This window comes from Toxotes jaculatrix, chromosome 8 (assembly GCF_017976425.1).
Source record: "Toxotes jaculatrix isolate fToxJac2 chromosome 8, fToxJac2.pri, whole genome shotgun sequence".
Lineage (NCBI taxonomy): Eukaryota > Metazoa > Chordata > Actinopteri > Toxotidae > Toxotes > Toxotes jaculatrix.
In genome coordinates this window covers 8,522,966-8,644,861 of record NC_054401.1, presented here as the reverse complement: position 1 = coordinate 8,644,861, position 121,896 = coordinate 8,522,966, and the positions used below count along the sequence as shown (strand labels likewise).

Here is a 121,896-nt window from a genome sequence, read left to right as displayed (position 1 = left end):
AAGAGGGAGAGAGGGGAGAGGAGGAGGAGGAGAGGGAGGGTGGAAATTTGACTGAAGAGGGGACTGAAGTTGGATAATCCAGCTGTGGCTTTAGTTCAAGGTTGATTGCTGTCACCGTTTCAGGCGCGGGTGTCACGCGTCTGCAGACCAAGCAAGCAGCAATTATTAATGGGTCAAATCTGTGTATACTTAGCCTGCATATGCAACTGTTTTTATTTATTTATTTGTTTATTGGTAAGTTTGGATCATATTTCATGATCACATTACTCCTTGTCACCCACTTCTGTGTTAAATTCGTCTTTGTGTTAATTGCTGTGCAGCATGGCTGGTTTCTCGCCGGATGGACGTTGTTGCATCGAGGTCTCACTGTTAAAATGACTTCACGTCTAAAAAGCTCTAGCCCATACACAAAATTTTAAAATCAACTCACCACAAATATGCATCTCTCGTTAATTGCAAAAACTATTTTTGACAAGAAAATTGGCCCAATTTTCGAAATCACAAACTCTTTCATGCCTGCCTCTGTGTTCCAGCCACTGCTCCTCTTCTCTGTAAACATAAGCCTTATTTCTCGTTCAGTCCACGCAAGGTTTATCCGCCAAGATCACCTTTGTTTCTTTTTAATGCTCATATTCATTCAATTAATCTGAGCTCTAATTCGTTTATATATTTATTTACTCGGTCCTGCTATCACTCTCTCCTTTTTTTCATCTCTCTCCAACGATTATCCTGGCGTCTAATTAGAAATCGATGCTGCTGGGCCGGCGGGTATTTGCAATGTGTTTGTGGACGTTGAGAACAATTCCCCGGACAGAAAAGACTGAGAGAAGAAAGAGAGAGGAAGAGGAAACGCTACACTACACTGCACTGCACTATATGCACGCACAACACACACACACACACACACACACATATTCTGACAACCGACTTTATTGCTTGCAGCTATTCTTCTTTCTAAAAAGCAGTAGGCTAAGTAAAAGAAAAAAAGAGGAAAGAATGCAAGGAAAGGAAAATGAAAAGAAAATCATTTTTTAACGACTGACGCCAGGGATTTCTGCAGAATTGTTGAGGAGTGTTTCCCTGTCTTTTAGGAAAACAAACAAATCTCGAAGTGGAAAAGCACTTTAAATGTGATGGCCTGCATCTCACCCCAGCCCGTGCTTTGCCAAAAAGTCGAAGGAGCCAATTCATCAAAAAGTTCTAACATGCAGTCGGCTATGGCTCGATAAGAATTATTATTATTATTATTATTATTATTATTATTATTATTATTATTATTATTATTATTATTATTATTAATCAGGCATTAATGCAAATATATTTGTATTTTGTTTTGAAGAGATGCGCAGTAAGATTAAGCAAAATGGTCAGAAATTAATTTTCAAAAGAAGTATGTTCAAATTTCCTTTTGGATTTTTACTTTAGATTTCACTAAACTAGCCTGTAACAGTTTTAATTTTCCGGTCATAAACTTGCATTTGTGCCTTAAAATAACTGCGAATGTGTTGGAAAGTTTGAAGGTCTGTGGCGCAGATTATGTTAAACAGTGGACTTTGCTACACATTTTTTATCATCGTCTTCATCATCATCATCATCCTCTTCTTCTCCCTGGACCGGTCATTACCGTCGCCGGCGCCTGTCTGATGCTCATACCGAGCTGGAGTCGCCTCCTTTCCGCCGCGTCCCGTGGAGAGGAGTCGGTGTAGAAGCGACGGGTTAGCGCCATTACCGGAGCCAATCGAACCTAAACGTATTAGCAGCTGCCAGATGAAAAAAGAAAGTGTTTCAACCAAGTAAAAAAAAAAAGAAATGTAGGGAATGAGAGCCTCGCACTTTTATTAGAGTAGCTTTACACCACGGTGTGTTCACCGTCTGTGCCCTGCGTTTTATTGGCTCGCCCCATAATCTGTTTTTCAGACGCTGTTTCTCTCTGTTTTCTGTGTTCATCATCCCAAACGAGATGCATCGCCCTCCCTCCCTCTCTCTCTCTCTCTCTCTCTCTCTCTCTCTCTCTCTCTCTCTCTCCCCCCTCACTCTCTCTGTGAGTGTGTGTCTCTGACTGTACATGGGTTCACCAGTCAGGAAGTGTCATATCGGGAAATACAGTGCTGGGGTGTCACCCCCCTCTGCATGATGAGGAAAACTGAATAACTTGCTTTTTCTCGTTGTTGCTTCACATTTCGTCAACCCCTGTGATGCTTTACTTGTGCCAAAACCATCAGTCTGGGCTCCCTGGTGTGTGTGTGAGGTTTTACGTGCGTGTGTGTAAGCGTGAGTGTCTGTGTGTCTTTGTTGTACAGCAGTAAGCCACATTTGAGCCTCCATCCTTGCATTTTCTGTCAGTCTGTCTGTCCATCTTGCACGCTCATTAAACGTCCCTCACACACATATACACACACACACACGCACACACACACACTCCCTCTCCTTCTTCTTCTTCTTCTTCCTCCGCGCCTCACGCTCCCCTTGCCCGTGGCTATATGATCGTGAAAAATGTGTTTACAAAACTCGCTCTCTCGCAGATCAAACCGTACGGACGAATCAAAGACTTTGGAGAGAGGAGAGAGAGGCAGAGAAGAAGCGAGGAAAGAGAGAGAGAGAGAGAGAGAGAGAGAGAGAGAGAGAGTGAAGGGGTACGAGCAGAGGGTGTGTGGAGGCCTTATAATTTTAAAATTCTCTGTGTGTTATTCTCTTTTTTTTTCTCCTCGTGTGTGTGTGTGTGGACATCTCCCTGTATCTCCTTTGGTAATACAATATCTTTAAGGCCCCCAAAACAACTATCTGTGTCTCACAGTTAAACATGAGATAATGCAATATTGATGTCTCCTTGTCTTTGCTATAACGCAATACTGGGCCCATTCTGGCTGGACACACTAACATGGGCCGATAGTGCCCTTGCACTTAAAAGAATTACTGTGATCCTGTAATAAATTTTAGAGGGATGGTACACAAATATCGAGTCCCTAAAGGAATATAGCAGAGTTAGTGGAACCATAGGAGTTAAAATTACTCCCAAAGTAGCATCAGGTCACCTTTCAGATCAAGTATTCAGCACAAGACAAATATCAAGTCCAGAGTGAACTGTTGTCATTTTGTTAGGGTGAGTTTCTTCTTTATGCATTTGGTTTTCAAAGGAGAGATTCAAAGCATGTTTTCTGGTCTTAGTTTAGAGTGCCTCAGCGTCTTTGCAAGTCCTTGTGTCCTCACAGTTCATGGGGACTGCGTGCCCTTCATTAGCCAGAGACTGTAGGCTTCAGGTTTAGCAAATATTTGCTCAAATTTTTACATTTTCTAGCCTTTTAGTTCCTTTAAAAAAAAAAGTCTGACATTAGGTGCCTGTCACCATCTCAATAAAGTTTTTTTGTGGACTATGTTAACACCAGGGACAACAATGGAAATAAGTCCAAAACTTTATCACGCTATCCCTGACAAAGTCTCATATGTTGTTTTATACTAAAACTCTGTCAAAAACACAGTCAAAAAAAGAAGTGGGTGAGAATTCCAGAAAATCTTATACAGTATTGTACAAAAGTGACATTTTTTTTGAACATTTGTCAGAAAAAGCGTAATTGTTTTGGTTAAGGTTGGGGTTGGTGGTGTGTACATGGTTTATAAGAAAACATCATTTTACATTATTAGATCAAAACTGGATGAGATCAGGCTCTTTGAAAGGGCACAGGCTACACGAGCAGCAGTGCAAGGACTTTTATTTTTTAAAGACAAGGATCTTGATTATCCCTCCTTTGTGTTTATGACTGAGGCTCAATAGTTGTATGTGAGAGGAGATAGTGTCTCAGATAATTAGAAAAAGGACAGGATGAAGACATAAAAAGACAAACAGTGGGACACAGGAGGAGAGGAGGAGTGTCAGTTAGAGGCTGGTGAAAAGGGTGAGGAGAAGAGAGAGAGAAGGAGAGGGAGGGGGGCAGACAGACAGGCGGGGGAGCGATTATAGCAGGGTTTATGTATGAGCTATTGATTGAGTCGGTGGTGACTTCTTGAGTGGTTAATTCGGGAAGTGAGAGCGATAGAGAGAGTAACTCACTGACCAGAGAGGGGAGAGGGGGGTGAATGGAGGGGATGAAGAGAGAGATAGAGAGAGAATGATGAGGATGAGTAGAGAGAGAGAGAGAGAGAGAGAGAGAGAGAGAGAGAGAGAGAGAGAGAGAGAGAGAGAGAAGTACATTTCCTCAGGTAAAAGTGTGGAAAACAAGGTACTATTTTGCAAGGAATTATGTTGTGTTTTTTCTCATTAACTTATAAAGGCACTATTAATCCTTGTATATTGTTGAAATTTTCCCCCCTGCTATATGAGTAACAATACTAATATTTTTAGGTAGTATTGAACTTCCTCCCATTGCCACGAACTTCACACATAAAGATGATTAAATACATAAGTGACCATCTATTATTACACAAGGCAAGGAAATAAATCAGGAGGGCACAGGGTCTCCAGGATTCCAACAAAACAGGACACAACAAAATTGTTTTAATATTCATTTAAGTAAATTAAAGTTACCTTTCAGCCTCTGTATCAGCCTCTGTAAATAAAATAAGCGCTATTTTGAAACAAATTCGTTGCCTTTTTCAAACCGCTCTCCAGACACTGCAATCACCACCACCACCCGATAAACAGAACACACACACACACACACACACACACCTCTTCCTTTTCTATAGGCGTGAAGCTGAGCCCATAGGACACTCATCTGCTCACTGGAAACAACAGATGGTTCTCTTGTTCTCACTGTATCACCTTGTCTGAGGAAGTCAAAATCAAGAGCAACAACTTGAACTAGGAAACTAGGTGTGTGCGCGTGCAAGCACGCGTGTGTGTTTGTGGCATGAGGCAAAGCGCGGAGGATCTCTGTTACAGGCTATAGATAGATTGGTTATTATTCTAAATGTATCCAATACATATTCGCCTCCAGTTTCGTTAGCGATGCATCTCTCATAGTTTGTTTGCTGGTAGGATATCCTGCAGTCAAATTCGTAAAAGCTGCGCGCGTGCGTAGGTTACGTGTGTTTTGCGTAAATGCAAGTGTTTGTGTGTGTGTGTACGCGCGTGCGTGCACGTGTATGTGTGTGAAGGTCAGCTCGCCGGCGCAGTTTCTTTTCCTATTTCTCTTCCCTCTCGCGCAGGTTTTGATCTCTCAGCCGCGAGATCAAAGGCGCTCTCTGGCTATTAGTCAGCGCGAGCCATTGATCCCTCATCGATCCACGCGAGACACAGCCGCCCCGTGAACACCGCGCGAGGCTCCCCAAAGCTCCTCCCGCGCGTCGGGAGAGGCAGAGAGAGAGAGAGAGAAAGAGGGAGAGAGAGAGAGAGAGAGAGAGAGAGAGAGCAGGAGAGAAGGAGCACGCAAAGGAGGGAGGTGGAGCAATGTGTGTGTGCGTGCGTGTGTGTGTGTGTGTGTTTTTCTACTGGCGCGGGCAGAGCCAAACTCGAGCTTTTTCTTTGCCGCGGGACATGAAACAATGAGGCTCGAGCCGGTTTTAATAAAGCGCGCTTTCCCTCCTTTCAACTCTGGCGCGAGGCGGACGAGCCGGCAGCGGAGAGCGATCGATAATTAATGACGATGAATAATTTAACCCTATCGATTGATACTTTTTTCTTCATCCTTTTCCCCCTTCTTTTCCTTATTTTCTTAAGGCTGGCGTTCCATACCATACTAATACCGTTATCATGCGCTCACATCCTCATCTCCACTCACCTCTACTTAAACTTGTTGGAGTTCTTCAGCTTTCATTAAAGACAAAAAAAAACAAAAAAAAAAACAGACAAGTTTCCTTATTTATCAGAAGCTACTGTAGCCTATTCATGACCTGAGCAGGAATCTAAACTTCACCTGGCTGCTGGAGCTAAAGCTCCAAAACTTCTCTCCATGAATGAAGCTGGCTTTTAAAGGAAAAGGCTGGTGACATTCTACGTTTCCTATTATAAATTAATCCAGTGAAAAAAACAAAATCAACAATGAATTTATCCAGCTAACAAGTCTTTAAATCAATGTCAGTATTCTTCAATTATTGTCCAAAAACTAATACAACTACTAAAAAACACATTTCCTTATAATAAACATAGTCACTGTGTACCATACACACTCCAAATGTGTGTTAATCCACTGAAAATAGTCACCAACAGATGCACAATTTGCCTCTGTTTGGTAAAGATTTTCTAAAAACTACAATGCCCAGCCATTAATCTGCCCCCTTGTAAAAGTGAAACTATATATTTCTGAATCAGTCGTAAAGATTGACGTCTTCAGAAGGGAAAACTGGGCCACAGACATGGTAGGGAAGTTGGAAAGGATTCAGAGAAGAACTACGAAAAATCTAACATAAAGCCAGTCATTTTCCTTTAAGCCCTGAACCTGACCTCATCTTATGGGAATTTACTCTATTGTGAAAAAAATGTTTCTTGACATTTCAGCTTCTTCAATTCTGGACTTAATAATCCTCATTTGTCATATGTCTGTGTTATTTAAACATATTTTCTGACCCATTATCCCCTGTCCTTGATCTTGCCACTTTAAACAGTACGTTGGCCTCACAATCACTATACTCTCTCATAGATGTACTGTATCTTTGAAGCTGAATTTCACTGAATGATATTGTGGTTTGATAGCCTGTCTTGGTGTGAAGTACTCAGTTTTAGTTTTGCCCCTGCAGTGTGGAGCAATGGGTGCTTTGTGGGAGAACAAGCACCGTCACAGAGCCCCACTACTCCTGTAACTATACATCTTGGTTAAATACGCTGACAGTACTGCGCTGCTCCCTGTTCCTGTTACAGACTGTAGTGAGTTCTCCCTCATTCATATGACAGTATGATGGGTATGAAAAGTTCAAGGTACAAATGAGTGGAAATCTAGCCACTATAGAAGTTGTAACACAGCCAAGATAGTGTAAACATGTGCAGCTCTTCGACACTTAAAACACTGTACAAATAGTTTTAGAATGTTTTCAGCAATAATTTGTTTTAATGTACTAATTATGTAATTTGATGTGATGTATTAATCCAGGGGGTAAACCGTTAAAAGTGAAAACACTTACTTCCAACATGGTCCCAGTGTGTGAACAGACATGAAACATGTCACAAAAATTAAAAATAGAATATTTAAACTAAATCTACATGAATGCCTATTTAAAGACTTTATAATTAATAATGTATATTCTCATAGCAGTTAGTATAATATCCTACAAAAAGCTTTGATTTGCGTACTATATTTCATAAAATGTGATGAGCGAGTGCATTTTCACAAACAAGTCAACTATAAGAACAACTAAACTAATTGGTTAAGTTTTGGGAGTTAAAAAAAAGAAAATTTTGCTTTGCTTAAGGTTACAGGAGTTTAATTTGGTTGAGACTGTGATGCTGACATTTTTGTCATTGTTTCCAAGCTTTATTAAAAGTCCACAGAGTCTAGAAGTTTTCATATGTACTGTTCTATAAGAGAACCATACTTTTTAATATATATGTATTTTTTTAATCTATTTTTTGTACAAAATTTAGGAATTTTCTGTGAGGAGATTCAGGCTACATAAATATATATGATTTAAAATGTTTAAAAAAGCCTGGATATTAAAAAACGTAGTGATAAAACATAGTGATCCTTTGCTATTTATCATTCATGACCTGTTGGGGTTGTTATTTCCTAATTAAGACAAGAAATTTAGCTAAACGAGAATAATTATAGGCCACTGTAGTCATAAAATTTGATTCAGCGTTGACTTTTCATTTGGATGGACAGGTTCTTTTTCATTCTTCCTGACCAACCACCCTCCCTCCCTCCCCTTCTCCTCCTCCTCTCCTCCTCCTCCCTCTCTGCTCTCTCTTGCTCCCTCTCTCTCTCTCCCCTCCTCGTTTCTCCTCTCTCCTTCTTTCCATCTCCTCTAACAAACCCATAGCAGAGTCCCTCTGTTCTTCCACCCTGAGGCTGACCAGTGTGTCAGAGCTAACCAGGGAGAGGAACAGAGAGAGAGGGAAAGACAGAGATAGCGGGAGAGAGGCAAGTAGAGAGAAAAGGGAGAGAGAGAGGGTTCAGTTTGGCCTTTTTCAGGGGCAACCAAAAAAAGGAAGATGAGACAGATGTACAGAGTCCGTTTCATCTAGTGGAAAAAGAAAGCGGGAGAGGCCAGAGTCTTCATGCCTCTCATATTTTTCTATCTTTTTATATCGTGACCCATCACTCTTTCCTTCTTTAGACAGCACTGGAGACATAATGTTGCCTGAATGTCAGGCTGCCCCCCTTCCTCCCTCTACCCCAGTCACTGCAGAATTTCAAATCATAGTTGGTACTACAGTGTATCCCTCGCACTGTTTCCTTTTCACTCCTGTCAGTGGCCTACTAACCTTGGTTCCACTAGTACACCAGTTCTGCTGACGGCCCAGAACCTATAGATTACAAGCCTTGATGCAAACTTGCATCAGAGTGGATCAGTCAGTTCTATCTGGGAGGAAGATGTTATATACTAACCTCTTCCAAACACAGAAAAACCCGTCAAATTCTGACTCTTAGACTCTTTCAAAATTTGTCTTGTTGTAATCTATCTTTTCTTGAACAATGTCCAGTTGTTTTAGAAACCAAAATGTCACACAAAGTTTGCAGCTAAAACAAATTATGTTCATTTGATATGATTTTACACATTTTCTGAAGACCCCTAACTTTGACATCTGATTATGTGTGAGACCTTACCTCTCCTTACAGGAGATTTATTCCAATCAGCAAGAGTCAAATGAGATTATGTGACTCAAACTAACAAACAGGACTCTAATAAAACAAGCATGCAAAGAACTGTATTTATTTCTAGAACTTTTCACAACAGAAGTGATTTAGTGTTTTGCAAGATAAGGAAAAGAGAATTAATAGATGAAAGCGACAGAGACATGAGACCACAAAAGCTATACAAATACTATAAACTGTTACTATAACACCAAACATATGCATGCAAGTTATTATCAATATTTTTATATTAACAGTGGAACAGATAACTAAGTATAATGTGAAAGGGAGATGTACAACACAGCAAGAAGCTTTTTTCAGGAAAAAAAAAAAAAACCATTACCTAGCATCAAACTGCAGATAGACAAAGTTAGGGAATAGCTCCCGAATAAAGTGGAACATTTAGCATCTAAAAAAACCATATATTTTGCCCAGGAGTTGGTGGAGAAAAAAAACAGAGCTAAAAGGAGAGTGAATATTGGTCTTACTTTCACCAAGAGGCCTGAAACACGACTCCAAATGAATGATAATATTGCTCTGTATCTGCTGGATGTGCAAATAAGCAACTGTGAGAAAACAAGTTTACCATATCAACTTCATGGTGATAATATGTCAATATTGTATTTGCAGCTTGTTTACGCTGCTCCCCAGTGGCCTAAAAATCAGTTATTGCAGGTTTAAAGATGTTTTTTTAAAAGATGTGTGCTGATTTGACTTCTGTGAGGCTTTGCGGGAGGCTGTTTGAAAGTTGCAGCAAAAACAACAAAAGCGCAATCACCTTTCAGCCTTGACCATCCTTGTCCCAGCGTGTGTGAATCCTTGCATCTTTGTAGTGTGTTCAAGACACAGATAAAAACCTGTCCCTAAAACCCAACACACTCTTTAACAGTTGACTGAATTATCAAAAGCCTCTGACTCATCAACACACCAGAGGGTTTGCAACAGTAACAGTAATGGTCTTTTTGCTAAAACTAGTGTAGGCCTACACTTCACAACTTGCGGAGGAGCACAGCTGAGGTTTCCTTTGAACGTGAATGTGCTCTTGTCAAGGTGTGATTGTGTACAGTAACTCTGTGCCTCTATTGTGTGTTTTTACTATTGTCCCTGATAACTGTGTGATCCATCATCCTCACTGGGTTCTATGGGTGGCCTTTTGTGGGAGAGAGGTCCTTTGTTTGGACTGTTGTGTCCACGGTCGCTTTGTGCAAAATAAAATGCATGTGTTGTGTTTTTGTCTTCACACGTCTCTGTGCTCTATCAGTACACTTGCATCTTTAGTAAACAAAGTGCATTCTCTCTTTCAGCTTGGTGAGATGTGTGTTAGTGTGTCTATATTGATTCAGTCAATATCTATGGGCTCCATGTCTTATTTTGTGTGCTGCTTCTCACTGTGTGTGTGTGTGTTTGTGTGTGTTGGCTACCTGAATACCTGCGTATTTGTGCCATATCTGCTTGAGTCTGTGTGTTTACTGTGCATGTACAATCCATTACAATCTGTGAGCGTCTGTATCTGACAGTCTGTGCATGCATGTGTGTGTAAGAGTGTGTGCGTATGAGGAAGAGTATTCCCTGGGCTGCTAGTTATAATGTTTCTGGGGGTGATGGGGGGAACTTGAAAGCCCTGCGCTGCCCAAATCAAAACTAACAAGGAAATGATGGGGGCTCCTTTATCTCCTCTCTGGCCTGGGGGGCCGAGGGGGGCGAGAACGGGAGACTGGGGAGGGAGGGAATGAAGAGGAGGAGGAGGAGGAGGGATGGAGGGAGGGAGGTAGGGGAGGAGGAGGAGGAGGAGAGGGGGGGCAGCCTGGCTTCCTCTTTGATTTGTAAAAAATGCATTACCTCCGAAATCAAACGGAAAATTACTGCGCCGAAGCAAAACACACAGAGCAGGAGAGAGGGAGAGAAAAGGAGATGGGTGGGGCAGGAGGGAGGGAGGGAGAGGAAGGAGACAGTGGATAGGTGTGTGTGAATAGGAAGGAGGTGGGGAAGAGGAAAGGAGGATTCACCTGTATAGATATGCTGTTGGATCGGGAGAATGGGTATAGATTTGAGGCGGTGCGTAGGTGGTATGAGAGGTAGCTGGAGAGACCCTGACACATAGGAGCACATATATATCATCCTCAGAGGAAACAAGCTTATACATGCTGTGGACCATGAGAATATGGCAAATGAAAGACATGATGCAGTACTGATGACCTGTAGCCCCCAGGGAAGAGGAAACTTATAGATTACTACCTCGAACACAAAGAATATCTTATTTTTTAAAGACCCATTGGAATCTCTGCAGAGGCCCTCAGTCAGACGAACAGGCGAGATATCAGAATTTTAATAGAAGGACATGCGTTTTTAAATGGAGCTGTTTCTAATTGTGTGAAGGCCAGTGTGTGATTTGGTATCCTACTGGTACGCTGAATACAAAATTATCTCTGTTACAGGCTACATGTAGGATAGTTTTGTGAAAAATCCCACGTGAAAGTGAGTAGCTCTGTGCAAAGATGTGAGTTATGGCTGCTATTTGAACCCTTGTGATAACTTTGTCTCATTATAGGGAAGTGAGTCCAGGAAGGGATACAAGACAAGAGAGAAAAAGATGAAAAAGAAGGAATGATAACATGAATGATAGGGGAAAAAAATACGTGAGTGAGATAGGATGAATGCCAACTCTATATTTGAAGACAGAAGGAGAGGCTTGAAAACAAGAAAGATGAAGAGAGGGAGGAGAGAGCGAGAGGGGCCACAATCCAAAGGCTAGAAGCAGGGTGAGAGCGAACGAGAGATGGATAGAAAGAGAGGGTCGGTCAGAGAGTGAGAGTGAGTGAGAGAGAAATGCCTGGAGTTAGCAATAATAATTTATACAAACACACCTTAATAATTCACGTTCCATTTCAATGCTGGAGGGAAAATCCAAAATTCACAGAGCATAATTAAATAGAGGCAGAGAGTGAAGGGAGAGATAGAGAGGCCAGCATTAAAGATACCAGTGTAGCAGCAGGGCATCTCTTCCATCTGAGCTTTGTAAAACAACCCTGATGAAACTGTGATATCCAAACTAGATCTCGTCTCATAGTCCCCTCACTCGTCATGGAAACACTCAAATCTCCTTACCTTCTCCTGTCAGCGGACGTCTATATGCATTTATTTAGGAGACGTTATCATTACTAGCTGTCATCTAATAGTGCAACCAACGCCTCCCTCAATCACACACGCACACACTGTTGTTTATGGTGGGTTCGGATCAGTTGTTAGCATATAAAAGAAGCATGAAGCAGTGCGATGGATTTGAAAATCAACACACTGTTTTAAGTTTTCATGCACACCCGTGGTGCCCAGTTGGTGTTGTCGAAACAAATAGTGTGAAATGACAGTTGCAATTTTAAAAATAAAAACATCTCAGTTATTACCTTATTTGAGTCAGTTTTTATTGTCAGAGAGAAAAGTTAATCACTGTTGGCCCATGCATGTTCACTTTTACTTTCAAATCATTACATTATATAACCTGAGGCTGATTTATGTTTTGTTTTTGTTTTTTTCAAAAATACTATTTAAAAACTACAAGAAAAATAATTTTTAAAAAAAGTACTGAACTTTAGTACAGTTTGAGGTATTTGTTCTTTGAGAATTTCTATTTCATGCTATTTCATACATCTGTACATTTCAATTGGAAACATTACATTTTTACTCTCCTACATTTATTTGACAGCTCTAGTCACTGGTTACTTTGCAGATTAATATTTTATATTCATAGTAAATACAGCCTGTAAAATATCATGCATTGTCATAAATGAACAATGAACAGCAGAGATTAAAGACATTTTATTAAAAATGTAGCTCTTAAATCATCATCATAATGAGAAAAAAAACTTTGGAATATACAAGCCATATTAAATGTTTTTTAAAAACATGTTTTTAGTGGATAATATGGCTCAACTTTGACTTGGTTTTCAAAAGTCTATTTAATTCCTCCTGTTCATAAATGCACTATAGGGATGTCCACCCTGTTGCATCAGACACAGCCTCAGGTGGCCACACAAGATTACATCCATCAAACACCTGATCTCTACCAAAAACATATGAAACATAACCTTGCCATATTCCACATCATTTTAAGGTATGTTTCTGAACTCATATTGCGCCTTTAGACCCTTATGCAATACCTCCATTTTCAACAAAGTTTGCACTCTTCACTTCAACTCACTAAACTAAACCTGCTGGGTAGCTGATTCTGGCTTTAGGAAATAATTTGCTCCATGTTCCTTTGGTTCCATGCGCAAAAGGCAACTAATTGTGGTTTACTGACCCTTCTTCCCTTCTGTGCCATCTCTTTGTTTTGCTGCAGGTGTTGTGGAGGGATGGACTGCAACTGCGTCAGTGATCTGCTGCTCCCCCCGGTGCCCGCTCTCTGGACACCAGGTTGGTCCCACCATCATGCTCAGATGACCAAAAACAGGAGAAGTAATTTAAACCTTTCTCTGTTGTGTCATGTCTGCTTTAAGTTTTAATTTTTTTTTTAAAAAGTGTCAGTTCATGAGGAGAAATCCTTAAACATTTCTTTTAATCCAGACCCAGGTCACGCCTGTAAATTGGGTGAAACCAGACAACCAAAACAAGCAAATATAGTTCTGATAGAACTTCAGAAACATCACCATCATCATCAGATTCACATGTTAAAATTCATCTAAAAAGATTAACCATACACGCGCACATTGCTAAACAAATTGAGTCTCTGGTGGTAATTGGTTGTGTGTCTAATGTTTTTAGAAGGCTAGTTAGTGCCAGATTCACTTTGGGGTGAGTCAAAAAGCTACTTAACTCCATCAGTGATGTGCGTACAGTCAGTTTTTAGAATTCAGACCCGAGCAGCATCAATCAGATCTCTCCCACCGAGCTGTCATCATCCCACTGACCAATCTGTTGAGGCTAGAGGGCATTAGCGCAGACTAACATTGCTCAAGGCACGTGCTGTGATATTAAACACATCATCCCTCACCTCCATCACTCATCAGTCATTCAGACAGCAGCAGCACCACCCCCCCCCAAGCGAGCAGCAGGACAAACGACAGGCCCTAACCTTTGTCCTCCTCATCTTCCTGCTCCCTCTGCCCAGGGTTTGCCTTCCCAGACTGGGCCTACAAGCCCGAGTCGAGCCCCGGCTCCCGACAGATCCAGCTGTGGCACTTCATCCTGGAGCTGCTGCAGAAGGAGGAGTATCAGGGGGTGATCGCCTGGCAGGGTGACTACGGAGAGTTTGTCATCAAGGATCCAGATGAGGTGGCCCGACTGTGGGGGATAAGGAAATGCAAACCTCATATGAACTATGACAAGCTGAGCAGGGCACTGAGGTATGACAGGAAAACATTATTATTGTGGTGTGTTTGACATCTGTGCATGTGTTGAATGTCAAGCAATAACACTTAGAATCAGATAAACCAAGACGTTTATCACACCACGATTTACATAAATTGTTTACTCTTCTTTGACTCAATCCTCACTTACACGCCTCTTTTCCACGTTGGTAAAAATGGAAAGATAAAGGTGGGACTTTATCTAGAGAACGTCAATACCCTCAATTTCTCCTTATCTGTGGACATCCCGATGGAAAGTTCACCATTGAGCTGCCAAATAAAAAATTCAATAGGGATTTCAAAATTACACCCAGGCCTGAAATTGCTTGGACTTCTTCTTGAGAACAGGGGAACTGCTCGACACAGAACTTGCCAAAGGTGATTAAAATGATACCGTTCACACTCCGTACCTTAAGCATTTTACAACCCCAACCACACACACGATTTTCTTATGCAAATACGCACTACCCCAAGTTGTTCTCTTACCCCATCCCCCTCCCTTTGCTTTCCTTTGGCCTCTTTTTAATGGGGGCTGTCGTCAGAGTCTAATTGTTATGAATTGGCTGGGGCCACAATTAGCCTTCTTAATTAGCCTCACTTAATTGCTCAATTAAGGGCCACGGCACAATTGCCACGCAAAGCAAAACACGTACACATCATTGCACTGAGTGCAACCACTGTGGATACATGCTGATATGTACATACTGCTGGGTTTTTTTGATATAGTGCGTCTGCATAATGAGGCGCTGCTCTCCAGTACGTAATGCTGAGGTTGTCTAATGTGCTCTGTGTTTGTTGCCCTTACTGTGGTCACTTTAAAACAAAGTAATCTAAGCGCACAAAGAAATGGTGTTTGAGATTTATACCATCTTGGGATAAAACATTCACTGATTTTTCAGTTGGCAGCACCAACCCCTGCTTACCCTGCGTGCTCCCCTTCATCCCCACCTGAGCACTCAGCTCCTTTACCTGAGCCAGATGGCTCCATGTTTTGCCTTTGCTGCTGATCAACCTGGCATCCTGGCAGACTGTACATTGTGACACCTCAGTGGGTGGCACAGGAAGCTGGCATGACGATGGCTCGACATGCCCAGCGGGAGACACCTGAGGTCGTTACCATGGAGACTCCCATCTCTCTGTAAATGTGCTTTGCCGTTGGAAACAGTGACAGTTTGTCGTTGTCACGTATGTTAGCACGACAGTTTCAGAGCCCAAGCTGCTTCTGATGATTCACATTAAACACCAGGATGTAAACAATTCTTTTTCATTCTAAAAATTAAGTAAATTATTTTCACTTGTGTTTTTCTGAAAATTCAATGTATTTATGAACTATGCCTGTTTTCCCATTTTAAGATACCAATATTTTTCAGGATCATAATTGTTTTTTTTGAGGTCATAATCCATATGATATTATAAAATTATCTAATACCCAAATTACTTTTTAAAATTGATAAATAGTCTTTTGTATGATGAAAAGATGATGATGTTTTTTTCTGTAGTTTAATGTTCACTGTATGTTAAGGGCCTTAGACACTCAAAGGGATTTGGCTTTTTGACTTTTTGTCTGTTAACAGCTGAATAAAATTTCCCTTTGAAGGACCATATTGTATTGAATCGGGGCAGTCAGACATGAATTGATTTGAGGAGGGAGGAGATGAATAAAAACAGTGGGAAATCAGCATAGCTCTTGCCCCAGAGCACTGAAGTTGTTTACTTATTCTTTTCTGTTAGTGATGAAATGCAAAACCTTGATGTGAGCATTATATTAATCCTTCTCTCCTCTTTTCCTTTTCCTCTTCCTTTTCCCATTTTCCTTTATCCCCTCACTCCATCCCTGCTTCGATATCCTCTCCTCCTCCTTTGCAGGTATTACTACAACAAGCGCATTTTGCACAAAACCAAAGGGAAACGTTTCACCTACAAGTTTAACTTCAGCAAGGTCGTGTTGGTGAACTACCCCATCCTGGACATGGCCAACTCTCCCTTCTTTCTGGCCCAGAATCACTTTAATGGAGGCTCCACCGCGCCAGACTGCACCCCGGAGGTACGAAGGGTACCACGCTGGGGACTGGGAGAGGGTCGAGGGATATAGTTTAATATATTTTGGAAGATAAAAATGCAGATAATGCAGTATCAGTCTCATAGAAAAAGAACATAAATTTATGCTCTGACATGGCAGGTAACGATAAATTTTTTTTTTTAAATACACAGGGAATAAAAAGAAGAGAAACCTGGAATAAAGAAAGAATAAGGAGAAATAGCAAGACACACAACTCTACTCTTTTTTTATTAATAGTGATTTAATTCAGATAACTGAAATCCATTTCTCTCTTGCGATTTTGCCGTGTTGTGTTTCTCAGGCCCCTGCTGTGCATTTGATTTTTTTTACAAGAGAAGGGGTGGTATTCATCACATCATATATTTTATTCACTGTCTCTAATGGTGATCGTAATAGAATACAACTCACTTAGTATTTGCCCTGTGAGATTGTAAAATTTTTACAGAGCTAAATTGTATCAGAACATAGAAAGAGGGAAGCATGAACACAAATGTTCTAATTTAGTTCAAAAATAATGTTGATTGACTTTACTTGCAGGTCTATAAAAGTGATAAGATATTTAGAGAAAATAAAGCAATGATCAAATCCACTTAAATGTTTTTATGCTAAATTATGAACATAGCCACACAAACTGTTTCACAAGACTTTTTTTTAAAATTGGGTGTAAGTGCTAGTGTGCAGATAATTTTATTTTAAACAACAAATGTCCTAGAAAGTGCACGTAACTTGAAAGTACAGTAAGAGAGAATCATCCATCATTTGTCTGTGCCATCCTTAAGATGGGATAAGGAGACACAGACTCTGAAGGCGACAGTGGAGGGGGACGGTTTTAACTTGTCCTTAAAACAAAAGAAGACGTTATCCCCTCCTTCTCTTATCCCCGTCTCCGATGGCGTATCCATCTGTCATCGATTGAAAATGAAAGAAATAGAAAGCAAAGGGGTCGCGTCAGATCAGATCAATGGCGGGTCATTAATGCGGTTTGTTAAGCAACGCAGATCTCGCAGCTTGGGAGTACAGTCTCGCCTTTCAAACTTGGGGCTGTGGGGTGACAGATACTATTGATCCACAGTCCTGTTAGGGGGAAAAAAAATCCCCCTTTGTCCCCTTTATTCCTGAGATTCAACTGTTCCATTTTTTTTTTTTTTTTACCTTGTTTCCTTCTCCTTCACATATTTTACACATCGACACACACACACACACAGCTGCCCTACATCCTGAATGGATGTCTTTCACTCTGATCTCAGTCATATATGTCCTCCGTCCCTTCACAAAAGCTGGCCCACAATTCTTCTCTCTTCTTGTCATTTATCCTTTGTGCCCTCAGTCTTAATCGCTGGTGTCCATTTGACTCAGTACTCTTCCTGCTTTTGAGTCTCTGAGCCTCTGCGTCCTCCTGCCTCCCTTTTTACCCCAACTCCCATGGCACCCCTTTTTATGCCGTCCTTGCTGCGACTGTGTCACTGTTTGCATCACGCTCTGCAGGGTGCTGCTGTCAACATGTGACTTTTCTGGATAAGACAGCAGCACCAAAAGGTTGAATATGTAGGAATACATTTCCTTTATTTAGGATTATAGGTTATTTTCATGGCACAAACTCATTTTTGAATTGTTTTTCACTCTCTTTTTTATCTCCATCTTTGTTGCTCAGGCCATACAGTCCCTGTTTCCCCGTCTGCCAGACTCTGCCAGAGGAACGTCCCTGTTTGATCGAGGGACCACGGCACCAGGGCCTGAAGGAGACAAGCTGAGACTGGACACATTCCCTTTCCTCAGTTCAGGTGAGCAGGCAGAAGAAGAAAACTTAGTCAAAAACTTTAAGTGCCAGGGCAAAAATAGGAATCTTTTAGTATCCCAGAGACAAAACCATCTTCATGAGGAAAAAGACAGCTTGTGCAGAGGGTGTATATAAGGTGTGTATACACAAAAAGTAGACCTTCTTAACAAAGGGAGGAGGAGAAGGTAGAGGGAGAGGAGGAGGGCAGAGAGAGGAATGAGGATATAGGGAGGCTTGAGCATTTATTGTTAAAGGAAATAAGAGAGATGGCTGTCCCAAAGCACCCCGCAGTGAGGCTGTGCTTCAGGTGAGACAGGCCAGGTCAGCTGGTGAATTATGCATATCATCGGTGGTAAGAACCAAGTTGAAGGCTGGAGAAGTCATGCACCCTTTCTGCATGATTGCTCACATTCGTCCTCTTCTTTCTCTGCACGCGAGTGTCAACAAACACAGCGTGGATTTGTGTACGTTTGCGTGATTGACAGTATGTACGTATGTTCTGCCTTTGTTTGTTTTTTTGTTTTTTTAACACTCTATACGTGCATCAGAATGTGTATGGATGTGCAGAGCTGGCGAGGTAGCGTGTAAACAGATGTACTCACACACACATGCACTCCTCATCACACAACCTGCCACCCCACCCTCCCTCCCCACTCTGTTTGTCCTCAGGTCCTATTCCCCCCTTCTTCCCTTCTCACCCTCCTCTCCCTCCCATGTGTCCCCGCTGTCCTAATCCCTTCCCAGGCAGGAAGGCCCTAATTGAGGGTGCAGGCTTCAGTTTGTGGCCTGTGGGCGCCCATTACTGTGTTTTCATAAGCAAGTGAGGCCTGCCTGACTGATTCAATATTCATGTGTCTGCCAGCTACTCCTGGCCCAGCACGCAGAGACTTCACCACTGTCAAATTAGCCCTGCATAGTAAATAACAGAGTGAAAGAGAGAGAGAGAGAGAATGAGGAAGACTGGGAGAGATGGAGGGTGCAGCAGAGAGAGAGAGAGAGAATCTTTGAGTTGGTTGTCAGTTGGAAGGAAGTACGGTAGGTCGAGAGGCAATGCTTTTGTTTGTTCATTAAAATTGAATTCCAGCATCACCTCAAATTTACCCCCTTTTTCTGTTATCAAGTGATGCTTACAAGGAACTGAATTCAAATATGGTGTAATATTTAATTTGCTACACCTTAAGGATTTTGCTTAATCTAAAATGATACGATGACATGTCAAAACATTTGGGGGGGGTGGTGGCAAGAGATCGACAGTGTTCTTTCTGTCAGTCATTTAACCCCTGGAAGTATACAGACTAGTCTGCTGATGCATTCTTTATTATTTTCTACTATATTTTTCAACAAGGTGACTGTCCCCACTGTGATGATGTGTAGTTAAAAGAGTGGCAGCACATGTCCAAACATTTCCTTTTTAACATACAGAAATAATACACCCTTTGGAAGATGTAAACCCAGCTTGATTAATTGTTTGATTTTTATTTTATTTTTTTTTCCACTGCAGCGCAGAATCATTGTGTTCACATCTGGTTTGCAGCAGTGTGAAGTGGGTGTACTACACAGTACTGGCATGCATAAATGAACCATCAGGTTTTTGTTGAAAGCAACCGTGCCAGAATTGGCCCCTGTGGCTGCTGATTAGAATTGCTAATACAGCTGAGCATAATTAGTGAACATTCTTGGATGTTGTATGTCAAGAAACCTTTGGCCCTTCTGAGTTCTCACCTCCATCTCTGGATTTTCTCTGTCCTAGGTGCCCCGTGCTACTCCAAACCCCCGTCCCTGCTGGGCCCGTACCCTCGCAACCCACCCTTTGACTACCCCTGGGGCTTCAACCCCTACCTCCCAGGGGCCTTCTCTCTCAATAACTGCCCCAAACTGCCCCCTGGCTCCCTCTACCCCTCCCAGTTTTATCCCAACCCTTTGCAGAGCAGCCTTTCACAGCTGCCTCACCCCTTCTCCTCCCTGCTACCCCCAGGGGAGGCAGGTGGGGGTGAGAGGGGAGCAGCGGGTCAAACCGGAGGGACAAACGGCACAGCGGGTGGTCAGCCAGCCAGACTCTGCCTGCCACCCTACCCAGGGAGCCTGTCGATGGGTCGGACGGACATTGGCAATGGGGCGACATTGGGGGAAAGGGTGGAGGCCAATCCTCCAGGCACGGGGCTGAGTCTGGGGCTAGGAGCGGTTGGGCTGGGACCCGGGACTGGGACAGACCGGCAGAGCCCCACAGAGAGGAGAGGGGGTGTGAAGCAGGACCCGGAGTCAGACTCAGACCTGGAGATCACAGATCTGAGCGACTGCAGCTCGGAGAACGAAAACGAGCATGAATTTGGCATCAGGAAGGAATCCAGCCTTGCAAACCGACCACAGATTGTGTTGGATGGAAAGAAAGGGAGCGTGCTCCCACCCATCTCTTCTCTCCCCCCGCCAGTGTCCCCGCATCCTCTGAAGAGCCTGATCCCCATCACTCCTCCTCCGCCGTCCCTGGCTCCATCACTTTCCCCTTCCATGGCTCTGCATGAAAGACACAGGGACACAGAGACTCTCAAAATGATACACAGCTAATACATTTTCTCCTGCGTCCACCATCTTGCCAGTCTATGCTCTGATAACTCTCTTCTTCTCTCCTTTCATTTCTCTGAGACACTTTCCCGCTTTAAATGATCAACTCTCTGATCAGTCTTGATAGATACTTTTTTCCAGGAAAGGCAGTTGTGTTCTTTACTTCTAAAATTACTGTTTCCCTATTTGCTGTGTAAGTTTATGCTTTCCTATAGTCAATTACACAACCAACTTATTCATCTTTGAACATGTGGGGCATACAGTTTTTAGGGGATCAGCTGTCTGTATCACCATCTTGTCCTTTCTGTTTTGATCTCTCACACCAAATGATTGCCCCACGGTTTGTAGACTTGTTTACGCGTTGCCAGCCGTGCTCTACAATTTGCTGTCCGCAGCCGAGCTATGACAGAAGGCAGTGAGGTAGTAAATTACAACACAGCAATACCTGCCTTGACAAACATTAACAAACAACATCCCTATACTAACAGAACAGAACAACAAATAATGCTCAGATCGATCCAATTTTACAGATTTGTCTTGTAATTCTTGAGATTTGGACTATATATATACTGTATAATCACAATGTCTTTTGAGACATAGTCAAATACTGCCACCTAGTGGTTCTTGCAGGCAACATCTCCTTCAGAGAGCTCATCTGATCTCCGTAATCCTTTGCTTGAAATTGTTGCCCCTTATTTTGCACTTACTTTTATATGATATTGTTTCTTGCGGGTTAATTTGAATGTTAAAAATCCATATTTCTAATAGTGCTAACTGTGATAGTCTGTGAATATTTATTTTGTCCCGTGGTTCAAGTATTTCCTGCACATTTTCTAAAAGGAAAGAAAAAGAGAGCAGAGGGAGCTGAGCCAATCTATAAATTTGTATGAATATTTCTGTGTATATATTTTAATATGGTGTACATTACATTTAATTATTACTCGCTATGATAAGATTTAGCTGTATTGTTGTGATTTTATTCAGTATTTAAACATGTTGGAAAAATTATAAGCTTAGGTGTATCAAAGTTTAAATTATTAATGGCAGAAGATCTGCACTCTGAAGATGTTTTTCTATGATGAGGACAGAGGTCACTCTGGGAATTGTCTCTGATTTTCTCAACCCCAGTTAATTGTGCCCTTTGGTCATTTTTGCCAGATGCCCAACGTACAAGCCCTTTGGGTTCAAATATATGCCGGTAGACTTATTTTTATAGTTAGCATTCACCCAGTGTAACTGTACTGTAATTAGTCAAATGTGAATAATATTGGTCTTTGCATTTTCTTTCTTAAATCCTCCTCCAAAAATCTGTTTTGATTATTTTTCGATCAATGCTTTTTGTCCATGCCAGCAGCCGGGCAATTCAGTTTGCTTGAGGACATTAAACAGTGGAAAAAAATATTCAAAAACTATCTGTTTTTGACCAACACCCTTTCTCCGGCCCAGTTTCTCACCATAGAGTGAACAATAAAACATATTGTACAGCTTCATAGCCTTTATAGCCTATGGTTTGTCAAACAGTGGCGGTATATGATTAGTTGTGAAAGCTCTATTGTAAAGTTAATGTAAAGCTCTATGTTTGTTGAGTTGCTACAGGAAAGGCCTCCAGTCACCTCCATGTGGACTACACTGACTAACAGCTGTAAATACTGTTTCCTTTGTGTGTGTATGTGTGTGTACACATCCAAAAATGACAATGCAGTGGTTTTACCTGTCACCTCTCTTTGTTTTACTGTAAAGAGGAAAAATTGAAATTGCAAAAAAAGAAGAAAAAGATTAATATCTTCAAAAGCAATAAACATTATTCTGGATAGTGGACTGTTGTTGACTGTGAGCTTGTTGATCTGATCCATTGTGTCGCAGCGAGCAATGAAAGGTGAGGCGGCACATTTTTAGATACTGAATCTTGCTAATATTCTGATGGACTCCACAGCATTATGTATCTGATGACTTTACATTTCCCATAGTTAGTGATATATGATATCAATAATCCAGATGTGCCTGCTAATATCTGCCAAATTTGAATGTTTCTGAATCCTTCTTAGTTTTGAAGACAAAAGCTAAATTTCTTTTGCATACCTGCAAATATGTGATACCAGAAAGCCATAAAATAATTAGCATTAGCTTATGGTAGAGCAACACTGTGAAGAAATGACAAATTCAAAATGAGACATTTGATTTGATCATAGAAAACTGATTTTGGATTTCTGTTAAAACATCCCAAATTTTGTTTTCACTTAATCAGATTAACAAACATTTATCTACCGTTATTTATTAATAATTGAATTGGGGATGATAAAATTAAAATAAACATTCTTATGCTGATGGTGTTGTGTACGTTTACAACTTAAAAAGCGCAGCACAAAATAGTCTCAAACACAATGCCAGATGAATCTGAATCGGATGCAATCAGGGAATCTAATTCAATTTAATCCAATTTAATATTTATGTTATTAATAATGAAAATATGTCGTCCCTCCTTGTTTTTATGTGGTGTGTTTAACTCATTGTTTTCCAGTTTTGAAGTTCATTCCTGTCTCACCAGCTGGGAAGATACAGAAGGGTCATGACAGTAGTAAGAATAATTTATTAATTATGTTGATGAAATTATCCATAATCCAATGATTAGAACGTCAGAGAGAATGTAAACCTTACAAGGACACCTGTAGAAGACTGGTGTGCAGTCTCACAACCCTATAGGCACACACGTTTTATAATTTGAACAATGACTAACACAAAGCCTGTTGGACTCCTGTGTTATTATTTTTCCAATTAAGGACAGAAATTAACTGTTTTCCAAATGTACTGATAACTGCAGACACAGAACTGTATTCACAAGTCTGAAAAGCAATTTGAATTCAAAGCTGTGAGACAACATCAACAGAAAAATAGACTTCATTTTTCCCACTAATCACTACTGTGTACTAATCACAGTACAGTGCATACACCCAGAGACACCCACACAAAATATCCAAGTACAGTTTGGCTGCACTCAGTGCAGCCAGACTCTCCAGTCTCTTTTCTGTGGGGGTCATATTAGTTTGAGAGTACAGGTCAAATCAGATCACAGTCATTAAATTTTCAGTTGAGAAGGGCCCAGATCATGTCTCTGTTTCTCCACAGGGTGGCGTATAAAAGCCAGAACAGAAGCGAAGCAGCCAGTGACCAAGCGGGGAGTTAAGTTTGGTTTGAGCAGTCTTCTCTGCAAACACATGCTTTGATTTCACGACAGACAGATGTCCTTTATGTTGCTTAAACAGCTGCTATCTCCTCAGACCGGCTTCACAGTAGAGTGTGAAATCTATTTATGAGCACATATAAGCTGGACATTAGCAGATCAGCTGTGAAAGAAAAAAAAAACATTCACGTGTTTGTTTAGGAACAAATTATCGACCAGAAGAGGAAGAAAGCACCTTTTCTGTTCGCTGCAGCAGTCTGGGACACTAATACTCATGATGAGAGAAAAATCAAGTTTATGCAACAGGGTTCCTTTAAGTTATGTAGGAAACTGTCTGATAATTATTTGAGAATCGGTAAAATGTTTGAACGGTAAGAGCAGTGTTGCTCTATAAAGCGCATATATTTAGCCAATATATTGCGTCGCTTTAATCAATCACATACAGACGTAAACATGATAGGCCTAATTATGTAAATAAATAAATAAATAAATAAATAACTTAATGTTTAGTATTGCAGAGTGCGGACTCAATGGGGACGGGTTACTGTGTAACACAGTGCGGAAACAACCCGTTTAAACGGTTTACTTTTTTTTTTTGACAGTCGAGCCGTAAAGCACACATAAGCGATAAGTTACATTAGTTCCAGTGATTGTGTGATATCGGACTCATTGTTCTCGATAACTTCGAAACTACATCTCTGTGCTTTTTAATCGCCGTCTGCTGATCAGCCCGTGGGTTTTTTTTTCTCCTTTTTTTGCATGTGTACTTCCGCGTACAATGTTTTTTTCCCACTGACACACGGCAACTTTCGAACAGGAAACCTAATAGACGCATTGCCTGTCGTTTTCTCCGAACTTAAGGGTGAGTACACCATTTTAATACCTTGCAGACGAATATTACAAAGAGACAGAACTTTTATGGCTTTGTTTTTCATATTAAAAGTCGTCACGGAGGATTTGTTTTACCGAGAGAAATTGCTTATCCCCCCACTCTACACACACACACACATACACACATACACCTCTGCAGCCCGAGAAGCAGACGGTAGCGTCCACATAGAGGAATGCTGTGCTCGGCTGGCTGCACGACCTCTCACGCTCCCCACATTATAGAAAAGAAAAACCCCAGCTTATTACGGTTTTATTCAACATTTTGAATAATGAATGTCGCGCCGGGACAAGCTGTGGCTCTGTATGGAAACTTGAGTGATGAGTCAGAAGCCTTAAAGTCGCAGATATGTGGATATAACAACCTCAGGTAGAAGAGTTGGACCGAGTGTATTTTACTGGCGAAGCCATCTAGGTTTTAACGACTTGACTCGTTTAGGTCTTATCCCAAACTACAAATCACTTTAATATTCCCAAAGGGAGTTACGCTGTGTCATTGGTAGTCAGCGGAGAGTTTATAGCCGGTGACCTTGTGAAATTTTATGTATTTTTATCTTCGTTGCAAGAGAATCTTTCTGAAATGTATCATAGGAGTGCAGTGGTTGTTCCTCACAAGGAAAACACAGCTATCAAGTGTGAAGCTGCTTGTATTTTTTCCTTTTAAATGTCTGTTTTGTTGTTGTTGTTGTTTTCAGCTCTGTACATTTGAAACAAGGGCACTTGGCAGTGTGATTACAGACCTAGGTAATCGTCCCTTTGTTTTCCACTTATTTATTTGTCAACATTGTTTTCGCACATGACATGAAAGTAGGCTACAATCCCTCTGCACAGTGTGACAGGAGTGCCCTCCCCATTTTCTCTTTCCCTTTACCACTCACTCATCAGATCAGCCCATATAGAGCATATAGAGTGGGGGTGTCAGTGCAGACAGTGTTCAATAATTAGTGTCTGCATATAATTGATTGCCCATGATGATTTTGCCTTGTGAAACAGAGGACATCATTGCCTGTGCAGAATAGGCGAGAGTTTCCTGCGCTCACAGGAAACTGCAATTACTGTACATCTAGTTCAGCTTCATTATCTCAGTGCAGTCATTAACTAAAGATAGGAGGCTGGAACAGTGTGGGTTGTGCTTGCCAGTAAGCCATCATGTTTTCATTAATCACTCCTCAAAGAACAACAGTGGGTTTTTTTTTTTTGTCAGGTTGCTGGGCTAGTTTGTCTCATTTCTGCCCATATGACTTTCACTCCTCCGGGATTTTAGTCTGCAAGCATGAGCTCAGTGTAAGCAAACTCACTCATTTTGAGTGAATGCTAATAACGATTAGCTTTGCTACTTATTAGGCTGTGCTCTGTGTGTGTGTGTTAAGGGCGTTGCAGCTGGCGGTTTTTGGAGACTGTGACGTGTTCGCAGCCAGCCGCTGCACCCCAGAGGCCCCATGTGAAGCAGGCTCTGCCACTTCCTGTTACGCTCTGTTAGACCAGTGGAGCACTGCACTTGTCATCTCTCCCTCTCCACGTTTTGCAAGTGCAGGCTTGTCTAGAGCCCAAAGGCTACCTTCTCTTCCTTTTAAAGGAATGTTGGCTATTTAATCGGAGTTGCTTTGCTGCGCTCTCCCTCCCTGTCTCTCTCTCTCTCTCTCTATTGTTATAGGCCTACATAAACTCACCCACATCCACCGTCTCTCAGAGGGTAGGAAGATAATCCTGGATAGTGCCACAGCGAGGTGTAACAGTTGTGAGCCTCTGTGAGAGATACCCAGAAACTGGAGTGACAGGTAATGGCACCCACAGTGGAGCAGCCAGGGGGTATCCTCGGGGCCTGGAGCTGTGTTGAAGGCAACTAATAATTTACTGTAGCCAGGCTTGGACTTCAAAGGGAACACAGGTATTTTTATCTGGCTGCAGTTAGCTTGACGCACAGGCAGCAGATAATGAGAGACAGAGCGGACTGGGCTGCTCATCTTCTCTCTGTGGTTTAGCAGGGAAATCTACTGATTCCTCCTGAATGAGCTCAACGGGTGAGGTGGGGTGAAGTTACAAAAGGGTGTGTGTGTGTGTGTGTGGGAGTGCATAGAAAGGTGGTTATGCTTTTGTGCGTCTGTGACACAGTTACACCTGAAACCACAGGTAATCAAAGCTCTGAGCAAGGTGACACATTGTAAGGTTTTATAATGTGCTCCTGTTTTAGAGTTTAAACTTAAGATCACCTGTGGATTCATGTGTAGTGGAGATGCAACAACTTGAGAGAACTAAACTGATACTCAGTGAATTATTTAAGACATTTGTAACCATAAATACTAAACATTTGATGGTTCCAGGTTTTCAGAGGTGACATTTGCATTAAAGTAAACTGAATATTTTGGGTTTTGAACCTTTGATGAAACAAAACAAACATATGGTTATGTCACCTGGGGCCCTAGAATATTGTGATTAGCATTTTCCACTATTAATGGTTCTATTGGTGCTATTAACAATCTGCAGAATAATCAATACTGAAAATTATTGTTTGTTTTGTAGTCTGGTTTGATGACATGATGAGATAAACAGTGTATTGTCGTAAAGCAGTGAGCAGGATTTCACTTTGCATCAGTGTGATGATGTACCTTGGTTTGTTGTTAACGGGAGTAGCCTCAAACAGACTCCCCCGTCTGGTTGTTTTATCTCTAAATGTTTTTTCTGTAAGTCACACTGAGGTCAGAAACCTCTTTTGCACGAGAGACAGCAGAATAAACAGGCATAACAATACTAAAACAGATATGGGTTACCTTTTTTTTTTTTCGTCAGAGACATTTTGACATGCCACTGCAGGAAAAGCACAGGTGTAAATAATAGAAAAAATGGCTGAATTCCACATAGCTGCTTCAGTTTCAGGGGCCTGGCAGTGTTAATGCTTGCTCACTGTTAACACTGTCATGGCTTAGAAAGGCAGAGGCTGTGTCCAAAATTACCTCTTCGTTCACTCATTCACTACTCTCTGTGTAATACTGTAGAAGCTCAGTAGTTTACTCTGCAGTAAGCTCTAAATTGAGATTTTGGACACTGACACTGATCTGTCATCTGTGACAGGCGTCATGTCTCATGAGTGTAACCACTTGCATTGTGGGAGTGTTAGGAGAAAGGAGAGCTATGGACACTTTTTTTGTTCCACCGAGGGTAATTTTCGAGGGAACTATCTATTACGTAATATGCATTATATGTTAACTAGGGAGTAATGGAAGACACACCCAAAGAGGAACTAAGTACAGAGACAATTACCATAGAATTTACCCTATTGAGTATATTGCTGCATAATAATATTGTAATAATACTAAAATTTAATCCATATATTGCTTATATGAAGGCATGTAATGATTAAGGGATTTCCATGTTTCTTAAAAAGGGTTCTCCTGTGATGTAGTATTACTCTTCCATAAAGTTGAGGGGCAGTCTAAATCAAAGCAGCAGAGGCTGAGATATCTCGACTTCTATTCCATACGATGAGTCATGAACAATGAACTATGAACATAGAACTACATTTCCCATAATGCAACACAACAGTGTCTTTTATCAGACCCTTCTTTCTCGGTAAGTGCCTGCCTCTTGAAAACCTCACACTCACAGTTTCATATGCAGGTTTTCAGTTCAGTCAGCCTCAGAGCCCAACACGAGATAACCCAAATGATGTCAGTATGGCATGGTGAGGGTTATTTTCTCAGGCGATGGGAAGTTCCCTCCAGAGCCACGGAAGACATTATAAACCTGCTATCCAACAAGGAGTGAAGTGGCCTATATGTGTATGATTGGTGTAATACCCCTTTACAAATGTAACAGCCAAGCAGAATCCTGTAATACTGATTTGTGCAGACTTGTTCTGCCCTTGACTGAGATGACAAAGTGTTTTAATGTAGACAAAGCATTGTTTTCGTGAGTTCATTTCAGACCATTCATTTTAATGTAAACCATAAACTGGTCAGTAGTCAGATGGTGTCACAGGTTCACAGGACAGTCAATCTAACGCACAGGTATTTTTTCTTAACCCACAGAGCTCGGCGTATTCACCTTCCTCTCTCCGTTATCTCTCTGCTGTCAGTCAGGACTGCTCCACACTCGGCAGTCAAACCAGACAAGGGCCCCTTCTCACAGTGTGTGTGGTCAGAGTGTATGCATATGTGAGACATATGAGTCATTTGTGTGCAGCGGTGACACCCCCCCCCCTCCTCTACTGAAGGGGCCAGAATGAATGCAGCCAATCCTTGTGTGAGTGTGAGTGTGCTCTCACTCTCACTTAACGATAAGAGAATTCTGTTCAAGTATAACCCGGGCTGCAGCAGCTTGTTCCACACACACTGAAAAAAGGTGGAACAGTGGAAAGAGTTACATCCATCCATCCAAGTGTGAGTCAGAGGGACGACTGGCAAGCCGATGTGTGCGATGGAGAGCGCGCGCGTGTGTGTGTGTGTGTGTGAGAGAGAGTGCAAGAGCGAGAGAGGAAACAGAGAATGAGCTCTTTCATTTGAGGGTCAGAGTGGAAAAAGCGAGGCTAGACTCCATAGATGATGTTTACTCCTGAGGAGTGAAAGACGGGGGGTATGGTGGGGTGAAAGGTCCTCCAGTCTGAGGGAGTGTGTGCAGACAGTGCGCTGGCTGTATGTGAGCACTCAGGCCTTTACGGATAAAAAAGGAGCCTTGCATTTGTCATATTGTAATAAGTGTTGTAACAGCACAGAAACATGATAATGACACTTTTGAAATTACACAGTAACTCAGAATTTCATTTTGACTAATTCCAGTATGTATCATTTTCTTTTGAGTAAATTCAGTACCACCCTGTCTAGTTTCCACCAGTAAAGGTTACCTATTATTTTACTGTAACTGAGATGTTTGATGGAGATGCCGCTTTGTTAGTATTTCTTTTTTAGTTAGTTTTTCTAAAGTGTATGTGCCTTATTTTTTTGATATTCAGTTAACTGCTTCAGTCATTTTTCAAGCAAAACTGCTGAAGATTTTCTGTTTGTCTTTTTTTTGTAAATGACAGTGAATTTGGACAAAATAAGCAATATGAAATTAACATTTCATTAATATCAAGAAAGTAATTGATACATTAACTGATAATGAAAACAAGCAGAACTTTCTTACTGAAGAAGATAAGCAGAAATTACTCCAAGAAACATGTAAAGTCAGTTTTATTTATATAGCTCAAAACCATTCATTTGGGCTGTATACACTCTCCACATACAATACCCTCTGTCCTTAGACCTTCAATTCAAATAAGGAAAAATCATTGCATAGTGTCTTCTCCCTGCAGTGCATTGACACATAATTAATGCGTCATATCAGTGTGACATACCGAAAATATTTTGGATACCTCTCCTGCTAGATGGATCTTATTTTTAAAGCACTCATTGACCATTTACTTATAAGTGTACAAGGACTGCAACTAATAACTATTTTCATTATTGATTAATTAGATAACTTAGGGATTGGTCTATAAAATTTTAGAAAGTAGAGGAAAACGTTCATGATAATTTCCCAAAGCCAGAGTTGACATATATGAAGAGCTTGTTATGTTCAAACAGGAGTCCAAAACCCAAAAAGACAATCCCTTTACCATCGCTGAAGAGTAAGAAACCCAGCAAATACATATAACACTTAATAATATGCACTTTTTAGGCCTCAGTCTGTTTACAGGTCTTGGGGAGTGCCAGTATATTTGTGGAAAAAAGTCTTTTTTGTGGCTCCAGAGGGAGCTTCATGAAGTCTGATAAATTGCCTCAAGTGATATCATTTGAGTCAGCATTAGTTGGGGCTGAAGACTACAAGGTGGAAAACGAAAAAATATCTGGGGGTGTAGAGTTAGAAAGAAGTGAATTTACCAGATCTCTGTAGCTTGCGTCTCATATCTGCTTGAGGTTGGTGGCTCAAGGCTACATTAGCTTGAAAAAAATCAAGATTTTATTTTTTGGCCACATGGCCCATCCCTAGCGTTGAATAAAAAAAGACAACATCTGTGGTTCTGCTGCATCACCTTTCACAGTGTTATAGAAGAGTGATGTGAAATCACGGTGCTCTTTAACTGGAACACTTTGGCTGCAGACGCTTAAATACGAAAGTTATCAGCTCTGGTGTTTTGCTTATCTTGAATGTTCGTTATCAAAGCTGAAGTCATTATTTCACTGTAGACAGGCATTTAAATTTGATCGAAAACATTGATTACGGTCAGAGCAGAGAACAGTCTGGAATAAAGATTGAATTATCCCTCGATGCCTTATTAATAGATCTATCCTGAGAAAGAGAATATTGTATCTCTGGATTGTGCACCATTGGCATGCGGTTAGCATCATGCAGCAAGGTGTGCTCGTGTGCAAGTGCAAAGGCATTTTTTTAACCTCAGCTTTGACTCTGGGCAGGCTAAATTCCTTCCAGAAATATTCAGTGTGAGCCTCGGTGTTGCTGCTTTGTTTGGTATCGTCTTAAAGTCAGATGGAAATGAACACAGGAAGCACAAACACAATCAGCATACATGTGATTGAATGAAGAGCAGTTTTTGTCCCAAATGTTAATCAGAGGTTTCTGTGTTTGGTCTTAGCAATTACTGCTCTGTCTTCTCACACACACACACACACACACACACACACAGGCTCACACATGGAAGCAGTTAGGCCAAGCTGGAGGTTCACTCTGAACTGCCAATCCATGCCAGTCGATTGGCCCTGGCCTATCAAATGTTTCCATGAAGCCAGTGACCTCTATATGGGGACATGGAGAGAGCAGGAGTACGGAGGGGGGTTGGTTCGGTTGGGGGCGGCACTTTGTTGGAGCAGGAGAGTGAAGTGCACTCCGGCTCTAAGGAGAGATGAGAAAGCAAGGAGAAGGTGCGTTACGCCTCGGTGGATATGGATGGCTGTGTACATGATGAAGGGAGGAGGTTTGGCGGTAGCTTGTTTTGCGGGATACCTTGTTTAACATCATCTTTAAAATCCCAACAGACGCTGGAGAGTCTTGCACTGGGATTTGGGGGTTGGGGCAGTTTGGCATCATTATAAACCTTTGAGAACAGTTTTTACTCAACTGAAATCATACGAAGAGAAGGTCAATGATTCTTTGCAGCAGTTGTTTCCAAATAAAATCATCAAATAAATTTCATTGCAGTAAGGCTCTAAGGAGGTATGACAGTAGTCCTTTTGAAATCAGGAAATCTATAGTTTGAAATCCATAGTATGATTTCCTTTTGGACTTGTCCTCGAAAAAATGAACATGTAAGGTAGGATCCTGTGAAGTAATGAAAAGACCTGCCTATGTTTCCCCTGCTCCATTGGCCATAATCTTATTTTAGCCACTACGTAATGGTCATTAAATTACATAATTGGCCCTTGTCTGCCAGCCATGAATGCACTGGCTGTCTTGGAGCAATTGTACAAGGGGCTGCTTTATTTAAGGCTGTAGGTGGAGAAGAAGAAGGAGGGAGGTTAAGAGAGGGAGAGAAAGGAAAATGAAACATACAGAAAGAAGGGACGGCGGAGAAAAGGATGTGGTGGTGAAAAAGAGAAGCAAAAAATGTTTGATGTCATATTCTTACATCTTCGCCACAGACGAGCCACTCCCTCTCTCACATTGATGTTCTTCCCTTGTACACACACTCTGCTCTGCGACACTATCTTGATTATCTCACGATGTACCCTGTCCTTGTTCTGTTTGCTTACTGTCAGCGCAGTGATGAGATTTCTGGGATAACTTTGCCCTCTGAAATGTTCAGACCAGTGTTCTGTTGCCCTTTTATCTTACCGAACGAACATGCAGACATTCAGTCACACTACACCTTGTTATCTGAAAATATCGTGTCTGAGAGCTGATAAGACTGTTACCTATAATCAGGCTAGTGTTTGTAAATAATCTAATGTGCGTGTAGTCTGTTAGGCTAATCTGTGGCTTTTTAACAGCTTGTCCTGTGATTTAGTGTTGTGCAATACAATGCAATTTTAACACATGGTCAATATTGAAACTGCAGAGGTTGAGGTGTCCTGGCTTTCAGTCACTAGTACTGAATACTGCTCCTTTAAAAATACAATTCCAGAGAATGTCTTATTAGATCCTCTATGCCTGGTAAATGTCCATGTCTTATAAACTCTACATCCCATGACGTGTAAACTGAACTTCATTTGTAAAGTTGATGGAATATCCCTTTAAGTGACAGTGTTTGTCAGCCTGTGGCTCAACAATTAAAGAGTCAAACTAATTTCTGAATATTAGTGCAGTAACCCTCCAGTTATATAACCATTTCTAAGACAGCATTCTGCATGTCAAATATAAAGACATGAACCCTCACACACAAGCTCTACAGTCAGTCGATGCCTCTGTGTCTGTTTTCACTGAGGTGCAAGTTCACTGCAGCCAGAACCGTTTGGTCAAGGTTTAAAGCATCTAGCGTGTATGTGCTTGTTTATGTGTGTTGTGTTTTGGAAGCAAATGCATAGGTGGTAGGCTTTCAGGCGTAGTTCTGTCCTCAGACACAGTTTCTGGAAGCTTATGTGCTTGTCCGACTTTCCAGAGTTTCTCACTCTTTTTCCATTGCCTGTTTTTTCTTTCTTTCCACTGTTGCTGCCTTGTTCTTCATTTCCTACAGCAGTTTGCCCCCTCTTTTAATTTCTTCTGCGCGCACCTCTCCTCCTCCTCCATCTCCTCTACCTCCCTCCTCACTAAGCCCCTCGCTTTTTTTCTGTGTTTAGTCTATAGGATTCATATAGTCATGTTCGCCAGCTCTAGAGGTACAAGTTTTGATTGCAATGCAGGTTTGGAAAAGTCATAAAAATACAGAAAATAAATTGGATAATGAAACATTTGGAAACATTGTGATAATTTGGAAAAAGATTATTAAGCTACATATGTGTCCACACATTTCATGTAGTTTAGTTTTTATTTACTGTTGCAACAAATTATTGAGCAATAAAACATTATGAAGTGTGTGCAAAAAGTGCACATAAACCCTGCAGTTACATGCCATCCTCTCCTGTTCACACACATTTCTCGCGTACTCTGTTCCTCATTTGTTCTTCTCTGGTTTTGTTCATTCTTTGCGGTAACTTCCTTTTCTGGTTCCCATGTGAACTTAGAGACGAGTCGTACAGGAGGTTTGTTTGATGCTGTTTTTTCTGTCATGTTTCCCCCGGAAACAGGCTCTTATTTTTTGCTCACCTTTTCTCACTCTGTCATTCTCTCCTTCTTTCTGCTTCGTTTTCTCTTTTTCTCGCCCTCCTTTCATCTGATAGGTCATACAGGAAATGTCTCTGATAGCTTCCTGAGGAAATTACACCCTCTTCCTGTCTGTGTACCTCCCCATTTGCCACCTTCCACTCTCCCAGTTTTTGGGGTTTTTTTTTTTCTTCTTCTTTGCTCAGGCGCCTCAGGGAGCAACAGCTGGAAGAGCAGTGGTACTGGTAGGAATCCCCCAGTCACTGCTAATGAGGCTGAGGCCTGATGAGAGAGCCAGATAAACAGCAGTGCAAACACAGCAAGCTATAGCCATTAGCTGTTGGGCTATTTTTGGACACTGCCCTCATAGCATATAGAGGACAGGACGCAGCCTATTGTGCCCGACTGCAAGAAGAGAGCGGTGACCTATGCTCATACAATGGATTCTGTGGCCAGGTGCATCTAGTAATTGTGAACAAGTGAAGATCTAATTTTAGTGTTTCCAGTATAGATAGATACGCACTCAGTTGGCAGTTTATTAAGTGCACCTAACTAAAATGAATGCAGTCTAATATAGCAGTGCTGCTATAAATCCTACTGTCCTAATGTAATGTTTTAGTTAGAAGCTGTTTTACGGAGGTGTTGATTCAACTGTATGGTTATTTTGGAGGCTGCAGTTTGTGGTGCTGTTGAATTGTATGGCATTGTACAGGCAGGGCATAACAATGAGGGCAGAAACATCTTTCAGATGCCAGGACATACTCTCAGTATAATGCAATGCAATTCAACACCATCACAAAGTACATCCTTCAAAATTATAATACATCTGAATAAACACATCTGTAAAACAAATGAAATGAAATCTTTACATATCTGCATTAGTTTTATTGAGGTGTTCCTAATAAACTGCTAACTGGGTGTATTTCTGAGTGTTTCTTTACCAGCTGGTACCTATGCTATTTCTCTCTTTTTTTGGGTGGTGGGGGTTTGCATTTAGATGCCTACGCCAGCAGAATTGCTCTCACTGGCTTGAGGCATTGTTTTGCTATGGAGACACCACTGACAGTGAATGTTGTGTGGCACATTTTACTCCTCAACACTAAACTCAAGACTTCAAATGATTTCAACTTTGATGCATTAACCTAAAATAAAGCCAGTGTGTGTAGAATTAGTACATGATTGTAGGATTTGTTTAGATTACACTGATGATAGTTGATGATAGTTTTTCTACGTTCTTTAAAAAAATGGGACAGTCCTTTGAAAATTGATGGAATCTATGTGTTGCTTTCAGCCCTTTCATCTCAGGGTGACTGGGTCAGATCCATGGGGGAAGACAGTAGTGGCGTGCATTGCTATGTGCCACAGTTTCTTTTTTTTTTTGATACTACCCCTCAAGGTGCCAAAGTTTGAAGAATTTTGAATTCTACTTGTAGTGGCTTTTAAAGTGTAACTTGTTTTAGGCCTGTTTCACCTCTGACCACACGCAGAATTATTGATGTTTGTGGTCTCAGTTGTGCTCCTTTGGCACCTGTAACCACATCCAACAGAGATGCCACAGTGTACTTGAGTACACCTCTACAACACTGCAACAAGGTGAGAAGTTAAACCACTGGAGGTCAGCAAAAATAAGATTTTCAGGGGGTGTTAAAGTCCTCCTCCTCTTAAAAATGTGTCTAGTTTATTGTTCTTTCACGTGGAATTTAACTGTCCTGCAGATAAATGACCGGTGTCATATAAAACTATTTGATAAAGGTGTGAACTCTGAGCTGGTCTCTTGCCACTGACTCACTACTCAACGCAGAGGTGAGTGCAGCTCAGACCACGTGATTATGTGTCGACAGTCTTGTTGTCGGGAAAACTGCTGGGTCAGATCTTATATTGTTACTGTGTTATCCTGTGATTTACATGCGTACTATCTATAACACCTGTCCTGGTAGTGATACTTCTCTTTATCACTGTTAATGACATGCTTTGGGGGACCTCTTCGGCTCTGGGGATAAATGTCTGTGATGAAGAACTTGGTGTCGTGTGTGGCACTGTTTGTCATTGAGAACCACCTGTATGAATAAGCCTTTCATCATTTGACCTGATCCTGGGTCCACCACACTTATCACCCCCCCTGACAGTCCACCATCATGTTATTGCAGGAGCCTCCTCCAGTTGCAGAATGGATGGTGAAGATGCCCACATCGGGGTGAGGTCACAGTTTGACTCCTCCTCTCTTATTGGCCAGAGGGGTTTTGCTAAAGCAGCTAATTGATTTAAGGGTTTCACAATGGGCGTGGGGTTTGCACAAGAGCTGATGTAACAGTGAGTTATTCTTAGTCTGCGTTGTGTAACCTCTTAGTGACCTGGTGGAAATATGAAATGCTAAACTGTGCTGCTACTTTGTTTGAAGGAAGAAACAGGTGTTTTTTTTTTTTTTTTTCTTTTTCAGTCACTTATGTACAGTATTAGACCTCGGCCTGGTCAGGGATGGAGAGGAATGCTGTTGTAAAGAGCAGTTGTTATAGAGTACACACACACACACGCATATGTTCACCGGCAGCTCCCCACAGTCACATAGGAATGGCCCCCTCCCACATACGTGCTCAGTCTTAACCCACACACACACAAGGGCACGTACGCTTGATGGCTATCATCAGATTGATGCCACCTGACACTTAGTTAGTCCTGGAATGTGATGGGAGGGAGGAGAAAGGGTGAGCGGTGGGCAGCTGCCTGCTCTCAGAAGCACCAGAGCTGATCTCTGCACTTTTTCTGTTAAAATACCGCAGACTAGTGGTCTTTTCTTTCCCTCTCAGCCGCGTCTGTATCAGTCAGGAAGGACCCTCATATTCTGGAGATTATGCCAGCTATCATGTACTAATGGAGGTGAAGGGAAGAGGGTCTGGTTACTGTTGAAACTCACAGACTGTCTCCATCTGTTGTCTGAACTGTGCCATATGCTGGAATGCACCACTTGGCTCCTCCTGGGCAGAGGAGGCTCCCACTGCTGTTCCTCTATAATCCCTGTGCTCTTTAAATTCAGAGCGGAGCTGACCTTCCCTACTTCCATCTGAGTAACTGCAATTAGCTTCCCCCTGCCTACTTCAATTTATCTCTCAGAGTATGAACATACAGTGCAGTTATTTGGATAACAGCCAAGACATGACAGTAACATGGGATGAGCTTCAGCATCTCCTGTAATGAGGAGGCTGAAATGCTGCGACCACTAGGGCAACTTGTAGCAGCAGTGTTTTTAAAGGGGTCAGCTTTCCTCTTAAGTTTTACAAGCGCGTTCTGCTTTTGCATCTTAATTGAAGCTGTTTAACTGAGAAGGAATTAAATCATTTACTGTCAGCATACTCACTTTTGGAGCTGCACCGATTCGTCATTTTCAAGCTAAAATTAGACCATTCACTGCTTTTCGAGATCTTACATTATTGTAAATTGAATATTTTAAAAGATTTTCTACTGATAGTCGGACAAAACAAGACAATTAACATCATCAGCTAGTGCTCTAGCATAGTCTGAAAGGCATTTTCAGCATTTTCCAAATCTGAATCTCATCTCATCTCATCATACAGAAAGCAAAGCCCTCAAGGGCAAATTTGTGATTTTGGGCTTTCTAGACAAAATTGACTTGACATATGTTTACAGTTGATATGTGATAAACAGAGTAAGTGTGGTCTACCGACAAATGATTTTGACAGATTAATCTCACTTTATGAAGTTCTACAGACCAAATGTTGTAACTAAATAAAGTGAAGACAGGTCACTGACACTGCACAGGATTCCTGGTTCTTTCCTGCTTCATCATCATGTGAGCCTACACACCTGTCATTAAAACTAGTGCAAGAGCATACTTTTTTTTTTTTTCCACTTGAGCTGTAACAGTAACAGTCAATGCATTTTACCTTTCCACCAGGAAGTAACTAGATCTGCTTTTACAGCATTAGTCAGCCATAGCTGTGGTTGTCATGGTGATGTAAAACTTTTTCAGTGTCTTGGTAAGGTGGCTTTGGAGGTTTCTCTTTGATGAGGTGCTCGGGTTCTGGGTGTGGGTGCAACCCTGTGTCTATGTGTCCATGCAGATGTGCGTCCATGGCCCTGACAGTCTTGTGTCTCTCTGTTTAGCTAACCCCTCCTACACATGTTGCTCCAGCACTGGCCTTTCTCAACCCGCAGCCCACTGGATATGGCCATGAATGAACACATTCTCTCTCTTTCTCTCTCCCCCCTCGACCAACAGCTCTGTTTCTCTCTCTGTACAAGAACTCACCTTGACCTTAAAGCATTTGTCAGCCGTCCTGCCCACCACTGTACACATACTGTGCCCAGTCCGTGAATCGAATTGTGGTTGTGTACACAGCCACATTTCCTTATAAACTCTAACCACTGTGGTGTTTTTTTTCAGTGAATGTGTGGCCTACTTTCACATGTAGTATTAGGCAAATGCGAAACATGCGAACATGTACGTTTTATTTTATGTTGGGATATTGATAAATGGACACCATTTGTAGATAAAGTAACTACACAGGGATGTCTGTTTTTGCCTTTTCAAATCAATCATATATCTGACAATGCAAGTTATTTCATTGCATTGATGCAGTAATCCTGCAAATCTAAAATTGCCTCGTTCAACCAGAAATATTAAAGATACAGTTACCACAGTATAAATGGAACAGAAAAATCTCTGACCACTAATGTGTTATAATCTTGTTGTCATTTAAAATAATAATAACAATACATTTTATTTATGTTGAAATTTTGTTTTACAAATCAAGACAGGCTTTAAACACGGTGGCTAAAATCAACTTTGTAAAATTAGAGGGAACTGGCTTGACTAAAATCAGGTAAGTCATTCTATTAGAGAAGTGATTTTAAAAGAGAATGTACACTCAGCTAAGCAGATCTTCTCAGGCAGTGTTTTAGGTTTTCAAGGCCTTAACTGAAAAGGCTTGATCACTTCTGGTCTTAAGCCCCAATTCATGACCAGAATTCATGATTCTGAGTCTTCACAATAACTCAGTTCCACATTAAATCTTTAAAAACGCTCCTTGCTAACTTCTGCAGGGACTGTCGGACACACTTCTTCCCTCATTAGTTTGCCTCACCTTCCACCTCTTTGGCTTTGTTCTTACTCTGTGCCCTCTGTACTCACCTAGCTGTGGACAATGGTAAATGTTGTATGGCCTAGCTTTTGGGTTTTTTGATGTGTGTTTGTGTGTGTGTGTGTGTGTGTTTGGGTGTTCCCTGCTGGCGGCTCTGGGTCTGCAGCCTTCAGAGCGCTGAATACAAGGGCTATGTGTTGTTTGTGTTTTTTGGGTGTGTATGCGTGCAGGGGAAGTGGTGTGTTGGGTGTGAAGGGTGGGGGATAAATTGGTTGCCCATTCTGAAGCATTTTTTTTCTTCTTCCCATTCATGGATTTCAAAGGCAAGGAGTGGCATAAACCTTCAATTTCAGATCAGTTTCGTTACATTTTCGGACGTGGAGGGTTTATGTCATGGCAGCTTGAAGAGAGTTTTCCTCTGTGTGTATAACTGAACCCAACTCCAGTCTGAAAAAGAATTTCCAGAGGCAAAATTTGGCCAAACTGTAGAGAGAATTTGCATCTGCATGCTACTCTCTGAATCATTTCTTCTCCTAAATGTTCATCACTAAAAGTTTTAGTCGAGCTGAGGTGAAGAGGTTTTTTTTAATTGCCTTTTTAATTGCTTCATTATTATTTCACTATCAGTGTCCCATTCCCAGTAGCCTCAGAGAGAGTAAGGTTTACTAAATTAAACTAATAACTACTAATTAAACTTTTTTTTTTTTTTTGTGGATGAGAAAAAGACCAGCACAGCACTCTTTACCTGTAGCTGAAGCTTTATATTCCTTTGCTTGTCCTGGCTCATATAAATGGGATCTTACTTATTTCAAAGAGCATAAGCAATCTGACACATCAAGCCTGTCTCTCTCTCTTCACAATTCCCGGATTGGATGCTGGGACATTTTCCCTCTTTCCGCTCGATGTTATTTTTCACTGGGAAAGTTCACTTTGTCCAGACCTTAATCTGGCTTTATGTCTGACTCTGCTCAGCAGGGGTTCAGGATGTCAAAGAGAGAGAGCCTACCAGTTCAAAGTATAGCACATAATGTTTGCTAATTGTCTTGTTTTCTTCCCCCCCTCTCTCTCTGTCTCTCTGTCTCCATAGCAGGGTGTGTTTGGGGCTCATTGCTCTAACCCAGCCATGAGCATCATCGGGGCTGAGGATGAGGATTTCGAGAATGATCTGAATGATGTGAGTGAATGAAAGACTGACTTGCAGCAGCTGAATGTAATTTTATTATCGTCTCTCAGTTTAATTATTTTGCCCATGTTATTTCTGTTTCCACCTGTCTCGTCTCTTTCTTTGTATCTGCTCTCCTGCCGTCTCCTTCTCTGTTTGTCTGCCTCTCTCAGGCGGGGGATGACCAGTGTACGCTCTTTAACAATATAGAGCAGCTGAAGGATCGACCAACCCACCTGCTGGTCTTCATGCAACATGTGTTTCTACAGTTTGACCCTGCTCCCTTGGTGAGAACTACAACTCCCATAATCCAAGTGTTTCTGTACAGTCGCAAAGCTTTGCCCTCAGCCAGCCAACTTTGGGGCACGGAGATAATCACAGCATCCTCAAAACAGATACCTGTGATCAGTCAAGTAGTTCACCTGTGAATAGAAAGCGCTCAGTCTCCATACTGAATTCAGAGAGTCAGCATTGCACCTGATAGACTTAATCATAAAAGCCAAATCATGATAACATACTCAATTTATTGTGCAGCTTAGCTTGTTTGAAACATATGAATCTCATATACCCTATGGCAGTGTTTAGACAAGAGTGTACATTTCAAGACTTGATCCCATTTGTGTGACTTCATGTGTATCAGTGCTGATTTAAAGCATGCCTGTCCTTTCCCCTTTGTTCTGCATGCAGACACTGTGACCTACCCCAGGTACTGTTACACCTCCCATAGGCGTGATGCCCTCCCTCACTCCCTCCCTCATCCTCTCTTATTTACCTTTACCTCATATTAGTTCATGTGGAGAATAGACATTGGTCACAACATCAGAGTGTTTACTTTAGGGGTTAAAAAAAAGTGTTGTTGGATGAGTGGCTTCTTGCTCAGTGTCCAAGATCCCACATAGAAGACAATTATTATAGTGTTTAATGACGTATTGAAATTGAGGTCTGTGCATGATTATGACTGAAATGACAATGACTATTATTTTATGAGACATTGTCATTATGATTAAAATCCTCAATTAGTCTCAGTGATTTAATGATTTATGTCAGCATCTTGACTTTTAAATTTATCAGGTGAAATTAAATGAAATTAGTTTTTTTACATATTAGAAATATGTCAGTATGTTGACACGTGTTCCTATTATTTTGTCCACCCCATTCAAATCAGTGATGGTAGGCTAAACAACAAACACACCTCTTTGTATAGTGCAAAGCAGTTCAACAGCAGCACAAGTTGCAGCCGTAGCTCGGTGTTCCTAATAAACTGACAAGCGAGTGTGTAGTAATATCAAATATTCAGTTAATTGTGTATGTGAAAACGGCACTGAAACCTTGTAATGCGTTGCTGTAACAGAGTGGAGAAGCAGTTGAAATTCATCAGCACTCACTAATTTTCTGTCTCTTCTCCCAGCTGTGTTACCTCCATGCTGATCTCTTCAAGACCCTCAGTTCCAAAGAGACCAAGAAGCAATTTATGGAGTTCTACAACACCTTCTTGGACAAGGGCGCAGTAAGTAGCACACTGCGCTGCATTTCCTGTACGATACTGTCTGTGTGCAAATTGCAAGTGGATAATTAACCGACCTGAAAGAGTGAGTAACGTGATTGTCACAAAGCTGGTGTGATGTGTGCAAACAAACACACAAAACCTTGCAGTAGCAGGCAAAGAGGGAGGGATTTCACCCTGATGACGGGACACGTGCAGTGTCTTATTCTCGTGCAGCTGATCTGGCCTAAGTTTCTGAATATTGTCACTGCTTTATGTATTAAAACTCAGGTAATGTCAGCTCTGTTTTGTTTTTAATGTGCATGTTGTGTTTGGGGACGAAATTCATAGCTCCTTTTTGGGTAGGATGCAACTTTTGGTATCAGTGAAGACCTTCACTGCGCCGTTTAGACTCATCACTTTAGCATGATTACCTTAGCAGATGCTGCAGATGCCGTATGACTTGACACATCAAATTTATGCTTGCATGGTTTTCTGCTTTAAAACCCATTGACTGGTCCTATAATGATGGACTTTAGGATTAAATCTCCCTTTTGACTTTCTATTGTGGCCCATTGCTCTACATCTCTCTGAAATTCTTACCTTTGGATAGATTTGTCAGCATCACCATTTTTTCTTACTCTTTCAGTTTTTGGTGTTATGCATTATAAAGAAAAATCTGCTTAGAAAAATATTGCAGTCTGTAATATTGATATTATATTTTTCTTATTTGCTATAATCAGCTTTAGTCTATACGTTAGTCTCACATTGTGGACACATGATTTGTTTGTGAGTGCTCGGCTGTGTGTCAGCTTGGTTTGTTCTGTCTGTAGTCTGTCTGTGCAGCACCTTTCAGTGTTTGTCTTTTTCCATCACTTCTCCCTGCACACCTGGCGTCTGTCACTTCTTTGTTATATTTCCTCCTCGAAGCTCATCCACAGTGCACGTCTGTCAGCTCAGCTGGCTTGTGCTGCACTCTCTCTCTCTCTCTTTCTCTCTCTCTGTCCCTGTCTGTCTGTCCGACCCCACGGCTTCCTGTCAGGATCGTGGGAAAGCCCTTTAGGAGGAATCATCCTTTCTTAGCCTCTCTTTTTTTAAACCCCATTTCTTTTGTAAACCTTTTGACTTAAAGTTGGCCCATGTGGTTATTTTCATTTCAGCAACAGTGTTATGTATCTCCCATTTGGAATATCTGTTTTTTCTCTTGGTTGTGTGTGCTTACATTTTATTATTATTATTTCTTGTGTTCAAATGACCCCTTGTGGTGATATTTAGCCACTGCATCACTTCGCTTTAATTCTTAACAGTTGATACTGCAAGTAAACAGTACTTTAGAGAAAAACTAAGAAAGATCCAGTTATTTAAAATATCAGTTCTCTCAGTTATAAATACTTTGTACCTTAAACATGCTTTCAAAATATAATTTTCTTATGTTTTTCTCTGCTCTTATTTTGTCTTTTTCTCCACATTACAGATTCTCAGAGTGGCAATGCCACCTCATGTAGCCTATGACTTGGGTAAGTTATTTTCCTGTGACATATTTATTTAATCTCAACCTCACTTGGTGTCTTCCTGCATGTATTGCTGCTTCTCACTTACTCCCTGTTCCCTTTTTTCTAAGACCGAACCCGTCCAGATCTTCTCCCAGAGGACACCCAAAAGCGCTATGCTCAGGACATTCAGAACCAGCAGGTTGCTGAGGTGGCCAAACAGCTGGAAGATTTCAAGTGAGAAGCCCCCATCCTGAATTTTATTTTAATTTTATTTCTTAACTTCAAGGCAAAGAGTGAAAGACAGAGAGTTAAAACTTGTATTAGGTGAGGAATTTATCCCAGAGAAAGATTACACGGTTTACTTATAATTTTAACATTATAAGTAAATCGTAAACTGCTTACCTTAATTGTGTTAGAAGTTTTTTTTTTATCCTAACTACAGTAAGAACCTGCAGGTTTCTCACCTTACCACTTCACTGTGTACAAATAAGGTACTTCAAATCCAGACAACTTATAACTTCTGTTAACATCTAACTACACTACTTGTATGCTAAGCAATTGCCAGCAACTATTACTCAAGACTTCTTTTAGCACCTTCACAATTAAAACCACATACACATTTATCATTGCTGGAAGGTGTTTGTTTTAAATAGCAGCAGCATGAACACTTTCTGTTTCAAAAGCATTTTGCCGCTGTGATGCTTAAATGCTCAGGTTGGTTTTAGATTTTTAACCTGAACAAAAGAACTTTAAGTTGGGCTGCTTTGGATTCAGATTCACAGAAAGATGATCTGATCTGAGATTTGAGAGTGAGCTGTGCATTCATGAGCAAAGTTTTCAGAAAATCAAACTTAAGAAGGCAATATGGACATCATGGAGAGGATAGTGAGAATGTGTTTGCTTTGTGAATTAAAAAGGTTTCTGTTCAGTAGCCACTCCCATGGGACTAGGATCTGTTAAGAACAGCCATATTTTAGGCATGGTAATACACTGAGCAGCCTCTTCATCTGCATTATGTGTCGGCCTGCTGAGTTGCGAAAAAGTACCTCACCCCAATGTGTGATTTTCAGTATTATTTTTGACAAACGTGCCAAACTGTTCTGTCTACCTGCTTTGTCTTGCACAGGCAGAAGAGGATGATGGGTATGACCCCCAATGAGGCGGAGCTGATCGATGTGGAGAGTCACTATCCCACTGACCGCATCCCGATGGAGATGAAGGAGAAGTCTGTGGCTGAGAACCTGCTGGACAAGATGTCTGAGACACAGTGAGTGTTCATTTCTGTTTATCACAATAGTAATAAGAGTTTGTTTAGATCCTGGCTGTATAATTGTTATATAACAATATGGAACGAGTTATTTTCCAGGGTTCCAGAAGTAAAAGTGAAATTCATTTTCTATGAGACATTTTTAGGCGACTGGCATTTGGAGCACTTCCAAAGCTTGGATTAGTTCTCTTTTTGTTGAACAATCAGCATAAAAAACAAACCAACTACTTTAGAAAAAATCTGGTTCTTTCATGAAAATTAAAATTCAAAGTTGCCATGGGGCATTTCAGCAAGAAGAGTAGTCACTAGTTAAAATTCTGTTGCATATGCTGCTAATTGTGAGATGAAGATAAGTCTGTAGAAACCCGATAATCCATGCAGCAGTTTAACTCAGTTCAATTTGGATTTTTGGTCAATGTGACATGACTTTAAGACCTAAAGTTAACTGTTTTGTTCCCAGTTGTATTGACATAACATCCTGAAGTTACTGCAGATTTAATTTGTGCCTTAAACTGGCTCCTAGCCACAGCAAATGTTTACTTTTTAACGTTTAACTGACAGAAACTAACATGATTTCTCAGACAGTAAGTTGTTCTAATTAAAACTGGCATTACATAAACCTCTAATATCATGAAATTAGTAAGTATTCCCTCAAGGTTGCCCAACATGCAGCCCTTTTCGACCCAAAAGGTCATGGAACTATGGAATCAGAGGAGATAAAGTCAAGAACTAAAATAAGAAGTGGACGTCTCTTTAGTGCTTTCCTGTTTGCATTTCCATCGTCTCTGAAGAATTATGAATATCAAACCAATTGCACAGAAAAAAAACAAAATGCATTTTTTTCGCACACAAGAAAGCAACAATACAGTTGTCGTGAGCATATTGCTAAAAGAAAACTTTCAAATAGTAATTGCTCGGTGGGGAATATAGTCTTCTCTCCATTACCTGCTGCGCTATGGTTGAAGCTGGGAACATGACTGGTCTGTCAAAACAGTTTAAAATCCAATCTGTTCCCTCTAAGGTTGGCACTTTGCTTTCTGCAAAGCTCTACAGTGGGAGTAGTCATCCTCAGTTGTGCCCATAACCAATCTAATACAAAGCACAGAGGCAAATACAGCATTAGATGGAGAAAATTGAGCTCACTGAACAAGGGAACTGAAGTGACTGGAAGAGAGCACAACAGAGCTAGAAGGAAATGAAGAGGCAGAGAGGAAAAGATGGAGTCAGCAGTGCCACGCTGGCAGGAAGGCTCTCCCCTGGCATTTCGCCAACCGGAGGGAGGGGGAGTGGTGGTGGTGGTGGTGGAGGGGTTAGACATCGGAAGAGAGAAGGGGAGAGAAAGGGCCAGAGGGTTATCGATGCTGGATAGCTCCTGCCCTGGACACAGTTAAAGAAAGAAAGCAAGAGATCTAGGGGAAAGTTAATCTATCCTTGACCCCGTGGCCAACTACAATGTGTTATCCTCTACAAGAAGCGAGTCAGACAGAGAGGGAGAGGAGGCCAGGGAGAGGCCAGAAGATTGTCTAACTTCATCTTGTCAGAAGCAAGAAAAAAAGTGAACAACAGAAATGAAAGGAGAAGCACTGTGCACAAGCAGCACTCATCCTGTGGATATAACCATGCTGTCAGTGGAGAAGACACACAAAGTCTGCAAAGCAGTTTATATCAAAGACACGATAATTCAGCTTTTGACTGCCTCAGTTACTGTTGCACAGTTGGATCTTTTATTTCCAATGCACAAACAATTCATTCAGTTTACTCCATTCATTCCTCCTGACAATCATCTCTCTATTCCCCTCACTCTTACACTCTCCCACACTCTTGCACCCAGTAACCCCCACACACCCCCTTCCTCACTAGACCACAACACAGTGACCTCGCCCCCATCTGTTTCTCATTGGTTTTTCTGTTGATGAGAACAAGGCGACCACAGCATTTGATTGGATTATGCTGGGGAATCCTGGGGAAACCCCTCCCACCCTTTATGTTCATGGCAAAATATGAGTGTCCAATTTCCACAGTCTTGCCTGCATGTTGCATCAGACAAAAACATGGTTAAATAGACATTTCCGCTGCATCAGAGCATTTTTGAGTTTGGATTCCCTTTGCAGACAGCTTACTGGAGAGACAAACAAAAAAGGAGACAGAAGAGCAGATAAAGTTTTAGACAGTCTAGAGACAAGAGTTTGAATTATTTGCAAATCTTAAAGAGGGCAAGTTAATTTTTAAATTGTTAAAGCAGGAAGAGGTGCAGTTTTTGATGCATCTTTCACTTTTTTGACTTTTTTTTTTGTTTTTTTCTCTTTTTTTTGCAAATTTTAGAATATGTTCCATAGCATCTGCTTTGAACACAATAACATTACAGTCAGCTTTGAGTTGGATCAGGAAAAACTTAGCCACTTTAGGTTCCACCGGCCCAAAACACAGTTAATAGTCAGTCGAGCAAGAGAAAGGAAAAATGCTACTTAAGAGGAAGAGGTGAGCTTGATGCTGCAAGATAACAGTGCTTTTTTTTCCTGACGCAAGAGCAACATACTGACATCTGTCTCTTTTCTTTCAGACCAACAATCGTCTCAGACGAGGAAAAATGGTGAGTTAAGTTTTTTCTTTCAATGAAGTTTAGAATTTTTGCATTAGTTTTTTTTATTCAAATGGGTATTTGTGTACTTGAGCTGATTTGATCTCTGTATCCATTTGCTGAGCCAGGGTGTGGTCAAACCACAACATTTTTGCATACTGGCTTAAGTGCATCAAATACTCATTACAACATTTCTTTCCGACAAATTGCTCTAGAGACAACGGCCACATTATTAGCTTTGTACCTTTCTCAAAGATTCAGAAATGTTCTATTTCTTGATTAATGTGTTGCACAAAAAATGATTAAACCCTTTCATTCATGCCTTAGGCTTTTTAAATATCTTTTCTCTCAAGCTTTCTAGTCCTCTGCGATTCAAGTTCTTTATGTTGAATTGTCAGTGTATTCAGACAGATTGCTCTGTAAAACTGTGCAGTGGCTAGTGATGAAAGAAACTTGTACTTTTGTTGTGTGCACATGCCCAGAGGCTCCTCCCTTAGGCTTTTTTTTCCCTCACTCCTACCTCCTCTTGTTTCTCCTCAGCTCCTCCTCTGTCTTTTTGTGTCATATTTTTTCTCTCCTCCCCACTCTTTCCCACTCCTCTTCCTCCCCCCTTTCATCTTCAGTGCTCCACCTCCCTCTTCCCCTCCCAGTATCTATCTATCTATCCTCCTTTAACCCTCACATTCTTCTTTGATTTGCATCGCTCATTTTGTCCAATCTTAATTTATTCCTGAAAAAAATCTTGCAAAATTATCACATTAAACAATATTTAATATTATTAATTAACTCGTTAACACATTTTTCTAACTTCTGCCATAGCCAATCCATCTTTTCAGCGGTGGTCTTCTACATGAAGCACCTTGGGGTTAAAACCAGGGCAGTTGACAGTAAGAAGTCCAGAGGAGGCTTCTTCAGGAGACAACTAGTAAAGGTAAACATCCCCTTCCTGTTAAGGAAACCAAATGAATAAACAAAATAGCAATCAGACGTGAATAAATGCACTGCACTGTCTTCATTAAACCTTTGTGGAGTAGCATTTGTATTTTCTCAGCCCTTATACGTCTTTTTAATTTGGCGTCTTTTATTTACTCCTTACCTGTTTGTTTTTTTTCAGAACAAGAAGGATGAATCCACAAAGCCCAAACCCAGAGGGGTGTTTCCTGGCATCCCCAGCTGGATTGCAGGCAGCAGTATGTATTTGCTTTTGTGTCTTAGCAAACATCACACATGAGCCCCATTACATGGTTATTTTTTTTGTATCTACTATTTAATTTCTGAATGTTTCTGAATGAATCTAAATTTACATATAATTTAAATATTTGTTATAATTACATGTTATCTTAACATATTTATGTCCATATTTATATTTATGTCCATGAATGGTCTGGATATGAGAACATGTTGTCCTGCCCTTCTTTCCTGTTACAGCTGAGGTCAAACCTAAAATGGAGGCTGAAGGTACTAGTCGTCCAGAGTTCCCGCCCCCTGTTTTATCTGTTGAATAGTTACACTGTTACTAATCAACACATAAGCATGTCTGCATGTCCCAAATCAAACTGGGAGGGGATGTGGGTTGGGTGTTGTTTGGTTGATTCTGTGTTTCAGGGTGATTGTTTGAAGAATTACTTCATTAATCAACAAAACCTCACACATTGCACACTTATTTTATACACAGGGCTGCGGATGTTCTCTTGTACCAAACTAACCCTCTCATTTACTGCCCTTATTGCACCCTGCTCATCTTGTCTGTCTGTCTCACAAAGTCTCTGTCCCTTTTTTTTTTTTTTTTTAGTAACTGAAGTACTTTTGTTTTTCTGCCTCCCCATTGCCTGTAGTGCATTTCTTCTAAACTAACTGTGCTCCTCCCCTTTTCAGTGGAAAAGGAGAAAGTGGTTCCAGAGCGCAAGGTTCCAGTTCCGGGCAGAGGCTCCTTGACCAACCCTGCAGCCCTTTCCCTCCCTAGCAAGAATGCTGGTTCCAGCGTAGGCCCCACCTCCCAACCTGGGCTAGATAACACTCATGGCTCAGACAACAGCGTCAACACCCCCAACATCCCTGAGTCTTCGCACAACGAGGGTAAGCCTGCTCTTTGACTTAACTATGTAGAATGAAGTCTAGAATGTGCTATTGGAGTATTACAGATTTTTTTCAATGTTTAATTGTAATTAGTTGATAAACTGAACTATTATATTTTGACAGGAGTTCCTGTTACTTGAATAGATAAACTTTATTTCTACATTATTTTTGAGGAGGTGTGCAGTTGGTAATTTTACTGGATGAAAGCACCAACAGATTCTTTCAACAGAAAAAAATGCAGTACATAACCCCTCATTTGTTCTGTTACCTCTGTTTTTCTGATATTACAGGCCTCTCAAGCAATCTCTTAGAGCCTCCAACCCAGTCAGATGGGGGTGATGTGTCCCCTATTAGTTTGGGACGTTCGCTGCCCATGGGGGAGCCCACCACACCCAGTGACACTCCCCCAGAGGAGAATATAGAGAAAGACAGGTGAGCAGGATGGAGTTGGTAAGAAAGAGAGTAGCATCTAGGGAATGAGATTATAACCACAGTGTAGTGACTCAGTAAGAGAGTATAAGCAATTACAGGATTAGAGATTGCAATCAGATTATAATTAGATTGTATGGGAGGTGTTCAGTGTAAAGACTGTATCGAGCCAACAACCAGGGGGAAGCTAAATGTGTCTGAAGTGCTGAGGCTGAGGGAGCGTGGTAAAACTCCCCCAGCTGTCTGTCCCTGCTGTGTGCTGGCTTTTGTCATGCCGCCCGTTGCTCGCTAGCTAACAGAGCCTGCAGTTTTGAAAAGGACCTTCACCAGGTGAACTCGGACCCGGTCTTCCCTTCCAGCCCTTTGCCTTCCCTCTTCCTCATGGCCTTTCTCCTCTTTCTCCCTCACATTGGCATGTGTGTTCTCTTCCTAATATCATTCTGTCCCCATTGTCTTCTTTTGTTTGTGTCATGTTGTGCATCTTCTAATGTTTACTACAGAGCTTCATTATTTTTTTTTTTAATTAGATTTAGGTGCATGTTGACAATACACTGGTGATTTCTTCTAGGCTGAGACATTTGTAGTTGTTACGGGTATTCATAGCTGATTATAGATGAGCCTTTCCATGCTGAAGCTTTCTACCCAGTACACAGGTTTGGTATTTAAGTCAGATATTTTAGCCAATATATAAAAAATGATCATTTTTTATCTAAACATTCAAAAAATTAGCAGCTTTGCCTTAAAGATAAACTTATGTGCTTCTAAATCTTGTAAAGCGCTGTGCTGTTAATAGTCAAAATGAGAAATAGTTATAGTTTCTTATATTTATAGCTTATTTTTGCTGCTCGTCCCATGTGCTTCTCAAGGTGTGTGCATCTGTTGTGGTCAGGGCCCGTCTTCTGTCCTGCTTGTCTACACAGTGTGTGCGGTTACATGTTGTGCCAGGGGCTTTGGCATCGTATTTGGCATGATACTCTGACAGTGGTTTAAACACTTGATTAGAATATTATGTTGGGGTGTGCATTTGCATGTTGTGGTTGTTTCTCTGGCTTACAATAGTTATACAAAGGTGGTTGTGTAACGATGTGGTGTCCCGTGTTTTTACAGACGGAAGACAAGGTGGGTCTCAGCGCCTTGACAGAATCATGGACATGCTTCAGGCCTTATACTGATCGCTTATCACACATATACAAACACAAAACATTCACATGCATACAGACCACACATTGAGCCCTGTGCTCATTTGCTGGTACACAGTACAAACACACTACATGGCTAAGTATTTTAACGTTTGTGAAGGAGTTGGAATTAGCTTTACTGTTGAGGTCATTTGGTTTATTTATAGTGGATGTGTATGCATGTTGTGTGAAGTTGGAAAACTGTTGAGATACCTAACTATTCAAGTTGCTGATGTAAAAACTTTTGGTACACACGGTATGCTGTGTAGAAGCAACGCATGGCTACTTTCTTAACTTACTGTTGTAGATTGGCTCCTAGTAACTCATGTAAACATTTCCGGCATTCAAGTGCCTCCATGTCTACAGTATATGAAGCATACTCTGTATGTTTCATTGTCTAAGTAATATATGCATGTCAGATGTCATGCATATTTACTCGTCACTCATTTTCTTTCTTTCTCTATCTTTTCTTGATGTGATATTTCCTTTTCCTTTCTGATCAACTACCTTTTTTGTGTAAATGTTCCTTAACTCATTTATCCTCCTCTTTGCCCTCACGTTTAACATAAATGTCTGTCCTCACTGACTGCATATGAGTTGGATACTTTCCTTTCAACTGTCCTTCTCTTCAACAATTAATTACCTTTTGGCATCTAATCTTTTCTTTCTGTGGCATCTCTTGGTTTCCTCCTTCCAAACTTTGGTTCTTGTTTTCTCTTTGTCCTTTTTTCCTTTCCTCTTGTCCATCTGTCCTTTCTTGGATGCGTTCCCTCCTCCTTTTTCGACCCCAATTCCTCTGTCTCTCTATTCTGTCCCCTATCTTTTCTTTTCCCTCCCCCATCCCACCTTCCTTCCCTACAGTAGGAAAGTGGCTCGTAGCGAGAGTGCTCGCGTGGATCGGCACTCTTCTCGTCGCAGAGGCTCTTCCCGGGCCAAACAGTCCCGCTCCCGTAGTGATGTGGACCTGCAGCCACCTTGTACAACGACAACAACACCTGCCCCGCTCACCCCCCAGCACCTCCATCCGTAAGATGGGCAGATCCCCCTCTTAAAGCCTCTGGCTGGACATGTGCACAACAGGGACAGACAGGATGCCAAAAACTGAAAGAAATTGCAGAATCAATGCAACAGTCCTGAATATTACCAAAATGATTGGTAATAATGAGAATATTATTGATGCATTGATGGAAATAAGTCATTCTGGCTGACAGGTTTGCTGACTCATTATTGACTGTTAGATGGATCTGTCACTAATAGCTGACCTATGCTGTGACTGACAGGGAGTGAGTTATGGTTGAACAATGGTAAAGGGTAAACAATAAGTGCAACTCTTTATTAGGTTTACTTGCTGTTACTTCACAGTTAATGTCAGGAGTCAGAGGGGAACATTTTGAAACAGTAAGCCATCAGAGTTCATTCAAATATTTCAATACATTTCTCTGTTTTTATTTTTTCTTGACCATAGTGAAGCTGTATTTTATTATATGGTTTTATAAATATTATTATTATATATATATAAAGGTTATAGAAATCCTTACAATGACAGCTTCTGTCATCATGGAGGTCTAGTAGTGAGCTAGCTGTGTGCAAATAAAGCACAAGAGTGGAATAGCAACAAGACTTGAAAAAGAGAAGAAATTAAACACCCAAATAAACGTGTTGCAGTGGTCACTAACACTGTAATAAGAAGTGAATGAGAAAACTGCCATGACATTTTACTCTTACATTTGCAGTTGCAGTAGCTTGTCATCTGGCTGATTTTGCAAAACAATATTAATCTTAAAATGCAGCTAGTAGCAACTATTAATGTGAGGTTTGTATAGCATTTAGAAATACCATGACCTGGATGACTCTGAATCTTCACAGACATACAAGCAGAGTGTTTATCACTTGATGTCCACCTTGGTCATACCTGGCTTAAGTTACCAATCTAAACTAATTCTTCTTCCACTTCCTTTGTTCCTCAGTGTTGAAGGACCAGTTTTAGTTCCCGAAGGGCCTGGCCACTCCCCAACCAGCCCCTCCCCACAGCTGGAGGAGATGGAGCCACGCTTGCTGGAATTTGAACATGACCCACCCAACTGGAGGGAGCTGGCCTCCCCTGAAACGTTGTCTGGCCTCAGTAAGAAAGAGATCAAGAGGCAGGAGGTGATCAATGGTGAGGAGAAGCAAGATTAAGCAACACACAGATAAAATGCAGCTGCAGTGTAGCCTGAAGATCTTTTTAACAGTGCTCATGCTGTACCTACTCTCTCTCCTCTCTCAGAGTTGTTTGCAACAGAGCATGCCCATGTGCGAATGCTGAGTGTTCTGCAGGTGGTCTTCTCAAAGCCTTTGGAGAGAGAAGAGCTCCTGACATCCACTGAGATTGCTGCCATCTTCCCCAGCTTGGACGACATCTTTGAAATGCACTGTGAGTGCTGCTGCTGCTGCTGCTGCTGCTGCAGCAGAGGCCTTTTTCTGAATTCTGTTTGTATTCTCCCTGAGTCAGACACATGAAATTTGCACTCGTCTTCCACAGAACTAGCAAACATTTTTGCGCAGAATCTAAATTTGTTCTCTGAAAATTAATTTGGGCAAAGACTGTGAAACTGCTTGTTGTGTGTTTATTGCCTTTGATAAAGACTGCATGTACCAGTCTATTTGAACAGCCTGTAACTGGTTGCACTGTTGAGAATAATACAGAAATCAAAAACAATTACATCAGTCAAAAATCATGGTTATTGAAAACTTTTTTTAGTCGGCAGACCGAGTACAGTGTTTCAGCACTCAGCCTTCATTAATGCTTTTGTGACTGTTGTATAAAAAAGAGTTGCTTACTGTATTTAAAAAATTGTTTATTGTTCTTGCTTTAAATCCAGATACCTTCTACGAGAACCTGAAGAAACTGCGTTTGGATGACAACTTCATTGTCAAATCCATCAGCACCACAGTGCTTAACAGGGTGAGCCATCATTAGCTTTCTCTTTATATTACCCCTTTGCTCTTTTCAGTGTTTGTGCTAGTTTTAGGAAGACTCCCAAGTGATATGTGCTTGACAATTTAATTCACAACTTAACGTGGCAGTTATTATGCCAAAATCTGGTTTTGTTGTTTTAACAAATACTGAAAGCTATTTATATACAGAAGTAAAATATTGGCTGCAACAGCTATACAACAATATTAGTTGTCAGCCTTTACTCTTTTCCAGCTCTTTTTCCCTCTTCTTATATATATCTTTGTTCCTATCATTCTTTACTGCTGGCAAGCACAGTACAGTACAGTGTCTGACTGTAGTGTTTCGTACATGTGCATTCCAGTTTGGCGGTCCAGAGGGGGAGTGGTTCCAGAAATTGACAGCCCGGTTCTGCAGTCACCAGTCGTGGGCCTTAGACCAAATCAAGAGCAGGCAGAGGAAAGAGCCACGATTCAACTCCTTCATACAGGTGAAACACACACACACACACCGAACTGACTCAAAAGTAAATTACTAAAGGTTTAATAGAAAGACACACATGGATGCGCTCAGCGGTGCAAGGACATGCAAGAAGTCACATAAGTGGACCCAAACATGTGATCTCATTCTGATTCTATATGTATGTTTTAATCCCAGGAGGCAGAGAGTAAACCCCAGTGCCGCAGGCTGCAACTCAAGGACATCATTCCTATAGAAATGCAGAGACTGACCAAGTACCCGTTGTTGCTGGAGAACATTGCCAAGAACACAGGTGTGTGGGCATCTTAAGCCCATTGGGACCCTTTCTGGTGTGGAAGTCTACATGCTCCTGGCATATTTGTAAACATACTTTTGAGAGTTTATGTTTTCAGGGTTGACAGGAAACCTAATTATGCTAATCATCAAAATAATGTGATAAGGGTCCTTCTGAAGAGTAAATGACATACTCTTAGGTCTATGTTAATGAATTTAGCTATATGTGTCAATCTAAATCGGAACACAGGATAAATGTTTACAGTATTTGCAAAACATTTGAACAATGGATTATTGCCCATCCCAGATTCTTCTGCACACTTGTGATTTATGGCTTTTGTTTGGGCTCTGCTGTGAAAGCTGTATTTACCTCAACTCTGTGTTTTCTGTCTCTCCACAGAGAACCCGGTGGAGAAGGAGAGGATCCAGGAGAGTGCAGAGTGCTGCAGAAAGATCCTCAACCATGTCAATGAGGAGGTCAAAGTGATGGAGAACCTGTTGGTGAGAAACACACAATCCATCACTCAACACGCTGTTATGTAGTGACTGAGCACCAATTGGAGTCTGGCAAATTCATGTTGAGACCTCTGAAGGTCTGTGGTTGTTAAGACAACTTCTGCTTCAGAGCTGTGCTGTCTGTCCTCTGTCTGTCCCCCTAATCTTTGTCTGTGTTCTCAGACTCTGAAGGACTACCAGCGTAGATTGGACACATCAGGGCTCAAACCCAGTAATGAGCTTTATACTGAGTATAAGGTAAGGCTCTTTCAACAAAGTTTGTTTGCACACTCGGTTGCACTTTATAGATATTAGGTGACATTTTTGTTCCAAGTAAGTTTCTCATTGTTCTCCATGTGTCCTCTCTAGAACATTGACCTGACTCAGAAGAAGATGTTGTATGAAGGTCCTCTGACCTGGAAGGTCACCAAAGAGAAAGGAATTGGTAAATATATGCTTTGTGTATGTGTCATACATGCATACAGACAGCATAGTATTATTTGTGCCTTACTTTCTCAGCAATGCTGCAGAAACAGGGACAAACATTTCACAGACATTTTGCAGAACCTTTTTTAAACAGTTTACTGGGCCAGTCATGTCAAGCTCACTTTAATATTTTTAATATTTTTTAAAAACGATTCGCTTAGAATACCATTTATCTGCCTCCAAAAGGCAAAAAACCCTTTGAACAATGGTTTATTTTTAGGGTAAAAATTATTAGCTTTCACTTCCTTTTTTTTCAAATGTTAAGATTAAAGTTTGCTATTAAAGGAAACCCATCTGGAGTCCAGGGGCTTTTGTGAGATCTCACAGCCCCTTTGACTTCCCTTTTTATATATCCATTTCAGTTCTGTGACTAAACCTCAATGCAATTGAACTCAATACAGCTTAATTTTCCCTATAAGGGCAATTACCTGCAGCTCTCTACACAGATAAACAGATGTGCACACAATAGATAGGGGAAGAAAATAAAACCACTGTCAGTCCCAAAACTAAAAACACAAAAGACTTTACAAACAATGTATGGAAATATGAGTAAAAACATTAACAAATAAATTGAAATTCTTAAAAAATCAGCAATGAAATGAAACATGAAAAATTACCCATGAGGAGTTGAGAAAATGGATAGGAGAGAACCCATCCCTATCTCACTCTCTTTCTGTCTTTTCTTTCCCGTCTCCTCCCTGTCTCTCAGAGGTGCAGTGTGTGCTGCTTGGGGACCTGCTCGTGCTCCTACAGAAGCAGGATGACAAGATGGTCCTCAAATGCCAGAGCAAGAGTAACATCGCTGTGCAGGAGGGCAAGCAGATGCTGAGCCCTATTATCAAGCTAGACTCAGTCTTTCTCCGCGAAGTGGCCACAGGTTAGCCACGCACAGCAGTAAATATTACACAGGTGACTTCCACTGGGAGATCAGTATCATTCAGCCTTGTTTTCTACCTGTTCTGTTAGATCGAAAGGCCTTCTACGTGATATTTACCTGGGACAGCGGTGCTCAGATCTACGAACTGGTGGCTCAGTCTGTTGGAGAGAGGAAAACGTGAGTGCAAAGTGAAATGCACAGACTAATCATATTTGTTTTAGTGGGTAAACCTCAGGATAAATTGTAATTTTATTTGTATGTGTGTTTTTAGCTGGACTGATGTGATAAAGGCAGCAGTGGATGATCTGAAGAAGAGTGGCGCACCCATGAGGTTAACGCTGCCTTCTGGAGGTGGAGTACCTCCCTTCAGTCCCTCCACGTATGTATCATTGTGTGTGTGTGTGTGTGTGTGTGTTTACTTGTCTGTTAACAGAGCAAGATATATTCATCGCCTGCCAAAGTTCCCCCATCTCAGGATATCTCATTTCTTTTCTCGTTTTCTCTTGGTCAGGCCGAATGCCCCTTTGAGCCCGACCGAGAATGGAGGTTTGAAAAGCAGCAGTGGTGAGACCGCAGAGCTTTATCAGCTGAACACTTAATAAACAGTACAAATTTGTTATTGTGGCACATTTCTGAAAGCTCGATCCAAAGTTAAGCCTTATGTCTGTCTGCAGATCGAGATAAGGACAGCTTGACGGAATACAAATCAGGAGACTTCGTGCACAAGCTGATTGATTTCCTGTCAGAGAAAGGCTTTGACTTGATAGGCCACTCCAACAGCGAACAGGAGAAGGTTGCCAGTGATGCTTTGGATGATGGTGAATGAGGGTCTTCCGAATGTTTCTATAGATGATTTCTTTTTAACTGTCTCATCTTTCCATTCTTTCATTGTAGCTTATCTGTCCTTCTAATGAAACCACTGAATCTGTCTCATCTGTTAGTCATGTTGATGAAAAGGCTGTTGGTCAGCAGCATCAGTCTATCAGAAGACTCACAGCTTGATGAAGAAAACGGAGAGGAGCAATCACAGAGGCCCAGTCAAGAAATGGATAGCTGTCAGTTAACAGGTAGGCTGCTTTGTCTTTTGAAGGAATAGTTTGGTGTAATACACTTTGCTTTCTTGCCAAGAGTTAGATGGAAAGATTGATAACATTCATCAATATTAGGAATTACTTTGTGACCAGGACGCTTTACAATTCAAGATTTTACTGGTGTTAAATATCACTTTTACAGGTCAGACTTTACTGTAACTGACAACAAAACGGATTCCTGACATATTGAAATCAAGTCTCTCTGTCCACAGAAGAAAGCCAGACCACAGAAGGAGCAGCGGAGGAGGAGAAAGAAGGTGCAGGTACAAAAGGAGAGAAGCAGGGGAGCATCAGTGCGCCCGTGGTGTTGTCCCAGGAGAGGTTGGAAGAACTGTACAGGATTCTCCACAGACTGGATGAACGAATAAAGATTTTACAGGTGAGGGAAGGTGGACAGAAAGAGAGAAAGATAGATAGCTGAGAACACAGAGAAAACTGTAGTGGTGACAGGTGCAGATAAAGATGAAAGGTATAACAAAAGATGGAAGCTGACTGGAAAGAGATGCATCAAGGATTTCACTGAGGATAACTTAAGTAAGGAGCGAGCTGTGGTGTACTCAGGACAAATGGGGCCAAAATGGCACCAAAGAGAAACTAGAGAAAAGAAAACCATTTAACCACTGCTGTTATTGCTTGCTTGAAAACTGCATTGTGAAATTGGGCTTCTCTGAAAATGGCTATTATGTCCAGCACTTGCAATGGGATGTGTCACAGAAGCAGCAAGGGAGACAAAGAGAGGATGTTAAGAGGAGGGGGTCGATTTCTGTGTGTGAGTGTGTGTCTGTCTGTCCATCTTTGGTTCCTAAGGTGATATTGATTTTGTGTGTTGCAGACTAGAGAAGAGGTGTACCACAGGGTCCAGGAGGCCATTTCCATGTTCTCACTGGAGGGAGGTAGCTTCCAGTAAGACACCATCACGCCACCTGCTGGCCATTAGGTGAGACAATTGTACAGCTGTTGAAAGTGAGGCTTAAGTGTAATTTAAGTATCTGATAAAGTACCATCATTCAGTAGATGTGATTGCACTGGTCATCATGATCATCATATTATTATTATGATTATCATTATGTTATTTACAAAATCATTTTGAAAACATAGTTACAAGGTGCTTTACATAACAATCCAGCTTCACAAGTTAGATACAATCAAAGCCTAAGCCTGCAAAGCTCAGGGAAATGGGCCTGAAAATCAGGTGGTGCTCCTGGTAAAGCAGAGAGGCTTTGGCTTTACATGTTATTATATGACTTTTGATCTTTTTGTCTTTTCTTCTCTTTAGATTTTTACTGGTGCTGGTTTGGAGTGCAAGAGTGACGTTCAAAGGCTTCCCTGGAAATTCCTAAACTTTCATAAGTCCTTGCTGCCTTATTTGTTTGTGTCACAGCTGTTTGCAGCCAAGCAGGAAGTTTTCTGCCTAACAGAGGGCTTTGTGCTCAGTGCAGTGGTTCAGTGATCGAACATGGGAGGTGTGTGCATGTGTATGTGTGTCTGTTTGTGTGCATGCTTGGGCTGTTGTATTTGCGTAGGGGTGCCAAAAAAGAAGCAATATTTTGCTGTGAGAGAGATGCTGCCTAACAAAATATAGAGATTGCAATCCGCTGTAACACACATCCGCACACCAAAGATATGCATGTGTCAAAATAATTTACACTGTTGCCAATAACAGATGTACAGTTAGATACATAGATCCTATGTTTGCTTACAAATTTAGCTATACCAGGTGGAAGCCTTAAGGGGCCAATGTAGCGTTTGAAGATGTATTGAAATACTACTGCTGATATATAATGCTGTTTCTAGTCTACGCCAAAGTACCACGGAGATGCACTTTTTTCTGATCAAAACGAGTTGAACCCACACTGTTTTTGCAATTGGGTTTCATGTAGGTCGTCCTCATTATTGAAAAAAATGCATGCAAGAAAGTGTGCGTATGTGTGTTACAAAGTTTTTAATTAAGGACATACTTGTTTGGAGGGTTCTTACTGTAATTAGGTCACATACAAACATTTATAAATAGTGGCACTATAGGTGATCATGCTGTTGATAATGGAGATTTGTTTGTATGTACCACTTTTATTTATTCCTCTGAGTCCTGTTAGGTCAGTGAGTTGCCTCACCTGAGTAAAACTGTTACAACACTGGGCCAAAAAGATAGAGCAATGTGTTAGAGAAAAGACAAAGCATAAGAGGGCTAACCTAGAATGTGTAACAAAGATCAAGTTAGAGAGTGAAGAATGCAGATGTAGGGATGGGGAGCGAGTTGTTGTTTTTGTTGCTTTGGTTTATTTGAGGCCAGTTTGAACCAGACAGTCATAAGAAGATGTGCGGAAAACATGAGATTAGGACTTGCTGTACTGAAGAAAAAAGTAGACAGACAGATGCATATACACCTACAAACACTGATGGCCCAGTGTTACATAAGTGTTGATAATGGTCTTTCAGTGCCAGTGTCGTTTTTGTATCATCAACTCCCCCCCAGATAGGGTTTACAGCTCCTGATCCAAAACACAGACTTAAGACGGCTTATAAATTGTATTATATTACGTAAAATTCACATGTTAATAGTAAATGTCTTCTTCCCTGGTAGCAATATTTGTATCAAAATTGAGCTCTGTCTTTGTATTTTATTCAGCAGTTGATTGTAATTATAATTTTGATAATATAATTTCTGAGTAGTGGCGTAACTGTGGTCATGCACACAGGACCAAAGACATAAAGCACCGTTAGATCCTCATACAAGCTGTAATTTTCTTAATGGCATGTTTCATCTGTATATTAGCACGTCACTTAATGCTGATGCAGGAGTGATGGCGCAGTAGTGCAGCAGCTGCTTTTCCTGTCCCCGAAATTTACAAGGATAATGTTAGACTCCTCTTCACTTTTTTGAATTTCATCCTCACAAAAGATTTTCTTCTGTGTGGGCCAGTCAATGTATGTAAAAGCCAGTTCAGCTGTCACAAGCTGTTCTCTTTCTGACCTGGATACAGCACTGTTAACACCTATAGTGCTAAACTGAACACACGAGACCTGCTCCAAAAATGGACAAAACATCAAGTCAGTGGAGATACAAAGGAAACGTTCAGGCTTTGGAGGAAGGAAGACTACAGTCTCATACCAGCATCACTCTTATCAGTACTGTAATCATGATCACTTCCTGATATATGTATTCTCGTCATTGTTGCCACAACAACAAACGCCCCCTCTGACTTTACTGAACATCAGTATGAAATTATGCAAATCCTTGTGCCATTAAGTGTGACAAGTTGCTAAATTATATAAGTTTGTGTTTGAACTTTTCTGCCACTTCTCCCTGTGTCTTCCTCTTAGAAGTTGTTCATAAATGTTATGTTGAAGGAGAAAAATGGAGTGAAAGTATATATTAGATAAATTAGCCCCCCCTCCTTAATGTTTATTGAACTTATTAGCTACATACACCCATTGATAACTCATTCACCTCTTGTGATAGCATGATCACCTTTTCCTGCACAGTTTTTTCATATGTTGTGTATGTCATTTGATGTACTTAAACGGGTCGGGAGGTTTTTGTAAGTTTTTCTTTTTCATTGATTTTCAAAAAAAGCTGTTGTAATTATATACTATGCATTTGGCTATAATGGTGAGAGAGGGAGGACTTGTCTATAAGTTGTCTATGCATGAACAAATTTAACAGTTATGCAAATGTTGTAACCATGGCATATTCTTTAGAGTGCAAGTTATTGTGCCAAATCCACCCTGTGCTGTGGCCATCCAGCTTACCAATGGGATATGGTTAAAGAGATGATTTCAAGCAGTTAAACTGCAGTGGCCTGCAGGTGAAACCCTGTTAACACCAGCTTACAGTGATGCCTTCATGCTTCGCTGGCTGAAGGACTGCTACAGGCACTTCTCGCTCTCTCTGCTCCAGATGCTTTTCCTCATGTAATCTATATACAAATACTTAGATGTATAGAAAATGTATTTATAGAGTGGTGCCTTGTTCTGACGATCAAGTTGTTTGATTCTTAAAGGGCTCTTGAGTCTACAAACACAATCACTGTTTTTTTTGTTTTTTGTTTTTTTTTGTGGACTGTCTTTCATGGAGGATCTCAGACAATGAGAGAAAAAGACCAAATGACTAATTAGCATTGAGGCATCATCCCAGGATTTGGATTGGTTGGTTTCAAGGTTGAGGGCTTGGCCAACAACACACTGTTTTTGTATCCATCTCCATTGCTGCAATAGGATTTGAGTCCTCCACCAACTCTGCCAGCCAGTGCCCTGTGTAGAAAAAGACACTGCTTCTTGTTATGCAGGCATCTGCCATCTTGTATTTCTATAAACAATGAATATGCAAGAACTATACTGTGTATTTGGGTTTTGATTTTTATTGTGTAAGAGGCTCTTTAATAATGTATACTCAAGGAGAATTGTGGTACGTTTGTTTTTTAATTCTTCATTTTTTTTAATAAATTGGGGAAATAAATACCTGTTGTGTCGTTTTATATAGTTGTGAGGCAGTTATGATTTTATAATTATTTATGAGTTAATGTTTAGGAGTTCAGTAGTCATTGGATTTGACTCAATATGGGTTCATATAACTTTTTTTTTTACAACAACAAGGTATGTGCAAAACATACTGATGGCATATCTGTCTGTCTTAGAAAGATATAGATAGAGATAATTATCCTCCAGAAATATATATACTTAATTTTTTTTTAAACAGAATTTTTATGCAAATGTGAGACAGTCCAAATTCATTCAAGCGTAAATCCTGACAGAGAAAAACAGGACATCAGTGTGTCATTACAGCTGCAGTGAAGACTGGAACATAGGGCAAAAAATTTTTACGCAGATTATTTCAGCACTCTTTATTCTGGGATTGAACATTTGTCTAAAAAATGGGGATTGCTACAATTGTTGTTTTCTGCAGCTTTGCAGGTAAGTCAGATTCTTTTTTTCAACACCATAATTTCTGAAATAGTTTGCGTGAAAGTGTTTATATTTGAATAGATGCAGTTATCTGTAGACATTTCTACATGTCTTACATGTCAGTCCTGTACATAAATATGTTTATATAAGCATGTATAACTATTCTATACCTATTGTTTTTTTTGTTTTTTTTTACATTTAGCTCTTTTGTGTTCTGCTTCAGTGACCCTCATCTCCTGTCAGAGCAGATGGCTGTGCTGTCACGTTGCCTTTTTTTTCTCTGTAAATTTTTTTTAATTATGCTGTACATTTACAGCTTTTTATTTCTTTGTGTTGTTAAACTTTAAAGACCTTGTATATCCATTGCAATTACAGAAATACAGGTTATGCTATTACATTATATGAAATCAAAATGAAATAATTTGACACATGTTGGGTTAAATTCAAATAATGAACATGTTTCTTCCACAGTGGGTATTGCTCAGAGTGCGCTGACTCTAATGGCGGACCAGCCCTTTTTAAGTGTGCCACTTTCTGAGAAAGCTGAAATGAAGTGCTGCTACAACAACAATGTGACGTCAGTGGAACCACTTTGGGTCAGACGCTTTAAAAATGCCAACAACGCCAGTGTAGACTTTGTGACTCCCTCGGTCAGTGTGATTTCAGACCACATAAAAAAAGATCACACATTCTGTGGCATCCTAAAACTTAATTCAGTCGAGCTGAATGACTCTGGGCTGTACCATTGTTCGCTGAACAGCAGTAAGGGCAGCCTCTTGTCTCATGGCACATACCTGCACGTCTACAGTAAGTGTGTATGTCTCTGTGAATGTTGGGGGTGGGTGAGGGGGTTGTTCTACTTGTGGTGCATACCAGTCTGACATGTCAGTGTGTGTCTTTAAAATGGAGAGATTGAGTCAAGTGAGCTAACACCCCCGTAAGCCATAAATCCTGTTAACCTTAGTCTATCTAAGCACTGTGTGAGTGGCAGCATCCTTGCATATCGTAGCTCAGTTAATCTTTACATCATCACGATGGTCTAATTACAGTCTGCTGCCCGGTCATTTACTTTAAATAGCACCGAGATTAAATCAAGTTGCAATCAAGCTAATATGTAGAGGCATTTGTTGCAGTGAAATACCACTTTACATCATAATCTCATTAAACGCAGATGGCAGATGTGGAAATGTAAAACAACCACTAAACTCCTCTGGTCATTTTGTGTGAGATAACCTGCGTTAGTTTACAGGACCACCATCACCCTTACCTAACAATACTATCAATTGTTTATTCATCTGTTTTATATGTTAGACAGTGTTCTTTATACTAAATAGTACAGTTATATAACATAACAATCAATCTTGCAATAAATCTCCAAGTAAGTCTATTAAGCAATTAATCAGCCTGGATTTTCTTTTTCCCAGCTTCTTATTTCAATTGTGCTCTCTCACTTGCAACAAAACCAGTTGGAACTTGTATTTGAATAGCTAAAGACATAACTGTTGTTCAGTTTGTTTAACCTCTGAACCCTATCTGTATGTCTAGAACCAATGAAGAAGACACTAAACCTCAGTGAAAGCACCAAAAACAAGATCCTGACTGCTGAGGGAATCTTACTGTTGCTGTGTGTGATACTGCCTTCTGCCACCCTTCTCTGCAAGGTCAGAAGGTCACATTTTAATCTGACTGACTGTACATTACCATTCACTGATCTATGAACTTATCCCAGACCCGAAGAATTGATGCGGAAGTGATAGTTTCCAACATTTCTCAATAGTGGTCTTGCCTGATCACTCATGTGAAGATACCAGAAATGATATCAATTTGTGACATGGCCTTCCTCTGACTGTACTTATCACAGACACTTATAAGCTTCTCAGATATTTGTCATAGTGTTTCTTGCCTTTCCTTGATGGGAAGTTGCACCATTACACAGATTTACCAACTTCTGTTTTCCTCTCACAGTCAAAGAAAATACGTGAAATAGAGAAAAAGAAAGTGAAGACGGAAGAGGAAAACATATATCAGGTGAACTTTAAATGAGTCACATCGTCTCTTGGTCAAACATGTGTTATAGCAGGCATATGAGAAATACTAGTGCAAGTCGTTTTGCTGAAAACAGGATCAAAGACATGAAGGGTCATGTTATCTTGTGCCACTAATCAATTTAACATGAATATTTTTCATTGATTTTTCTGTGTTTACTTGATGTCCATCTTACTTATCTCATACACCAGGGGCTAAATCTGGAAGATTGCTGCACCACGTATGATCAGATCGAACGGTCCCAGGGACATGGCCCGTACCAGGATGTCTGTAACATTATGGAGGAAGAAGAGGAGATCCAGTTGGAGAAACCTTAAAGGAAAGAGGAGAGATATAGAAAGGGAAGGTAGAAAGGGAAGGTTTTGAGTCTGTTTTGAGAGTTTAAATTTAAGTGTGTGATATTTGTATATCAGGCTCATTCTTTATCACACACATTTAAAGCTGGGGAGTTTTCTTTTCATTGCCTGTAGTTAGACTTTTCTGACAACATATTATTTAATCAGCTTACTTCAGGAAACAGTATTTGACAAAACAGTCTCACCACAAAGTCCATTTAGTCATATAGTCAGGACTTTTGAAAAACTGAGGTTCAGTCCTTTCAGGCCAGATCATTTTGAAGAGATCTAAAAATGTCCATTTTTCCCTTGTGCGATAGATTCAACTGTTTTATTATTATTATTTTTTGTCCAAAGTCCTATAAGTGCTGAGAAAAAAATGATTGAAAGCTCCACAACAGCCTTCCATCTTGAGTTGACCTTGTGATGAGACTGTTTTGTTATTAGCTTCTTTAATGTTCATTAAAAGGATCTATATAATGTTGCCTATGTCTTGCATTTTACTGAATGACTTCATTTTGTGTCAGTTTATTTGCTGTCTGCGATTCCTGTGTGTGCTCAGAGAATAAAGTTGTGTTGAAAGAGCCAACAAATTCCTTTAAAAATTGTGTAAAAAACAAAACAAAACATATTACCCCTGTAATCTGTGCTGAATGGATTAAACCCACTGTTCCTTCAGTGAGTTGTAAAACCAAGGCAACAGGGCGGGCGTTTATCGATTTTTTTCCCCGTGTCATCATTGGCTACTCGTCTGTGACGCAGCCATTCATTGGCTTCCATTTTTGGCATGGGCGGGGCCTGAGCGCCCTCAGGTAGGTATGTAGGGGAGACTTGAGAGGCGGTGCGTAAACAGAGTGGGCGAAGATGGCGTCGAGCAAGAAGAGTGGTGGAAATAGCAGATTGGAGAAAGGTCTGAATGGTAGACGCTCGTCCAAACACAAAGAGGGTCCAGTGGGTGAGTTTTTCTGTGCCTCTTCAGCCCCCGTCGTTTTTCCCTTTAATGACGTCTCCCCTTTGACGCCCCTGTACTGCCACCTCCCGCTAGCGAGCGTTAGCAGCTACGTTAGCTGGCCCCTGATAGCCGAAATGAACAAGTAGGACTTAAGCCGCTGCGTCTGTCTCAGCTGCATAGGTCCTGTGATTGATGTATGACATGAAAACGAGGAGGTACTGAGATCATATGTGCGTAGAGTGTTTCAGAGCGCTGATAAATGAAGTGCCTGGTCAACCAGTTTCCCTGTCATGTCCGTAGAAACGAGCATCCAGCGGTTACAGCTTCAGTATGTGTCCCGTTAGTTGCAGCAGTGGTAGTAATGTCATCGCTGTAGTACATTTTAACTACACATGCGTGGCCAATCGTTATATTCATATTCACGTTTCACGCTCTGTGCCCCTAGTCTCAGCCGCTGACACTGAGAGGACCCACCTGAACAGGTACTCCAAAACATAAACAAAGAGATGAAGGCAGAGGAGGGGAGGGAGTACAGCTAGATTAACTTCCAAGTGGAAGGGAGGGCGGGGTTTTGGTTGTTGCTACTGTGCCTACTGTGCATTAATCGATTAAGCGTATTGATAGGGTCACTAGTGACTCTGTCATTAGTTCTGCCTATGTGACATGAGAGCAGGCTGACCGACGAATGAGCAGCCTGTTAAAGAAGGAAACAGACGTAACAGGATGCTGCCTGCAGGCACTGTGGATGTAGTGCTATGACTAAACAAACTCCCTCCGTTGCTCTGTTCTCCTGTTAACTAGGCCACTGTCATACTGGAACAATCCAACCAGTCCCCAAAGCACCACTGCTTTCAAAAGGCTTCCTTCGCTTTGTCAGGACTCTTAACAATATGCCATACATTGTGTGTGTGTGTTTGCTATACTAATAAAATATTTTTAACTGCCTGTTTGTGAAGGGTGTGTTTATAATACCCTTAGGCCTGTATAATGAGATTACTGCAGAAGAGAGTTTACCTAATCTTACTCATTATGTGAGGTTCCTTACATGCTCAGTTCTCATCAGATCTGGTTATAAGAGTTCTAATTTTCTTTTTTCATTAAAGGTGTTGCAGCATTAAACTGAAGGGAAGCCTTATATATCCTATGTGGAGGGGGTGTGGGCGCTTATTGTTGCGAGTTTCCTGTTGTTCAGTTTGGCCTTGTATGTGTGCTTGTCTCTGTGGGGATCTGACTGGGAGAAGGGTTAAAGCCTCCTTAACACGACACCGCAGAGGCCCTACTGTTGCCACTTCCTTGTGCTTGTGCACTGCTAAAACTTTGCTATTTTTAAAGCATGCTTCCTATGGACATGACATTTGTAGAGTATCGGATATCTGGCAGAGGAAAAAAAAACTGACCAGATACCATAACCTGTAGATGAAAAATATGAAAGGCCAAATGGTGGAATTATACCTTTAACACTGAATAGTGTAATTGTTTGTTTGTAATTGCATAGATAGATGAGGACATTTAGCTGTGATTGTGTGTTCTACTTCAAGGAACGGCCAGTGTGTTTTAATGTCCTTGGATCCTGACTTCACATTTCCCCTGAACGGGTCTGTTTAGACTTGATAAAGCAAAACACGAGAGTTGTGGCTTAGAAATGGCCTAGACAAAATCTGCACAGTTAATCATACTGACAATAGGAAGTAGCTCAAAGTCCTCTCAACAGACCATCAGGGCTGCTCCCAGTCCTAATTTCTAACCATAAATGTAAACAAGCAAGGTTTTCCATAAAAACAAAAAAAGTCTTTGTTGTTTATAGCAGGAGTGATAAAACAGTAAGTCTGCTCACCTTTTGGCTATCTACTTCACTATAAAGTGGAAAGTAATAGGAACTTCAGGAAGAGTCTACATAAACAGTGCACCAGTGTAGGATTAACTATTGGCTATGAACCTCCCTACCAGGGGCCCAAAGCATCCACTGCTTTGGTAAAAACTAGAAAGCTCTGTCATTTATACATTTTAATTATAGAAAGTGTTATGGACTGCACTTTTCACCAGATTCCATATAGGTTTATTAACAGGTTTTATTTTGCAGCTAATAGGCCTTTTTCACAGCCGACATTTCAACTTGTCATTGCAGGAAAAGCGCATGTCTTACTAATAACATTAAACAGTGACTGAAATTCTAATGAATAGGCACAACCGTGTGACAGTGAGCCAGTGTGCACAATAGCAGGGCCAAGGGAGCTAGATGGAATCCAGCCATCATTAATTGTATTATTTATACCTGTGCTTTTCCTGTTGTGACATGTATGGATAAACAAAAAGAGCAACAAGTTGGATAACATGACCCTCTTGGATAGTTAATAACAAGAACAGTAACAAAAACAACAGAAAGAACAAAATTTTTCATCAGGGCCGTAGTGGTGTCTAAGACTTTCTGTGTCTCAGTGTTCCTGACTTTGTTTGTATATCTCTGTATTTCTGAGTGGGTGAGGGTTCACGTCTCTGTTCCTCACGTTGTGGTGGGACAATCTGTGAAATCAGCCAAGAGGTCTAGACGGAGGTCATATTCTCCCCCAGGAAAAGATCTCTGAACTAGATTTTCACACTCCTTTTGGGTGTGCACGCGTTGTTCATGTTCTGCATTCATTGCCAAACGTTGATAATTGTCAAGGCATTTCTGCTGCATAAACAACCAAAAATATATGTTCAGAGGTATGAAATTAATACAGTTCAACACTCAAAAGTCAAAGATAGCATTCCAATATTACATCCAGTTACAGGTGCAGGAATTGTACCTAAGCAGGATTAATGTGTGATGGATTCATGCAATCATGGTGATTAGTAATGAAATTTTTAATTGATTAATCAAAAACAGTTGATTCTGACAAGTGAATTTTCCAAATATTTGTCGGGCTTAAGTGAGGGTAATCTTCTTTTTCTTTGTTGTTTTTTGAATACTGGCCAGGGAAAATAATTAAATTTAAGGTGTCTTTTTGGACTCAGGTAGCAGGTGCATTCATTATTCTTGAATATTAAAGCCAAAACAATAATTTTATCAACTTTTAATCAGTATTTTAATTGATCATTATTGATTTTACTGCTGTTTGCTTTCATTTGTCTTTTGACCGTGTTAAATATAGAATGAAGAATGAAAAGGCTACAGTTGAAATATTATTGTCATCTCATAATCTCATGCTTGCGTCTCTGCCAATGTCTGTTGTGATCTTCCAATTCGGTTGAAGGTCATGAGGAGTTGCAAGCTGAACAGCCAATAGAAAAATAGCTCACTGTCACAGGGAGAAAGTTAACTGGGCTGGGGTTGTTGATATCCTCCCTACGCTTTTAAAAAGAAGTGTGGGAGGGATGAGGGAAAGGAAAGAAAAGGACAACACATCGCCTCTGAGTTGTATCGGTTATGACAGGCTGACATACAGAGACTGACAGGGGAAGAGCTACATCGTAAAGAAGAGAGAGCGACTGACAGAGAGGGAGAACAAAACCAATCAAAAAACTCTTTCCTCTCTGCCACCCCTCCCTCCCTCTCTTTCTCTTATTCTGTCTCTCTTTTTCTCCATGCTCTCATTGCTTTCGTGGAAGAGAGGAGACAGACAAGGACAGAGCCTTGAACTCAGAAGCTGGTAAACACTTTTTCTTTTTTTCTCTTCCAGCCTTTAAATATTTGGTCTATACCATCAGTTATTTGCTATGCCCGAAGCAGCCTGCAGGTAGTTTTATACAAACACTCAATTTACACTTTTTGTGGGTCCCGGAGGAGCCATTATATCTGTAATGTCGCTGGTTGTTGTACATGACTTATTAATACCTGTTCTCATTCATCTTTAATGTGGAGAGACCAGATGCAACTTAATACAATGGGCTTACAGTGACCACTTACTGTAGAAACAGTTTGATTGACTGGTTGATTTTTGACGTGAAACAAAGCAAATGCATTTTATTAACTAAAAAAATAGAAAAGAATTAAACAGTTATCATTTTCAGGACCCCTCTTGTCACATCAAAATTCAGTGAGACCAGGGGACAATGCTGGAGGGGCTGTGGCCTGGCAGGAGACCACACATCTTCTGGGACTGTTCAAAATTATCAGAATATTAGCAAAGCATACAAAATGAATATAAATAATGTTTAGATATAGAATTGCCTCTAGAACCCTTTTACTTCCTAGTAAGACTGTTTTTAGTAAATCTAAAAGACAACAACTGGACATTAGTTTCCTGGTTGAGGCGGCAGCCCCCCTTCCACGGTAACACCACTGAGAGAGAAGATGTTAAAGGTGTTTTCTACATGGAAAACATAACGGCAAGGCTATAATTTAAAAACAGACGCATTCTTGACTAAATGATTCCCAGTTATTCCTTTTTTTTTTCAGCTGATCGGATCTAAGAGATAGTGAAACAATTCATGTGGATGTTTTTCTCTTCATTTTAATGTCCATTAACACGGGTTTCTCTGTGTTCATGGATGGCTGTCACGATTCATTCCAGTTTTTTGAGAATGGGTACCAACTACTACTAAGTGCTACTACTGTAAGCCCCGCCCCCCTCACATGCTGCCGCAGCCAGAAGAGATGATTATGTTTGGATAGAGATAGATCGATAGATACTTTATTCATCTCCAAGGGAAATTCAAAATTCCAGCAGTGTCCAAAAATAGGTTTGCGATTATAATTTGCTTGGGGGCGCCCAAACTGTAGAGATGGCCTTTCATGGAAATGAAAACTTGCTGATTCACAAGAGGTAGAAGTAATGAGTCCAGTAAGTGAGTCATATTTTTCCTCCAGTGACCCCCATAGATGGTATATTAACCTATCCTGGCTTAACTGTAGAGGTATCCTTGTTGTTTTTCTGTTTGAGGCTGCTCTGTTTATCTTATGTCAGACAAAGGTGAAGTCTTCATTGGGGACATGGGGGCATGTTTAAACTCTGAGTGAGCGTGTGATAAGATGGTACCGGTTCACACAGCTGTGTTCATTTGCATGCGATATACTCCCTGCAGTTAGGAGGGGATGTAATGTGTGCTGGCTTCATTATCATTAAGCAAGTTTTAGAGCAGCTTATGCTGATCCAGGGGTTCATAAAGTTCACGCCTAGCTTACTCTGTCAACATAAGGCCTATTGGCTTGCTCAGCTGAGCGAGTTGTACCCCCCACTCTAATTAAGCAATGTAATTTTAATTTTGGCTGTGTGCCCAATCTGATTTGACTGCTATAGCTGGTCCTGCAGCATGGCATTTGGGTGACTGCTTGACCACAGCACTCACTGCGTCCCCTGAGGCCACACTGCTGTGGTTGAGTTTATGCAGACAAATGAAAATGTATTTATAGATGTTCTTTGTGTTTGTCTCTTGGTGTTTCCAGTTTTATACTGACGTAATGAGTTGTTGCACATTAAGTAACTGCTTCATGTGTTGTCAGGTTCAGAACATTCACAGTATCTGCGTAATCCTTTGGCTCTTTGCCAAATCCTGAGGTGGCGCAACAACCCCAGAATTGTATGCCTGTTTGTCATTAGCTGTTGAATTGTTCTGAGTACCGTAGCCTTTCTTCATTGATTGATATGACGCAGTGTCCCTGATTGTTCACTCCTTTAACACCTGAAACTCTGGTAAGCTAACATCCACCAAAACATATAATTAACATTATTTTCATAAGTCCTGTACAGCTTGATTTTGTTTGGAAGTTTCTCGGAAATGGATCGCAGAGAGTCGAAAGTGATGTCATACAGAGAAAATCCCAATATTTTTTGAGAGATAGTTAAAACGTAAACAGCTGCTGTTAATTTCCATGAACCAAACTCAAAAAATGGCAACAGAGATGACAAAGACCTGATGCCCAGAGGCACTGTAGGGGAACAGTTGCCTATATTTGTAGATTATAATCTCAATATCATTTGAATAAAACAATGTCAATTCTGTTTTGGTGTGGCGTTTCACTTGAGGTCATGGTACAAACGTATGTCAAGAGTATTTCTTTCACGTTGTTGATTCGATCTGAAGTTAGGCCCCAAGCTGCTTCATGAATCTTTACACAAATGGATAGAACTTTATACTCCAATGAAAAACATATCCCCACTGTAGCGATGCTCTATTTAATCTGCTCATTTGTTTCAGTCCATCTTTATGCCCCAGGGCCAAGGAAAGCCTCCTAAATTCAATGGGACATTTACCATGGGCTTCATTGCAAGATCTCACACACACATATACACAAAGGGTTTATTGTGTGGAGATAATTAAAACATTTTGGCTTGTGACAGAAACAAACACGAGGATCTAAATAAGTCGATATGTGACATAACATATTTATGAGCGGCTCATTGATTTCTGTTTTATTAAAAGGCTCAGCTCTGTAACTCTGTGACAGTTGGGTTTCAAGTTGGGTGTGTTCAGATGAGGCATGTGTTCCAGTGCAGAGTGCAGCAAGCAACCTGGCAGCAAGCATCACTGGGTCTGGTTATGTGTCCCTGTCTGGGAATGGAAAAGGTCTCCCTGAAAGAGAAGTGGAGTGTTGAGACAACACAGGAAAATGAAAGGATGAGCAATGGCTGAGGAGATTTTTCCCGCCGAATGTGTGTGTGTGTGTGTGTGTGTGTGTGTGCTAGAAGTCATCTGTCTGATGAATGTCTCCTCCCAGATGTCGGGGTTGTGATTCCTCCCAGCAAACTGAAATTGCCTCTCCTATTACTCTTCCGGAATGGCATGCAATAGCAGAATAATTGCGCGATTAGGGCTCCATTATTTCTTTGACCCTCAAAACAGCATTTCACTATGGTAGAATCTATTCACTTTTAGCATGCATAAGCAACCTCCACTCCACATCCCAAGCTGTTGCTTTAGGGATCTGTGAAGAAATCACTGTGCATTGCTCTATTGCTGTAGCCTTAATTTTTAATAACACAAGTTTGAGGATGTGAGGGTGTGAGCTTATCCCAAAGGTGGCTGATGTTATTTTGCTGTTCATTAGGTAGCAGCAGAGTCTTTCTTTAAGAGTAATTTTGAACTGATCATTATCCGTTATCTCTCCATAAACACCAAATGTGCGCCATCCATATCAAAGAAATTGTTTTCCTTCCCTCTGTCCAGTTTGCCCCTAAATTTACTGTAATTTTTTATCTGTTAGGGAGGTGCTGCTGTCTCCCTTCCTTTTGGTCTTTTCTCTGTGTCCATTGTCCCTTCTCCTCTTTCCTCTGTCTCTCACCGCGCCAGCTACTCTATACAGTAAGTACCCGCTAGTCCGCAGAGTTAGGTGTTGTGGAAACAGAGGTCTCAGGTGACTCGGCAGAGAAGCTCAGTCCAACAGTGGGAATCCAACAGGGACATAGAGCTTGATCTGTGTTATGCTACGTAAGGGCAGAGATATGAGCACACTCGATAAACACACCCAGCTGTGTTTTGTCAGCTGTATACGTCCCTTTGGGACTTTTATATGAGTGTGTTTATGTGTTTTTGTCAGTGTATGACTAATCTGTGTTTGTTCCCAGCAGCGTGATGTGAGCAAAGGGCCTTTGCCTTCTCCCCCTGTTCCATGCATGTCTGCCTAGATCTTGCTGGAATCTGGCTGCTTAGCCTGGATTTACATAATTTAATTTCAAGGCTTGCTTAACACGTTTCAATCAATGAGCTTTCATACGCCAGGCTATGGGGGATTAGTTAATAGGAGTGAGAGAACATTATGTAGGATATATCCAATGATAGCCCACTTGGCACAGTGTCTACATGCTGATTACAGCTATGGGTGTGGTGCTGAATAGGGATCAGGGTGCTCCTTTTTGCACTTGCGGGACCGGATACCATCTGACAGTCAAGTTTTAACAACTACATGATATAATGTCTTTTTGATTTTACATATGTATACATTTGGGGTTGGAAGGGAAGTGTAATTAGTAGCAAGATAAGCTGGAGGTGTTGGGATACATGCCCCTATGTCAGCTATCACTTGCCCTGGTAATAATTATTTACATTAATTAACTTACTATGGACATTCATCCACACACACACACACACACACACACACACACACACACACACACACACACACACACACACACAAAACTACTGTTTTTCTCTGTTTCATTCTCTGCCTTGCTTCACTGTCTCACTGCTCCTAGTGATGGACACCAAGGCAGTGTTTGCGGCCCTGTATAGCGTGTGCGAAGAAAATGCCACTTTCTTCTCGGGGGGAGCCAAGGGGTCGCAGGGTGATGCGGCGCGGCGCTTGGTGGATGCCATGAACCTGATCCAGGAGCACGCTCGCAGTCTGGAGCCTGTCATCTCTGGCTTCGCTGCAGTTTACCATCATTTTGACTTTGACCCACACATACCTGCAAATGGCTATCGTTCACTGGTCAAGGTAGGCTGTGGGATGCTTTGACTTCTGTGTGTGTGTATGAGTCATGCTGTGTTCTCATTTCAACATTCATATTCTCTCCACACTGTGAGACACTACTCACCACCTCCTCTTTGCCTTGATATTGCTTTGTTTCAAGGTCAGTCCATTTGTTTTACAGATTGATTTTATGTTGCAAATCAGGTTAGATAAATTCCTCCAGTGCAGAATATCTACCACTACTGTACCCGCTGTACTTTATCTTCTACACTTATTGATGAAACATCATGACCTTCAGTGGCTGCAGCCCACCACATCTGAATGAGTCTGGCAGAGCAGCATTCACTTGCTGCTCTGCTAGACTACTGCTGGAAATTGAGAGGCTAGAAAACAGCACCTCATTCATTTGTTGCTCTGTTTTCTAGCCTCTTGATTTCCACATTCCTAATCCTTCTCAGTCCCTCAGTGCTACTCTGAGTAATCTGTTACACCTCGGTGAAGCAGCAAGCTTTTCACATGCTCGCTTTCAGGCATGCTATCACACAGAGTTTTTTCCCCCTCAAGCTTACCACCCTAATCTTAATTATAACTTAAGCAGACCAAGAAGACATTCCTCTTTAACGATGGAAGAACATGAAGAAGGTGGGATATTTTCAAATTGTAGATCTAACATTTTCCATAAAATTTTATTAAGATGTTGTCTGTACTTTTCTAGGTGGTGCGTTGCTGCCTTCTCCACATCATCCACAAGGGGCGATACATTACTACTAACCGCCGCAGCATCTTTTTCCGAGTGGCGCACAATGCAGGGGAGATGGAGGCGTACTGCAATGCCTTGTGTCAGCTGCGTGCCCTGCTCTACTTGGCTCAGCGCATGCTACATGACAACAGCCACGGCAACCTTTTTTTCCAGGATGAAAGTGGCCTCAGTGAGAGCTTTGTCCGTGAATACTCATCGATGCACAAGGGGTGCTTCTATGGCCGCTGCCTGGGCTTTCAGGTGAGATGAGCTGCTTGACACAGGGATAGGCAGTGGGAGAGATGAAAAATAAGAAGAGTGAGGAATGGGAAGGGTTAGAAGTAGCACAGTCTCATGCTTGATGGTTTAAAACCAGGATTTTACATGACGATTTCCTATAATAAAACATCTCACAACTATACAGAAAAAGTAATAAAAAACAACCTTAAGCTCACCGGTTCTGACTTGACACGCAACTGAATGTCTCCACTATGAATGTGCTTTACAGTTCAGCTTTTGGACAGAGGCCAAAATAAAAAAAAAAAAGAAACCTCTCTTGTACTGTTGGCATCAGTTTACAAGGTCTATAACTCATTTGATATTCCGATATCCTGTCAACTGTTTTCTTTCTTTGGTTGAATGATAGCAATTTTAATTGTAGTCTGTCTTGTTTTTCAGTGGACCGTAGATAGTGGATTAGAATTTAAAAGCTGTCTTTGTTTTTTGTCCACCCGTCCTTCCTCCTTCCTTCTAGTTCACTCCAGCCATCCGGCCCTGTCTCCAGACCATCGCTATCGGCCTTGTGGCCTTTGGAGAGAACTACAGGCGCCATCAGTCAGGAATAGGTCAGCATCATCTTGTCTGCAGCTGCACCCTCTCATCATCCAGCCACTTCGTTGTCATTCATAGATCGTACTCATCCATCCACACGCCTTTTCTACATTGCTCTTTGGCCCCTGACTGTGTACCTTTTGATGTTGTGTGTTTAGATTGTAGATGCTCTTTCATCCTTTGGAATCTTGAGGGTTAGCTGGTGTGGGTCTTCTATTTTTCAGAATGCTTTGAACATGCACACAGTTACATACAGATAGATGAACATGCACCATCATATACACGCTTGCGCCATAAACACATGCACAGACGTGTAAATATTTCACATTCAAAAAGGAATCATTTGACCCTTATGGTTTTCTTGTGCTCTCTGCTGCACCACAGTGGAGGCAGGAGGTATTGCACCATATGGTGAGTGTACTGGAACCCCCTGCCCCTTTATCATAGTTCTCTGTAGTGAATTGAGAAGCTATATGGCTATATGAAGAAGCTGCTTTTATCCCACAGTTCCTGTTATTCCAAATGGCTCTGCACACAGCACTGTAAGCTGCATGGGCTGTCTTGTATCTGTATTTTAGCTAGCAGATCGTAGCTCGAGGTACCTCAAAATTCAGATTCTTCCCTTTTATTTACTGCCCATCCTTGACTTCTTGCAGAGCAGGTTACAATTTGATTGTAATACCATGAAATTCTTTTGATTTAACTTGGCACTAGCACAGTAGACCTGAAACATCCCTGTGGCAAAAAGATTATAGTGCTGTGAGGACGTAAAAGCCAATTCACCCTTATTGAGTTTGATGACTGTTCTCAAATGAAGCCACATCTCTGAAGTTTGCCGTGTTTTAGCACTTTTCCACTTTGACCATCTTTCTTTCTTTTCTTCCATCATTTTACCTTCCTTCTTTTGCTGTCTCAGTGAGTGTTTTATGTGCAAGGGTCCAGTCACTGCAACTTTAATATTCCCTCATTCCTGCCCTCCTTCCTACTCTTTCTGTCTTAGTTGTCTCACCCATTATTCTGAGGTTTTGTCTTTGTCTTTGCAAATCACTCTTCATTCCCATTTTCACTACCTCCTCAATCATACACATTCCTCTTTTCTTCGAACTCTACTCCTATTTCTGTTCTTGCCTTACCCTGTCTCTGGTGTCTCCTACTCATAATACAGTATGCCCTCCTCATTTTGTCGTCCTTCCTGCCTTCCCCAGGTGTAGCAGCCAGCTCTTTCTTTACTTCAGGGAAGTATGCCATCGACCCAGAGTTGAGAGGGGCCGAATTTGAACGTATCACCCAGAACCTGGACGTTCATTTCTGGAAGACCTTCTGGAACATCACGGAGACCGAGGTCCTGTCGGTAGGTAGACTGTGACACAGACAAACAACAAAGACATCTGTAGTCTACCCATGTTGTAATTTCTAACCCACGCACACAGATAAGTGCACTCTGTTTTGAATTTTTAAACTATATCAGGGATATTTTACTTTCCTTTGGTAAAAGCACCTTTTCTATCATTATGCATTTTGACCTACAGGCTGTTAGCAATAATAGAGTGAAATTCAATTTATTCAATGGAATTCATGATTTATTCATCCGGTTTCTCTTACTCTCCAGTGACCTGACTCGCTTTGTAACTTGCACTCTCTCTGCCTCTGTCTTTCTCTCTATATCTCCGTCTTTTTCTCTCTTTTTCTCCATTATCTCTATCCTGGCCAGAGTCTCGCAAGTATGACGTCCACTCAAGTTAAGGTGAACCGGGCTCTTTCTGTGCCCCCTGTGCCCTTTGACCTTCCCCTGGCGGCCAACCACAGAGCATCTGTAACTATAGCTCCACCATCAGCACACATTGGCACTGCTCCGATTCAGATGAGGCTCATCTCTTATGACTTGCGTGAAGGACAGGTATTTCATCATTCACTGTACACTGTCATGGTAAAAAAAAAGTAAAAGTATTAAGTATTTGTTGTGTGACCTAGTTTGAGACAGTTTTCCTCCACTGGGTCTTTTTAAAACACCTTGCATATACCAGTTATACCAAGTAAAAATTCTCAAAATAATCTAACAGTATTTTAGCATATCTGGTATTTCTCTGAGCTGCTCTAGGAAACGACAGCTTCGAAGCATCCCAATGGATTTAATCCCCTTCATTATCTCTCTCTCTCTCTCTCTCTCTCTCTCTCTCTCTCTCTCTCTCTCTCTCTCTCTCTCTCTCTGTCACAGGTATTGCTCTCACTTTTTCTACCCTGCCTCCCACCCTAATTCTCTCAGGAGACTCCCTCTCTCCATTCGAGCTTGTTCTCCTCCTGTCTTTGTAGACTGGCACTTAACCAGACATGTTATCAGCAAACACTTTCAGCCATTGATCTCGCTCCAACAAAACAACAGTGTCCTTTTTAATGTCGCAAAATACAAGCCTGCATCAGCAGAAACCCTCCCTCTTAGCCACAGCTTCCCTCCCTCCTTGTTTCTGTTAATGAATGGGAATTAGTGTGTGTTAATGCAGGCGCAGGAAGGGCTGGCAGCAAGCTGCTGCAGAACAGCTAGTTAATCCCTCTCTCAAAGGAGCCCTATTGCTAACACTAGCAGTAAAATATATTAACAGTAAAAAAAAGTCTTTGCAGTGTACACAGTCTGCATATAGTTCCTCAGAGTGAGGAAAACATCACGATCTGTCATCAAGTGATGTTTTTGCAATATTAAACCTTAACAATAGATCTTAATTGTTTGTCTATCAGTTCAGCTTCTGAAATAATCCCTTTCTGTCTCACTCTTTCCAGGACAGTGAAACTCTGCTATCTCTCTCACGCTCTGAGGGAGGTGCTATCTCTCTGTCACTCGGGTTGAAGACCAAGCGCCTCCCTTCTTCTCCCTGTTTACTGATCCACTTCCATGGAGGAGGCTTTGTGGCCCAGACCTCCAAGTCCCATGAGGTGAGATGGTACTCTCCTACTGAACCTAGCTCAGTTTCATTAAGAGATTTCTTTACTCTGACAAGAAAAGCAGCGCAATTAGTCTTGTTTTGCAGGAAAAACTGATACCAAAAGACAATTTACATTTTTATATCATGTAGTATTTTGGCTCAGATCTGTATGTGACAGCATTTGACCTGTTTATGATATTTATAAAAGAGGTAGTGTAATACTTGTCAGGGGAATCTCATAACCAGGTCATGGGGAACCTCATAACCAGAAAATGACAACACTGCCTCTCCGCCATTAGACACCTGGCTCAGATGTTGTTTTTCCAGGATTTGAGCCGGTAACTCCACAGCGGTCATTCAGCTAAGTTCACCACCTCATCCCTTCAATACTTCAGCTTCTGGCTGTGTTATCTCAGACTAATTGTAATTGAACCCCAGTTAATTAAAGTGATGAGGAGACAGACACTAGTTGACAGCGGAGGAGCAGAGGGGTTACCAGTCTGAGTCTCTTCCTCTGTCAGTAGTATGGTATTTAATGAGCCGTTAAGCTAATTATTTTGTAATTAATCTCTGAAAACTTAATAGAGGCACTTTGTCCTTCTTCCATGCCTGCTGTACTTGTAAGGTGTACACAAAGCTGGCTCTTCTCCTTCACATAAATCATTGCTTCCTGTCATTCACTTCGTCATCACCCCTTCTTTTTTTCCTTTTAGCTGAGCAACCCATGTCTAAGGTTTAATTTCTAGATCAATGTGACACACACACACACACACCCCCACACAAGCTTTGGCTTCATGTCTTTAAAATTGTGTTTGATCTTACTTGTCACTGCTCTGTAAATAACTTTAAGAAAATCTTGTTTTGTAAACCAGTTTTATGGTAGGTTTACTTAAGTTACAGTGTGAGAAGCCTTAGTCTTAGGAAGCTATCAACCTGCTTAGTTCATCTGAGTGATTATTTTAACATGGTTTGTGGCCCTATCTATTCCTTATTGTCATACCCTAATGTGCTCATCTGTAGTTGTGTGTAACCTTAATGTGGCACCATACATATAACTACTTTAAGACAAGTCTCTGTGAAATCAGCAAGGACATGGGCATCCTTGATCTGCAGCTGCGTAGCAGCCAGAGGATGAGAGAGAGCAATCAGAGAAGAGGGTGAGCTGGGCTGTCATGTTGAATTAACAGGGAATTGTATGACCCCACAGAGAAAGATTACCCCAGGCCACTAATGCAAGACTTGTCAGACTGTCCTTCTCTCCTCTTCTTCTGTGCTCTCCTTTTTTGTTAAATCCTTCCTCTCACTCTGTGTAATATCTCACAAAATAATTTTTGTTCACTTACTGTCCTTTTTCACATCTCCTTTCTGTCTTATTTTGGCAAGACTTACTTGCCTGCCTCCTTATTTTACTGGATACCTTCTGCTCTCTTAATCCCTCAGGCAAGGCCAAGGAAGAGAGAACAGAAAAATGGAAAGTTTCTCTGAGGGCGGAGGCCAGTGTTGTCCCCTGTACTCTTCATATCTCCTCTCTTCCTGTATCCCTTCCTCGATCGTATCTCTTCTGTCCTCTGGACAAGATGGAGAGTTCGACTTCAGTGGCAGGAACCTTTGGTGCTCTTAGGGCCCATTGATACTAAGATCATAGGAATGGATGTCCTAGCATCTGTGTATTTAGTAACTTGGGCATGGACCACACACACACACACACAAAGTGCTTGGATAGTGGAGGTATAAGCTTGCAGATTAACTGCTCTGCCTGTCTGAGAATGAGTCGGACTGCAGCTCCCATTAATTCCTGCTTAGAGAACAGATCCAGACCCTCTGAAAGTGTGAGTGAGTGTGTGTGCGTGTGTGTTTCTTTGTGAATAGGATGTGTGCGTGTGTGTGTGCATAAGAAGAGTTTCCTAAGTCCTGATTCATGTAAAATTAACCAGCCTTGGTCCCAGCCCAACAAAAACTCACATTCACGTACTCCTCGTCTGCCCGGTGGGCCATTTGTTGTGAGTGCTTGGCTCCTTTTATGCTGGCTGATGATGAACTGTCTGACTGACAGACCTGCGCATGGACTCAGGCACATGTTGACACTTATTGGAGACTGGCAACAATGGCTGTTGTTCACACTCAGTTGCGCACACATGCACACTCGCGCGCACACACACACACACCTTGGGAGTACCTTTGTGGATTCACACAAACTCACACTGCCTGACCTGAACAGTGCTTGAACTGCATGCACAGTCACTTGTCAGCGGTCTCACTCTGAGATTTATTGTGACAGGCATGGCTTTAAGACAGCACAGCTGACTGCTGGAGCTGCTACTTTGTTTTTTGTATTTTTTTTTTATATATACTGAATCACTGGTCGGTGAGGCGACATACAAACATACACACGCTGTGCTTTTCCTGGCATTGTGAATGGAGAGTTCTCACTTTCACTGCCAGCCCTGTCATAGCTTGTCAAAAAGCTGTTGGGAGAAGATAAAGACAGAGGAGGAAAGGAGGAATGGCTTGTGGAAGGAATATTTTGTCATGACAAGTTTTCATGCCTTTCTCACATTTCAAGGTCATTGAATTTCAGTTGTGAAGTAAAGTACTTGCCTTAGGGTGGCATAGGAATGGTAAACACTTAACCTGACTAGAGCAGTAAGAAAAAGAGAAACACTCAATATTCTGGTGAGTTTGTTTTTGTTGACTATCCCTGTAAATCCACACCATCCCCTTGTCTTTGTCTCTTTCCGTCATACTCTGCAAACTAGGACATGTGGGCACCTTCATTATTACCATATGAGGAGAAAGGAAATGGAGGTGAATGTGAGGGCAGCATTCATTCTCCCTTTGTCTAGACAGTAAGCCAGGAAGCAGACAGATGACATCAGAGGCACACATAATTTTCATAACTTTTTATCCTTGCTTCTTAATGTTCACCCTCACGCGTCTCTTTCCCATGACATCTCTCTCTGTGTTTTATTGTGGCCACTTTTGTTTCTCATAAATTTAACAACATATAGTAAATTCAGTGTGAAATAGAGTGTTTTTCCATTCATAAATTCACCCCTCCATATCATTGTCTTCTCTCTTGTGCAGCCCTATCTGAAGAGTTGGTCCCAGGACCTTGGTGTCCCCATCTTGTCAGTGGATTACTCTCTGGCTCCTGAGGCCCCCTTCCCAAGGGCCTTGGAGGAGTGTTTCTACGCCTACTGTTGGGCTCTGAGAAACCACCACCTACTAGGTACAAACACATCACAGCATTTTTATATTCTTTTATCTCCTATGCACACTTACTCTTTAAATTTTATAGTCATGGAGAACATATATGCCATAGAAATGTTATAGACTGTCGTTAAGAGAAAAGAGTTGTTTTAGATTTAATGAGAAGACACAACATAGGGGTAAAGGTGAAGGTGTCCTGTGGAATACTTCTGTAAATCCTCCACCCTGGCTTCTACGTTTACCAATTCCCTGTACCTCTCGAAAGGATTCATTCATCTCCTTGAAAATAATCATGCTTCAGCACGATGCCTTGCACTGTACCGGTTGTTCTGCAGTCTCACGCAAATTGCTGTGATGCTCAATATTCAGGCAGAAAACAAAAGACATCTGGTCGATTTGGGGTGCATCCGAGCACTGAAGCACGCTGTGATTGTTGTACAATATGTTAGAGTTGTAGTACAAGACGACAATATCAAGTCAATGAGACAACACCTTCCCCATTATATGGTGTCTTATACTGACATGTGTCACAGATTTTTTGCACCTCAGTAGATTTCTCATAGATGCAGGAAAATACTTTTTTCTTGTCTCCTTTATTTTGTCCTCAGTTTTTCCCTTTGAATTCTTGTTTGTTTCTCCCAGTGTTTCTCTTCACCTCTTTATTCTTAATCTTATTTTTATCTGCCCAGGATGGACTGGAGAGAAAATATGTCTGGCTGGGGACAGCGCGGGAGGCAATTTGTGTGTGACGACATCGATGCGCGCTGCTGCCTTTGGTGTGCGAATGCCAGATGGCATCGTGGCAGCCTACCCGGCTACCCTGCTGACTGCCTACGCTTCACCCTCCCGTCTGCTAACACTTATGGATCCCCTGCTGCCACTCAGTGTGCTCTCCAGGTGTCTCAGCGCCTACGCAGGTGGGAGTTTGTGTGTCTGTGAATGTGTATGCACTTGTAGATCTATCTTTATGAGGACCAATTTGAGCATAGACCTTATGTGAAGGAAGGCATTTTGGGAAAGTGAGGACATTTTGGTCAGTCCTCAGAACTTTTAGGGGCTATTTGAGGGTTAAGACCTGGTTTTTATGGTTAACGTTAGAATTGGCTTTTGGTTAGGGTTAGGCATTCAGTTTGGATGGTTAAGGTTAGGGTGAGGGGGTATTTGATGAAGTCGAGAATAAAAGGATAATGTGTAAAAATATATACAATAAAAAATTCATAGTCCAAACAAATAGGGGGCAACATATTACCAGAAAGCTGGGGTGTCCCCCCATCGTAAAAAAAAAAAAATAAAACAATGAAATTCACTCTTTTGATGGTCAAGACTAGTTGTAGGCTTGTTAACAATAATAATGTTGACAACTATTATAACAAAAATAAGTAGCCCAAAGTAATATCTTCATATTTCTGACCAAGTCTGGTCAACAGCTAAAATACAAACAAGAAGCAACAATTCAACTTATTTTCATTTGTTTTCTGATAATGCATGTAAAAAGCAGGATAATTTTTAATTTAATTTATTTTTTAAATTTAATTTTAATTACTTTATTGATCCCTCCTGGGGAAATTACTCTCTGCATTTTACCCACACCAAGTGAACGAAACACACACAAGCATGCACATGCACTAGAGACGCTGGGGCAGGGGGCTACCCAGTGAGGCGCCCGGGGAGCTGGGGTGGATCGGTGCCTTGCTCAGGGGCACCACAGCCATGGTCGCAGAGGCAGGGGAGGCGCGTCTCCTTCACCACCACCATATCCATTTTTTGTGCTTGGTTTAGGGACAACCCTCCGATCTCAGGCCGGTCCAAAGCCGCACTCTTAACTTGCTGCGCCACGGCTGCCCCCAAGTCTTGCAAGTCTCTTGAATAATTTTGTCTCACAAAAGGAGAACTGAGGAGGACTACAGTAATATTCCAGCTGTGCCAAGCTCTGACACAGAGATATTGTCTATGCTGTCTCTCCGTTCAATAACCAAACTAAAACACTAATCCTTTTCTATTCACTCCTACTGTCATCGCCATGTATTGCTATCCATAATACAAATTGCTCGGTGGCAGTATTGAACCCATTCTGTCAATGGTTTCTTTACTCTACTATTATACCTTACCTCTTATTGCTTTCCCATCTTCTCTGTTGTTACTCATTCATGCTTATTCAAGGATAACAAAAACACTTTCATCTCTCTTGCACATCTATCTTTCCCTTCTAACTCTTCCTTTGTGTCTTCTCCTCCAGGAAATGAGCCACAGACTGAGAAGCAGGTAGAGAAAGTGAGCACACTGAGTTTGGTGAGGAGAGACACGGCGCTGCTGCTGAGAGATTTCCGACAGGGAGCCTCCAACTGGATCCACTCTCTGCTGGATCCCAACAGAGCCTCGGCTTCCCCCAGCACAGCTGCAGAAGCGCCACCAGGAGCCACTGGTATACCACCTTCTGTGACTTTGTGCATGGGTGTGTTTGTGCGTGCATGTGCAGTCAGGTGGGAACATTAGACGAGATGTGGGTGGCATAAATGTGTTTGGCTTGGCAGCTATAGTGTTCAAAGTTTCCTGTAGATTCAATCTGCTTGTGTCTTTGATTATATCTAACTGCTGAAAGTACAGATCCAATCTCAGCGTGGGTGTACCGCTCACATTTTCAGTGTGTTCATTATTGTTTAAGTGATGTGAGTGCAACAACATTAACTGCCCCAAAGTTCATTTACACCCTATATGGAGGAGGTCACTGACATGGATCCCCTTTATTCAGTGTTCAACTAACCAATTATCACTTTATCCCACCCTGTTGCATAACACTCCTTTAGTCCCATTCATATCAATTTACCTCTTTGGAGCAGCAGGGCTTTGACAGTAATTGTTAATTGTAGCCACCGTAAATCTGGTGGCGAATTGTAATTTCCCTGGTGTCCCCTTAGCTAGGTGACACCCACACAGCTGCAAGCCCAAACTAATGAGAATGTCATTGGTGGGTGTACATTATTAAAAGGCCATCATGGTGCTGAGATGGTTCATTATTAAGAAGATGGGAGATCGGTAGTGCTTTGTGAGGAGACCAGCCATGACGACTCTTACAGCTGTGTTTTGACAGCTCGGGGCGGGCAGATGATATCACCATGACAGCACTCTTTGAATTTCCTCCACCCACTTCTCTGCTCTTCTTCCTGATATATCCCAATTTGCATTTTAGGCTTTTAACTGTTGGCTGTCAACCAGAGGACATACGATAAGTGCAAACAGTAGAATAAGTAAAAGTGATTTTGTACTACTGTGTATTTTTTTTCCCTGTGTCCTCCAGCGGCTATTGCCCCCCAGTGAATTAAACTGGCCTTTCAATCCTTTATGCTCTTCATAATTTACATGGTTAATGTTCATTTTTTGATAAACTTTCTCATTGTTTTTAAGACGATCTTAATTTTTGTTTAATAAAATGTTTGAACTCTCTCTCACTCTCTTTCTCTCTCTTAGACGCAGTGAGAAAGAGCATTTCAGAGGCGTCCATTTCTTCTCCTCATGCCGACCCCCCTGTACCCTCAGAGCCCTCAGAGTTCCCCACCAGGAAATTATCTGTGAAGAGCCAGACTTGCCAGGACTTGGGATCCCACAACAGTTCCACTTCGCACAGTGCACCGCTGCTCTCTGAGCGTGCTGTATGTTACGCTTGAGCATGTTTACATTGAGATTAGCATTCTCTCAGTTGATGCTCTTATCTAGAAGGAGTTAATAGTATTAAACAGCTAACTTAAAAGAACAACTGGGTTGTTCATTGGAATTTAACCTGTGATTAAGTTGAAGGTGTGTAATTTGATGATGTTTATTACATCACTGCAGTGAAGAAAACTCGCACCAGCTTCTTATCTATAATTAGGTTATCTCTGCTTTCATATCTCTTGCCTTAAAAGGATTTAAGAGGTCAAACATTTTGTTGGCATAGAGGTATTTTGGTCTTGTTTCATGCAATTCTGTCTACCCTGCAGTGATGTTTCACCTCGATTATGTCACCTATCCCTCATAAATAGCTCTGGCTATAAAATGCTGACTGAATATCAAAACTTTTTGGTTGTGTGGGTACTGGCAAGGTATTGCAGATAATCCTTGCATGTATTTTTGTACAGGCAGACTAGATTAGTGGCTGGCTTGAAAATAGCAAGCAGAGATGACGTAAGATTTTAAATATGGTTTTCCTTCTTGAAATGGGCATTGTTCAGCCAAGATGCAGAGGCACTGAGCCAAGGTTTTTAGAAGATTTTCACAAGGACAAAGTACTTGTGTGTGTGTGTGTGTGTGTGTGTGTGTGTATATATATATATATATATATATAACTAATATATAATTAAGTTTGCCTGTAAAATATTTTATGCCTTATTTCCTCTTATTTCCTGAAATTTGTCTTTGCCCACTCAGTGGTACCTAACCCCACCTGAATAATTTCTTGTCCTTTCTTCCATGTAGCCAGAAGATGTGAATTTCTTCCTCTCCAAGGATTCAGATGCCTCTGTGTCCAGTGATTTGTCTTCAGTGGCCATACCACCCCCTACTGGAGAGGAGGGATCAGAGCTGGAGCACCCCAGGGAGTTTCCCCTGGGGTTTGAGCCACTGCGCTCAGAGCAGCTGGCTGAGATGAGGGTGCACAGCTCTCCAGTGGTCAAGGATCCTTTCTGCTCTCCTCTGCTGGCACCTGATAGCATGCTGAAAGGCCTGCCACCTGTACATATAGTGGTAAGAAAAATGAGCAGCTGGGATGATTATGTCATGACACATAGGCCAAAGGCTGTCAATCTGCATTTGGTTGGATGTATGATCCTCTATGAGAGAGCTGATTGTTCATGTGTCACTTCAACAAGTGAGAGATACAGAGAGTACCCAGGACTATACGCTGCATACATGATTGTGTCTGAGATGGGTGAGGTTGAAGACGGCTCTCTCTTGTGGTTAAAAAAAAAATGGTTAATTTGAAAATGAGTTGCTGATTTTAAAGTGGCTAAAGTGAGTCAGCAAAAATGTAAAGAAAGCAGGGACAAAAGAGACTGGGACGCTTGGTTTCCTTTTCTTCATCTCTTAATTAAGATTCTTGACATGTCTGAAGGGAATCCTAATTTGCTTTTCACCAGTCCTACCCCTTCCCTCCCTCTGGCTTCTTCTTCTCTCCCCCCTTCTCAGGCTTGTGCATTAGACCCCATGCTGGATGACTCTGTGATGTTTGCCAAGCGTTTGAGAAACATAGACCAGCCTGTCACTCTGTGTGTGGTGGACGACCTCCCCCATGGCTTCCTCAGCCTATCGCAACTCTCCAGGGAGACGAGGGAGGCTGCCAATGTCTGTGTGGAGCGAATTCGCACTGTCTTCACCCAGAAGGACACACCTCCGGAGCCACGCAAGCACAGAAAGCTGGAACGGACCGATAGGGGCGTGTCGGCCTCTTCTGGGGAAGCCGCTTCTCTCTTCGTTGGCCCCATTGAGGGAGGGGAGCTAGCTGTTGGGAGAGGGGCTAAAATTGCTGATGGGGAGGGCTTAGTTGCTGTGGCAGCCCAGAATAACACTGACGCTGGTGGTATTGGGGCTTAAATAAGGTTAGATAAAAAAGAAAGACTGCCGCTCACCCGAGGAGTGAAGAGAGAAAGGGTAAATGAAAGTCAGACAAATTTAGGCAGTGCACTGCCTAAAAGGGGGGAGAAAGAAAGTATCGTAAAGACAGAAGAGGGGTAAGGGGGCAATCTAGGAGAATGCCCAGTTTTTGAAAGACAGAAATGTAACTTCCTCTGCTTTACAATTCTTGCCACTTGTCTGTGCACCACCATGCACAGACGCGAATTTGGCAGACAAAACGGACACACCCGCAAAAGACAGTCATGTTTAAGAATTAAATGGTAATTTTAGCTGCTACTTAGATCAAAGCACACATACTCAACAGAGTTGCAGGCTCGTACATAAAGGAGCGCAGAAGATTCTTGAAATGTGGCCTGAATGGGTGATTCATGTATGCCAAGGCAGTCATTTGAGGCCCTAATCAGATGTTGTTAGGCACACAATATGTTTCTGTCTTCCCTATCAAAATGGCCACTTGTCCTTTAGGGAGCCACTCTAAATCACACTTAATAACTCTGCATTGTGTTCTCCATTACAGCAGTTTGGCAGTCAATACAGCTCACTTTGTGGATAGTAACTCTGTTGACTCTCTCCCAAATAGAATTACAAAGTTAAAACACAACACACTGAAAGCCTCGTAACTGAGTAAATTGATGACTTGTATCTTGAGATTCTGTTGCAGTTTTTAATCATGTTATTAACCCTATGCACTAGTAGTACTTTGTGTTTATATTTTTATATATATATATATATATATATATATATATATATATATATATTTTTTTTTTTTTTTTTTTTTTTTAATCATTGCTGTAGTATAAATGCAGAATCTTGTTTGTTGATTTGTGCACCATATTGTTTATTTAATGTAATCTTGTTTATTCCATATGTATGAATGTGCTTAATATTTACCTTTGCCTCTTCAGCCACAGCTGCTGCGACATCCCAGGACTTTCCAATTAAGCTGTCCTACTCTCAGTAATGCGTACTGATAGGATGGAGTAAATGGTAGAATATTACACAGGGACACAGTTATCTGTCTAGATGCTGCCTGGTGCTTTTTGTAGTGCTGATATTACTAATGCAAAGATTGCATTTTGTTGATTGCTACAGAGAAAATTTGGGAAGATGCATTATTTTCTGAACATAAGTACATTTTGAAAACTTGGGTCACATCTTTACAAGTCATTCAAGAGCCTCATCAACGTCATTGCTTTGCGATGTCTGAAATAGGCAAAATATATTTATTATTATTATTTTAAGACTGGAAATATTTGCTTGACTCTCTCCCTCTGCAGAGCTGGAGTAAGAAAGCGAGGGGGCAGGAAAAAGCCCAGCCCACGGCTATCAATACATATTTTAAACCTCACTGCACTGATTTCCTCTCAGGTTGTCCCCCGTTCCTCGCCAGGCATTATTGCTCACTACTTCTCTGCACAGTGTGCCGCATGTCAAAGTACCACTCCTCTCAGGCCAGGGGATTTCCTGCCCGACAACCTGTTTCCACAAATCAGAGGCTTTTAGGTAAAGCTCGAGGATTCTGACCAAGAAACGAGATTGTAGGAGTGCTGTGTAAAAGCCAGTGAACTTGTATTTGGCCAGATAAAAGTGGCTGGCAGTCAAAATTTTTTTTCTCACCACCATCACATTTGCGTTTGACTTTGTTTTTGATAGCCTGAGAACACTCCTGAGCGTGATGCCACCAAAGCACTTTTAAGTGCACAAAAATGTCCTTCGGAGGGTCAGTCCCTCTATCAGGTCCAACTAAATATAGATGCCAACAATGCTGGCGATGTCCTACCCTTGCCTGGTAACAGTGCTGGGGTTGCCAGGTCTGTAGAGAGGGATGCTGGGTGATGAATAGGATTTAGCTGAAGCTCCGAGTGCAAAATCCTCCCCCCTGTAGAAGAGCAGGATTTTCAGCAGCAAAGTCATGCTACAGGATTAGACCATGCTCAGTTTTGTCAGCTCGGAGTACTTACTGCAATATTTTTAGTCAGATTGATGGAGAGAACCAGGGCCGCGAAGAGGAAGAAAGTAATACAGCCATTCTCTCAGAGATGCTGGGTTGAAGTTTGTACTTGCTTTACTAGCCGCTGTTTATGCTCACTCTGCACTTTTGCAGTAGTTTGTCAATCTCTTGAGCTTGTATACATGTCACTGTTGTTTTTTTTCCCCCTTCTTTGCTTGGTGCCTGTATGCGTGGCTCAAGCAGAGTCTGCATGTGCACAATCACGTGATCACACTTGTCTCCATTGTGTGAGAAATATGAGCTCACACGTGGGCGCGTCCTCTTTGTTTGTGTCGTGTGTTCACATAAAGACAGGAAGGGCACTTTACAGTCAAGACACTATTCATGGAATTAATCATCTGTTCTTCAGACACACCTCTTTGGAGAAGTCAAACCTCTATGGCACAATGCTTTTTGTTTGTGATATACAACAACTTGACTTCTTCATCAGTACTGAAAACTCCACCACCTATGAAGCCCAGCAGGGCTGATTGGTCATTAGCACTTTGTAGTATGAGTTATGTGAGCTACAAGAAAATGTTTTTTTTTTTTTTTTTTTTTAAAAAGAAGTGTGAAATTCATTCACTTGCTGTGTTTTGACCTTCACATGCCTCTTACCCTTGATGACCACTGATGCATCAGGCTAAGCTGAGTGCAAGTGATGGACCAGAGAGCCCATCTGGTGTTTTGGACAGATGAGTTTGCAGAGAGTGAGTCAGTGTTGCCTTTAGGTCTCATTATTGTGGTTCCATCCATGCTTATGTGCTGCCTGCAACTATGAGCTGAAATGTTTGATTCAGTATTGTTTCAATTAGTGTTGCTGCTTCATAGTATGTATGTGTGGATAATCCACAGAGCATTTTTAGAATCCCAAATTGTCCTTGTGAGTTCAAACTAGATTTTAGTGGTTGACTATAATATTGTTTTTTTTTTTCTTTTTCTTTTTTGGTTGTTCAATTATCGAGTTGTTCAGCATACCTCTGCAGTTTTACACTTCGAAAGCTCCTCTCACTTGACATTTTCTTTGCTCCCATGCTGATTTTGGTGAAGTGCAATGCAAAATGCAATGCTGCTACAAAGATGAGCTATTTGGTTCAACCATTAGGTCAACATTTACAGTAAAGCTATGCAGTTACACACCAGCATCACACCATTTTTCTTGTCACAGTCTTTGTTTAATTCTCTAGTGTTGTTCCATGTTGTGCAATGTGTTTGAATCACCTCAAGGTTGGACTTCATAGTTAGCATATCAACATATATACAGCAAAACTTGTTTTAGATTAGAATTACCAAGATTCCTTGAAGCTTAGTTATTTGATAAATGCATCAGTGTGTTAGACTGATGTTGAATACTTCTCAGAAATGTTTCCTAATGAGAAATACTTATTTAATTGATCCGTTAAATATCTTTCATTTCTGGTTAGTTTTGAGCAGAACCAAAGGCTGTAGTCAGTCTTGTAACAGATGTACTCTTTGCTGTTTAGTGTGTACTGTTAACTGGTATCATTGAAAAATGCAGGTGCTAGTCAGTGTCGTAACCTGTCTGCACTCCATATGCAAATTGCTGTGCTCTGTAAAATGCAGTTCTGGTGTAGACTATGATTAGCCTTTGAAACAAAAACAAGCCATAGACTGGAAACTGACTGGAAAGTTGTTTTAAGTTTACTTGATTTTTACTTTTTTAATTTTCTTTTATTGAAAACACCACAAGTGCAAACCTGTGAATGGAAAAAAAAGAATGTATATTGAACACCATAAGATTCATGTAGATATTTTTACTTTCAGATTTGTTAATCAAATTGATTGCAGATTGACTGAGTTTTGACTGCATTTTCTTTGCAGGTTTCATACTAGGACATTGTGTCTGATATGCCATGAGTAGGCTGGTTTCTTCTTTTGTTGATTTTTATCTAAATAAATATATTCTCCCATGAACAAACTGTTCAAGCTCATGATGTAACCTTTTCTTTGGACTGGTTTGGCAAAAGGTTAACTAAAGGTCACTGAGAATAAGAAATATAGATTATAGTCCAAACTGTCTGACCAGATATTCTAGGTATTTGTAATGCAGTTTGGATTAATCGTGATTATGATTTATGACTGCATTTGTGAATACCAAAAACTCTTAACTCAATTTTACCATTATCTTGATTCACTCAGGACTTGGGGAAAGGTCAATAAAAAAGGAGACCTTTTGTTAAACATATAAACTGTCAGATCAAATCCAGAAATACACAATGCTGAGAGCTCTGTTATAACATTAATGTATCATAGCGTCTCTACAGAGAAGTGGAGGGTAAACATGTCCTGTAAGTACACTTTTGATGTACTTGTATTTTACTTGAGTATTTCCATGTGATGTGACTTCTCTCTGCACTAAGTATTGTGCTCTTCGATTTACTTCATTTTCCTGACAGCTATAAAGATTTAGCATACAAAACATATTTTAGCTTATAGAATATGATGCTTTTGCCTGAATTAAACTACCAAACAATTTATAAAAGAGCAAAACTCTACGTAACTAAAATCCATATTTTTTTTTTAATACTTTGAGCACATTTTATTGATACTTTTACTAAAGTAGACTGAAGGTTTGAATGCATAAATTATACTTTGATTTTACGTTGTGCTAATGGCCTGCTACTTAATTTAAGGATCCGCGAACTTCCGCTGCCGTCTGCATGGACACAGGAACGCAGACAGTATTAAAAATGTAACGTTTTCAAGGAAATTCAGCAGCAGCGCATCCTATATGTCCTTTTCTGTTGATATATATTTATATATATCCTGCTGATTAGTGATTTAATAATCTAATCCAGGAGGCCAGGCATCATCTGTCTCGGTGCTACTTCATTAGAGGTGTGTGACCTCTAATGAAAACATGATTGCAATCAGCAATGGCATTTTTAATGTGTGGACGTGTCGCATTCTCTAAGCACGAGCGGAACCGGACGCGCGCGCTCCGCTCCCCCTCCTCCCAAACAACCACACACCACCATCCACCATCCAGCTTCAACTGCTGGAGGAAGCCACATGCTTCGAAAGGGACCGGCGTGCCCGCGTCCGGTTTCTCTCTCACCCTGTCTCTCGCGCTCCGCTGCTCGAGCCGTCCCCCCGTGCGCGCGCCCGCTCAGAGACAGGCTTCAGGGAGCCCGGTGAGCAGACGAGCGGCAGCGGGGGAGAGAGAAAGATGGAGGTGAGGGTCCGGGAAAGGCTCCTGTGCCTGGCCGTGCTGTCCAGCGTCCTCTGCGTGGATTCAGTCCTCGGGAAATACGTCAAAGGCATCGTGAACACCAAAGAGGTGAGCGCTGTTTGTTTTCTTTACATCTTTAATTTGTTGCCACTTGCGACAATGACACCGCCAGAGACTGATAGGAGTGGGGAACGGACTCGACTGCGTATCCGCACGCAGGTGCCTCCGTGGTGGACTGCTCCGCGGGGTAGGCGAAGAGGCTATACCACCAATTCGCCGTCAAGTTGCCTCGAATATTTTCATGGCTGTTTATTGCCATGTGAAACACATTCACCTCCATTCTGCCTTGCAATTGCGCGCCATCTGCGTACGTGTCATCTGTGGCGTATATTTTACCCTCATTATGGTGGTCTTTGGCATCCTTGTAGCCCCAGCAAGCGGCATCCCACGAGTCCACGGATACCAATCGAGCCTCCGGCAGCGATTACTCATCTTTTAGCTTAAATCCAGCTTGGCGTGCTTGATTTTGTTGCCAAGCTTTAAATGTAAATCAGCAGTGATATTTCAGTTGATAATTGGAGGACCCGTTACAGGTGTGCGTCATATGGCTTGTGGCGCGCAGCGGTAGATTTGTGGTGATCTTTCGGAAACTGGGTTCAGTCCAGCCTGGTCAGGGTTTTGCGCCTGTTTTCAGACAGACCAGCATCGACAAGATCTGCGAGTTAAAATGTTAACTGTGCAGCCTGGCAGATAGCTCCTGGCCGTTTGTAATTCAGGCTACCACCTGCTGTTCCACATTTCTGGTTTGCATTCTCACGAGTTTGTGGAGTTTGACGTACAGGAGAAGTACTGTAGGGCTGTCTACCATTTTGTTGTGAGTCCAGGCCACTACACAGATAAAGTAACCTCTATAACAACACAGTCAAAATAGCTTTAGATGAAGTTATTTGATGGCTGGTTATTTGGAACAGTTTGATAATTGTGTTCGGATTTCTGCAGAAACTGAGCTTTGAAAGTCAAAGAATGTATGTCTCTGAAACAACAGAAGAAAGATTTGACCCCTCAGCCTGCGAGGTTAGTTGTGCTTGGAGTTTATAATCAGAGGTAAAGATATGTTGATCCGACGTGTTGCATAGGCCATACAAACCTAAGAAAGAATGCCTATGGTGCCAAAACAATTTCCCAGAGACCAAGCTGACATGTAAATGTGTTGTTTTGCCTGACATTTCAGTTTGTAATGATATACAAAAAAAAGCAAACCTTTTCAGTTGGGAATCTAGAAACAGCAAATATTTGGCATTTTTGCTTGATGAATTAATTATAAAATTGTTGATACATTTTCTGTCATTGACCCATCAGCTAATCATTTCAGCTCTAAGGTGCTGTTGAAATCTCCAGCTCCCACAGTGGAGCCCCTCAGTGACTAACAGCAGGGAAGTATTTTGTTACACTGTGCAGCTCAGGTCACAGTGCGGTGGAACACACATGTTCAGAAATGTCTCTGTGATTAAACACAGTTTGAAAATTCTGCACCAACCATGTGCACTCAGGTGTTTTATATATCACAGATTTTCATGTCTTGCCTGCGATTTGGCAGCAAAGAACAAACAAACAGATACTTGGAATACTTTGCTACTGCAGCCCAATATATCACCTTTCTTGTCTATCACCTTACCCGGCTCTTCCAAGAAACAAAAACGGAATCAAACACTAGGCAGTCTTATCCAACACGCTTTAATTCTCTCTCTAGCATGCTGACATACTGTGCTGACAGTCTATCAGTCCTCACGATAGTAAATTTTAAAATGCGTCATGAACTGAGATATTGAAGTCACTAGTTTGAATCCCCAGGATGACGGCGGGGATCAGAATAGATGAAATGAACAAGAAGCACTCATCCATCCATCACAGCTGTTGAGATGCCCTTGAACGCTGCACTGAATCTTCACCTGCTCCAGTGGAGCTGCTCAGTGGCCGGCAGTAGGTTGCACTGGGCAACTTCCAAGTGTTTGTGTGTGTCTGTGTGTGTGAGACACAATTTCTTGACTAGAAGAGCATCTACTGTTCCAGTCCTCTAGTGTGAATAAGAACAAAGTAAGTCAACCTGTCTCATTATGTAAGGCTTTAAATAAAAGAGGCTTTACATAAATAAGTAAATTCCACATTCCACAACAGGGCTGCACCTAATGATTATTTTCATTACGACTTACTCTCCTGATTATTTTCTTAATTAATTCATTAATCATTTGATTTTTAAAATATCTGAAAATAGGGTAAAATATCCAACACTGTTTCAAGGTGATGTCTTCGAATTGCTTGTTAAATTAGAAGAAGAAATAAAGAAAAATTTAGATGCGTACTTTTAAAAAAAATGCTTTTCAGAAATTTTTATTGAACTTTGTGCTTGGTTTTCTCTTCTTACACATGCGCTATTGAACTGGTCAGGGATCATTTGATGCCCTGTGCAAAACAACAGGGCACTCTGAATGACATCGGGCAACACAGGCTTTGACATATTGATGTTGCGTGTGTGTGTGTGTGTGTGTATGTGTGTGTGAGTACAGTTTAACACACCATCAGTCTTGCTCATGCATTCCTGTCCCAAGGTCACCTACTAACTTCACACCACATCCCTTCTCCAGATTCACACACACAGTAAAGCTCGGCACTCACACACAAAAACACTCTGCTTCAGTCCCATGGTGCTGTGGCTGTATAAGTGCCTGCAGAGGCGAAGGCAGACTTCGGGCAGAGCTGTAAATTCACAAATGAAATTTACCACGCTGGGAGAGGTGAAATGTTGAAAACTGTGGAGAAATCCAAGGTATCCAAAGGCAATGATGCGGCCGAATGGTCAGCTGCTTTATTTGGGCAGGGAGATGTGTACATTAGTTTAAGTGGCTCATGGTGTGTTGAGGCGCTGATAAAATGTCCCTTTGAGGGGCAGTGGTACTGAAGTCTAAAGGTCAGAAGAAGGTCACTGTTTTGAATCCAGCTGGGAAAATGTGAACAGGGAAAGAAATAAAAAGTCCTCGTTTAACAGCCAACAGCACAGGACCCCTGAGCATGGTAGTAAATCCACACACTGTGTCTCCTGTGTCAGTGAGTTTGTAGCAGACTGTTGTTGAACATTTACAACAGCAGAGTCCTCGTCTGACCTTAGGTTGGGCTGAGGTGTTGCTTGGTTACATTTCCACAGTGCACAAGCACAGTGCACTAGCTGTTACAAACATTAGTTTTCAATATGGCTGAAGGATTTTAGAGATTTTGCAATTTATTTATTTTTATTTTTTTCACAGAGAAAGCCAAGGGTTTTCTTTGTGATGTTTGGCCAACTGACAGCACTGACAGTTTTCATTACAGCAATTGCAAGATTTAATCTTTTGATCCTAATTTTCTGTATTGTCTTGGAGAAAAAATGTGACTGTAGACAGGTTAAAATGTCTTTTGTTTCTTCAGTTAATGAAAACCTGCGGATTAGACCTGGAAGGTCTTTAAACTTTTGTCTTTTGACAATGAATGAAAATGAACAAATGCCCTTGAAAGTTCTTTTCCTAATTTAAAAAATCTAGCCCCCATATTCATCAGCATGCTTGAGCTCTCTGGGCCTTTCTCCATCCTAATATCATCACCTCACATCTTGAGGAAAAACCCAGTAGTATGGATATGTATGCTTAGTGTGTGATGTCTTACTTTAATTAATGAAAATATACCAGCTCTGAATTCTTGAATTTCACCAAACCAGGACTTTGAAAGTGCTTGAAAAGTCCTTCAAGTTGACATTGCAGTAAACTTTGGAAACCCTGTTTGCATGGAATTTCCAACTCAATCAGTTTTCCTGCATTTCTTTTTAATGAGGACTTTGCGATTAGATACAGGCACCGTGTGTGTGTGTAGGTCTGAGCATGTGAGGGAGTGTTTACGTGTATCCATATGCTTGCTTTAATGTATATGTGTGTATATGTGCGTTAGCATGTCTACAGAGTCTGTGTGTGCTCATGTGAATCACCCAGAGAGACAGAGCGGGACAGAGCTTGAGTGTGTTTGTGTATGTCGGTGCTTGAGTGTGTTTATGTGTTGCAGCGTTGTGTAACCCTGACTAATGAATCATTGAGAAGCCCAGCAGTCCAGGGGTGACTTGACTAGCTGATTGGTAATTAATTGTTAATGAGGCTTAGCAAGCAAACAGGGATCTAGAGAAAAAGACAGAAAGCTATGGAGAAGAAAGGACAGAAACTGTGAGGGAGGGAGGGAGGGAGAAAGAAAGAGAGAGAGAGAGAGAGAGACTGTGAGATGCTAAATTGACCGGATACTGCATCAAAGCATAGCACTTGATTAATGGGGTGTACATACACACACAGGCACATGTGCAAGCACACACACACTCTTGGGGAGGTGGCTGAGTGATTCTGCATCACAATGCAGTGGCCATGGGGAAATAAGAAGACTAAAAGGGGATTAAGGTAGACACCTCATCCACTGTTGCTGTTCTCCTGGACTCAGTCTCTTTTCTGTTCCCCACTGAGACACACACACACGCACACACACACACACACGCACACACACATCCATCCAGAGGTACACTGGCCTAACTAGTAGCTGCTTGTTTGGTTGTTGTGTTTGGTGGAATAGTTTGACACCGGCGGTGAACTGTGCTAACAGCCATTACACTCCATGCAGACCTGTTGATGCCGTAACGGCCTTGTTTGACTCGACAGCCTGCCTTTAAGCTAAATACGCCCCCGACTTCAAGTGTCCATTGTTTAAAAAAAAAAAATGGTTTAATTCTGTAGGGCTGCAAGTAAGGATTATTTTCATTATTTTCATTTTCTGAAAGTGACTTAAAGGATTAAGCGGTTATCAGAATTGTCTAGGAAATTGTTTCAACTCTTGCTAACGCTGCTAGAAATGTCTGTAATGTTAGAGAATTGTTTAAATTAAATGCTTTGTCTAACAGCCCAAACCTTAAAGATATTCAGTTTACAGCCAATAAACATTTGCCATTTTTGCTTGGTAAATGACTTACATGCTTGCATGAAGTGGTGCGTGGATTAGTGTGGGTATGCATGTCTGTTTCAGACCAGCCATGGCATGCTGTAAAAGTGTGTGACATATGCTCTTGGGATATTCTTTGTGTGTGTGTGTGTGGTGTTCGTTCAACAAGGGGATCTTTCACAATCCTAGCATGTGGTGAGCTAAATAATACCGCCCCCCCCCCCCCCCCCCCCCCCCCATCCCACCATCCCAACCAGACCACCCCTCTCTTCTCTCTCCAGGGTTTCATCTCTGGGTCAGTGCTTCCCTCTGCTGCCACAGTTGTCATGGTTACAGCCTTAAGCGTCACCCGGGACGACGCACAGGGGTGGGAGTGAGTCTTGGGCTCCAGTGACTTTTGGAGTTTGCCATGAATTATAACCCAGAGGCTCCAGGGGCTGAAGCTAGCTGGCAGTGGCTGAAATATGGCTGTGGTTTTGTTTGCTGTGATGTATAGAGGCAGCAGTGTTGGCCACGCTACGCTGCTCTGGTTGCACTTTATTTCTCAGCACAGAAATTACAGTGCTTGTTTATGTAGAGAGAACACAGGGCAGAGGTAATTACAGTATAATGGTGCATGGGGAGTTTTGTTGGTTGGTTGCAGATCAACAGTTCACAACAACCAACCTTTAGGCCAGTTTTAATAAGGAAGAGGAAAACTGTGCTCCAGTCCTTGAAGTGGCTGAAATTTACAGCTGATTCTCGTGTGGGTTGGACAAGTCAGTACATAGCATGAATGCAGTTGTGGTTGTGTTTTGGATCTGCTGGAAGAGTACACTTGATTTTATGGAAAGTAGAAATTACCTGAAGTAGAACTTGGAAGATGCGATTGTGTTTTCCTGGTCTTAAAAGCTCCACTGCAGTAGAGTAATTCAGCTGTTCTGTGAAATGATAAATGAATCTCTGTTGTGCATCAGGATATCCAGTTAGGATTAGGTATTGTAGTCCAAATCATTATCACAGTTGTGACTAGGGCTGAAATGATTAATCCATAATCAAAATAGCCACAGATTATTTCTTAGTCGATTGACTAAACGGTTTATTGACTAAGTGTTTCAGCTCTAGTGTTAAGTATTAAAATTTGGCACTGAATACTTGGTGAGATTCTTAGTCTTGTTTACTTTGATCAGATATTTTATTTTATAATAGAAAGATAGAGCTAAATAAGTAGTGTCTTGTGAGCCCATGCAGCCTTGGGCCTCAGAAAACCTTGTTCAATTTTAACTCTTTTATTTAGGCAAAGTTACTGTTTGGCTAAGTTCAAAACATTAAACACTAATATATTTTATGATGTTTGGCATAAATATATGTATTTGCATTCTATAAATATTATGTAACCTTTTAGATTTGTATCCTGCCTTGGTCTTACTCTATTCTTTTACAAATTTAGCGAGACTAGCTGTTGCTATGTGAAGATGTGATGTCTCATTTTGGTCCGAAACTCTTCACCTACTCCAACTGCCTCACAGGGCAGTCCTCCAGATAAAGAAAAGTGTGTGTGTAAACAGCATATAAGTGATGTGGTGTTAGTGCTGTGTTCAGCACTATGAAAAAATAAATAAATATACACACACACACACACACACACACATTTCTGCTAGAGCACAGTTTCTAGAATAATGTCACACATAACATAATATGTAGCTGCTATGTATGTATGTGTTTATGTATGAATATACATCCACCACTGACTGGTCCGCCATGCCCATGCTGCTGCAGTGCCTTATGTAAGCTCAGTGAAGTACACCATCAGCACTATTATCTGGTCTCATGCTGCCAAGCTTATGGCTGAATAATATTAAGTAAGAATAGATTTTCTTTTCTTCTTCTCCACCTCTTTTGTTTATTATGCTCTGCAGCCCCTTAATGCCCCCTCTGTTTACCCTCTTTAAAAGTTTACCCTCTTGGCGCCACCGCCCTCCTCTCTACTCTTCTTCTTTTTCTCCTCCACCTCAACTTCTTTTTTTTTATTACTGTTTCTCTACCCCCTCTTTAACTTTTCTGGAACTCTTCGTGTCCTTTTTAGCTCCTCTTCACCCTCTCCTGTCTTTCTCTTCTTTATTGCCCTATTTATGTCCTCTATAACTTGTTTTTATCTTTCTTCTCTTTCTTTCAGCTCCATTTACCTCTTCTTTTACTCTTCACAACCTCTCCTTTTTTAGCCATGCTATGGTCGCTATGTTATTGCCTGTCTGAGAGCCTGTTGTCTTGTTGGTCAGTCAGTTCACCAGATACAAAAATATAAAATATCTCAACATCTAATGGATGGTTTGGCACAAAAGTTTGCACAAACGTTTATGGTTCTAACACAATAAGTGCTGTTTATTTGGGTGACCAAAAATGTACCATAGCATCTCAACGCACTGTAGACTTGTAGTTGATCTGAGTTGCTGTGGCTTGTTAATGAGGTAGGTCTCAGTACTTCTGCTAATTCATTAGCCTGTCAGGATAGTTTCCCCTGGTAAACAAAATCAACAGACAGTGTCCTTACAGCTTTATGTTTGGGGTAGGGAGGAGTAGGATGTTGGGGGTAGGGAGGCTAACTTTTCAGGCTTAAAATAGGTCTGTCTTATTTTTCTAATTTGCATTAGACTAATCGAAGATCAAAATTAAGACTAACCTAAACTACAGATCCATTTAAAATATCTTTGTGAAACCGGACTCAGGTTGAATTTGTCTGTCTCATGCTAAACTAAGACAATTAACATGTTAAAAATTATACCTGGTAAACATCAGCCTATTATTATTGTCACTGTGAGCTTGGGAGAATTATGATGTCAGCATTTAACTCAAAGTACCACTGAGCCCAGGTACAGTACCTCGCACATCTGCTAGCTTGGTTGTAGACTTTCTGTGTTGCTTCATGCATTTTAATTGTTTGTTTTATTTATTTTCGTCTTTACTTCTCTCTCTTCTGATGACAGGACTGGGTTTTCCTCACTCGCTTCTGCTTTCTCACTGACTTTGGACGTCTGGACTTCCGGTTCCGCTATCCAAAGGTAGGATGACTACGTTTTGTGTGTCTGCACTTGTTATCCATTTATCATTTCCATAAATTTTACCAACTTGCCCACACTTTCTTCTCTGACAACACAAATGTTATGCAGTTCTTTTTTCATCATCCTTTCTTTCTTTACTTGAGTGTCTTCCTCTCAACTAGTTGTTCCTCTTTTTTCCTTTCCTTCCTCTCGCTTCATCTAAACCAATGCCATCACTTTCTCTCTTCTTTTCTTCCTCCGGCTGTTCCTGCTGTACCCACCTTGTCCTCTTTTCTATCCCCTCCGTCTCCCTTTGCTGTTCTCCTCTCTATCCTTTCTATGTGTCTGTTTTGTTCTTTTACCCATGCCTCATTTTACAGTTTTAGCCTGCAGACTTTGGAAACAGTTTTTGTCGTTTAAATCTCAAACCGTCTCACTGCCTCTTCTCTGATCTATGCGCATCCCACCCCCGTTTTCTCCTAATCTTTTCTTTCTCTATCCCGTCTCTCCTCTATGCAGTCTCGCTGCTGTCAGAACATATTGCTCTACTTCGATGACAGTTCTCAGTGGCCAGCTGTGTACAAAAGGCCTGAAAAGGTGAGATGCTGACACCCTCTTCATCGTGTCTTTTGACAAACCATTGTTAACTAAACCCCATTTACTAATTTTCATGTCACTGTGGTAATGAAAATCCCTGTGACTCCTATTTTGTTAATTTTCACATTTTAACTTGAACTAAAGGATCACTCGCAGCTCATGCTGCTCACATTAAAACAAACTGTCCTTCTCAGTTCCTGAAAAGTTAACATTTTTGAAATAGAGGCTTTTCACTCACAAGAATGATATATTATTGATGATACATGCAATGATCAAGGATGGTGCAATAGAAATTTGGGAGCACAAAGTGAGACACTAGAAAGTTCTGCCTAAACTGAAGCTGCACCACAAGAAATGTCAGCATTTTCTGCAGATAAATGACTTGTTTTTTTGTTCTGGCCCAGTAATCAAAAGACATTAGATCTTATGGAAAAGTCTATTTTGAGAGCAAAGGGATGAACTTCCCAGTACTAGTATGGGGTTACTAATAAATTTCTCAATGAGTGTATATGCCAGTCAAGGAAGGTACTATGAGGTATAATATGACACAGTTGATTAAAATCAACATTAAGTTGCTTTCACAATCAGTGAATAATGCATAATGCAACCATTTATTAGAAAGACTCAGCCTCTACTCACTCTTTTTAATGCTGTTTAACCAGCCCAGCTTGGTTTTATCAACACACAGCATCTGATGTCATGTTTTCTTCTTTTTTGAAAGTCGAGCAAGTTCCTAAATATAAAAAAAAAAATGGGTAGAACAGTTATTAGGGTTAAGACACGTTTTGTGGCATAATGTACTGTATAGGAAAATCCATGGGAAAAAAGCCTACCCCGTCGAAGAGTAACATTGACCAAATGCTTTCTTAATAACGTCTTGGCCCGTGCAGTCATTTCAGTGGTGTATTTTTCTTTTTGCTGACATCTTTTGGGCCACAGATGTGACATCAATTTGAGATATTTCCAGTACAGCTACAAACAGTGCACCATTTCTCAGCTCTTAGACAGATTCGCGTTTCAGCTTCCCAGAATCACATAGTATGGCCCTCACTCTAGACTCACCATTTTGCACTAATATTCAGCAGTGGCACAGGGAGAAATCAATCACTGAAGAGACAAAAAATATCAATTTTAATTCCAGCTGCTTCAATAGACCAGAAGGCAGTGCAGACACAATTTCAATTATATTCTGATTAAACAAACCTTGCATTTGTTCTTGCACATGTTCTGATTTTGAGTTTACTGCGTATGTCCCCGTCAGAACTGCTACCAGAAGGAGGCAGTGCTGAGGCCCGAGAACAACCAGGTCATCAACCTCACGACACGCTACACCTGGTCTGGCTGTGTGGTAAGAATGCACACACATCAATACATATACGTATCTGAATTAAGCAGCAAATTTCAGCAAGCATCCATCTTGCCAAAGTGTCCCTGAACAAGACACACCATACCTCACAAACTGTATTATATTTATTATTAACTAAAGGTGACCTTTGACCTTATAATAAGCATGTTACACAGTATCACATTATTCCTTTTTATCTTGACTTATTTTCTTCCTTCCTACTTCTTATTGTTTTGTAATGCAAAAAAATGGACCAGAAATATGTAAAATAGGAAAACAAATGCACAGAGGCACAGAGAGGAAGTGAGAGCTAATGGCCTGTAATGTGTTTACCATTTTACTGATACAAACATTTCCACCGTTGATGATGCATTCCAGCCCACCAGAAAGGTTTTAAAAGATATATCCCTCCTGTAACACAATTTTATGAAAAAAAAAAATCCTTTTATCCCTTTTTCAATAAACAACACAATGTGTTTGTTTATCACATTAGGAAGTGTGATTGCCAGCGTGACTCTGTTGTTGTGGTGGTTAGTGGATCTCGTTGCCACATTTCAGGCTATATTGGGGTGTGAAATATGTTCATATCTTGATATATCAGGATCCCACTGTGTTGTGATAATTCAGTGTGTCTCTGAGGTAAGATGCCTTGCCTTTTTGGATAACAACATCCTCTGTGTACCCCCCACCCCCCCCCCCCCCCCTCTGCTTTTCTTCTCTCTCAGGTGGAGGGAGACGGGAACGAGGAGGTTCTGAGCTGCGTGGGTGGACGTAGTTTCCGCTCTGTGAGGGAGAGATGGTGGTACATCGCTCTCAGCAAGTGTGGGGTAAGCACTGACCTCTGACCCAACTGGCTCTTCCTCTCTACAAGGGCAGGTGTACTACCAGGCGGTTACCATGGCGATGCACCACTGTTATCACACAGACAGGCTTGAGGGCTCAAAAACGCCTGTGCAGTCACTGTTTGTGTTCTGCTTCGCTCCAGATAAACCAACGTCATCACTGGCATTATCATCAACGTCACTGTCATCATCATCTATCCATCAAAACCAAAGATGGATTACTCCTTTGGGGGATTAGTAATGAGTAAAGAGTTAAGTACATGTCGTAGATATCTAAACACTTATTGAAATTAAGTTTAAATGTCAAAAGAAGAGCTATATTAACATTTTAAATCATACTTTTAGTTTTTGCAGTCAAGCAAGAAAAAAAAAACAAAAACAGATTTCAAGTGCAAGCAGCAGCATCAGATATTAAAAAGGGAGAACTCAGGCAAAAATATACCCAGCACACCATGAAGAAGGCTCTGTGAAACGCTGGATGTTTTAAGGCTACTTTTTGTGCTGGCTCCCTATAAATTTTAAATCAACTTGAGCATAATTTTTGTCCCAGTATGTGCTTTCCCATTTGAGCATTTTTCGCCAGGCTACATTTTAATTCTAGAAGTAAAGTAATCTAAATAGGCAAAATAAAAAATATAAAAACTGCAAGGAAGCTTAACCCTGTGATTTACAGTGGATATAGATGCTTTAGAATACTAGATATAGATAATCAAGAAAACCTTTGTTCTACTCATGATTATTACATACTGTTGTATGTTGCAGACCATCAGAAGTGGTACAGATTTACATCCAAATACCATTCACACCCCTGTGGCCTAAACTCATTATATGTTACGGCTGATCTTGTATCTGTACATCTGTCTCTGAATTGCCTCTGGACACTGAATTGCTTTATCTCTCCCATACCACAGTGTTTCTGCACCACAGTGCAGGCACTTTTAATATGTAACTCTCTGCTTAAACTGTGATAAACATGCCTTACAAGGACTCCACTGTAGCCTATTGATTAGCTACCTTCAGGGACTTTTGAGCATTGTGTTGTTTTATAATGGGGCTCAGTGTTGTGCTAATGATGTGCTGGGAGAAAAGGAGTAGAGTGGTAGCTGCGGTGTGTTGTTTGTTGATGTGAGGCTGGATAGGGGCACTCGGTGAAGAAATCATGAGCTTGTATAATGACAGCTCTGCTCAGTGATCCTCCTACACCGAGGCCTTCAGTCAAGGACGAATCCCAGCAATAGGTGTGTGTGTGTTGTTGTTCTTGTTGTTGGTGGTGTTTGTTTTCTATGTGTCCAGTGTTTTGTGTTTTTTTTTAAAGTAGGTGTGGAAAAGGGTGAATAAGTAAGAAAATCTGCTGAATATGTATCGCTATTCGCCTGCCTGCCTATCAGTGTCATTCTGGGTTACATAAGTGTCATGCTCCTGGTCATGATTCAGTGTGTGTTTGCTTGTGTGTGTGAACACTCATGCCCTTGTGTTTTTTTGTGGGTTTGTTTTTGTGCTGTCGCTTGAGAGTGCCGGCTGAAGAGGGATATGATTAGAGCGGATGCTTCCTGCGGAGTGTGGTTTAATGTCACGCCAGCGTCCGCTGATGGACACGCTGCCTAATGCTGTTGGACTCAAGTATAAAAGCTCGTCTCTGCTCACGGGGACATATGCATGCTGTGCCCCGCAGCCAATTTCCACCCCTTGTCTCTCGTCACTTGCCTTCTCGCTTCCCTTTTGCTTTCACACCTTTCCATCTTTCCTACCTCTGTCGCTCACAATCTTTGGCTACGTCCTATTCTCTTTCAACTCTCTGTCACCATGCTGTGACGAGCTCCACGCCGTTTCATATCTATTTACTTCTGTCTCCTGCCTCTCCCTGTCAGCCTGTCTCTAATTGTGCTTTTCCTCTCCATCTTGCCATCTCACTGGTCTCATTTACTTTGCCTTCTGCTCATTCCATGCATTTTTCCTGGCACCCTCACTTTTATCTGCTACTACATATTTTCCTTTCTTTGTTCCCGTTTCTCTCTTATCCAGCTCTCCTTTCATGTACTTAGCATCTCAGTCTTTACCTGTACTGAAGTGGGTCTAAATCTGTATCAGCTCATAAGCCCTTAAAACTAGGGGATGTTTTCCCAGATGTAGACTCGCCTGTATGAAATGGTAAAATAAGAGGCTGATTGTTATTTAACATTTCCAGGCAATTTCACTTGATTAATTGTAGCAGGAAACCTCAAGGCTGCAAATAATCATTATTTCATCAGGGGAAACAGTCATTATAAATAAAATTCAGGTCATCACAAATTACAGAGCAGAGGACCTCTGGCAGTCAGGATGAAGGTTTTTCAGGCAAGTAAATTGTCAGAGGAACCAGTTGAAATAAGCAGGCTTGAATGAAAGTTTTTTCTTCTCCTGTATATGAAACATAATGTCCATGGATAAATAGTATCTCACTTTAAAAAAACTTTTACAAATTTTCCCTGTCATACATTTATCATAATGTACAGCCAAGCTGTAATTACGTCCGTGTATCAATATAGAGCTACAAAGTTTTAAACAGGCAAATAGCACATCTTTCTCTGGTATTGCCTCTCATAAAACTGTTCTGATGAGTTGCAATAATAGAAGTCTAATTAGATGCCATTAATTGAGCATAAACATAAAACAGAACAACTCAATAACATGGTTTCATTGCATCGACCCCAGCAACTGTTGTCTGAGCATTGGTTTATGAGGCATTTATCCTTGTGGTCTTTCAAACAAGTGGAGAAATGGAAAGTTTTGAATAGCTGTAATCAACTACTGCTTCATTATGCCAAGCAGAACTGCTGTTAATGAAGCAAAATTACCCCAGTAGGGAACCAAGGAAGAGCTGAAATTAGACTGGCTGTTAATTGGCGCAGGCCAGTAAAATGGCCAAAATTTCTCATCTGTCAAAAAATTGTAATCTGTATCTCTCTTAGGAGAAGGATCCTTATCGTAACCTTTTATGCCAGATTGGGAGCCAGTTTAGACTGAAGAAATAAGGAATACTTATAAGACTAAGAAATAATAACTAGAGTATTTGACAATGTTAGGAGTCTTTTGGGAGCTTCACCTTCAAAGGAAATGAACGGACTTGATGATTTGTAGATTGTGCTGCTCACAGTGTGAACCCAAACTGCAATAGTGTGATTCTGCTAGTATATTTATTTATCAGCTACAGTGATCACTAATCTGGTGATTAATTATATATATATTTTTATCAACAAATCTTTGTTTGTTTTTTTAATGTCAGATTATGGTTGTAGTTGAGAAGCTCAACTAATCATTGAATAATTGTTTCACTGCTGTTTATGGTTTGGGCCCCTAAGTTCCAAATAAGAGAAATCACATTGATCAAAGCAAATAATTATATTTTAGGCGATTGACCACTGGTTGTAGGTTGGTCTTTTCCTGTTTCAACATGAGCATTCTCCCATGTTGATTCACAAAGTTCTGTTGTTTTTAGAAATCATTTTCAGAATTTGTTGATAAAGAATTTGACTGACCTGCACAGAGCCCTGACCTCAACCATACTGGAGAATTTCAGAATGAACTGGAGTGCCAGCTGTGAGCCAGGTCTGTCTCCCAACATCAGTGCCTGACCTCTGTAATACTTCTGGGGCTGGGAGCAAATCCCTGTAGTCAGGTTCTAAAGTCCTGTCGTACACCTTCCGAGAAGAGTAGAGGCTGTTATAGCAGCATATTAAGGAGACATTTCACGTACTTTACACGACAAGGTCACTTTACTTGTCATGGTTTTTGTTACATAGCCTGTGAAAACAGTTGTATAATGTCTTCTGTGGCTTTGAAGTAACCAGAAGTCAAGATATTTTGGCCTCTTCAATGCTTCAATTTTGACAATGCTTTTAAAAATCTCTCTCTTATCCCTCAGCTTTATGGAAGTGCAATACTAAATTGTTGGAGCACCACTCCAATGATAACTGACTGTGTACACTCTATTTTCAGAGAAACACTCAACTGTAAGCTGTAACCAAACACTTATGTTCCAGAGATAAGATCCATGCTCTCGAAAGACTCTCAGAAGTCCTTTTAAATGCAGTTATCAGCAGCCCAGGGGAGCACATGATGTACAAGACTGCATAGATGTTTTTGTGAGAACACCTTCAGTGTGTGATATATCAATACAGCATATCAGAAGTGGATGCTTTTTACACGTGAAACTAACAAGTTACCCCCCACAATCATCCAGTGACTCTGTCTGTGCCATAGAGAGAGAAGCCCTGCTGTGAAGTGCCACTTCTTCCATGCATTCATCTCCCTCTCCCTGTTTGCTTCTGCTTCTTTCTCTTCATTCTGCCTTTCTTTCTACCTGCTTTTTAAACTTTCTCCCTCTCTACATCTATCACTCTCTTTATCTCTGTCTCCCTGCTCTTTGTGTCTGTATTGATTTTTGTGGCAGTGAACGCTCCATGCTTTTCGCCCTTTTTGATAGAGGGAGTGAGATGGAGTCTCAGGCTGCCAAATGAAATCAAAGTCCTTTTTTCCTCCCCTTTCTCTTTTCCCTGGCTCCACCGCAACAAACGCAAACTCCTTCGTCTTTGAACTTGTGTGTGTGAAATGAGCTCTCTGTGCTCTGATTGTCAACCCATCTCTGTCCCCTTTCCGTTGTTCTCTGCTCCCCATTCCTCTTTTTTCTCACCTCCCAAATTCTCTTGAGTTTGACACTATTTTATTTGTACAGCAGCCAAAAATTAATTCCAACTGTGGAATTAATTTTACACAGGTATGTTCATTTTCTCCAAGGCATTCCTCAGTTCTTGCATGTTTGCATACCCAAATATTCTCTCTGTGCTCTCTATCATAACATTGCAATGTAGAACAATAATGTCAGAGCAATACATAATTACGATAAGCCTAACAAATAATTGATAAGTGTGTCACAGCAACTATTAATAATTAAAAATGAGATTAAATCAGAGAAAACAGTTGCTATGGATATGATCATCAATCCATCCGTCCTGTTAATCTGGGACATTTTCCTATTGGCAGCCCAGTAGACAGAGCAGTCTAGATTCTTTTTTTTTTCTCCACTAACTTCCTCCTCATACCTGGGGGATCCTGAGGCACTTCCAGGCCAGTTTGGAGACTGAGTGACTATGTGGCACAATTACACTGAGCAGCTAAACCAACAGAGTGTCCGTCCCCAAGGATTATTTGGATTTTTCCTCCTCCTGTAACAGGAAAGGCGGGGAGAAATCTGGACTGTGTTATTTAAAATTAAAGCTGATGGATTTTTTTTCTGTTATAACACCCGCATCTCATCAAACTAAATCACAACATTGTGCCGCAACACAGAAAAGCAATCTTCCACTGAAGTCAGACGCTGTAAATTCACCCTGTTTTCGCACATGTCAATCTGGTGTGAAGAGTGGACATCAGAGGAAAATTTCAGATGCAGAAAGTGATGAATCACTGAGCTCAGAAAAGCAAAACTGTCTCATGATCAGCAGTAAGTGAGCAACGTAAGATGTTTTTAATCATGATTGTGCAGATATGCTACCTTGTTTGTGGGTGCTGGCATTTAAGTAAGGTGCTATATTAATGCTGTGACATGAGATTAGACATCCTCTGGGATTTAAATTTTCCTAATTGGTACAGCTTAGATTCTTATTTTACTGGTCTTAAAGGCTGCATTATTTATTGTATGGGATGTTTCTGAGTGATGTACAATAAAGGCTTCTACTTGCTTAGTGATGATATCAGGATTATTAATAGGACAGGGTGTTGAACCTCAATGCTTGTTTGATACCAAGCACTAAAATCTGGCTTCACCTGACATTTTATAATCTTGTTTAGTCCTTCTTGTATTCCATCCATTCTTTTAGATGGATCCAGAGTTAAACTACAGTCTTTTTGTTTTTGTGCAACATTTATCCTTTTAGAACCGTTTTCTCTCTTTTTAAATAACAAATGTGTGCAGTAGCAGAAAAAAAAAATATGCTATTTAAATTCACTTGGACCGAAAAAAGGTGTTTGGTGTTTAGGGCCTTCAACCTGCAGAGCTGTGCAGCTTAAAGCATTCATGTATATATTGTACACATGACAAATCCTGTAACAATATAAGAGAATGAATTTTTAATCTCACCTACACTCTCCCTCTCCCCCTTTCTTTCTGCCTTTTGTTTCTTTTTTTTTTCTCTTTTTTTGCTCCCTCCTCTCTTGCAGGGCGATGGCTTGCAGCTGGAATACGAGATGAAACTGACCAATGGCCAGTCTTTCTGGACGCAGCATTTCTCTGCAGATGAGTTCGGTAAGAGTGATTAGACAGAAAGAGAGAGATTATGGAATGAATCGCTGATGGCACAAGCCAACACCACTTAGCACGGCCAATAAAACACACTGAACTGAACAAATTACAATAATGAAGGGACGGCTGAATGAATTAATGATGATAGATGAACTGAAAGGAAGGGATGAAAAGAAGAAGAGACCCAAGTAGCTTCTAAATGAATTATTCCAGCATCTCCAGTCTTCTCTCTCCTACTCTGCTTCTTGTGTAACTCTCTCTGTTTCTTAACTAATCCTATATCCTCATCACGTACCTGCCTCTCTGTATTTTTCATCCTTCCCTTCTTTTCCCTTTCTTTTTCTTCTTTAATTGACCCCTCTCCTCTTCACCTTGATATTTTCTGAACCTCACTGACTCCTTTTACTTTCTGGTCTTGATTCCTTGTTCTGTCATGTGCCCTTGTTTCCTCTTTTCCTTCCTTCCTCTGTTTTTTCCATCTTTAACTCTCATTAATTATTCTTTTTTCCTTCCTCTTCTTCCTCCATGCCCCATTTGCAGGAATCTTGGAGACGGACATCACGTTCCTGGTCATATTCTCAATGGTGTTCCTCCTCTCCTGCTACTTTGCCTGTAAGTACTGTCTTTTCCACTTACTGTATCTCTTTTTCGCCATCTTCTTCCATGAACAAGCCAGTTTATTTGACTTTCAAAGCCTGCAGCAGTCATTAAGTGCCCTTTTCTACAGGTCTGTTATAAAATCGACATGCTTTCTTGATGGAATAGGAGTACGTTCTCGTGTTTCCTCAGATAAGTAAAGGTGGAGCATGTGCCTTTTTTCTCCTGGGGCTGGGAGTTCGTCAGAACAGAGCACGAGCAGCACAAATGTGTGAGAGGATGTTGAGAGCAGGGTTTGGGTTTTTCATGTGAAGGTGACAGTTGGGTGGAGAAGGTAGGGATAACCTTAGCATTTGTCACATGAAGGTCACAGTGCAAATAACCTGCTGCAGCTGAGATCAGGAGCACCAGAGAACAAATTACCCTCAAATGAAACCTCATTCCAGGCATGCGTCATGTACGGTTTTCCCATGTAGCCATGCAGCTCATCTTCCATTTTCCCAACTGTTAACGGGTTGGTTCACTTAAATTACAAAACACGTATCGTCTTACTTACCTCTAGTGCTGTGGCCTCTTTGTGACCTCACATCACAACGTATGGCCTCAGGTTGAAAATCACTGCTCTAGTGGTACAGTATTTTGCCGTGTATATAGGTTTTATTAGTTTTGGTTTTATTAGATTAATTATTTCCGATTTTGAAATTTACTTCTCAGAGATTTCTGCAGCCACTCCAATATAATGGAGGTGAATAAAATTTTGTCTGCTATCTACAGCATTGAATAAATGTTGAAAAATTCAGCAGCAGCATACACACTGTACACACTGTTTTTATGGGAACTAATGCTTTGGCAGCTCCAATATAAACTGAAGACTATGGATTATCAATAGCACTGCAGATGTTGTTGCAGGAAAGAGATTTTGCTATTGAATTTACTTTAATGTAGTTTTTTTTTAGAAACATCACAAGCAAAAGTATTCTCCCCTTCATTGTTCTGGTGTGGAAGCAGAAAAGATGGATATCTCAAAATCTGGGCTAGTAAAACCACAACTATCTGCATGACTAGACACTATTAGGAGTAAGCTGAAACAGAACAGTCTCCATTTTCGTAGCTGTTCTGGAGTTTTTGCTCGATTCACACCATCTTTCACAGCAGATGGAGTTGCCCAGTTGTCATGGAATTGCAAATGATCAAGTTTTCATTTTTCTAAACTCTTTAAGGACTTCTAGTTCATGTTCCGGATCAGAAGATGGATGCATACTAATGGTCGCTTCCCTCATTTGTCTGGCCCATTCCCTTGTTCTTTCTTTTCTTCTTTCTGTCTCTCACTCTCGGTACCCCTCTCTCTCTCTCCTTCGCCATCTGTTAGCATATCTCCATCCTTTTTATCTCTATCCCGCCAACACACACATACACACACCCTCATCACCTCTATCTCATTCTTGTGGTTTTTTTTTTCCCCTGCAGACAATCTGAAGGGAAGACAGCTTCTTCACACAACCTACAAAATGTTTATGACGGCGGCGGGTGTGGAGGGTGAGAGCTTCTGTCCTGAACAGACACACAGACATACACACGCACACACACACACATGCACACATTATGCCACACACACTCAAGATGACAATGAGCCTCTTGCATGGCTGCATCATCTCATACCTTAATCCCCACTTCAAGAGCTGAGATATTATCACCCTTATTAGCCTCTGAATAGAAACTATTGCAAACAGCTGTGCTGTGCCACAGTGTTCACTGGAGCATGCTGTCACTGACAAACACCCCCTCACTCTTCTCATCCTATCTTCTCCTTTTTCTCCTACCCCCTTATCTTTCCTTCTCGCTTGCTTGTCCCCTCTGCAAATCCCTTCTCGATTCTCCTGCTACCCCTAAATTCCCTTTCTTCCTTTCCACCCACTTCTCTCAAGCCTTCTGCTCCTTTTCATCTCCTTTTATCAATTCCTCTTCTTTTCTGTCTCCCTCTTCTTCTCCCCGTTTTCTTTCTATCATCTCTGTCTCCTCTGTTCTTCTCTCCTTCATCTGCTTCTCTTCGTCTTCTTCCATCTCTTTCCTCCTCTCCCCTCTCTCCTTCCCCCTTCTCTTATTTTCCCGTTTCTCTCCTCCCTGCATCTTTTCCATTTGGCAGTGCTCAGCCTGTTGTTCCATTGTGTGTACTGGGGCCTGTATGCGAGAGATGGAGTTGGCAACGGCAGCCTGAAAATACTCGGTGAGTTCTTCTCCTGCACTGGCCGCTGACTGACTGACTCACTTACTGACTTACCGGCTGACTGAAACTGAGGAGCTGTAATAGCTGGGTTGATGAGCATACGCAGGATCATGCATGATTTTGTGTGACTGTGTGTGTGTGTGTGTGTGTGTGTGTGTGTGTGTGTGTGTGTGTGTGTGTGTGTGTGTGTGTGTGTGTGTGTGTGTGTGCGTGTGTGTGTGTGCGTGCGTGTGTGTGTGTGCGTGCGTGTGTGTGTGTGCGTGTGTGCGTGTGCATGTGTGTGAGGCGACCTGATTTTGTCTTTCCCCTCTGATATTACAGATTTGGAAACCACAACCTAATTACCCCCTCTGTCTTCTTTCTCACTTTCTGTCTCTCTCCATCTCTGTCTGTCTCCAGGGAAATTACTGTTCTCCGTCAGTTTCTTGGTGTTCCTTCTGATGCTCATTTTGTTGGGCAAAGGTTTCACTGTCACCAGGTGGGGGGTTTGCAGTTTTTTGTACCTTATGTGTGTGCATACATGGATCTTGTTTGAGCCTATATGTATCTCTGTTTATGCAGTACTGTGCTGGTATGTTTATGCTGCCACTGTCTCTCACTGTCAGGCGCCGCTGTCACAGTCATAACACTATCTCATGACATGACAATGTTAGGTGTCAGTCAAAAAGTCAGTTAGTACACTGGTTCTCATAGTGTGGACGAACACCTGATATTCCTATGGGATGTGGTAGATGGAGGCTGCTCTGGTGCAGTTGTTTTTGTGCTGTTATGTCAGTTGAAAGATGACTGACCTTTGCCCTACAAACCCAGCTGACTTGAGTTGTTTTGCTCTCTTTTTCCTTGGCAAAGCTTGGAGGACATTTGCTTGGGAAAGGCATCATTTCAGATAGACTGCACAATAGATGATTTACGAGTGCTCTCCCTAGCTGGAACATCAGCATGTATCCATCCTACACCTGACTGGATGAATGCCCCACATTCACCTGGCTGTTACTGCTCTTTCTAATTTTCCAATTCCAGTTTCAAACTCTAGTTGTCAGACTTGAAAAACATGCCAGCTGCTCTTGAAACGTTGTTAAATTTCTGTCAATATATATATCCCCAGAAGTTGCTTTCTGAGTCAGTTTTATGTGAGGAAAGAGCTGTGCAGTGCACAATCAATGGCTAGTTAAATTGCAGTTCACAAGGTTTTGAGTTTCTGTGGTGGTGAGTGGTGGTGAGTCATCACCTAAACCACTGCTCACAGTTTGAAGATTGGTCCTGCTTTGGGTTCAATTGAATCTCTGTGGATGTTTTCGAGACTGAACTCATGAAGTGAAAACTCAGCTTGCAAGATTTAAGCCGTATTTTTTTGACTGTTGGATTACATCCTCCCCTGGGTTCGGAAGATTCTGTGATTTTTTTGACTTATCAAAACACTCTTAAAGCCCTAGTGAATAAACTTAAAACTTTATCATCATCAAGCTTAAAACATGGTTGTTTATCTGCAGTGACTGATAAGTTGACAGTTTTGAGATAAATACCTGACAACTTTGAAATGTTTCTCTGCTGGGTGTGATGATGAATTACTCTGAGCAAAAGAATGCTTGAAATGCAGATGAAGGCTTAACGCTGAAATGCTTCTATTTGTTTGGTGCAAATAAAGAAGCATTAATTTCTGCTTTTGTGAGTGCGGACAGCCTTTTTCACAGCCTGCCGTGTCCATGTGTCTGCAGCCATTTTATATTTATAAAGCTCAGATTTGAGCACACCCGTCTTTTTTGTGCTTTGTGGTGCTGCATAGCTGCTTTTAGATTAAGCTGTCTTTGCTAAGAGTGTAAAGAACCAAATGGATGTTTTTGTGTGTGTCTTTCCATGTGCCTCTCTATCCTTCCCTCAGTTGTGTGTATCACTAAGTGTGTCTGCGTTATTTGTTTCTTATCTTCCTCTAACTTATGTGCAACCTCTGACCCTCTTGGTTTATCCTCATGTGTCAGGGCGAGGATCAGTCACAGTGGGTCAGTGAAGCTGAGCATCTACATGACAGTCTACACAATCACCTACGTCATTCTCTTCATCTACGAGGCTGAGGTACACACTCCACACACTTACACACACACACACACACACACACACACACACACACACACACACACACACACACACACACACACACACACACACACACAATACATTGCTCAAACGATACTATCGTCAAACAAGCTGAAGTCATCTGCCTGGACTCTGGAAAAGTGTGATTGGCATTTTCTGGCACTTATTGACAAAGATTGAGTGGTTAACTGGGGGTAAATAATTAACATAATTATCACCAATAGAAATAAAATCTAGTGGCAGCCCCAGTTTCCACACTAGTCACCAAAAGCTAATTGTGCAGTTCAGTTACTCTTCACTTTAAATTCATATCCCAACTAGTAAAACACGTGAACACTTCCAAGTTCCGCCTCTTCAGATGTGACTTGAAAGCAGCGTCTGAATTATACCCAAGATGACAGGGTGCAAGATTTCTGATTGACAATGCAAGACGCCGCATTGGCATTCATACTGTATTATTGCTCTCTTCGGCTTTTTTAATCATCTCATAAATATTCATGGAAGATTTGAGCCCACAGATCAACATGGGCTGTAATAGCTTTTTCTGTCAAGTCACCCATTACACTGATACATTGCTAATTATGAATATGCATCAAGTCAATTGTATAAAAAAAAAAAAAGGAAAGGACCAACCAGCCAACTCCCAACTACAAACACAACTAAAGGGAACTGCAATACTTACTAGTGTACCTGAGATAATAAATCTTAGATCAGTGATTGTTTCTTTAAGGTTTCCTTGAGCTGGAAAGACTTACTGATCAGAATTCTGTGAGATCTTCTCTTTCATTACTTATACTGAGTTTCTATGTCCAATTTGTGAAGCCAGAAACAGATTTCACCAGCCATGATGCTGAGCATATGAGCTTATGAATTAATAATATGCTCAGGAGTACTACAGTTACATATATCACTGCATGCTGCAGAAGCTTCAGCACAGTCAGATGTAATGATGTTACATTTAGGGACAGTGGATTACAGTCTTTGAATACAGCATGGTAATGACCCAGGGGGAATAGTGCAGTGGAAGTATCTGTGCTATATTTAATGTTGGAGCCTATAGCCATTTCTCACACTGCAATATGTGGATCTGAAGCAGTGTAATTTATCTGCCGCCTGCCCTCTTACGTGGTCCCTGCTATTAAAGAGCTCAAAACTCAGGGGAGCTCCCGCTAAAAATATACCAAACTAGGTTACAATTGGAACTGAAATGAAGACTTGAAGAGTCTTCCTGGTACTGGGCCTGCAGTCGAGAACCTGACAGGCTCTGGTTGCCTGGTTGGATCCCAAGAAGCTCCACACACCGAGCAGTCAGACCTATGCATTATGTAGCAAGGGTAACCCTGTATGGCCAATGGTATCCAGTCACTGGACTGTAAAATGCAATCCAGCATCCACAGATGCAAGCACACACACACACACACACAGAAACTTGTGCACCCGCGTGCAAATGACCTAGTTGTGGAGAAGAAGTGTCAATGTCAAAGACTCACAAAGAATGCTACAAGCTGAGCTTTGGCTCAGTCATTGCAGTGCATCAGTTGAACCATGAGCAATCCATCTTAGTAATTAGGACACAGACTACAATGTGAAGCCAAGCCAATAGACACCTCTTTTCTACTTTGTGTAAAAGTTTAGTTCGTTTAATGAGTGTGTGTGTGTGTGTGTGTGTGTGTGTGTGTGTGTGTGTGTGTGTGTGTGTGTGTATTCATTTTGGCATAACTTCTCGTGTCCCTGTGCCAGTTCTTTGACCCAGGTGAAGTGCTGTATGCTTACGACAGCCCTGCAGGTTACGGACTGATGGGCCTGCAGCTGCTGGCCTACGTGTGGTTCTGCTATGCCGTGCTGGTCTCTCTGAAACACTACCCAGAGAAACAGCCTTTCTACGTCCCTTTCTTCACCACATACACACTATGGTGAGACCTGTACAGCTTCTCCCTCTCTGCCCTCGCTGCGGATAATAACACCTGAGCCAGAGATTGCAGGAGTAGAAGAATACACATTTCTCTGTTTGAGGTCTCTTCAATTTGAATAATTTATTCTGCTTTGTAAAAATGTGCACGAGATAGCTGATGCTTTAGCTGTCCCGGAATGAAAAGTTGTTTATTTTACACTAGCCTTCTACAACATTGTGTGCCCAACCTCTGTACTCTACTCGCACTGCAGATGATTGTATTTGAGTGAATGATTGCTAGAGGAAAATATCTATTTTTACTCAGCTGATGAGATCTCTTCTATTAGAATAATTTATGCTCCCATATATGTGTGCAAAATAGTTTAAAGCTTTGTACTGGAAAGTAGCGTTTTCCTTTGCACAACCAAGAGAAACACCCTTTCTCATACACTGCTCAGCTTCTCTGCCTTTCACTCTCTGTGTATAATAGCACAAGCTTGAAATGAAGGGTCGATTACAAAGACTAATATTATCTCTGTAATTCTCTCTCATTGCTACGACTATCTCCCGCCTCATTATCTACGCCTCTCCTCTCCTCCCATCTTTATCACTGTCTGTGCTTTACATCAACTTCTGCTTTTTCTGCTCTTTCTTTCACCATCAGACTCTCCTTTCATCTTTTCCTTTAATATGTTTTCTCTGCATTGTTATCCTTAATCTACTTGCTTGTCTTCCTCAGGTTTTTTGCAGTGCCTGTTATGGCTCTGATTGCCAACTATGGGATTCCTCGTTGGGCTCGGGAGAAGATCGTCAACGGCATTCAGCTCGGCATCCACCTCTATGCTCACATCGTCTTCCTTGTTCGTACCGCACACACAAACGCATACAGGCACACACATTCATGCATACCACTGCACTTCCACATAGTTCACATTACTCAAGAGTCATTATTGCCACTGTCAGTCATACATTATTCACTATCCTTGAGTCATAACTGCCTCATGCTGATTGTCTCCTCCACACATCATTATCTACCTCTTCTTCACCTTCGACACATTGTTCTTTACTAATGGTCCGTACTGCTCACGCAAATTTCCTTTTAAGTTTCTGCTCAGTGCATGCATTGCAGTTGTTTTAGATACTGTCATAGATCATATATGTAAGAATCATCAGAAGTTATATCTTTTAACCTTTGGTCCCTTAGGTTATCACACGCCCTTCAGCAGCCAATAAGAACTTCCCATATCATGTTCGGACATCCCAGATTGGGATCCTGCTGTCCAGTCCTAAAGGGGGAGAGGGGGCTGAGAGTTTCCCCCATCATGCTTACGGAAATAGCTCCTTCCTGGGAGACTCTCAACCTAACTTCACTGAACTCTTCTCCATCCAATCAGTGAGTCTAACCTTAATGTGTACGTGTTTACATATTTTTGGATGCATGGTTGATACTCTAGATTCAAGCTATTGAAGTGAGAATGTAGAATGAGAATTATAGCTCACATGTCTGCACCTGTATTCAGTTTATGTTTCCCCCTTATCTTTTTGTAATGCGTTCTATAAGTAATTAGATTCATTTAAGTTACTCATTTTCTTTTTCTTTTAAAATGTAAACTCCCCTGTGTCAAACCTAGCTTGAAATTAACTGCTGTCTCATCTAACAAGGCCTCAAATTAGAGGGTATCACAACAACAATACAGTTTGTAAGGGGACATGTTCATAGGGGTTATCTCTCGGCTGAAACTTCCATCTCTTCCTGTGGGCGTCGGGTGAATGACAGTAAACATAGCCTAACATAGCACTCGCGCTGATATGAAAACACTTTGAAATAACGATTAAATAGAAACTTTGACAAGACCAAATTAAGACGTCGTGTTTGCCATGATGAATTGTCAAGCTTGGGGAGCAAATTTGTGCAAGTTCCATTTTCATTCTGTCCTGTACAGAAATGAGTGACAGAAGAAGAGGTCTTAACCTTCAGCTACAACGATACAACACGCAGAAACTAGCAGGACAAATATAACATGAAATGTCAACCCAAATACTTGGCACAGAGCAGCAAAATCACCACTATTAAAGACATTACACATGTATCACCTTTGAAAAAACAAGGCAACTTAAAGTGTTTATTGGATAAGAAGGCATTAAAACTTAAAGACAATGGAAATTTAGGAAATTATATGGCAGTAATAAATAGACCAAAATAAATAAAAGTGCAATGGAGAAAACACGTTTTTAATTTACGTTTGAAAGTGGCTCAGGAGGAAGAAAGTTGGCTCTGCTGTTCCTAAGCCATTATATGTGTTATATTCTCGTACTCAGATATTGATTCTGTGACTAAGTGAAAACCAGTGTAAACAGTAGCTATGTGCTTTGTTCTCTTGGTTCTTGCTAGAAATCTGGCAACAGAATTGATGCATTTGCTGCCGACATCTAATTGGAAGACACTGGCAAGACCAGGCACGAGTGCGGCTGCTTTAAAAAAGTCCAATAAAGCACCATAATTTTGAACTTGGCCTTTAGTCTTTATAGCCCTGAAACCAAGGTGGGAAATAAGAGTCACTTCTCTTTGTTGTTGCAAAGGATGTTCTCTGTCTTGTCTTTATTTAAGTGAAGGAAATGTAGTTGCAGTTGATTACTTACATTGACACAGAGTCTAATGGACCAGGGTTATTTGGTGAAAGAACACAGTAAATCTGCAGTTTTATTGTTTTGCAGAAACTGGCCTGAAGAGTAAGATCTGAGGTTATCACAGCAGCCTCTTTGCTGTAATGTGGTCTGAAGCCAAATTGGAAAATGTCAAATAAAACAACAATGGTTTTTCAAGATGGGCTAGATTTTATAACAATAAAATACTGTGTTTAGTATCAAAACAGATAGGTTAGAGGGATTTAAAAAGTTAAATTTAGTTAAATTCATAGTTTGCAGCACATTCAGTGCTAAGAAATTAAAAACAAAAGAATCACAACAAATGGCAGTCATGACAAGCCCTGAGAACTGAGATATAGATTTTGAAGAATAATCCTAATCATCAGGAGAAATGTGTTTCTAATACTTTGCTCTGATGTTCACACAGAAAACAGGGCTAGGGGCCAATTCAATTATCGTTTACCACATTTCAGCAGAATTGCACTGCATCTAAGTGATAATGTTGTCTATTTTTGTCAATTGCTGTTGACAAAATGAATGACTCAAAGCAAGATGTAGTTAAAAATGAACTAAACTAGTTACTAAATTGCTGGTTTTACACGAAAAGTTTGGTCTCAAGGGAGACAGTGCTTTGAAAATCACTTTATTTTTTTTACATGAGGTTTGTAGAGTTGCAATGGTCGGTCAATTAGTCATGTATATTGAGATTTTAAAAAATGTCATTCACAATATATTTAATGATTTTAACCACATCCTCCAGGCCTGCATGAAGGCTAGACCATGCAGTAATCATTAATATACAGCAGGGTCTGGCTTGACGAACTGTAGTTTGTGCAGAGTCAAGTAAATGAACCAGTTGAAGCCTGGAGGTGAGGAAACCCAGTACATGTGTAATTTACCCTGACCTATTTAACCATGGCACCATTGGTGAGCTGTAGAGGAAGCTGTCAAAATGTGATGTATAGTACGGTGTTACTGACACAGTGTCTACAAGGTCCCACTTTCTGGCCAGGGCAACACCTTCCCGTAACCTTCATCCTGAGGATCAGACCAGGTCAAAAGTGCAAAACTATCATCTTCCTCCCTTTAGGATCCAGTGAAAACAGTGGAGGAGACGGTGGCCTCTAAAGGACCCGAGGTGCCGAGGAACAGCGAGCAGAAGATCATCACCACTGCTGCTGACTTGACATCGATATTGCCCCCACCCCCAATACCCCCCCGCCCGGCCACACGCTCACCCCCGCTGCCACCCCGCCTCCCCTCCTTCACCGAATATTTCAGCATGCAGAGCGGAGGTGGAGGAGGGTTCGGAACGAAGGCATGAGATGGAGAGAAAGACAGGACAGAGGTCAGGACAGAGGGAGATGGGGGAAGGCATGGAGGGAATGGACAGAATGACAATACAAAGTAAAGGAAGAGCAAAAATCAAGGTGTCACTGTTTAAAGACAAAAGGGACAGCCAAAAAAAAAAAAGTTCTGAAGGACGAAGAAGAGAAATGATCAGAAAAGTGAATCCCTAAACGGTCCCTTTTCACCTGTGAATGGAAATAACCTGCATGGAAGAGTGAGGGGGAAATGGCTGTGAGATAGGAGTGCTGAGCTTGTTAAAGAATAAAGAAGCAATAAATATTTGATGCTGACCAGTAAAAGGCACACAGGGAGAAAGATGACAAAGTGGATGTAGCCAGAGCAATAGAATGATAGCTGTGCACGATGCGGAAATGAACAAAATTCTTGAAATACTTTTATTCAAAAATTCATGAGGCATTGATGGTGTGCCTGGAAGAGTTTGTAAATAGTTAAAACTGGAGAGAGCTACCACTATATATAGTTTTATTTCAAAAGAGGAAATTTGTTTTCATGTTTTTATTTCCACATCATTAAATTCCAGTTGGTGCTGTGACCATTGAAAAATCTCATTCCGTTTCATTCATTAAATTCATTTAAAAAAAAAAAAAAAAGACTTTTTTATGTTTGGCACATTTTGATAAAGCATAGATATTTACTCTATATGAAGTTTGTTGGGTTAATTTATATTCTAATATGCCTTCATTGTCGCTGGTTATTCTGGATTGATATGCTGATGTGTAAATGTAAAATGTCACGTTTACTGTGGGCACTTCTAGGTACTCGTAAAACACGCATGTTTGTATTGTACTTCCTGTCCAAAAAGCTGATATATGTACTCCACGTGATCATACAATATTCGCTTATTGTGTGTATTGAAATCTGTACTTTTGTAAATACATACAATAGGCTTTAGAATATTTTTGACAGGATAAATTCTGTTCTGATAAATTCCAAACAAAACCCTCTTGTGCCGTTTGAAACATAATATGAAGACCAGTGTTATACTATATTGGTTTTGGTAAAATTTTCACTGAATTGCAGAATCTGCCTGCTCAAAAATGTCATTTCTGTGTATGTAGACGTTGGTGAATGTACTGATGCAATACAGCACAAGGACAGGGGTGACTTTCAAGTTACTGGAATACTATAGTACACCTTTGTCGAACTGTCTCGGCTTCCATCTACAACACATTCATGATTGAAGAGCAGGAGGCTTCCTTTTTTTAAAATAAAACAAGTAACTTCATCCTCACCCCTGTCTAGTACCTGAAACATGAATATTGTATTTGTCTGCTTTTCGCACCTGAAGGTTCAAATTGTACGAAAAGCTGAACAAATATTTCTAGTTTTGTATCCCCTAACATTGAGCTATGACAAAAAAAAAACAAAACAAAAAAAAAAACCTTGTAGATGAACTGTGAAAACAGCAACACAACTGTACATTCTGTCTGTCCTGCATGGAGCACTTTAATGTTCCTGGTCTTAGTCTGTTTATTCGTGATGATGTCACCTTATAAGACTGCTTTAAAACCTATATTCACACCACATCAAGTTGTATTCCAGATGCATACACCTGTAAATACAGTCTGAAGATGGCGTCGACTGTCTGGACATTTTAGGGAATGTATCATGCTTAGTCGACGTAATTTAACATTGAATTTACTGAAGCTGATTATTCATGTAAGAATGTCACTGAAACCGAGTTTATCACCAGCTTCCTGCAATTCAGAAACGGAAAAAAAATCTGTGAAAGGACACAAACAAAATCAGCAGTTTTATCTTGACCATTCATTTTTTTCTGATTCACAAAATCGGTGGTATCAGCTAATAGTCCACAGGTTTATCAGTGGCAATCTTGCTGTAATGGAGTACTTTAGGATGTTAGGAC

The 121,896-nt window shown here is 41.2% G+C and overlaps 5 protein-coding genes across 15 annotated transcripts; all 5 read left to right on the top strand.

The window, feature by feature from the left end:
• The first annotated feature begins 13,069 nt into the window (after positions 1–13,069).
• erfl1 (Ets2 repressor factor like 1) lies at positions 13,070–20,460 on the top strand. The gene is made up of 5 exons (XM_041044992.1): positions 13,070–13,130; positions 13,825–14,059; positions 15,929–16,106; positions 17,773–17,902; positions 19,649–20,460. The coding sequence occupies exons 1-5, from the start codon at positions 13,070–13,072 to the stop codon at positions 20,458–20,460; spliced, it is 1,416 nt and encodes a 471-aa protein (XP_040900926.1).
• Positions 20,461–24,228: 3,768 nt separating this feature from the next.
• Positions 24,229–61,546, top strand: arhgef1b (Rho guanine nucleotide exchange factor (GEF) 1b). Of its 9 annotated transcripts, none has more exons than XM_041043620.1 (33): positions 24,229–24,497; positions 35,839–35,885; positions 39,875–39,961; positions 40,123–40,236; positions 41,358–41,456; positions 42,907–42,949; positions 43,054–43,159; positions 44,052–44,192; positions 46,753–46,782; positions 47,590–47,701; positions 47,885–47,960; positions 48,199–48,228; positions 48,646–48,846; positions 49,137–49,278; positions 50,383–50,394; positions 51,315–51,479; positions 52,421–52,611; positions 52,720–52,866; positions 53,315–53,397; positions 53,753–53,878; positions 54,046–54,160; positions 54,542–54,642; positions 54,820–54,894; positions 55,006–55,081; positions 55,832–55,999; positions 56,089–56,176; positions 56,271–56,378; positions 56,511–56,563; positions 56,674–56,817; positions 56,941–57,066; positions 57,306–57,469; positions 57,923–58,027; positions 58,367–61,546. In XM_041043620.1, the coding sequence occupies exons 1-32, from the start codon at positions 24,395–24,397 to the stop codon at positions 57,995–57,997; spliced, it is 3,348 nt and encodes a 1,115-aa protein (XP_040899554.1). In that variant the 5' UTR covers positions 24,229–24,394; the 3' UTR covers positions 57,998–58,027; positions 58,367–61,546. The 9 variants fall into 9 exon arrangements, with proteins under 9 accessions (XP_040899554.1, XP_040899551.1, XP_040899553.1 ...); XM_041043617.1 differs by having other exon boundaries at positions 24,230–24,497; positions 39,878–39,961; positions 57,303–57,469; XM_041043619.1 differs by having other exon boundaries at positions 24,230–24,497; positions 51,318–51,479; positions 57,303–57,469.
• Positions 61,547–61,866: 320 nt separating this feature from the next.
• Positions 61,867–64,966, top strand: cd79a (CD79a molecule, immunoglobulin-associated alpha). Its single transcript, XM_041043467.1, has 5 exons — positions 61,867–62,001; positions 62,464–62,799; positions 63,538–63,653; positions 63,958–64,020; positions 64,230–64,966. Exons 1-5 carry the CDS (start codon positions 61,962–61,964, stop codon positions 64,353–64,355), a joined length of 681 nt encoding a protein of 226 aa, XP_040899401.1. The 5' UTR covers positions 61,867–61,961; the 3' UTR covers positions 64,356–64,966.
• A 231-nt stretch (positions 64,967–65,197) lies between these two features.
• lipeb (lipase, hormone-sensitive b) lies at positions 65,198–90,878 on the top strand. 3 transcript variants are annotated; one of them, XM_041044133.1, is made up of 14 exons: positions 65,233–65,328; positions 68,914–68,954; positions 73,437–73,678; positions 74,370–74,654; positions 75,148–75,238; positions 76,430–76,575; positions 76,936–77,121; positions 77,997–78,149; positions 81,224–81,368; positions 82,039–82,266; positions 83,586–83,771; positions 84,815–84,996; positions 85,799–86,065; positions 86,507–90,878. In XM_041044133.1, exons 3-14 carry the CDS (start codon positions 73,439–73,441, stop codon positions 86,909–86,911), a joined length of 2,514 nt encoding a protein of 837 aa, XP_040900067.1. In that variant the 5' UTR covers positions 65,233–65,328; positions 68,914–68,954; positions 73,437–73,438; the 3' UTR covers positions 86,912–90,878. The 3 variants fall into 3 exon arrangements, with proteins under 3 accessions (XP_040900065.1, XP_040900067.1, XP_040900066.1); XM_041044131.1 differs by lacking the exon at positions 68,914–68,954 and having other exon boundaries at positions 65,198–65,328; XM_041044132.1 differs by lacking the exon at positions 65,233–65,328 and having other exon boundaries at positions 68,715–68,954.
• A 1,244-nt stretch (positions 90,879–92,122) lies between these two features.
• Positions 92,123–120,671, top strand: tmem145 (transmembrane protein 145). Its single transcript, XM_041045263.1, has 16 exons — positions 92,123–92,244; positions 100,095–100,169; positions 100,668–100,745; positions 102,007–102,093; positions 102,816–102,917; positions 109,128–109,212; positions 109,750–109,821; positions 111,274–111,342; positions 111,950–112,030; positions 112,430–112,508; positions 114,007–114,100; positions 115,862–116,034; positions 116,752–116,872; positions 117,217–117,405; positions 119,749–120,090; positions 120,245–120,671. Exons 1-15 carry the CDS (start codon positions 92,134–92,136, stop codon positions 119,980–119,982), a joined length of 1,650 nt encoding a protein of 549 aa, XP_040901197.1. The 5' UTR covers positions 92,123–92,133; the 3' UTR covers positions 119,983–120,090; positions 120,245–120,671.
• Positions 120,672–121,896: the final 1,225 nt, after the last annotated feature.

Bases quoted from the DNA above. Each gene is read 5' to 3' on its own strand.
- erfl1 (XM_041044992.1), top strand. From the start codon at position 13,070: ATGGACTGCAACTGCGTCAGTGATCTGCTGCTCCCCCCGGTGCCCGCT. The intron at 13,131-13,824 runs GTTGGTCCCACC...CCCTCTGCCCAG, and splicing joins GCCCGCTCTCTGGACACCAG to GGTTTGCCTTCCCAGACTGG. The intron at 14,060-15,928 runs GTATGACAGGAA...CCTCCTTTGCAG, and splicing joins AAGCTGAGCAGGGCACTGAG to GTATTACTACAACAAGCGCA.
- arhgef1b (XM_041043616.1), top strand. From the start codon at position 24,395: ATGTGTACTTCCGCGTACAATGTTTTTTTCCCACTGACACACGGCAAC. The intron at 44,193-46,752 runs GTGAGTGTTCAT...CTTTTCTTTCAG, and splicing joins GACAAGATGTCTGAGACACA to ACCAACAATCGTCTCAGACG. The intron at 52,612-52,719 runs GTGAGGAGAAGC...CTCCTCTCTCAG, and splicing joins GAGGCAGGAGGTGATCAATG to AGTTGTTTGCAACAGAGCAT.
- cd79a (XM_041043467.1), top strand. From the start codon at position 61,962: ATGGGGATTGCTACAATTGTTGTTTTCTGCAGCTTTGCAG. The intron at 62,800-63,537 runs GTAAGTGTGTAT...CTGTATGTCTAG, and splicing joins CACATACCTGCACGTCTACA to AACCAATGAAGAAGACACTA. The intron at 63,654-63,957 runs GTCAGAAGGTCA...TTCCTCTCACAG, and splicing joins CTGCCACCCTTCTCTGCAAG to TCAAAGAAAATACGTGAAAT.
- lipeb (XM_041044131.1), top strand. From the start codon at position 65,238: ATGGCGTCGAGCAAGAAGAGTGGTGGAAATAGCAGATTGGAGAAAGGT. The intron at 73,679-74,369 runs GTAGGCTGTGGG...GTACTTTTCTAG, and splicing joins GCTATCGTTCACTGGTCAAG to GTGGTGCGTTGCTGCCTTCT. The intron at 83,772-84,814 runs GTATACCACCTT...TCTCTCTCTTAG, and splicing joins AGCGCCACCAGGAGCCACTG to ACGCAGTGAGAAAGAGCATT.
- tmem145 (XM_041045263.1), top strand. From the start codon at position 92,134: ATGGAGGTGAGGGTCCGGGAAAGGCTCCTGTGCCTGGCCGTGCTGTCC. The intron at 102,918-109,127 runs GTAAGCACTGAC...CCTCTCTTGCAG, and splicing joins TCGCTCTCAGCAAGTGTGGG to GGCGATGGCTTGCAGCTGGA. The intron at 112,031-112,429 runs GTGAGTTCTTCT...GTCTGTCTCCAG, and splicing joins CGGCAGCCTGAAAATACTCG to GGAAATTACTGTTCTCCGTC.